Source organism: Somniosus microcephalus, unplaced genomic scaffold (assembly GCF_052327205.1).
Source record: "Somniosus microcephalus isolate GS21.2 unplaced genomic scaffold, FLI_Smic_1.0 scaffold251, whole genome shotgun sequence".
Classification (NCBI taxonomy): Eukaryota; Metazoa; Chordata; class Chondrichthyes; order Squaliformes; family Somniosidae; genus Somniosus; species Somniosus microcephalus.
The window spans coordinates 20326-164504 of record NW_028225438.1 but is presented as its reverse complement, the minus strand read 5'-3'; the positions used below and the strand labels follow the sequence as shown (position 1 = coordinate 164504).

Genomic DNA, 144179 nt, shown 5'->3' with positions numbered 1-144179 from the left:
CAGATGTGCAGGCTTTAGAGTTTATTTGTGGAGTTCAGTAGGATGACAGCCCTGGGAAAGAAGCTGTTCCTAAATCTGGTCGTACGGGAGCGAATGCATCTGTAGCATCTCCCAGATGGTAGGAGGGCGAACAGACTGTGGCTGGGGTGGGTAGGGTCTTTGATGATGGACCGTGACCTCCGTAGACAGCGTTTCTGGTATATGTGCTCTATGGTCGGTAGCCGGGTGCTGGTAATGCGTTGGGCAGTTTTGACTACCCGCTGCAGGGCTTTCCGGTCATAGTAGCTACAGCTGCCATACCATACTGTGATACAGTTTGTCAGGATGCTCTCTATAGTGCAGCGGTAAAAGTTAGAGAGGATCAGGGGTGACAGATTACATCCCTTCAGCCTCCTTAAGAAATATAGGCGCTGCTGGGCCTTCTTCACCAGAGAGGAGGTGTTGAGGGACCAGGAGAGGTCTTCCGTGATGTGGACTCCGAGGAACTTAAAGCTGTCCACCCTTTCCACCACAGCCCCATTGATGTGGATGGGGGTGTGACTTCCGCCTTTCGACTTCCTGAAGTCCACAATGATTTCTTTTGTTTTCTTCGTGTTAAGGGCCAGGTTGTTATCGGCACACCACTTCACGAGATGCTGGACCTCCTCCCTGTAGGCTGACTCATCATTGTTGGTGATCTGGCCTACCACCGTGGTATCATCCGCAAACTTGATGATGGTGTTGGAACCATTAACAGCCACACAGTCGTGGGTGAAGAGGGAGTAGAGGAGGGGGCTCAGCACACATCCTTGTGGGGCCCCCGTGTTCAGGGTCGGGGGGGGGCGGTGTGGTTACCTAATTTGACAGACTGGGGTCTGTTTGTTAGGAAGTCCAGAGTCCAGTTGCAGAGGGAAGTGTTCAGGCCAAGAGTTTGGAGTTTGGTGGCCAGCTTGTTGGGGACGATAGTGTTGAATGCTGAGCTGTAGCCTATAAACAGCATTCTGATGTAGGTCTCCTTGCCATCTAGGTGATTCAGTGCCGAGTGTAGAGCAGTTGTGATTGCATCCTCCGTTGATCTGTTTGCACGATAGGCAAACTGGTGTTGGTCAAGGGAGGCAAGAACACTGGCTTTGATGTGGGCTAAGACCAGTCTCTCGAAACACTTCATTATGATGGGTGTGAGTACGACAGGTCGATAGTCATTCAGGCACGTCACAGCCATTTGTTTTGGCACAGGAATAATGGTAGTGGTCTTGAAGCATGTAGGGACTACTGCCTGGGCCAAGTGAAACGGACGTGTGCACCCCCTTGAATGATCCCAATGTTCTCCACCCTGTATACCGGTGCGGGTCGGGCTGTCCCACCCATGACTGGCATCCTCACTACTATCCCCATGATAGTGTGATTGGAACATCCACAATCCACTGGGACAGGGTAGGCTTCAGAGGCTAGGCGGAGCTGACATGGGCTCAGCGAATTACTAAATGGGTGGAGGGCTGCGAGGTGCTTTTTGCTAATCCAGGAGTGGACTAAACCTTGTTTTAAATCCTCCAGGTTGCTGCGGCCCTTGCCCAGCAACCATGCCCCGTATAGCACGCACACCTCATTCTGTGCAGCTTGATCTGAAACATTCCTGTCCTCCCGTATGAATGCATGTACTGTTTTGGTGTGTCTCTCCAGCTCAGCAATTATTTCTTTTAAATGGACCGTCATGACCTGGTCCTCGTGTAGCTCTGAGCCCACCACTGTGTTCTCCTCTGTTAAGATTTTTCTTAACTGGGTCTTTAAACCATTTATCTGGGTTTGTAGCTCCATATCGTCTAGGCTATTTACTACTGAGGATCCTGTATTATAGGCAGTGAAAATGTCATTCCAGGTTCCCCTTCTTTGTCTCCCCTCGCCCATACTCAGGGTGTAAACTGTACAGTTTCGCTTTGTTTACACTGGCAAAGTCAAATTCATAAAACTTCTTAAACATTTCCTTCACCAGGGCTTGGTACAGCTGTTCTGTCTCCTTAGGGCCCCACTCAGGTAAGTTCACCTTGGTCAAGTTCAGGATCACTGAGGCCACTTCATAGTGTGCCCCCTGGTACAGTAACTTATCGGTTGGCACTAGGACTAACCCATTCCCTGGTCCCTTGGTGGTGGTAGGACACCTCTGTACTATAGTCTGTGATGTCGTGGTCGTGGGCAGGGGCTTTCGGGGGCAGGTTACGAGCTCGCTGGAGTTGACTGGGATCGGGGAGTGTGGGACAGCGCATGCATGCAGGCTGGAATCCCACTCCATCCCCTCCCCGGCATCTTGCCATTGTCTGTGGAAAATGATGGATATGCCTGCGGGGCAGACTTTCTCTGACCCCCACATACAAACATAAACTCCCTGATCCGGCTCCCATCACTTGTCCCAACACACACTCACTCCCCCTCGGGTCCCTGTAATCGTCTGATGGGTATTGTTCCCCAATCCTTCCCAATTGACTGCGGGGTTTCCTATGTCCTTGCTCAGCTTTCTGAGCCACCACCACCTATCCAAGGGAATCCGTCCCTTACATGTCAAACACATACGTTTCCCCTCGGTGAGGCAGACCCTTGTGGTAACGATCTGTACCCTGGGGCACGGGATGGAGGCCTCTCCGTACGTGAACCCGGTCTGGCTGGAGTACTGGGTGGAGTTAGACCCCAGCCACCCTGGCCACCTTCCCTCATGGAAGTAGATGGCGAGCTCCTCCATACCCTGTTTGCCACCCCCAGCGGTAACGATCGGTGCTCTCTCTCCTGAGCACCCATAAATGTGAGAGTCCTCCACGTCACCTCGATCACTGATGCTCACCCGTACCAGGGCGAGCAGGAGCAGCACCTTTCTCATGCCGATTTCCTTTCTGTAGGGACACACAAACAAAATAGCCATGTCCCGAGAAGATCATCTGGCCTGACACAGTTACTGAAATTTTCAAAAACTTAAACTTATCATAAACTAAAATTAGACTATTAAAATTCCAAAACCTAAGAAACTGTAAAACACTCTTAAACTAAAAGCTATATACATACGCCGCCCGTCTCCAGATGGCCAGGCTAATTCCTGTTAGGCCTCTGCCTTTTGTGGAATCTGGGCAGCTTGTACGCCTGGGCGTAAGGTGACCTGTGCCACTGAACCCGGAGAGTCCTCCTTGAAAGACCTGGGAGTTTCCCTGAATCCCAATTAATCAGGGGAGTGTGCCCTCCTGTGCTGCAGCACACTACCCCCTTCGGTGTGGCTGCTGGCTCCCTGTCCTGTCCTGTGGGTTCCCCGCAGCCTGATGCTGCAGGCTAGGGACACTTCTCTCTCTCTCTGCCCAACGCTACCTCTCCTGTGATTCCCTCACCATTGGAGGCTGCAGGCTGGGGATCACGATTTTTAGGCTGATCCCTTACCTTGGGCATTCCCTTTTGGGTTGTGGCCCTCCCGGGGCTGGACCTTTAGAACTGATACACAGGTGACCACGGTAGTTTAGGCTGTGGTATGTGAGGAGACCTCATTAGGGCTCCGGTTACTGGGGACGTGTCCCAAATAATTGGTGGGAGGGCCCCTCCAGTAACAGAAGCCACTTCCCCCACCGGTGCGGTCTGTGAGTCTGCCACAGCTGCTGGCTGATGATCTCTATTTTTAAAACAGTTCACCCTTTCTGGCCATTCCCCTTTCTCGGGTTTAAACAGATTACACTGGTTAATGTAACTAGCAGCCTGCCAGTGAACCTGTTTTAAAGTCTCATCCGCTGCCCTGAACGGGCCTTCTATGGACTCCCCATTCTCTCTCTTTACCAGAATGGTCTTAAGGACGGAATCCTGGGCTTGGACCTGCTTTTAAGTCCGAGGCCAAAGCTACCCCCTGTGTGCCTCCCTTGTCCCGGATTGCAGCTACCGGACCTACACTACAGGGATCCCAGAACTCTCCTTCCCTGGCCCCCTGCTTTGCCACCTCCTCAGTCTTTTGGTTACCCTCCCATGTGGCATGGAAGGATCCTAAATCTATGGCCAAAGGTTTGGACATTTCCCCAGCCTGCTCGTTCCCTGTGAATCCCATTAGGCTAAATGGGACCTTGTTAGACCTGGGTGAATTGGTCGGGTCTTCCGAATTGACCACCGCGCTGAAAGTTCCAGTGTCCACCAAATATCTCCCCTGCACCGTCTCCGCCCCCATCTTAACACAGGGCCTGCCCCCCTCATCATATTCAAGGGGACACAAATCGACAGGCTGCGCTGGTTCTAGTCATAGGTCTGGGTTGTATGGGGCAGATGGGTTAAAGCACCCGTGGCTGTGGCTACCTTCCCTGGGCCATTTAATATAACTCGGAGAACAGCTACTATTAAATCAAGCATGGGGGGAGAGGTCGGTGTTTCTGTTTTTGGGGCAGGAGCGGGGGAGTTTTTCCCTACATTATCCTTCCATGGATTCCTACAGTCCCTTCTCCAATGCCGACTTTTCCCACACCCGAAGCAGTTACGCTTCATATCGGAAGGGTTACCTCCTTCCTGGTGCCATTCCTTCTTACTTTGGCTTGGTTTTAACTCGTGAACCTTTCCTTTTGTTTGCGATTCTTCTACCCCTCTACCGTTGCGGTAAGCCAGGGTCAGTTGTCTGACCACTGTCTCCTCGGTGACTTGGGGGCCTTTTGGGTCGAACCACAGCTCGGCCTTGGCTCTGATCCGTGGCAAGCAGTTTGCCACCAGACTTCGGAGCCAGTGGGCCAGCTCGACCTGGTTCAAATTAGTCCGGTCGAGATCCCCATTAAAGGCACTCTTATTCACAGGCCACAGCCTGTCTGTGAAAGCCTGTGGGGCCTCCCCTGCTAACTGTGTAGTCTTCTCCACCCGGGAGAACAGACTACCATCGTTCATCCCCATCACCTCCAGAACTTGCTCCCGGATGGCAGCGTACCCGCCCCGTCCCTTCTTGCTCTCAGCAGAGCGGGACTGGTACAGCTTGCCATCCAAGGTGAACAGAAGCATCTTGGCCATCTCTCAGTCATCGCACCCATTAATGCCTGCTGCTTGTTCCACTTCCATGAAGTGGACTGAGGGGTCTCCCTTTTGGGTGAGTTTGTTCAGGTGGCTTACCATAGCCCTAAGCTGTTGGGTACCATGGGGAATCACGAATTGGCATTCAAGGGGCCCCTGGCCCCCACCACCGCCGGATGGGCCAAACTTTTACTGCCGAGCCAGGCACATCAGCCCCGGCTCCGACCTTTCCTGCATTGGCTTGCCCCCTGCTGCCTGCTGCCAAACCGAGTCAAAACCCGGCGCCACAGGTGGCGGTGGTGTGCACTCCTCCCTGCCCTCCCTACAGATTGCTTGTCCCTCCTGCTGCCCAACCGGGTTGTTCCCCAGCGCCACAGGTGACGTCTGAACAGTTTCTCCTTCTATTTCCAGGTCCACCCAGGCCACACCCGGGCTGACTAGGCATACCATGCCTTTTGCCCTGGACAGAGCAAGTTTTAAACTGTCGATCTGCTTTTGGCAGGGGCCGTGATCTCCCGCTTCAAAATCCCTGGTGCTTGCTACTTTATAAGCTGCCTTCACGTCTCTGGACTTTTCCTCCTGTTCTTTTAACTGTCTGGTTAGGCGAGCGTTCTCTTCTTTTAACACTACATCATTGCTTTTAGCCTCGGTGACTTGACACCGAAAATACTCATGTCTGTTCCTGTGTTTCTCCGCTAGCTGTAACTTCTCCTAACTTTGGGCCTGTAATTCCTGCAATAATCCCTCCCCTGCTATAGCTCTTGCTTGAGACAGTTTGGCTGCCTCCTGCAGCTCTGCTGTTAACACTTTAATGTGCTGATCTAAAAGCTGGATCTGTTGCAGGGCGCAGACCAACCAGATGGCCTTTTCCACCGACTTCTTGTGATCCTTGCTCTCAGTCCATTTGGCTGCAGCATCCATGGGCCGCTCAGCACGCAACAGACTGGTCACCCATTTCTTGGTGATATTCACCTTCTCAAAAACATAAGAGGAAATCCTCTCTTCCATCTTCGTTCTTTCATCAAACACAGGGTCTGTTGCATTACATCCCTTTTGCCAAAGTCCTGCCGCAGTCACCATTTTCTGTTAGGGGTGGTGTGTGTGATCAGCCTTGCCTCTGACTCCCTGAGCGGTTCGAATCACTCCCACTCCCTTGGTTCTAGACTTTGGACTTATTTGGGGCTTGTAATGAAATTGCAACAGACAACTGAGTTCGTGAAAAGAACTTGGATTTTTATTTTTGAAACAGGAAAATACACTACAATAATCTTATCACTCTAAAAGGGGGAACACTTCAGAGTATACAAGGGAGAATGACAATAGACAAAATACTTCACCCCGCCCAATCCCACTACACTAACTAGGTTGGATTCCAGAGGACCAGGGAAATGCTCACCAAATGACTTTCTTGACAGTTGTAGAGGTTCGTGATTTCGGGGTTCTATTTAGGTGTGGCGGTTGGGGCCTGCTGTACCCCGGAAGTGGTGGAAGACTTCACCTGCGTTGGGTCTTCAGTCTTCGCGTGTCCGCTGATGCGGTCGGGTGCGTATTTGGATCAATCAGGTAACTACCCAATTTCCTTTGGTTAGGTATAGGGTTTAGGGTCTTTTTCATCAAATCGTACCCAGGGGTAAGTCAGGATAGCTTGTAGAATAGAAACAAACTTGCGAATCTTCGGTTTCTTCCAGGTTGGTTTCTTGTTGGTCGCGGTAGCCTAATATTACCTAGTTGTTGGTAATATTGTTAGTTGTTGGTTTCTTGGGGCCCTTGGTTGCCACGGTTGCTTTCTCCTTTTGTTCCGTTCTCCTTTCCTCAAGTCTCCGATTCTCCGACTGTGTGTGATGATAGTGATGATGAGTAGTACTGTGACTTCTCCCGTGTTGTTGTTCCGAAAGACTACTCTTGAACTGACAAAGCAGGCCTCAATTATACCGTTTGAGGCCTTGCTTATCTGCCCGCCAAATCTTCTCTGGCCCATTGTTCATTTTGGCGGGCTCGTTAACTTTAATAGTTTTTAAATTCTTTATCGAGTTTCGACTTGGTCCCATCTATCTTTAATTGATTTTTAACTAGTTTCGGAATTGCTTCGAAATCAATTTAAGTGTGTGAAGTGGTTTTTGGATGTTTCTCTGAGTAGTTAATCTGTTGTTCGATTGTCTTCTGCTGGGGTCAGGGTCCCTTTTGTTGATTAGTGGCATGTACTGTATTATTCATATTTTTGATGGCTCTGTAGTTTTGGCGGGGACTGTCCTTCTGTAGGCCTATTGTCTTTATGTAGAATGACTGAGACGGTCCAGAACATTCCCAGACAATCTGGCTTATGCCAATACTCAAACTGTTTGTTTTACAGTGCCCATCCCAACTCCTTTGTCACAGCCTTCCACAGGCCTGGACATGCCCTTTTAAAATAGCCAAAATCCTGGGGTTTTGACTTAAAGCCCCTTTTGGCCCAATATTCTCTTAAAACAGTCCAAAATCTCTTCTTTTCTTGGTTTGGGGGAATCTGTAGAATTTTGCGAACCTTACAGAAGTCTTCAGTTCTTCTCCTCCCCTGAAGGTGTTGACTCATTAGTGGTGCAGTCCCCTGTGTACTCGACATCCTCCAATACCTTTAAAGAAGTTTCCAGCATTGCACATACCTGAGACAATACCTGCACAGAAAGGCTGAATCCTTCCAGGTGCTGCTTTTCCAATATGTCTAAGTGTGGCGTGAGGCCTCTGCAGCCTCTCCCAATGTTAGGTTCTTCCATTGTCCGAAGGTTCTTCCACTGTCCGAATCCTCTGGACCTTCCCAACCATTTCTTCCTAACCTTTCTCTGATATCACTGTGGCTACAGCGAGCAGTGCAAGGGCCTTGTTTCACTCCACAATCAACAGCTGTTAAGTTTACTGCCTGTGTTAAAGGCTGGTCTGAATGTTCCTTACAGAGCTGGTACAGTTCACCATCTCACCTGGGCAGGGCTGGAACCGATGTCCTAGGGGGAGTGTTTGCTAGTACTGTGGGGGAGGGTTTAAACTAAAATGGCAGGGGGTTGGGAACCTGAGCAGGGAGACAGAGGAAAGGGAAACAAGGATAAAAGCAAAAGATAGGAAGGAGAAAAACAAAAGTGGCAGTCAGAGAAATCAACGGTTTAAATCAAACATGGTCACAGTAAATAATAATTCTAATAGGTCTAAGAGCATTAAAAAAACAAGCCTGAAGGCTTTGTGTCTTAATGTGAGGAGCATTTGTAATAAGGTGGATGAATTGGCTGCGCAAATAGAGGTAAACGAATACGATTTGGTTGGGATTACGGAAACGTGGCTCAAGGATGGCCAAGACTGGGAACTCAACATCCAGGGGTATTCGATATTCAGGAAAGATAGGCAAAAAGGAAAGGGAGGTGGGGTAGCATTACTGGTTAAAGAAGGGATTAACACAATTGTAATGAAGGATATTAGCTCTGATGATGTGGAATCTGTATGGGTAGAATTGAGAAATACTAAGGGGAAAAAAACATTAGTGGGAGTGGTATATAGACCTCCAAACAGTAAGGCGGAGGTTGGGGATGGCATTAAAAGGGAAATTAAAGAAGCGTGCAGTAAGGGCACAGAGTCATCATGGGTGACTTTAATCTACATATAGATTGCGCCAACCAAATTAGTAACAATATTGTGGAGGAGGAATTCCTGGAGTGTTTACGGGATGGTTTCCTGGACCAACATGTCGAGGAACCAACCAGAGATCAGGCCATCTTAGACTGGGTATTATGTAGCGAGAAAGGATTAATTAGCAAACTTGTTGTACGAGGCCCCTTGGGTCGGAGCGATCATAATATGATCGAATTCTTCATTAAGATGGAGAATGAAGTAGTTGACTCAGAGACTAGGGTCCTCAATTTAAATAAAGGAAACTACGATGGTCTGAGGAGCGAGTTGGGTAGGATTGATTGGGGAATGGCACTCAAAGGGTTGACGGTGGATAGGCAATGGCAAACATTCAAAGACCGAATGGATGAGCTACAGAATTTGTTCATCCCAGTTTGGCATAAAAATAAAACAAAAAAGGTGACTCAACCGTGGCTAACAAGGGAAATTAGGGATAGCATAAGATCCAAGGAGAGGACATACAAATTGGCCAGAAAAAGCAATAATTCTGAGGATTGGGAACAGTTTAGGATTCAACAAAGGAGGACAAAGGGATTAATTAAGAAAGGGAAAATAGAATATGAGAGTAAGCTTGCAGGGAACATAAAAACTGACTGTAAAAGCTTTTATAGATATGTGAAGAGAAAAAGATTGGTGAAGTCAAGCATAGGTCCCTTGCAGTCAGAATCAGGGGAATTTGTAATGGGGAACAACGAAATGGCGGACCAACTAAATACATATTTTGGTTCTGCCTTCACAAAGGAGGACACAAATGACGTCCCAGAGATGCCGGGGAACATAGGGTCTGATGAAAGGGTGGAACTGAAAGAAATCAGTATTTTTAGGAAAATGGTGTTAGGAAAATTGATGGGACTGAAAGCCGATAAATCCCCAGGGCCTGATAATCTACATCCCAGGGTACTTAAGGAAGTGGCCCTAGAAATAGTTGATGCATTGCTGGTCATCTTTCAGAAATCGATAGACTCTGGAACAGTACCCATGGATTGGAGGGTAGGTAATGTTACCCCACTATTCAAAATAGGTGGTAGAGAAAAAGTGGGGAATTATAGACCGGTAAGCCTGACATCGGTAGTAGGGAAAATGCTAGAGTCCATTATAAAAGATGTAATAGCAGAGCACTTGGAAAGCAGTGACAGGATCGGACAAAGTCAACATGGATTTACAAAAGGTAAATCATGCTTGACTAACCTACTGGAATTTTTTGAGGATCTAACTGGTAAAATAGATAAGGGAGAACCAGTGGATGTGGTGTATTTGGACTTTCAGAAGGCTTTCGATAAGGTCCCACATAAGAGATTAGCGTGCAAAATTAAGGCACATGGGATTGGGGGCAAGGTATTGACTTGGATAGAGAACTGGTTGGCAGACAGAAAGCAAAGAGTTGGAATAAATGGGTCGTTTTCCGAGTGGCAGGCAGTGACTAGTGGGGTACCGCAAGGATCAGTCTTAGGACCCCAGCTGTTCACAATATATATTAATGATCTGGACGAGGGAATTGGATGTAATATCTCCAAATTTGCAGGCGACACAAAGCTGGGTGGGATGGTATGCTGTGAGGAGGATGTCGTGAAACTCCAGTACGATTTGGACAGGTTGGGTGATTGGGCAGAAGCATGGCAAATGCACTATAATGTGGATAAATGTGAGGTTATCCACTTTGGTGGCAAAAACAGGAAGGCAGATTATTATTTGAATGGCAATAGATTAGGAGAAGGGGAAGTGCAAAGAGACCTGGGTGTCCTTGTGCACCAGTCGCTGAAGGTAAGCATGCAGGTGCAGCAGGCGGTTAAGAAGGCAAATGGTATGTTGGCCGTCGTAGCAAGAGGGTTCGAGTACAGGAACAAGGATGTCTTGCTACAGTTGTACAGGGCCTTGGTGAGACCGCACCTTGAGTATTGTGTGCAGTTTTGGTCACCTTACCTGAAGAAGGACGTTCTTGCCATGGAAGGAGTGCAGCGAAGATTCACCAGGCTGATACCTGGGATGGCAGGAATGACGTATGAGGTGAGATTGTGTCGATTGGGCTTATACTCACTGGAGTTTAGAAGATTGAGAGGGGATCTCATCAAAACCTATAAAATTCTGTCAGGCCTGGACAGACTAGATGCAGGAAGGATGTTTCTGATGGCCGGGGAGTCCAGAACCAGGGGTCATAGTCTAAGGATAAGGGGTAAGCCATTTAGGACTGAAATGAGGAGGAATTTCTTCACCCAGAGAGTGGTGAACCTGTGGAATTCTCTGCCACAGAGGGCGGTGGAGTCCAGTTCATTAAATATATTCAAGAAAAAGTTGGTTATATTTCTTAAGGCTAAAGGGATCAAGGGATATAGGGAGAAGGCAGGGACAGGGTACTGAATTTGGATGATCAGCCATGATCTCATTGAATGGCAGAGCAGGCTCGAACGGCCGAATGGCCTACTCCTGCTCCTATCTTCTATGTTTCTATGTTTCTATGTATGGACTGTGAGCGACACTTACTGTCAGCATCAGCACAGATCAATGACACTAATAAAATCATAGCTATAGTTTCTTTTTATTGGTTATTTTAACACTCAGTCTCTGATATTACAGCAAATTAACATTTCTCATTGGAAAATCTGCATCTGCAACTATAAAGCTTCATTATTTTTAACCATTTTAATCTATTTTTATATCCTTTAGCCGTGAGTCACCCGGTGGAATTGAACCGCTTCCATTGAAGAGGCTGGAAATTAGGGAGCTGCGAGCGGCTCGTTACAGAGAGAAAGAGAAAATAATCTTTCTTCAGGCATTACAGTGGCCATCACATATAGTGGAAAAATTGCACAATCCGTGTGAAAGTGGCCAAACCAATGCAAAAGATCGTGGAAACTCAAGCATAAGGTACGTCAAGCGTAAATCGAGTTTTCCACAATCTTTAACATTGTTTTAAAAAACATTCCAACCGAAGATGGCCACAACCCCGAACAAAATAACGAGGATGGCGAGTTTCCGCCGTTTGCGGACATTCGAGGAGGGTTTGCAAATTGAGCTCGTTTATATAGGCGCCCAGGCACCAGTGGGCACGATTTAATAGGTTTTACACCTTAAAAAATATTCAAATTACTAAAAATCTGACTAGCGTACAACAATGAAACAAATACATGTTCAGTATAGTTTTTAAAGTCATTTTCAATCACTTTAAATCAGGTTAATCACAGGTGAAAGACTTATTTAAAATGCTTATTTTTTGTGTTACATCCATTTTCAGCTGTATTACTAAAACTGCACCATGTTACCACTCTTAAATACATCAATGAATGTTTTTTAATGAAAAAAAAGTAACTGATTGTATTCTATTGCACTGACAGATTGCACTGGTTCTTGGAAGATTTTATGTTTGTGAATATTCAAATACATTTTAGTGGAAACCTGAACTGTAAGCTGTCCAGTGCAATTTCAAGCCCAATTTGTGCCCAAAGCAGAAACTCTACCCCGCTGTGTGTAGTTTCAGCTGGGAAAGTCAGCGTTGACCTAGATAGAAAGGCGTAATTCACAAAGAGCACATAGATATTCTTCATTGTCACAATCAAACTCCAAGGCTTTTTCAAAGCACTCAATAGCTTCACACTTCTCCCCGTCCAGCTGGTGCAGTAACCCAAGAACACCAAAGGCTTTGCTGTTTCTGGGGTTCCTGTCACGTTGTTTTGTTGCAATCTTTCTCAAGTTTTTGCGACACAATTCCCAATCTCTTGTGCCACGTTCGAATTTAAGTCCTTCCAGAAAATGGGTGATGGCCTTTGATTCAGATCTTTTTTTATGCAGTTCAAATAAACCAGCCTGTAAACATATTGCCTGCTTATTACCAGGATGAATATCCTCTAATTTCAGTAGATTGCTGTAGATCTCCTCTGCTTTGAGATATTCTCCATTTAATGAACAGATTTCTGCAAAATCCAGTTTTGCCTTAATAAAGGTTAATGGGCGGGACTCATATGCCTTTTCAAAATGGTACTTGCATAGTATGATCAACTCAGCTTTCCGTTGAAAAGCAGGATTGCGAGGGTTTTTGCTGCCTGGATTTTTGTTCAGTTGAAATAGTTTGTTTCTGTAACACAGACCTATTTGGTGGTGTAAGAAGGTAGAGTTTGGGTTAATTTCTAATGCTTTCTTCAACAGCCCCACAGCTTTTTCCACATCTCCTTCTCTTCTCAAAAATTTTGCTGCATAACGAAGTACATGTGGATGATCAGGGGACTTTTCCAATGCTTGTTTAACTAATTTGTGAGCTTCCACCTGTTGCTTGAACTCTTGTAATTTTAGAGCCAACAGCACCATGGCGAAAGACTTGTCTGGATCAAGCTCCAGCACATGTCGCAACTGCTTCACTGATTGACTGAGTTCACAGCTCTCTGGGGTACCAGAAAACCCTTCCAGACGACACAGAGCAATTGCATAACCGAAATTCCATTCAGTGTCATCAGGATCTTCCTCCAGAGCCTTTTTAAAACATTCCTTTGACTCTTCATAATATTTCCTGGAAGATTTCAACAGTGACCAACCCTTCTCCCCGTATACTTCAGGTATCAGTGCTGTATACTGAGAGCCATTAGTAAATTGTTTACAGATCATCTCCAGCTTGTCGAGGTAGGACTGGGCCTCTGTCAGTTGTCCCATGTGATAATATACCCAGGCATAGTTTCCATAGGTGATGATGCTTCTTCTTTCAAATTCATGTTCATGATTCTCCCTCAGAATCTTTTCAGCTTCCTTTAAGTTTTGAATTGCCTCTTCACAGTTGCCTTGCAGACAGCATATGAAAGCGAGTTGGTTGTGTGGCATGGCCTGATATTTCACACCAGTCTGTATTGAATCTTGCAATCTTTGCTTCATATCGTCCAAGTCAATGTTTTCTTTCTGTGGGCCCCACGTGAAGTGACATTGAAGCTGATCGAGCTTCTCTTTCAACAAATCCTTCTGTACGTTGCTGCAAGAGAACAAAATTCATCAAAATCCATCTCAGACTAGCTGAGACATGCCCTCCCTTCGGTTTCTTTAACTAAGGCCGTCTCCGGACTCCTAGAACCACTGGCCATGAAGACTCTGGTCACACAATGATGACCTCTGCAAAAGCCACTGCAAAAGCAAAGGGTATGACTGCAAAATCTCAGTTTACACTCGTCTCCTTCATGCAGGCTGATGTATTAGCTCCTGGCCATTTAGTCTTCTCAGCCAATGCACAGCAACACCTCAACCACCCCCAGCCCCAATGATATGATCAGGAGCATTGGTTGAAGTACTCAGTCTGCCTTTTGGTTCACCCATTACACCTCCTTCTCATTCATGTATTCCATTCCGAAATGGGAGCCCCTCACTAAAAAGGCAGTGCTAATTTTAAAAGCTCTCCCTCTTATATTGGTAGTCCAAGTAACTCTCTACTAAACAGGATCACCAACCTCGTCCTCCACAGGGACCCTGATGTCCGTGAGCCAGATAATTCCCCATTCCAACATGCAGAAGGAGAACCTATCCTTAAAGCAGAAAAGAAGGCCCATCACAAAGGTATCTGCAGCATTCTGAAAGACCATGTTTCATGAACTGACTCTTACCCTGCTGAAAACCTTCCACCGTGCCAACCTCCAGGTGAGGTGTTAAACCAAGGCAGCATCTGCCTGTTCCAGTGGTTCAGGTGGACGCTAAAGATTCTGTCGCACTATTTGAAGAAAAGCAGGGAGTTGTACTTTCCAACATTCTTCCCTCAAGCAACACCATCAAAAACAGATCCTCTGAGAATTCTGCGTTCCTCTAACTCTGGCTCGTGTCCATCCTTCACCTCACCCACCAATAGCGGCCGTGCCATCAGCCCAGAAAAGCCCGAAACTCTGGAATTCCCTCGCTAAACCTCTCCACCTCACTCTCCTCCTTTAAGACTCTCCTTAAAACCTACCTCTTTGACTAAGGTTTTTCTCACCCCTCTAAGTATCTCTTTCTTTGCCTCGGTGTCAATTGTTGTCTGATTACGTTGCTGTGAAGCACCTTGTGACGTTTTACTACATTGAAGGTGCTATATAAATGTAAGTTGTTGTTGTCACACAAACTGAACTGTCACATTTCCCTACAACACAACAGTGACTGCACTTCAAAATAATTCACTGAATGTGAAGCACTTTGGGACATTTCTGAGTGGTGTGATAAGGTGTTCTATCAATGCAAATTCTCTCTTGCTTTCTTCCTGTTAAATTCACGTCGATACACTTCATCTCCCAGCTATCCCAACTCATTCTTGCACTCTACTCCGCCTGCCTCTTGTTCATGTTGGCACTCGTCTCCCTTCCCCCCTCAATCCAAGCTGTCATTCTTACCCCTTCCCCAGTTCATGGTGGCTTTCCTCCCTTTGCTGCTCAGTTCAAACTGGTACCTTGAAACCTGTCCTTTTCCCCCAGTTCATGCGAGCACTCTTCTCCCCCACCCCTCCATTCTCAATTTAAGTAAGCACTTTTCCTTCTCCTACCCACTTTAAGCTGGCACTCTCCTCCTGCATTTCATGCTAGGTTCATCCCCCATCCCAGTTCATGCTGTACTCTCCCTTTGCTTTATAGTTCAGATTGCTTTAGTTTGGATATATGAAAGTGCTGAAAATCACTGTTTTACATTAGTAGATTCCTTCTAGGTTCCCATGGAACACAAAGTAAAACTTTCTTTCTTCAAACTGTGCAGACGGCCTGAGGGCACTTACAGAACACGCCTTTCCACGACAGAATAAAATTCAAGTTTAACTTTGTACTTTCAACAAAGCCCAAGTGGAAACTAATTTTAATTTTAATTATAATACTCTGAACAGATCTGCCTTTGCCTCATGTCTTCTGACTATCACCAGCCTTGCTGCAGCAGCATACCCTTATCTGAATGTCTCACTGTGAACAAATAATCCCAGCTCTCTGCATTTCACCTGCTTTGTAATGTATGCTACTTTATTTCTGAAAACAAGCTCGTTGTTCAATAGACTTCATGTAAATTTAAATACAGGAGGAATTCCAATGATCTTTACCTCATAATGCTGATCGGATGCAAAATGCATTGAGTTCCTTTTTCAGCTTCAACTGTACTTCCAATGGTGAGTTTATCGGTCGAGAAGAGAGTTGGGTGTGTTGTTTACCAGCTCATTGCTATGAATCATTTCCTGAATGTGAATCGAAACTAAACCGAGGAAACGAAACTAAGAACCAATGTGTTTATCCAAGAATTAGTGCTGCCAGCACAGTAACATTGTGTGCTGTCACAGAGCTCCACAGAGCCCATTATAAACATATGTATGATTAGGATCACAGGGCACACACAGATTACCCAAAAGTGTTTTAGAAGTTGCAAGGCTTTTATTAAAGAGCTAGGGCTAAAAATTCGGTTCCACCACGCCAGGTCTTTAGCGCCCGAAATTTAGCGCACGCCCGGATTCCCCTAGCGCCCGCCTGAAATTCAGTAGCGCCGCCCCAAGACGGCGGCGGGCGCTATTGCAGGGTTTGGACGCCTCGTTTGGGGCGAAGACTGTCAGTTTCCGACGCCCAGCTGCCGCTGCGGCAACCGATGCGGTGCGGCAGGCTGGGGTACTGCAGGCCTCCTCCTTCTCTTAAGGAGGAGCTGCCTGCAGCCGTGAGATCGCCGATGGAATCCCCCGGCAAATGAGCCCGGCACCACGGAGAAGTGCCGGGCTCGCGGGAGTCACACACCAATGCCGCGGGGGGGTGGTGCAGGAGTCCGGGGAGGGAGCTGCGGGCAGGCGGCCGCCGGAAAAGCGGCCGGCCGCCGCTCCACCTTTATGCGCCGGCCTTTCGGAGCTGCAACGCACCGTTTTGCAAACGCTGTTTGCGGCCGCGATGGGCGAGGCGGCCGCAACTCAATTTGGCCATCGGGACGGTTTATCATTGGAACCGGGGCGCTGCGCACACTGATGATGTCATCGGTGCCGGCGCAGCGCTAACGGCTAACGCCAATGTTAGGGACGAACTCAATTTCGGGCGCTAAAAACTTACGGCGCAAACCCACTCTATAGCCAAAAAGTGGGCGCAAACGCAACTGAATTTCTAGGCCCTACAGTTTTAAAGCATGATCGGATATTACATATGGTTTAAGCTGAGTATAATAGACATACAACTCGTGACAGTAGAAAGCGATCTACGACTCCTGAAGCGGAACACCATGACGGACGGTTGGTTGGATGTTTGATGAGGCAGCGTGGAGGTCTTGGGTCAGCAAGACTCTGCAGTCAGCAACAGCAGTCGCCTCCGTTGATTCCTCCCCCTGGCTGTTGGAGGTGTTAGACCTGAGCCAGCATTGATCCACCTCAGAGGCTGAACTTAGTCAAGGTGTTAGGCCGGAACCAGCATTGATTTCCACCTCGAAGAAGCCTTCGCCCCTCGCTGTCTGACTTCTGCTCTCAGCCCACTATATTTATAGTTATTTCGGTGGGCCGTGATCTATCTAATGTCAATCACCTATACGCATCTATATCCCAAGTGTGATGTGGGAAAACATCCCTCACTGCTTCTTTCTGCATGGCTGCAGAGGCCTTTTCTCTAATCTTTCTGAAGAATGTTTTGTCATGTTTCTTCAAGGACACTTTATGCTTCGTGGCTCCTTATTGCCTAGCTAGTACTATCCTCCTGTGTTTTCTTGCATTTTACGACCTTGTTATTGTGGTGTATGTAACCTGTTCCACCTTAAGAGAACGACCTTAAGAGATGTACTACTTTCTCTTGGCTGCTGTATACTGTAATACTGTAATACCGGTGGTGACCACACCGGTATATAAGTGTTGTGCAAGGATTTGCTGGGCAGTTCAGCCCTGACCTTCGAATAGTAAAGACCTGTTAAAAGTTATTCTTGTTGTCTGTGTCCAGTGATTGATCCTAAACCTAACTGGAACATACAGACTCAACAGTGGCGACGAGTCCAATCTTACCCTGCGGCAAAATTACATCCAAGGCAGCTTCGTCCTCAAAACGGGCGTCGAGAAGAGGCATCCGCCCTCATCATCCTGCTGAGCACCATCGCACGGGAGGCATTGAGAACCCGGGTTAAAAAGAAAAAGAATTCTGACCACGAAGCCCTCCATCAGCGACAGGCAGTGTTCATCCCTTCTACCGCGGTGGTGGGTAAGCCGATCAGCGACACGAGCAGAAAGTCGGCCACGTTGGCTGTGGAGTAGGGGAGGGGAAACGGAGGAATAAGGGCGGAGAGCTCAACCACGGCCGGTAGAAAGGGCCGGGCTGCAATCGAGGCCGAGAGGCGCAGCGACTGGGGCAGCTTAAGGCTCGAGAGCCGCGGAGAACTCAAACGCAGCCGGTGTACAGGACCGGGCTGCGAGCGGGGCTGCGAGGCAAAACAGCGTCGGGGAGTTGAGAAGCTTAAGGCACGAGAGCCGCGGATAATTCAAACGCAGCCGGTGTAAAGGACCGGGCTGCAAGCGGGGCTGCAAGGCAAAGCAGCGTCGGGGAGTGAGAACCGCTGGGGAGGCGAGAACGGCAGCAGCAAGGCAATCGCCATTGCAGCCAGCGGGGGAAGAAGGCAAACGCGGGAATCCACCATTGTAGTCGGCGGGGAAGAAGACGAGCGCGGGAAAGACCGCCAAGCGCGGGAAGCCGCCATTTTAGTAGGCGGGGGAAGAAGACAAGCGCGGGAAGCCGCCATTTAAAAAAAAACTTTAAAAATTTTAAAAACTTGCAAGGATGCCTAAACATGGGAGCATTAATACCTTTGATAGTGATGTCGAAGATTGGACCACGTATGTAGAACGCCTGGAAGTTTATTGTAAAGCAAATAAGGTACCAGATGAGGAGAAAGCATTAACCTTATTAAGCTCAATGGGGGCGAAGACATACGGGCTATTGAAGCACCTTCTATCACCAAATAAACCGGCGGATCAGACCTTCGTGAATATTGTTACTGTCCTGAAAAATCATTTAAACCCCACGCCGCTGATGATAGCGGAACGATTTAAATTTTACAGAAGAACGCAGTTGAAAGACGAAAGCAACGCTGAATTTTTAATTGAACTACGTAAGCTATCGAAGTACTGTCAGTTTGGGACAGGGCTAGCAGATGCACTGAGAGATAAATTTGTGTGTGGATTGTTAAAAGAAGGAACACAAAAGCGACTGCTTGAAGAGAATGATCTTACGCTTGATAAAGCTGTCACTATTGCAGCATCGCAAGAAGCCGCAGCCAGAGGCACTGCGGAAATGCAGCTATGGTCACCGGAACTCTGCACCAATCAAATGGTCTTGAGTACAGTAAAATGTTATCATTGTGGAAAGACAACGCATGATCAGAACCAGTGCTGGTTCAAAAATCAGGAATGCAGAAAATGTGGCAGGCTTGGTCACATAGCTAAAGTATGCCGGTCAGGAAAGAAGACCAGCAACAAAAAGTCACCGCAGGAAAAGTACAAAAAGGTACACAAGGTGACAGAGAACAGTTCAAACGAACAGAAGTCAGATTCAGACGCCAGCAGTAATGAACTGGGTAGTCTAAGAGTACACAATGTTGGTAAGGAAGCAGACCTCCAAACAATTTGGGTCACACTTCAGATAGCAGGAGTCCAAGTGAAGATGGAATTGGACACTGGATCGGCATTGACGGTCATGAATAAGAAAGATTATAAAAGGTTATTCCCACATATTCCCCTACGGGATACGGAGATTGTATTGAAAACATACACGGGGCAAAGAGTATACCCCATCAGGAAGATAGAGGTAAAGGTGGTCCACAAGGGCAAAGAAAGCTGAGGAATGGACTTATATGTGCTACCTGAGGGAGGTCCACCACTACTGGGACGGGAGTGGATTAGGAAAATAAATATGGACTGGCATTCCTTAAAAGCACTAACGGTAGATTCCGGTACAAAAGATGTCAAACCTAAACGATTGTCCAGAATATTGGACAATGCTAAAGAGGTGTTCCAACAGGGACTGGGAACACTGAGAGGAATTACGGCAAACATCAAGATTGAAGAACATGCAAACCCGAAATTTTTCAAAGCCAGACCTGCTGTGGAAGCTGAGCTGGAAGGGCTAGAACATTCAGGAGTACTGTCTAAGGTAGACTGGAGTGAGTGGGCCACGCCCATTGTCCCAGTCATGAAGCGTTCATCGAGCAACAAGCCGGGGGAACCGGGGAAGGTTCGCATCTGTGGTGATTTCAAGATCACTGTTAATCCGGTGCTTCACACGGTGCAGTATCCGCTTCCACGGATTGAGGATATCTTCGCTTCATTGTCTGGTGGGAAACACTTCACCAAGGTAGACCTGGCGCAGGCGTACTTACAGATGGAAGTTGAGGAAGAGTCACGCCAGTATCTCACGATCAACTCGCATAGAGGCTTGTACCGGTATAATAGACTGGTTTTTGGAGTGGCATCGGCTCCAGCAATTTGGCAGAGGGCCATGGAGCAGGTATTACAGGGAATTCCAGGTACACAATGTTACCTGGACGATATTCTGATTACAGGAGATGATGACGAGGAACACCTTGCAAACTTGGAACTGGTGCTCACCAGATTGAAAGAATATGGTCTTCGAGTTAATCGCCAGAAATGTGAATTCTTTCAGAAGCGGATCTCGTACTGTGGTCATGTCATTGACCAGGAGGGGCTTCATAAGTCTCCTGACAAGATTGAAGCTGTTGTGAAGGCTCCCGCTCCGGATAATGTATCCCAATTGAGGTCGTTTCTAGGGTTGATTAACTATTACCATAAGTTTCTGCCAAATTTATCCACGGTGCTGCACCCGCTGAACGCTCTTTTGCAGAAGGGAGCACCATGGAAGTGGAGCGAGGACTGTAAGAGGGCCTTTCGCGAAAGCAAGGCATTGATCACCTCAGAGGAAGTGTTGGCTCACTTCAACCCAACGCTGCCTATTCGTTTGGCTTGTGATGCTTCTCCATATGGTATTGGGGCAGTACTCTCACACAAGTTGCCAAATGGCCAGGAGAGGCCAGTTGCGTTCGCATCCAGATCATTGACCTCCGCTGAGCGCAATTATGCTCAGATAGATAGGGAGGCTCTCAGCCTTGTGTGGGGAGTAAAGAAGTTTAATCATTACCTACAGGGCCAAAAGTTTACGCTTCTGACAGACCACCAGCCGTTGGTATCCATTTTTAACCCTAAGAAGGGTGTTTCGGTAATGACAGCACAGAGACTCCAGAGATGGTCCCTTTTCCTAGGGGCACATCAATATCAGATAGAATTCAAAGGTACAAAGCAGCATGGTAATGCTGATGGGCTGTCGCGCCTGCCACTACCTACAGAGGAGGAGGCACCGACGGTTGATCCTGTGGAGTTATTTCACTCGACCATCATCGAATGTTTACCAGTCACCAATGCAAGTATTGAAAGAGAAACCAGGAATGACCCGACACTGTCCAGGGTCTACGAAGTGACAGTGAAGGGATGGCCAGCACATGGTGATCCACTGTTACCGGCATTCTCAGCAAGACGAGACCAGCTGTCCGTCTGTCAATGAACATTGATGTATGGAACAAGAGTGATTATTCCTCCTAAGTTAAGAGAGAGAACTCTAAAGGAACTGCATGAAGGTCATCTGGGGGGTGTCAAGGTGAAAAGCCTTGCTAGGGCTTATGTGTGGTGGCCGGGTATCGACCAACAGATAGAGGAGCTGACGAAAAGCTGCTCAGGGTGCCAAAAAGTGCAAAATGCACCGCCAATTGCACCACTGCATCCATGGGAATGGCCTTCAACCCCATGGCAACGTGTACATATTGATTTTGCTGGTCCTTTCATGGACTCCATGTTTTTAATTGCGGTGGACACTCATTCTAAATGGCCAGAAGTGATTAAGATGACTACCACTACCTCGGAAAAGACGATCGCGGTGTTAAGAACGATATTTGCGAGAAATGGATTGCCAGAACAAATATGTTCAGACAATGGACCGCAGTTCGTGTCAGAAGAATTCCAGGGGTTCATGAAGAAGAATGGGGTGAAACATTATACCTCTGCCCCATATCATCCGGCTACAAACGGGTTGGCCGAGAGATTTGTACAAACGTTCAAAAAAGCAATAAAGGCCATGAGCGAAGATCAGATTCCACTACAACACAAGGTGGACAAATTCCTACTGGCATATCGAAACGCCACCCATGCAGTGGCAAACCAAAGTCCTGCCATGATGTTCTATAACAGGAGGTTGCGGTCCAGGTTGGACTTGTTAAAACCAAATGTGCGGAGGGAAGTTGAAAACAAACAGTTCCAGCATATAAATAACAAGACCACTCGGAGTTTCGAAATAGGACAACCAGTGTTAGCCCGGGATTATAAAAACGAGAAATGGCAATCTGGGACAATTCGGGCCAGACAAGGACCCCTGATGTACACGGTAGATGTTGGTGAAAATGCAATACGGCGTCATGCTGACCAACTGGTAGAATCAAGAACAAGGGTCGAACCCATGGTTACGGCAGAGACAACCGTGGAAGAAGTTAGTGAACCTGAAGCATCTACCTCAGAAGTGAATGTACCTGATGATGATGTCCAATCCCTAAGAGACCAACTAGATGAGTCACCCCAACAACGAGAATCAGAGACCCCTGAAAGGCGTTATCCAACTCGAATCAAGAGGCCTCCTCAGAGACTGAATCTTTGAACTGTTTTGCATGAAGTTGTATATATGTTATTATGTTATGTTAAATGGGGATATAACTGTTAAGCTAAAAAGGGGGGATTGTGGTGTATGTAACCTGTTCCACCTTAAGAGAACTACTTTAAGAGATGTAAGAAGTCGCACAACACCAGGTTATAGTCCAACAGCTTTATTTGAAATCACAAGCTTTCGGAGCACTGCTCCTTCTTCAGGTGAAGTGGAGAAATGCATAAAGACACAGCTTATATAGTCAGAGAATCATGTCAGATGTTTACAGGTAACCTTTCCAACTGCCATTTATCGCACCTCGGCAGAGAGATAATCACAGCAGTCAAAGGTGTGAATGGTGTCCAAACAGGTCAGTCAGGGAAACATTACATCAAAGAACAATGAGGTGGGGTCACAAGGGGTCAAATATTGCAGATGCTGGGGTCTGTATGAAAAACAAAAAAACAGACAAAAAACATTTTTTTTGGCTGGAAATCACAGCAGGTCCAGCCGCATCTGTGTAGAGAGAACAAGCCAATGTCGACTCGAGTCTGGATGACCCTGCATCAGGTGGGGTTACATGTAGCGTGACATGAACCCAAGATCTCGGTTAAGGCCGTCCTCATTGGTGCGGAACTTGGCTATCAGTTTCTGCTCGACGATTTTGCGTTGTCGTGTGTCTCGAAGGCCACCTTGGAGAATGCTTACCCGAAGATCGGAGGCTGAATGTCCTTGACTGCTGAAGTGTTCCCCGACTGGGAGGGAACACTCCTGCCTGGTGATTGTTGCGCGGTGTCCGTTCATCCGTTGTCGCAGTGTCTGCATGGTCTCGCCGATGTACCATGCTCCGGGGCATCCTTTCCTGCAACGTATGAGGTAGACAACGTTGGCCGAGTCACATGAGTATGTACCATGTACCTGGTGGGTGGTGTCCTCACGTGTGATGATGGTATCTGTGTTGATGATCTGGCATGTCTTGCAGAGGTTGCTGTGGCAGGGTTGTGTGGTGTCGTGGTCGCTGTTCTCCTGGAAGCTGGGTAATTTGCTGCGAACGATGGTCTGTTTGAGGTTAGGCGGTTGTTTGAAAGCGAGTAGTGGAGGCGTGGGGATGGCCTTAGCGAGGTGTTCGTCGTCATCGATGACATGTTGAAGGCTGCGAAGAACATAGCGTAGTTTCTCCGCTCCGGGGAAGTACTGGACGACGAAGGGTACTCTATTGGTTGTGTTCCGTGTTTGTCTTCTGAGGAGGTCTATGCGATTTTTCGCTGTGGCCCGTCAGAACTGTCGATCGACGAGTCGAGCGTCATATCCCGTTCTTACAAGGGCGTCTTTCAGTGTCTGTAGGTGTCCATCGCGTTCCTCCTCGTCTGAGCAGATCCTGTGTATTCGCAGGGCTTGTCCATAGGGGATGGCTTCTTTAACGTGGTTAGGGTGGAAGCTGGAGAAGTGAAGCATCGTGAGGTTGTCCGTGGGCTTGCGGTAGAGTGAAGTGCTGAGGTGTCCGTCTTTGATGGAGATTCGTGTGTCCAGGAATGAGACTGATTCTGAGGAGTAGTCCATGGTGAGTTTGATGGTGGGATGGAACTTGTTGATGTTATCGTGTAGTCTTTTCAGTGATTCTTCGCCGTGGGTCCATAGGAAGAAAATGTCGTCGATGTATCTGGTGTATAGCGTTGGTTGGAGATCCTGTGCAGCGAAGAAGTCTTGCTCGAACTTGTGCATGAAGATGTTTGCGTATTGGGGTGCGAATTTGGTCCCCATGGCTGTTCCGTGTGTTTGGGTAAAGAACTGGTTGTCGAAGGTGAAGACATTGTGGTCAAGGATGAAGCGGATGAGTTGTAGGATGGCATCTGGAGATTGGCTGTTGTTGGTGTTGAGTACTGAGGCTGTCGCAGCGATGCCGTCATCGTGGGGGATACTGGTGTAGAGTGCCGAGACGTCCATCGTGGCGAGGAGTGTTCCTGGTTCAACTGGTCCGTGGGTGCTGAGCTTCTGTAAGAAGTCTGTAGTGTCGCGACAGAAGCTGAGGGTTCCCTGTACGATGGGTTTCAGGATGCCCTCGACATATCCAGAGAGGTTCTCACACAGGGTTCCGTTGCCTGATGCGATAGGACGTCCAGGTGTGTTGGCTTTGTGTATCTTTGGGAGGCAGTAGAAGTCACCCACGTGGGGAGTACGTGGGATGAGAGCATGTAGGATGCTTTGAAGGTCTGGATCGAAGGTTTTGATCAGTCTGTTCAGTTGGCGGGTGTGTTCTTTGGTCGGATCTGCGGGTAACTGTCTGTAGTGTTCCTGGTTGTCCAGTTGTCGGTATACTTCTTTGCAATAGTCCGTTCTGTTCTGTATGACGATGGCACCTCCTTTGTCTGCTGGTTTGATGACGATGTTGCGGTTGGTCTTGAGAGCGTGGATGGCGTTGTGTTGTGCTCGGGTGACATTCTGGACTGTCTTGTGAGTGCGGCTGATGAATCTGGCATTGATGCATCTCCTGACAGCTTGAGCATACAAGTCAAGCTTAGGGCAGCGACCCTCCGGAGGGGTCCAATTTGACTCTTTCTTCTTCGGTCGCTGCACTGCGGATCCCTCTGTCTGCTGTTCCGGATCATTGATTGTCTCATTGGGTTCGCTGCTGACATCTTGGGATTTGTGGAAGAATTCCCGGAGCCTCATTCTCCTGATGAATTCCTCTGTGTCTGCCGCGAGACCGATGGGGTCCATTTTGGTGGTGGGGCAGAAATTGAGACCTCGGCTGAGAACTTCAATTTCATCTGGTTGAAGGGTGTGGTCGGACAGGTTGACGATGGATTTCCCTGTGGTTTCAACCGTGGTACCGGGGGAGGCTTGGTTGCTGCTGCTGGTGATGCCAAGTTTCTCAAGCTTCCTGTTCTTGGTGTGCATGTAGGTAGCGTAGTTCCGTTGCCTTGTTTGTTTGGTGGTGTCTCGTAGCTGGTCTGCTGCGTCCTGAGCACAGGCTGAGAACATGGACTCCATCTCGGTTTCGAGGTTGCGGCGTCTGCTGTAGAGCTGGTGTACGAAATGGTTGAGGAGTGTGCGAGAGGTACGACGGCAGAGTCTCTCAGCGTAGTCTGTGTTGTACTTTAAGAGATGTACTACTTTCTCTTGGCTGCTGTATACTGTAATACCGGTGGTGACCACACCGGTATATAAGTGTTGTGTAAGGATTCGCTGGGCAGTTCAGCCCTGACCTCCGAATAGTAAAGACCTGTTAAAAGTTATTCTTGTTGTCTGTGTCCAGTGATTGATCCTAAACATAACTGAGACACACAGACTCAACAGGGATGTTCTGGGAAAACTTACACTTTCACACATTTGCACAAAAGTGCAGAGCAACAGTTGGAGTGAGAGCCACAATGTGATACGATTGTTGACTTCCTCAGTAGGTCATGTATGGTTGACTGGGCAGTGTGATTCCCTTGTGACAGCATTACCACTGGAGGAAGGAGACACATAGTCATTCAGTGGGGTCTAGCATTGCCTGCACCTCAAGAGGGAACTACACACATTCTCAAATTCTGATCCGCCATATTGTACATCCACCTAACTGAGGATATCCTGCTCTTTCTCGATTACTCTTACCTTGAAAATTGACCTGCTGTTCCTCTGCTGCCACCTTAGTTTGTTGATGACTGAGGCTTTGCTTTTATCTTTACAATTCAGCAATTGGATTGCAAAGAGGCAAAGATTTGCTGGTGCAGATCCAAACCTTCAACTGATGGAACCCCATTTTCTGTTCGTGTCCTTGGCGTGGTCAGCAGGGTAGTGCCAATGTAGTCACAGATTGTAGGTGAATGGTGCTGCTCACTATTGCTGATAGCACCTGTTCTCTACCAAACAAGGGATCAATACTCTGATATGTCAGTCGCCTTATTTTTGTCTTGGTAGCTTTTTATTAAAATTAAGTTTAAAATGGCAGAGTGGAAAGAGGCTATATGAGAGAAGGGGTAATGTTCTGTTGATCAAGAATTAGTTAAGACAAAAGATTCCTTGGACCCAAAATGAGCAGGTAGGCGCAACCTGGCAAAAATGTCAAAGTTCATGGGGGGGTCGGCCACAAACAGCGTGTCTTTAGCACTGGGGGAGGTCGGGCGGGTCACATACCATCAGAAGACGATATTTAGTGTGCCACAAGTGGCCAGTTAGGGAAGGGGAGATGGACACCCTGAGAAAGGTAAAAGCCACCCATGACTCCCTTTGTATGGGGGCCATTTTGAAAAAAAATCTGTTCATCTTCAGGGATGCAGGCTTCAGTCTTGGCCTGAACCTACTCTTCTTCGAAATAGTGCCATGGGATCTTTTACACCCACCTGAGAGGGCAATCAGGGCCTCAATTTGACATTTCATCCGAAAGACGGCAACTCGGACAGTGCAGGGATGAGAACCTCTGCCTGTATCCACGGGTGTTGAAGTTAGTGGCACAGCCTGTCCAAACTGAACTCCCTCTGTTGCTCCTCATCACCCAGGAAGCAGAGGTAGATTCGAACCTCTGATCAGAAACCCATTCTGTCCTGTCTGAAGGGGCCGGGGGTACATGGAGGGAAAATTGACTGACAGGGGCAAATAGTGGGCAGGCAGATGGTAAAGTAGTTGGAAGGCGCAAAGCCCACCCTCCCCCAAACTCCTGTAAGGCTTTGAAATGTGCGTTTAGCTCTCTAAATGTACCTGTGCCGAGGAATCCTGGATGCTGCTTTATGTGAGACAAATTGCCTCTGAATGCGGAAGAGGTAGTAAGGGCAGAGACTTGACAAATGACATCACCAAGGGGTCGGCACTCTAGACGTCGACAGGAGATGGTGGTGGATAATTGGGATCTGAAAAGTTCCAATGTAACTGTCGTGTATTGGTTGCGATTTTTACACCAGTAAATACGGTAATGTAATGTGTGAGTTTGACACCAGTAAATACGGTAATGTAATGTGCATTGCATTATGGGAATTACCCAGGAAAGCTGCAGTCAGCCATTTTACCAATCAAGTAAAGATCACAGTTAGAAGCCTGTCTGCCTGATTCTGATTTAATTCGACGTATCTACATGCTTGATTGAATGTATTAAAGCATAGATACAACATTGACAATGAGGATAATGAAAAGAATCATTTTAAATAAGTAGATGCCCAAGTTTTTGTTAGCTAGGATGGAGAAGACCGGCATTCAAAATTTTGCTTGCTTCGCCGAGTCAGCCACGTTGGGTCCAAGATGGATGAGGAGGTTAAAGTCTTTTGAGCTTTATGCTGACGGCAAAGGACTCATTATCGATGATACCTCTACAGCTGCCACAAAGCAGAGGAGAAGAGCTCTATTTCTACACCTAGCAGGACCATATGTCCAGGATATCTTTTCGACTCTACCGGACACAGGAGAGCCAGCAGACTACACGGCGGCAGTTAGTGCTTTGAATCATTACTTCGTGCCCCATGTCAACGCAGCATTTGCTAGACAGACTTTTCATAAGTTGTCCCAGAAGACAGGTGAGACTGTGCAACAATTTGCTACTCGCTTGCGGCAGGCTGCTAAAGACTGTGCTTTTGGGGGGGATGCGGATAATCAAATAAGAGACGCTATCCTGAGTAGGTGCACGTCAGCCTATGTGCAGAGGAAAATGCTAGAGGAAGAGCATGGTCTAACGCTCACCCGCACGTTACAATTGGCCTCACAATGTGAAAACATCGAGGAGCAGATGTCAGCCATGTCATGTACAGAGAAGGCAGAGACAGATACTGTTTGTCGTGTTACACAGAAAAGAGGGTATTATGTGAAAAGCTCAACAGAGAAACCAAAGGGAAATGGCGACAGGAACGAAAGGAAATGTCACAGATGTGGACACACAGACCACATGGGCAGAGATCCAAAATGCCCAGCACGCGGACAAATGTGTCGTAAGTGCAAGGGAAAGGATCATTTCTCCAAAGTATGCCGCACAAAGGGTACAAAGAAACACAGTGTGAACAATGTAGAGGAACAAAATAACTGTGCATTTGCTGTTACTGGAAATAACGTGACAGAGAGACTTACCTTTTGTGTGGGGGGAGTAAACCTGAGAATGTTAATTGATTCGGGTGCAACTAATAATGTGATAGATGAGAATACATGGGAAGGATTAAAGTCAGAATACATAAAGTGTCAGTCACATGTCCCTAAGACAGAGAGAAAGTTATTCTCTTATGCTTCTAGCCGACCACTGTCAGTTAAAGGTGTATTCACAAGTGGAATTACAATAGGTAAGAGAACTGAGCAGGCGGAGTTCATTGTGGTTAAAGGCCATGGAGAGCCGTTGCTAGGAAGGGAGACAGCCATGAAACTGGGAGTTTTAAAAATAGGCGCAGATGTCTCAGCTGTGGTAGATGTAAGACAGCTACTAGAACAGCGGTATCCAAAGGTGTTCCAGGGAGTAGGAAGGCTGAACACAAAACAGATCAGTTTGTATATTGACTCACAAGTGAAGCCTGTGGCCCAGCCACTCAGGCGTATACCATTCAACTTAAGGGGGGCAGTAGAAGCCAAAATAAAACAATTGAGGGACATGGACATTATCGAACCTGTAACTGGTCCCACCCCATAGCTAAATCCTGTGGTTATTGTACCAAAAGCGGATAAGGATGCAAGGTTATGCCTAGACATGAGATGAGCAAACCAGGCAATAGTGAGGGAACGATATCCAATCCCCACCGTTGATGAGATACTCCAAGGTATGAACGGCTCGACGGTGTTTAGTAAGCTAGACCTGAAATGGGGTTATCACCAGCTAGAACTGACCCCTGAGTCACGAGAAAGCACAACGTTTGCAGTACATAACGGAGTATACACGTACAAGAGGCTGATATTCGGTGCATCTTCAGCTAGTGGGCAATATCAGCACGAGATAGCTAATGCCTTAGCTGGAATAGAGGGTGTTAAAAACATCTCAGACAACATTATCGTGCATGCACACGACCAGGAAATGCACGACAGACGCCTGCACGCTGTCATGACCAGACTAATGGAAAGTGGACTGACACTAAACTCAGAGAAGTGCCAATTCAACATGGACCGATTGATTTTCATGGGAATCCTGTTGTCTGAAAAGGGCATCGGACCAACAGCAGAGAGAGTGCGAGCGGTGGCAGAAGCTCGGGAACCAGAGAATGCTACAGAGGTGAGGAGTTTCTTGGGACTCGTTGGGTACAGTAGCAGAGTCATCCCGCAGTTTGCAACGCCATCAGAGCCACTGCGACGCCTGACGAGAAAAGACACACCATTTAAATTTGGATCACAACAGAGACAGTCATTCAGTGCACTCAAGGAAGAGTTGGGCAGAGCCGGCACTTTAGCATATTTTGATAAGGACGCACCAACCAAGGTGATAGCAGATGCCAGTCCTGTAGGTTTAGGGGCAGTACTAGTTCAGGACCAACAGGGACAAGAGGTGCCAATATGCTATGTAAGTCGTAGTTTAACAGACTGTGAGAGGAAATACTCTCAAACAGAGAGAGAGGCCTTAGCTCTTGTATGGGCTTGTCAGAGGCTGCATCCATATGTGTATGGCCAAAAATTTAACTTGGTAACTGACCATAAGCCATTACAGGTGATATACGGCCCACACTCTAAACCCTGTGCCCGTATAGAGAGATGGGTACTTAGATTACAGCCATATGACTTTAAGGTGATACACATTCCAGGCAAGCAAAACATTGCAGACCCACTGTCACGATTGCTGGGAGAGACAGCAAAACAGGAGAGACATTCTCATGGCTCGGATGAATATGTGAGATTTGCAGCTGTGAGTGTGACACCAAAAGCGCTCACTACTAGAGAGGTGGAGGAAGCCTCTGCTACCGACCAAGAGCTGATTGAGGTACGGAAGGCAATCACAAATGGACATTTTGAGAACTGTAAAGCTTATGCAGCAATTGCAAACTGTTGTGTATGTACCTTTAAGGGAATAACTGGTCTTAGACTGCAGTACCGGCAGTGACCACCCCTGTATAAAAGGCCCGAGCAGGCTTCTGTAGTTTCAGTTTCAAGCTGCCTCTTGTTCAGTAAAGTACCTGTTAAACTGTTCTCCTGAAGTCCGTGTATTATTGAGGCGCGGACTTTACAGTGGCGACGAGTAAGTTCAAACTCACCTGCAGTGTGGCATCATCTCACGGGGATCTCGCCTGAAAGGAAGGTCCTGGAAGGTCGTAGTCTGAGCAACGGGCGTCGACCGAGGGCAACCGCCCGAAGAATCCATCGGTGTTTGGAGAATTGCGGGAGAGACTGTGGTTCCAGCGAATCGTGCTGGTAGCAGGTAGCGCGCTGACCCTTCCGGACTGCGGCGGGCTCAAGCTCGATCGAGCAGCTCTACAAATCGGGCCGCGCAGTGTCGCCGGGAAAAGAAAACAAGAGAGAGAGGGTGGAGCGCACAGGGCGCGGTCGGTGCTCGAGACCAGGACAGCGGAGAGAAACTAAACGGGGGGGAAGGAAAGCGAGACGCGCCGAAGCTGTGGGTCGCTGCCATTACCCCGTAGAATACTAGGAGCAGCGTGGCAGTAAGGGGAAGAAGCAAAAGCGCGGTAGGCGCCATTTTATCCCGTTGGGAAGAAGCAAAAACGCGGGAGGCGCCATTTTATTCCATTGGGGAAGAAGCAAAAGCGCGGGAGGCGCCATTTTAAATCGCCCAAGATGCCGAAAAGTGGCAGTATCACTGCTTTCGACAACGAGGTAGAAGACTGGACCACGTATGTGGAAAGAATTGAAGTGTACTGCAAGGCAAATGAGGTGGCTGATGGAAAGAGGGCGTCGGTATTATTAAATCTGATGGGTGCGAGTACGTACGGCCTATTGCGGAATGTAATTACCCCAGCTAAACCAATGGAGAAAAGTTTTGAGGAGATTGTTCCTATCTTAGAGGACCATCTAAGCCCTACACCACTGCTGATAGCAGAAAGATTCAAGTTCCACAAAAGAAACCAGCACAAAGATGAGAGCAATGCTGACTATCTTACGGAACTACGCAAGTCATCGAAGCACTGCCAGTTCGGAGCAGGACTGGCAGACACCTTACGGGATAAGTTTGTCTGCGGGCTCCAGAGTGAAGGAACCCAGAAACGACTACTTTCAAAAAAGGACCTGACGCTAGAACAGGCTTTCAGCGTGGCAGTATCCTACGAAGCAGCAGCACGGGGAGCTGCGGAAATACAACAGAAACCACAAGAATACAGCGCTAACGAAATGGCGTATGGAGCCGAAAAGTGCTATCGCTGCGGCAGAACAACCCATGAGCAGAAGGACTGCTGGTTTAAAGACAAAATATGCAGGCAATGCGGGAAAATGGGACATACAGCAAGAGTCTGCAGGTTGGGAAAGAAGACCAACATGACAAGAACTACTAAGGAACAGTACAAGAAAGTAAAGAAACTGACAGATAGTAGTTCAGAAGATCAGGAGAGTGATAAGGACTCCGGGAGCAGGCGACTAAGTTGTTTAAAGTTACACAACGTGATCGCAAAAGAAGATCACCGAACCATTTGGGTCACCCTCATGATAGCAGGGTCCCCAGTGAAGATGGAATTGGACACAGGATCAGCCCTAACTGTCATGAATCGACGAGACTATGAGCGGCTATTCTCACACATACCCTTAAAGGACACGTCCATTGTATTGAAGACATACACGGGGCAAAAGGTCTACCCCAGAGGAAAAATAAGGGTGCCAGTTGAATATGACGGAAAGGAAACACAGAAACTGTACATGTATATACTACGAGATGGAGGACCACCATTATTGGGACGTGAATGGATCCGAAGACTACAACTGGATTGGCATTCCATTCTGGCACTAACTGTGACCCACAAAAAAGATGATGACGTCGCACCTGGACGCCTGTCACAAATTCTATCTGATGCGGAAGAGGTGTTCCAACAAGGACTTGGGACTCTAAAAGGAGTAAAGGCAACCATAAAGATTGAGGATAACGCAACCCCAAAATTTTTCAAGGCCAGACCGGTGCCATACGCGATACGCCCAGCTGTGGAAGCTGAACTGGAGAGTCTGGAGCGTTCGGGGGTGCTGTCTAAGGTGGACTGGAGCGAGTGGGCCACACCCATCGTTCCTGTAATGAAGAAAGCATTGAGCAGCACGCCTGGGGAGCCAAGGAAGGTTCGCATCTGTGGGGACTTCAAGGTGACTGTCAACCCAGTCCTGCACACAGTACAGTATCCGCTTCCGCAGATAGAAGATATTTTCGCCTCACTATCTGGAGGGAAACGTTTTACAAAGATTGACCTGGCTCAAGCGTATCTACAAATGGAGGTGGAAGAAGCATCTAGGAAATACCTCACGATAAACACTCACAAAGGCCTTTACCAGTACAATCGACTGGTATTTGGGGTAGCATCGGCCCCGGCTATGTGGCAGAAGGCAATGGAACAAGTCCTGCAAGGGATCCCGGGGACCCAGTGTTATTTGGACGACATCCTGGTTACGGGCGAAAATGACAATGAACACCTTGCCAACCTGAAACAGGTGCTCACGAGATTGCAGGAATATGGGCTACGAGCCAACCGTCCCAAATGCGAGTTCTTCAGGAGACAAATCTCGTATTGTGGCCACATGATTGATGAGGAAGGGTTGCATGCGACCATAGTCGAATGTTTGCCTGTTACAAACGCAAGTATTGAGAAGGAAACCCGAAATGACAAGACACTCTCTCGGGTCTATGATTTGACGGTGAAGGGATGGCCAGCATATGGCGACTCACTGTTGCCAGCATTCTCGCCAAGGAGGGAACAGCTGTCAGTGTGCCGGGGAACCTTGATGTGTGGATCCCGAGTGGTAATTCCACCCAAGTTGAGAGATAGGGTACTCAATGAGCTTCACGAGGGTCATCTGGGAGGGGTAAAAATGAAGGGCCTAGCCAGGGCGTTTGTGTGGTGGCCAGGAATCGATAAAGAAATTGAGGATATGACCAAGAGATGCACAGGATGCCAGAAGGTCCAAAACACTCCACCATAGGCCCCGCTACATCCGTGGGAGTGGCCCTCATCTCCATGGCAACGGATACACATTGATTTTGATGGTCCATTTATGGACTCAATGTTTCTAATCGCTGTGGACGCCCATTCGAAATGGCCAGAGGTCATTAAAATGTCCTCCACCACCACGGAGAAAACTATTGCAGTCCTAAGGACCATCTTCGCCAGGAATGGGTTGCCAGAACAGATCTGTTCTGACAATGGCCCACAGTTTGTGTCTGAGGATTTCCGGAGGTTCCTGAAGAATAATGGGGTGAAACATTACACATCTGCCCCATATCATCCAGCCACAAATGGATTGGCTGAGAGGTTTGTTCAGACCTTTAAAAAGGCCATAAAGGCAATGTATAATGACGACATACCACTGCAACACAAGGTGGATAACTTCCTGTTCGCTTACCGGAATGCGACACATGCAATGACCAACCAAACTCCAGCCGTACTATTTTTCAACCGGAGACTAAGATGTCGCTTGGATTTGCTCAAACCAAACATAAGACGAGATGTTGAGGATAAGCAGTTCCAGCACATAAATGAGAAGCCAACCAGGAGCTTCAAGATAGGGCAACCAGTCTTGGCCCGCGACTACCGAACAGAAAAATGGCAGCCAGGCACGATATGCACACAGCAGGGACCACTAATGTACACAGTGGACGTTGGAGAGAGCATCGTGAGATGCCATGCTGTCCAGATTCTAGAGTCACAGGAACAAGCCAAACCTGTACCACAAGCATGTGCACCTGGTAATGAGCCCGAATTACAGATTGCGTCTTCCTCAGAAGCAGGGGTATTGGAAGCTGATGAACCAACCAATGACAATGAGCCAGAATTGACTCCACCGCCAGAACAGGATACTCGAGAAAGGCGCTATCCAGTCCGGATCAGGAAGCCTCCTCAAAGACTGAACTTATAAATGACTATTTCAGTTGATGTATATATTACTGAGAAAATTGTAATTGTAATTAGTTATTATTTAGTTGTTAAATGAATGTTATGTACTGTTTATCTAAAAGGGGAGGAATTGTTGTGTATGTACCTTTAAGGGAATAACTGGTCTTAGACTGCAGTACCGGCAGTGATCACCCCTGTATAAAAGGCCCTAGCAGGCTTCTGTAGTTTTAGTTTCAAGCTGCCTCTTGTTCAGTAAAGTACCTGTTAAACTGTTCTCCCGAAGTATTGAGGCGCAGACTTTACACAAACGAGCTGTGCGTAGTGGGGTACCTAGTTCTTCGGGGAACACGCATTGTGCTACCCACAGTGTTACACGCACGAGCCCTGATGTTAGCACACGAAGGACACTTGGGAATAGTTGGAACAAAGCAACATCTCAGAACCAAGGTTTGGTGGCCTGGCATGGACAAGGCAGCTGAAAAACACTGTAAAGCGTGCCACGGCTGTCAGATAGTAGCCAGACCCAACCCACCTGAACCGTTGAGACCAACACCATTACCGGAGGGCCCCTGGCAGGATGTAGCTATAGACTTACTGGGACCCTTGCCATCCAACCACTCCATTCTTGTGGTAGTTGATTATTACAGTTGCTACTATGAATACGACATCATGACCTCCACAACAATAGAGAAGGTTATTGATAGTTTAGAGTCAATCTTCAGCCGTCATGGTTTGCCAATCACCTGCAAATCTGATAATGGTCCCCAATTCAGATCTGAATTATTCAAAGAATACTGTGAAAACAACGGGATCAAACACCTGAAAACGACAGCAAAATGGGCTCAGGCTAACGGAGAAGTCGAGCGCCAGAATGCATCGCTGATGAAGAGAATCAGAATTGCTCAGTCAGAAGGACTAGATTGGAAACGTGAACTTAGGAAATATGTGACTGTGTACAGGAGCATTGACCATGCCACGACAGGAAAGAGCCCGGCAGAGCTGCTCTTTAGACACAAAATGAGAGGAAAGCTGCCAGACATGACAGAGTCGCGCGCAGACATGGAAGTATGTGACCGGGACACAGAACAAAAAGGCAAGTCCAAACTGTACGCAGATGAACAGCGGAAAACACAATACTCAGAGGTGGAAGTTGGCGACACGGTGCTGGTACGGCAGGACAAAGTGGACAAGTTCACCACTCCTTTTAATGCCACACCTCAAAAAGTTTTGAGTAAAACAGGGGGTCAGGTAGTAGTAGAATCACCAGAAGGAGCACGCTACTCGAGAAACACTACGTTTGTGAAGAAATACAGAACCAATGGACCAAAGGAGACACTCCATGAGCAGGAGGAAACACAAGGGACTGAGGACAGTATAGTAGACCCTGACACACATACCACTGTGACACAGGCAATACCCACTAACACCAACATGTCAGACATACCCAATACAGCCAGACCTCAAAGGGTTAAAAGAAAACCCCAAAGACTGTCTGATAGGCCCAGTAATTCGGGTCCCAGCGCGTGAGTACGGACGGGGTACTCACGCGTGGGCCCGAAGGAATTGCCGGTTTTCAGGATGCACAGCGCATGCGCTGAAAACCGGCATTTCCTGTGCTCGTAACCAAGGGGTTAAGAGGCGGGATGCGTGCGTCCTTTCAGGCAGCGCGTGCGCATTAAACTTCGGCATTTTCATCAATGGATTGAGTTTGGGTAAGTCCCCAAATTTTACACATGAAAAAAGGATGAGTAAAGCCACCGAGAAGCTGCGGAGGAAGAACTATTTAATCAGTTGTGATTCTGAACGGCAAATTTTTGGTTGGGAAAGGGAGGAAACTTATTTTTAGAAAGTCTGAGGTAAGTTTTAAACTTTAATTTTTTTTTAAAAATGGGTTTTGAGTAATGTAGGTATAAGGAGCAATTGTGGCTGAGTGAAAGGCCTAATTGAATTTGATGTGTTTATTAAATGTGAAAATGACTGTTTAAAAATGATTAAAATGCTTAAAAAATGAAATTGTCATCAGTAATCTATCTTATTTTCAGTAAGTATGTATGTATGATTGTATGTATGTCTGTATATATTCCTTGAAGGATGTGCATTTATGTATGTATTACTTTCAGTATGTGGATGAATGTATGTATGTAATGATGACTTTCTGAAAATGTAAGTTATTGGAAAAGGATCTCGGCCTGTGATATTCATCAGGCGGGTAAGACGTGTTCGCAAGCCGTTATCGCATGTTTCCTGGCATAGGCCGAGTTGATTTTATAGCCACTCATTTTAGTAAAATAACCGTAACAAGTATTTCCATTTCCTCCTTACAGGTATGTCTGTGTAAAGAGGAGGCCTGTGAGCGAGAAACATGCCCTCTTATAGAAATGTTGCCGTGATGCTCTGTGTGGTTTTGCTTCAAAGAAATCGGAACGCCAGGGAACAACGTAGAAGAGTGAGGAACCATAACCATCTCCTGATCAGAAGGAACAACTACCCACCCCACAGAGTGTACAGGGAGAGGCGATCATTTGAGATGCTGTCGGAGGAGTTGTGTGTCAGGAGGCTGCGCTTCAGTAAAGAGGCAATTGGCCGACTATGTGACATGTTGAAGGCGGACCTGGAACCACGCTCAAAGACCCGCACTGCCTTGTCAGTGAACATGAAGGTAACCACAGCATTGAACTTCTTTGCAAGTGGGTCATTTCAAGCAGGCACCGGTGACATAAGCAACATCTCCAAGAATGCTGCGAGGGTCTGCATTCACCAGGTCACAGATGCCATTTTCCGTAGGCTTTCAGAGTTCATTAAGTATGACTTGTCCACTCGACATCAAAAGGAGATGGCCTTAGCATTTCATCGCATTGCTGTATTCCCCAAAGTGATTGGGGCCGTCGATGGAACCCATATTGCATTGAAGGCACCACTGGATGCACCTGTGACATACATAAACAGGAAGGGGTATCATTCATTGAATGTAATGATATTATGTGATGCGCACCTCAGGATCCTAAACGTGAATGCAGGGCACCGGGGAAGTAATCATGACTCCTTTGTCCTCTGTAACTCTAAGTTGTATGATGCTCTCAGCAAATTGCCTACAGGATCCGCATGGATATTGGGCGACAAGGGGTACCCGCTAAGACCATGGCTCATGACCCCCTACTGCAAGACCAATAATGAGGCTCAGGAGAGATACAACCATGCACACGTGTCCACACGCCAAGTGGTGGAGAGGACAATAGGACTTCTGAAATCACGCTTCCGGTGCCTGGATAGGTCAGGGGGGACCTTGCAGTACTCTCACCAGAAAGTGGCAAGGATTGTGCTGGCCTGCTGTGCTTTGCACAACCTTGCCCTGCAGGAAGGACTGACCCTTAACACTGCAGAACAGCTGCCTGTTGAAGTGGAGGATGAAGGCGATGGCAATGTGCATGTTGCCAGGCCTCATGGGGAGGAGCCAAGTGCCGCCGAAAATAAGGCTGCTCGGGAACTGCTGGTAGCCAACACCTTCACGAGGTAGTGTCGCCTTGTATCTATCCCTCCCCCCACAAGGCAAAGACAGGAGCAGACACATATTGAAGTGAAACAGTGACCTTTTATTGCATCATCAAAAAGTTTTCAGCTTCAGTTTCGTTGTATAAAGTTAATAAATTGTAAATTTTAAGTAGCGCATTTGTACTTTTAAAACATTTGTGAACAGGAACAGTTAAGAAAAAAATTTGTAAACAGTTCGTGTTTCCTTGCCTTTCTTTCTTCGTGCAATTAAGACACTGAGGCCTAGAAATTCAGTTAGGGGCGCCCAGCTCGCCTGGGCGCCGGAATTACCGCTGCGCGCGGAGCCACTTGCGCCAGCGGGAAATTCACTTTCAGCGCCCCAAGTGGAAGCCGGCCGCTAAACAAGGGTTTCGGCGCCCTGCTTGGGGCACTGAAACTGAATATCGGCGTGTAAAGTGCCGCAGCGCCACCCGCTGTGGCACGGCAGCCTGCGGTACTGCAGGCCTTCCTCTCAGTCTTAAGGGGGAGGTGCCTGCAACAGCGCGATCCCCGCTCGCGAGTGCCGGCAAATGAGCCCGGCACCAAGGAGAAGTGCCGGGCTCTCTGGAAACAGCCAGCAATGCCGCGGGGGGGTGGTGAAGGAGGCCGGGGACGGAGGTGCGGGCAGGCGGCCGCCGAAAAAGCGGCCGGCCGCACCTCCACCTTAACTCGCCCCACTACCGGCACAGGTAGGCCCCGTGTACCGGTCACTGTTTGCGGCCGGCGCGGGGGCGGCGGCAGCAACCAAATATGGCCAGCGGGGTGATAGCGGGGCGCTGCGCACACTGATGACGTCATTGGTGGCGGCGCAGCGCTACTGGATAACGCCGCCATTAGCGCCCCGCTAAATATCGCGGTAGGTTTGCACAGTGGTGCAAAAGCCCTCTTTGGGCGCAAACTGGTGGTGCAGGCCACTGAATTTCTAGGCCTGAGGATGTTAACTACCTCTTTTCTGCAGTTGAAAAATATGAAAACGTTAAAAGATTGGTAACACTTTGTGAACAGGTTTAACTCTTATTTTTTGGTTGCTTCATGCAATTACAAAATTGAAGAATTTAAACAACTATTTTTAAGTTTTCAAACATGTGCAAACTGATAAATGTTAGAAAAAAAATTGTAAACATTTTACAGTAATTATTTTTACTTTCTTACTGCAATACAGACATTAAAGGTGGAAACTAGCTATTTTTTACTTTTGTAACGGTTGTTGATCAAATTTTTTTTACTGGAATAAAAGTTGAAAATCTTTTCACATTGACTGCTGGGTGTACTGCTTAAAGGAAATGGTAACATATCCTTTCATTCAAAAATAAGCATTTGAATTTAAATATGTAAGAAAACATTTAACATTTAAATAAAATGAAAAATTAAACAATTGAACGATTTGGCCACTCGCTTCTGTGACTGAGGGTTGAAGGAGGCGCAGTGAGCTGAAGGTGCCACCCTAACATTTCCTGCGCCTTTTCACTCCCCGTGACTGGAGCCCTCCATAGCTACTTGCAAGGCCCCTCTGCGACTTTTCCTGCTCTTCAGCAGTTGCCTCATGAAAGGGTTGTTGCTGATGCAAGTCTACGTTTCCCTGCATCATGACTGGCGCAGCTGCTGGCTCCTGTGACCAAAGTGGCTCTGCACTGTGAGCTGGGAAGGGCCCTTCTGCTGGAGTCAGAGTAATGGCAGTAGTTATAGGTTCATGCGAATGAACTAGTGCAACCATATTTTCATTAAGCGCCGCCAACTGCAATGTCACCTGATTAAGTGAATTCTCATTAAGCACCACCAACTGCGATGCTATCTGATTTAGTGTAATGCCAAGATTATCGATTCCCTGCCTGATAGAGTCTCTAGAGTCAACATCCTTCTCAGTAAGAGATCTCAGCAATTGACTGAAACCTGCAATATGTTGCTCCTCATCTTGTAGGTGCTGTTGTACTGAATGTCTTTCTGCTCTTCCCACCTGTGCTGAAGTGTCAATATGGTGTCTGTCTGTGGAGCTACAGTCAGCAGTGACTCGCACAGAGCCACAGGGGCCAGGAGATGGTGAGATACTGGGCAGCGACACAGGGTCCATGCACTCCTGCTGCACTTGCTGACATAGGACAAGTTCCTCCTGTTCCTCAACCACCTCAGCAACTGCTGCCACTGCATCAGAAACACCTTCCCCAATGCCCTCTGCAGCCGCTGACTCCACGCACTGCTCATCCCGTGTGTGAGAGGTATTCTGTCCAGCTGTGGGAAGGAAGCAGAAAACATTTGCAAAGGTAAAGCAGGATGTGCCACATCACAGATATTCAGCACACACCTAACCTTCTTTAACATATAGCTGGCCAGGCCAACTCACGGTCAGGTTCAACAATGTCTGATTGAGATTCATCCGCGGGCCGATTGCTAGTAAATCCGAACATCTGCTGGACGCGTTCCTCATGTTCGGTCAAAACCCTCAGCGTGGCAACACCACCACCTGTGAGTGTAAGTTCCCTGGAGTTGTGAGCACTTTTACTCTGAAATGGCAACAGAAAAAAGAGAATCACACAGCTGCATTTCTGACATGGACAGCAAAGGCTTGGAAGACTGGGTTGGGTGTTTCTTTAAATCTCTGATTGAAAATTTACAGCTCAAAGCAATGGAATCAAGATAAGAGAACAATAGATAACCCTGAGCAGGCCCCAAAGCCATAAAGTTTTATTGTTACCTCAGGTGACTTGACCAAGAAGTCACTTGACTAAAGAACATGCATTGCAAGCCTTTTGAAATGTAGTTAACTTAAACTCTAAGCAATGTTAAAGTACTCTTTCGCAATAACTGTACAAACCTTGACAGATCGCAACAAGTCATTGAATTTCTTGCGGCAATTTTCCGCTGTACGTGGAATGGTGGAGGTCGCACTGACGGCCTGGGCAACTTCCGACCAAGCTACCATCTGACCTTTTCGCGGTGCCCTCGACTGCTCATTCCCAATGATGCGCAGGCGCTTTGCCTCCACCTCATTGAGGAGATTGCTGAGGTCATCTTCAGTGAAGTTTTGAGTTCTTTTAATCACATGAATTGTGCTCATTCCAGCCATTTCACTTTGCTAATTACATGAAATTAATGAAAATAATGTTTTCAAGGCTTTCAAAACTGTTTAAATAGCTTCAAATCTCTTCAAAACTATCTCAGAGTCATCAAAATCATGTAAACGTACTTAAAAGTTCAAAAAAGTTAACAAAACATTCATAAAAATACAAATAACCTACTTGCACTGCTGTTCTGTAAGTACGAAGCCTCTGCAGCTGTTTAGAAAGATTGGGGGCGTGTCCTATTAAAATGAGACCTCAAGGGGCGTGTCTCACTTAGACTCCGCACTCCATGCTTCGCGCTGGCTGCACTCCTGGGCGGCGTGACGTCAGACGCTGCCCGGGAGTCATCATATGAAGAAAGGAATTCCACGCGTCCCGGGACCAGAACGGCCGGCGCGCCGGGTAAGTGCACATCGGGGGCTTGCACACGCGGCAAGCCCCTGAACCTAATTTCTGGCCCAATATGTCACAACATAAACTGTGCGAGAACTGCATGGGTGATGTTAAATGTTTAAACCTGGGAATTATTTAGTTGTGTGGTAAGACACAAGTTTGTAAAAAGTTTATAAATCAAATAAGTTATGCAGTGTTATTGTAAGCAACTGTTTGTAAACTGCAAGTTTGTTTCCAAGGAAAAGGGGGAGGTCGTGTATTGGTTGCGAGTTTGACACCAGTCAATACGGTAATGTAATGTGCGAGTTTGACACCAGTAAATATGGTAATGTAATGTGCATTGCATTATGGGAATTACCCAGGAAAGCTGCAGTCAGCCATTTTACCAATAAAGTAAAGATCACAGTTAGAAGCCTGTCTGCCTGACTCTGATTTAATTCGACGTATCTACATGCTTGATTGAACGTATTAAAGCATAGATACAACAGTAACAGATCCCCGCCCCATTTACCACCCGCTCTGTCCAATACCAACCCAAAATTTCTGATCTCCTTAAACAACAGCATGGACCAGTTGGGCCAAATGGCCTGTTTCTGTGCTGTACTTTCTATATAATTCTATGTAAAATTAGCCAATAGTCAGCAGGAACTCTAGGCCTAGGTGCAGACAGGATTTACATCGAATCATGCAGAAATTATAAAACAGAAACAGGCCATTCAGCCTAACAGGTCCATGTTGGTGTTTCATCCCCCACATGAGTAATTGTCCTAATCCCATCTCTCTACCCAATTACCACCTCCCTTTATTCCCCTTTCCTTCAATCACTGATCTAACCTATTCTGGTAGTGCATTCCGCAGCCTCACAACATACTGTGTAAAAAAGCTTCTCCTGCCTCCTGTCCTAAATCTCTTACATTTAACATTAGGTCTATGTCCCCTTGTTCTAGATCTCTCAACCTCTAGGTACAGTCAGTTTCAATCTACTCTGTCCCATCCTTTCAGAATTTTAAATTCCTCTATCAAATCACCCCGTAATACTCTAATTAATGAAAACAGTCACAAATTTTTGGTTCATCTGTAGTGCTGACTATACTTGAATAGTCTGCTCATTAACCTTTCATAAAGCACCTTCCACGACCTCAGGACGTCTTGGGCGGCAGCACTAAACAGACCACAGTGCATTGGCACTCCGCCCAATTGTCCTCTCCATTGAAGATGGGTTAAAGGTTGGCCACATGTCTGTCAATGTGCGTGCTCCTTCAACAGACCTCTGTAAGGCTACTTCGCTACTTCTCTGGTTGCACAGGATGGCACAGATCTGAACTGGATTACAGCTCAGGACATTACAAGCTCTGGACACAAGAGTATGGAGGGAATATCGAAGGTGAAGTTGAAGACCACCCCATAGCATCCAGCTCTTCTGCCTGGTTCCTCTTTTGACTCATTGCCACACAGCCACATACCTAACCACACAAACGTCACACACAGTTAATATCCTGTTATGCAAACTCCGGTTCATGGTGTTGTCACGTTTTCTGGTATTGTAGGCCCGGAACAGCAGTCTGGCAGCACTGCCAGTGGCCCATAACAAGACAGCACCTCACAGCAACCCCCGCCTCCCTCTCGCTGATGGTTTCCAATCACCAGCACAGCTACCCACTCCCAGAGGACACAGATCGTGAGCTTGAGGACGTATCATCGGGTGAGTCACATTGCGCAGGTGAGGAGGAGTGGGGTCAGAGGAGCAGCAGGAACTTGCTGCCCTGATGGGCCTTCTTTGTTTCCCCTATCTGTTCTGCTGAAGTCTAGTAAAGGTTTTCTGACAGTTGTACAAACTAGCAGCTGGCGCACGCTGATCTCATTGGCAAGCCTTCCCTCATCTTTTACCAGTTCAACAATTTTATACTATAGTGGGGCAATTCAAAACCAAACCCAGCGATAATTTTAACCTGACTTGTCAAATGTCACTGGACTCTATAGCTTGCATTGCATTGCCTTCTTGTTCACTGAGCACCCAGGCCAGTTTGTATTGAATCAGCTCCCTTTTGACATGTTCTTTCCTCCCTCCCCAATCTGTTCTTCTGCTGAAGTCCTGTAGTAGATCACTTACAGTTGATGCCAGTGACTTGGCAGAAAATTGGCTGTATTTAATGGTCATTAAAAAAAATTACCTCTTATATCAAAAGAATGGTGCCAAAAATGATCTAAATGGAGAGAAACTGCAAAGTGCTACAGTACAAAGGGATCTGGGGGTCCTGGTGCATAAAACACAGAAGGTTAGTATGCAGGTACAGCAGGTGATCAGGAAGGCCAACGGAATCTTGGCTTTTATTGCAAGGGGGTTGGAGTATAAAAGCAGGGAAGTCTTGCTTCAGTTATACAGGGTACTGGTGAGGCCACACCTGGAATATTGCATGCAGTTTTGGTTTCCATATTTAAGAAAAGATATACTTGCTCTCGAGGCAGTTCAGAGAAGGTTCACTTGGTTGATTCCGGAGATGAGGGGGTTGACTTATGAGGAAAGGTTGAGTAGGTTGGGCCTCTACTCATTGGAATTCAGAAGAATGAGAGGCGATCTTATCGAAACATATAAGATTGTGAGGGGGCTTGATCGGGTAGATGCGGGGAGGATGTTTCCACTGATGGGTAAGACTAGAACTAGGGGGCATAATCTTAGAATAAGGGGCTGCCGTTTCAAAACTGAGATGAGGAGAAACTTCTTCACTCAGAGGGTAGTAAATCTATGGAATTTGCTACCTCAGAGAGCTGTGGAAGCTGCGACATTAAATAAATTTAAAACAGAGATAGACAGTTTCCTAGCTGATAAGGGAATTAGGGGTTACGGGGAGCGGGCAAGGAAGTGGACGTGAGTCTAGGTTCGGATCAGCCATGATCCTATTGAATGGCGGAGCAGGCCCGAGGGGCCGTATGGTGTACTCCTGCTCCTACTTCTTATGTTCTTATGTAAATACATGGAAAAGTCGGATAGCCAGGTGGTGATGGATAGAACAATAGAGCCTAGTCTTTAGTTACTTACAAGCCTTTATTTACAGAGACACACGATGGCCCAGAATTTGCAGTGGGTAATAACAGTGAACGAACAACGTTCTCTGTCATTCCCCCTTTGAAACTGACCGCACCTTTAGGATGTAGCACATGCAGATCCTAACGCAGAAATCCTGAAGTTGCGGTTAGTCATTCACTGCTCCGACACTGGCTGTGCTGTGGAACCACCCCCTGACCTCCCGCCCACTCTGACCCTCCCCCACCCCAACCCCCCCACCACACCATTCCCCTCATCATTATTTCAGGTTTGCCTTTTCCCCGTGTGAGAGCCCCAATCTTTGTTTTGCTCTCTCATATTTTTAAAAGGTTAGAATCAAAAGAGCTTACCCACCTCCTGATTCACTGTCTGTGAGAATTCTGCATTGTGATTGGCTGCTTGGACAGCCTGTTGACATCACAGCAGCTCTCGTCAGGGATTCCCCATTAAGCTTCGCTGATTTCAATTACGTGTTGGAAAAGCCAAGCTTCTCGCCACAGAGACCGCGGGATTTCTGTGGGAAGCTTACTTCGGGGCCATTACAAACTGCGCATCCCCAAGGTAAGCTTGCTCCCCTTCCCCAGCCTACCCCCATATATGGGGGGAGTTTTAACCTTCAGAAACAGGTGGGTCAGCAGCGTGGGGGGTAGTTAAATTGTTAAAAATGGGATTCCCGACCTGATCCCGCCTCCAACCCGTCCACTTCTGGTTTTAACGGAGGCAGGATGGGGACGGGTGACCAACCCGCTCCCAGGGGGCGGAGCCTCAATTTAACTGTTAGAATGAGGCTGGAAGCCACTTTTTTAACCTCCATTCTGTTTTTAACTGCATGTGGACGGGTTTCACACAATTCGTGAAACCCGGCAGTTGCAGCAAGGCAGGGACTGCTGGATCCAGGAGATAAGTGTTTTTATACCTACCTCCTGGATCCAGGGACCCTACCTAACCCACCGCCCACGACCGGAGACCCCCTCACAAGGCTTCCGATCACCCCCTTCAGGCCTCAAGACCCCCGCCCACAGGTGATGCTGAGGCCGGCCACAATATTCCGGTGGTCGGTCACGATCTACCCTTCACTCCACCCCCATCATCCGGCCCCAATCTTCTGTCTCCCCCCTCCCCCCTGATTGTCTGCCCGACCCCCGATCCACTACAACCCCCCAATCGTCTGCACGACCCCCGATCCCCTCTCCCCCCGCACGATCATCTGCATGTCCTTCAATCCTCTCTCCCCCCCCAAATGTCTGCCTGGCCACCCCCCAATCCACTCCCCACCAACACCCCTGATCCACTACCCCCCCCCCATCCATTTAAATGCCCGGGCCCCACGTGAACCCTCCCTTCCCCCTCTGTGCAGTTTAAGGCCTACCCGCCCGCAGCCAGCCAGTCTCTCAATCTGGCCTCCCGGGTTTCCCGACCACCTCGGGGGTCGGAGCCCCCCCACCAACCCCAACCCGCCTTCCTCCACAGAATTCCAGCCTGTATGAGAGAAAAAGAGTCTCCAATTAATTCCCACCACTTGAATACAATGAACACCCAATTGCTGTACACCACCTGAATACAATGAACAATACATACACTAAAAAAGGAAAACAACCCAGTACTAAATATACACTTTAAAAATAGAAACAAAAAAATGCCTAAAAGGTCACTGCTCCCTTAAGTCTCCATAATTCCGAGTTTTTCAGAAAGCTCCTTTCCTGAGGATGACTCCAAATAGGCTCACAAAGCAAATAACATGATCCGGGGAGAGCCAACTGAAAAAGCTGGGAAATTGCACCTTTGCCCTGTTTAAAAATTTTAAAGTAATTTGTGGCTCTCACCGAGGCTCTCATACACTTTGTTTATGAGCAGCCTTAAGCAGGAGATTATGAGAGCTGGAAAATAGCCTTATTGGCCTTGCTGTCTGGAACACTTCCCCTTAAACCCCTGTGCCTTGCTCCTTCTCGCTCCACCGTCAAAACCTGCTAAGATTCTTCCTCTTTAACCTTTCACCTTTCCTTTGCTATCACTGAGTATCCATTCCCTATCAATGGATCATCTTGGGACATTTACTGTAAAAGAAAAAAGACCTGCATTTATATAGCGCCTTTCACGACCACCAGACGTCGCAAAGCGTTTTACAAGACCAGATAATCTGTCTTTGTTATGTTGGTTGAGGGATAAATATTGGCCAGTACACTGGGGATAACTCCCCTACTCTTCTTCAAAATAGTGCCATGGGATCTTTTAGGTCCACCTGACAGAGCAGACAGGGCCTCGACTTAACGCCTCATCTTAGATCAAATGACATGCTTGATCTATGTAATCTACTGGTTCAGATAGGATCATAGCACAGTGCAAGCTTTTCTACTGCATTCCAACATTTATCTATTATTATAGTGAACTAGAAATTCGGCTCCATAGCGCCCGATTTCTCGTCGCTACAGGTGCCGTTTTTTGCTGAAATTAACGTTTGTGCCGCGTGCACACACTTCTGGTGCGGGCTGCGCTGGACGCCATTTTGGTGAGGGTGGTAGGGCGGGAGTTAGGAGCGTGTGCTGGGAGTGTGCAGAGTGCGCAGATCGTGCTGCCAATCAGCATCCAATGCTGATTTGATGCCAGCGCTGCCATTTTCCTCCTCAACGCTGGAGCTAATGCCCTGTCTTAGCCTCGCACAGCGCAACATGCGTTCAGCAGCAGCAAGGACCCCCCACCAGAGTTATTTAAAGGGATCATCACCTGCTTTCAGGTTAGTTGCTGATTGATTTCTACTGGCTCTGTGTAAGTTTGCAGAAGTCTTTGGTGCTTTCTAGAGTTGTTTAAAGTTGGTGAGGTGACAGGGAATGGTGCTGCAAGTGGAAAGAGCCTTAGTTCTGACTTCAAGGGTTCTGCTCAGACCATTTGCTCCCAGTCATGGATACTGTGGCTGTCATCACCCTTGGGCTGCAACATAACAAGGAGATGGAGCACAGGCAGCGAAGAAGAGGACAGTCTGCTCACAGAGAGAGGAGGAGGAGGTGGGGGAGAAGGGCTTAACCAGCTAGGGTCTTCCAAGAGCAATTCTCTTAACTCATCCTGAGGCAGGGGCAGTGTGTGAGGCGTCTGCGCTTTACAAAGGACATGCTAACAGAACTTTGCCACCTCTTGCAACCAGACTTGCAGCCTCACACCAGGGCAAGGACAGCGCTGCCAGTGGCTGTAAAGGTGACCGTGGCCCTGAATTACTTCGAGTGGGATCCATCCAGGCTGGAGCAGGTGACATCTGTAACATCTCCCAGTTCACCGTCCACTACTGCATGAGAGAGGTGACAGATGCTCTTTATGCCAGGATAGGGGAGTTCATTGTCTTCTCTCTGAACAGATGGTGCAGGGCGCCATCGACTCCACATACGTGGCTTTGCAGACGCTGCACCTAAATATTGAGATGTATCACGACCGCAAAGTTTACCACTCACTGAATGTGCATTTCGTATGCGACCATGCTCAGCACATTATGATGGCGAATGCCGGGAATCCTGGCAGCAGTTACGATGATTTTATTCTGCCCCAGTCCGCTGTTCCCTCAGTCTTTGAGGCATCTTGTCAAACGACAGGTTGGCTGCTGGGCGACAAGGGCTATCCCTTCACCACCTGTCTCATGACTCCACTCCACAACTCAACCACACATGGCCGGCATGCATACAATGAGAGCCATGCTGCCGCACAAAATATCATAGAGCAGACCATTGGGGTGCTTCAGCAATGGATCCCCTGCCTGGACTGCTCTGGAGCAGCCCTGCAATACTCACCAGAGCATGTGTCCTGATTCATCATAGTCTGCTGCATGCTGCACAACCTCGCCATCATGAGGGCACAGACCTTGGCACCAGTCATATGGCAACGAGCTGAGAAGGAGGAGGAGGAGGAAGAATATGAAGAAGGGCAAGAGAAGGAGGACCGAGCGGAAGAAGAGGAAGTGGAAGAGGTGGAGAAGGAAGAGGAGGAGAAGGAAGAGGCGGAGGAGGAAGCGGGAGGGAGAAGGCAACCCAGACAGCCTCTTTCTGCCTGGGCTGTCCGTGATCGACTCTTCTGACTGTGGTTCCAGTGAAAGCAATCCCAATTCCACATTCACCAATAGTTCCACACCTTACCTTCCCTCTGATGTGGACCATCACAGCATCCTCTTGGCCACAATGCTGAAACGAAAACCACCACAAAACAAATATTCCAATCTGACTTTATACATCATTCCTTCCAATATTAGGTAGAAAAGTCAACTAATCACCCTTGTGCATTGCCTTAGTGCCTATCTTACATGTGCCTTTGCCTGTCCTATTGCTCCTACGAAGTGCTACCCCAGTGGCTGCAGCATGGCTGGTGGAAGGCTGCAGAATTTCCATGGGGGGAGACTGCAGATAGCCTTGCAGGATGACCTTGAGCAGTTTGTGTCCTAGAATGCCTAGCTGTAGACTGTACCACCTCGGCACGGGCGGAAGCAGTCTGGTCTGAGGGGCTGACAAGCAACAGCAAGGGCACTGGCAGAGTGGCAGTGGTGGGAGAACAAACGCTGTCATCCTGACAGTAGGTTTGTGCTCCAGGGAGCCACTGTAATCCTAGTAATCTGTTGGATGACATATTGCTGAACTGCTGTGGCACCCTGTAACCCCCTTTCAACACTGGTAAACTCAGCTATGAAGGCAGCAGTCTGAGCTTGCATATCCGAAGTCTGAGCTTCCACTGCAGCACTCAGGCACTGGGTTGCTTCCGCCTGTGCTGCAATGGAAGCTGAGTCATCGGCCATCAGACCCTGCATCATGGTTGGGTCCACAAGTGCGCTAATGGAGTTAGTCATCACTTTCATGCTGGAAATCAGGGGCTCCAAGCTCTGTTCAAAGCCCTGTGCAAGGTTGGTGCCGGACTCCTCCATGCTCCTTGACATTGCACTCAGGCGTTCTGGCAGGCCTGCCAATGCACCAAGCATTTCCTAGTGCATACCCATCAGCCTTCTTCTGAATGCTGCCACATCGACGTCTTCCTCTGAGTTCTCTGCAGCAGAACCCACATGTGACCTCGCCCTCCAGGAAGCTGGCAGCTGTGCTACCCTTTCCCCTGCCCTGGCTGAAGGCCATTTGTGTCTGGTGTCTCACCACGTGCAGATCATGCATCTGCTCTATCTTATAAAGTACACAGAGTATCAGTATCTGAGCTGGTGGCTGGGAGTGTGATATCGAGTAACGCTGTATCTTCATGATCACTGTCTTCCTGCTCCTCCACCAGTGTGTGACCAGGATGCAGTTCTTGGGTATCTGAAAGGAGAAAGGCACAGGGTAAAGTTGTGGTGAGGTGTGGGGGAGAAAGCAAGAGGTGCATGCTTACACCATCTGCAGCTTGTAAGTCAGAAGAGATTGTGGGATGAGGGGGAAGTGGGATGTGAGAAGGAGGATTATGTTTGAGGATATGGTCATCTTGGATCGCTTAAGCCCTGCTGTTGGCCACTTCCTCAGAGATTGCCCCTCCCAAGAATGTGCAGCACTTTCTCCTCCATGGGGGTCTAATTGTGAAGGCATGCCTGTGCCCCTTTGGGTAGCCCCTGCTGCCTCCAATTGTGAGCCACCTTGTCCTGCAAAAGAAAGGGAAGTGCATCAGTGAGTGTGGTCCCTTGGGCTTGAGTCCTGGCATTGACCGCCATGGCTATCTGCTCTGAGCGTGTCTCTGGAGGGCCTCCTCGCCCTCTGTGGATCCGGACACCTCTCCTCCTCCACCAAGGCCTCTAGTGCAGCATTAGAAAATCTTGGAGCCCGCTCTCACCCAAGTAGTGCCATTATTGAGTCTCTCTCAGGTCAGAATCAGTTGTAGAATGACTTCCAGCACCTGGTCCAGCCACAATGCACCTCCCCTTTAAGAGGTGCAATCTAGCTTTAAGCAGTGCAGACTACCTTTAACTGCTGCTAGCAAGGTGCAATTTAGGGCCCGCTGCTAATGCATGCAGCCAATCAATATGCGGTTAGCGCTGGCTGCACGCTCCAATCATGTTAATCAGCAGGCAGCATACAGTTGGCATGCTGCCTGCATCACATTGAATGTGTTAGATCCGTGATTCTGAGAGTATGATGTTTTTCAATAACCACACGGATGCTGTAACTTAACAATAAACAGGTATTTACTGGAGGAGGGTAGTCTCAAGACTGTGGGTACAGAGGCATGCGCAAGGCTTATATACAGGTGTGGTCACTGCCGGTACTACAGTATACAGGAGCTGTAAAAGTAGTTCTGTCTTAAAGGTACATACACTACAATTCCTCCCCTTTTAGATTAGTAGTACCCCTAATATTCAAATAACAATTAACACTTTAACATGTACATTAGACAACAATAGTCCATTTATAGATTCAGTCTTTGGGGCGGCTTCCTGACCCTTACAGGATAGCGCCTTTCCTGAGGTTCTCATTCTTGGTGCAGAGGCGATTCTGGCCCCTTTTCATCGGGTAGTTCATCGGTTTCCACTGCTACTGGTTCTGAGGTAGATGCTACCGATATGTCAGGTACATCCCCAGGTACTCAAGACATGGGGTTGACTCGTTCCTGTGACGCTAAGATCTGATCGACGTGGCGGCTCACAATGTTCTCCCCGACATCCACTGTGTACATTAATGGCCCCTGCCTTGTGCATATCGTTCCGGGTTGCCATTTCTCTGTTCGGTAGTCACGGGCCAAGACTGGTTGTCCTACATTGAAGCTCCTTGTCGGCTTCTCATTGATGTGCTGGAATTGTTTGTCATCAACATTTCTTCGCACATTTGCTCTGAGCAAGTCCAAACGAGATCTCAACCTTCGGTTAAAGAACATCATGGCCGGAGTCTGGTTGGTAACTGCATGTGTCGCGTTTCGGTAGGCTAATAAGAAATTGTCCACCTTATGCTATAGTGGAATTTCATCGTCGCACATGGCCTTTATCGCCTTCTTAAAGGTTTGTACGAACCTCTCAGCCAATCCATTTGTGGCTGGATGATATGGGACGGATGTGTAATGCCTTACCCCATTCCTTCTCATAAATTTCCGAAACTCTTCGGACACAAACTGTGGTCCATTATCAGAGCAAATCTGCTCTGGCAAACCGTTTCTGGCAAACATGGTCCGTAGGACTGCAATCGTTTTCTCTATAGTGGTTGAGGACATTTTTATCACCTCAGGCCACTTCGAATGAGCATCCACTGCTATTAAGAACATTGAGTCCATGAATGGACCAGCGAAATCAATATGCACCTGTTGCCATGGAGAGGAGGGCCACTCCCATGAGTGTAGAGGGGCATGTGGTGGTGCATTTTGGACCTTCTGGCATCCTGAGCAGCTCTTAGTTAGGTCTTCGATTTGTTGATCGATTCCCGGCCACCACACATAAGCCCTAGCAAGGCTTTTCATTTTCACTCCCCCCAGATGAACTTCATGTAGCTCATTTAGCACTCTCTCCCTTAACATGGGTGGAATCACCACTCTGGATCCACACATCACTGTCCCCTGGCATACTGACAGCTGTTCTCTTCTGGATGAGAATGCTGGCAACAGTGAGTCGCCATGTGTTGGCCATCCCCTCACCGTCAAATCATATACCCGAGACAGTGTCGGATCATTGCGGGTCTCCTTCTCTATATCCGCGTTCGTTACTGGCAATCGTTCAATTATTGATGAATAAAATATCTCGATAGGGTCCACTGCTGGTGCTTCCTCCACAGTAGGCAGTGGCAGGCGCGATAGCTCATCAGCGTTCCCATGTTGTTTCGTGCCTTTATATTCTATTTCATATTGATTCGCCCCTAGAAACAGGGACCATCTTTGTAACCGTTGTGCAGTCATCACTGGAACGCCCTTCTTATGATTAAAGATGGAGACAAGTGGTTGGTGGTCAGTCAGCAAGGTGAACTTCTGCCCATGGAGATAGTGGTTGAATTTTTTTACTCCCCATACTAGGCTGAGGGCCTCCCTGTCAATCTGGGCATAGTTGCGCTCGGCTGAGGTTAGTGACCGAGACGCAAAGGCTACTGGCCTCTCCAACCCGTCTGGGAATTTGTGCGACAGCACAGCTCCAATACCATAGGTTGATGCATCACATGCCAAACGAATTGGTAGTGCTGGGTTGAAATGGCCAACACCTCTTTTGCTTTGATCAATTATTTACACTTCTGGAAAGCTCGTCTACGTTCATCATTCCACTTCCATGGTACCCCTGTTTGCAGTAGGGTGTTCAGTGGGTGTAATACCGTTGACAAATTTGGTAAGAACTTGTGGTAGTAGTTTACCAGCCCAAGGAACGACCTCAGTTGTGACACATTTTCCGGTGCTGGAGCCTTGACTACTGCCTCAATCTTTTCAAGGGACTTATGTAACCCCTTTTCATCGATGACGTGGCCACAATACGAGATCTGTTTCTGGAAAAACTCGCACTTGTGGTGATTAGCTCGTAGCCCATACTCCTTTAACCTGGTGAGCACCTTCTCTAAGTTGGCGAGGTGATCACTGTCATTTTCGCCCGTGACCAGGATGTCGTCCAAATAACACTGGGTCCCTGGAATCCCTTGCAGGACTTGATCCATTGCCCTTTGCCAGATAGCCGGAGCCGAGGCTACCCCGAACACCAGCCGATTGTATTGATAGAGACCTTTATGAGTGTTAATCGTAAGGTATTGTTTCGACGCTTCTTCTACCTCCATTTGCAAGTACGCCTGGGCTAGATCAATTTTGGTGAAGCGTTTACCTCCAGATAGCGAGGCGAAAACATCCTCAATTCGTGGAAGCGGATATTGTACTGTGTGAAGGAGTGGGTTCACTGTCACCTTAAAATCCCCACAGATGCGGACCTTCTTTGGTTCCCCAGGCGTATTACTCAACGACCTCTTCATTACAGGAACGATGGGTGTAGCCCATTCCCTCCAGTCCACTTTGGACAGTACTCCTGAACGTTCCAACCCTTTCAGCTCTGCTTCGACAGCTGATCTGATCGCATAAGGCACTGGTCTGGCCTTAAGAAACTTTGGGCTTGCATTTTCCTCTATTTTAATCGTTGCTGTTATGCCTTTTAGTGTTCCGAGTCCCTCCTGGAACACTTCTTTTGCATCAGTTAGCATTTTTGACAGTCATCCAGGTGTGACGTCGTCATCCTTTCTGGCCTCAACCTTCCGTGCGTGTATGGAATGCCAATCTAAATGTACCTTCCGGATCCATTCACGTCCTAGCAGTGGTGGTCCTCCATCTGGCAATACATATATATCCATTTTAGGTATTTCCTGGCCTTTATATATTACTTTCACCCTTATTTTTCCTTTGGGGTAGACTTTTTGCCCTGTATACGTCTTCAAGACAATCTCTGTAGCTTTCAAGGGTTTATGTGAAAATAGCCGTTTGTAGTCCCTTTGGTTTATGACTGTTAGGGCTGATCCTGTGTCCAATTCCATTTTCACTTGAACTCCGTCTATCTTGAGTGTAACACAGATAGTCTGGTGATCCTCCATTTCGGTTACCTTATGTAGTTTCAGACAACCCAGCTCCTTGCTTCCGGAGTCTGTGTCACTTTTCTGTTCGTCTGAACCACTGTCCATCACCTGGTGTACCTTTTTGTACTTCTCCTGTGGAGATTTCTTACTGTTGGTTTTCTTCCCAGACCTGCAGACTCTTGCTATGTGTCCTGCTTTTCCACACTGTCTGCACACTTGGTCCTTGAACCAACAATCCTTCTGGTCATGTGTTGTTCTGCCGCAGCTATAGCACTTCCCTGTTCCATAGGACATTTTATTGGTGCCATATTCTTGTGGCCTCCGTTGTATCTCTGCAGCGCCCCTTGCGGCTGCTTCGTGTGATACTGCCATACTGAAAGCCTTGTCCAGCGTAAGATCCTTTTCTGATAGAAGCCGTTTCTGGGTTCCTTCACTTTGTAGCCCACACACAAACTTGTCCCTTAACGTATCTGCTAGTCCCGCTCCAAACTGGCAGTGTTTCGATAGCTTGCGCAGTTCCGTTAGGTACTCAGCATTGCTTTCGTCTTTGTGTTGGTTCCTTTTATGGAACTTAAATCATTCTGCTATCAGCAGCGGTGTGGGGTTTAAGTGGTCCTGTAGGACTTCTACTATGCTTTCGAAATTCTAGTTCACCGGCTTCTCTGGGGTTATTAGATTTCGCAGTAACCCATAAGTTTTTCACCCATGGAATTTAACAAAACCAGTGCTTTCCTAGCATTTGGCACTTCATTCGCCCTGCAGTACACCTCAATACGTTCCACATATGTCGCCCAATCTTCGACTTCATTGTCGAACATAGAGATACTGCCACTCTTCGGCATCCCTGGGTGTGATTTAACTATCAAAAATGGCGTCTCCTGCGCTTCCCCTTCTTCTCCGCTGGCACAAAATGGCATCTCCCGCGCTTTCCTTCCTTCCCGCACTCGCCCGTCTTCTCCGCTGCGGCTTCTAAAAATGGCGTCTCCCGCGCTCTTCCTTCTTCTCCACGGCTCAATGGTGTCTCCCGCACTCTCCCTTCTTCTCTCCGCGGACACTGTTCAGCCCTTGAGCCCTGGCTGTGCTCTGCGCGTTCTTTTTTTTTTTGTTCTCTCGACGCCGCTCGGTCCTGAACCCGGCTGTTGCTTTACCCTCTCTCCGGTTTGTTTATTTTTTTTTTTTTCTCGACGCCGCTCGGTTTTCAACCCCCGGCAGCACCCTGTGCGCTTCACCCTCTATCTTACCCCGTCGACGCTGCTCGGCTTTCTCTCCGCCGTCGGTCGTCTCCAGCCGCCGCTGTCCGGGAAGGGTCTGCGCTGGACCTGTCGTCAGTCTCTTGCTGATCGTCGTGGCTGGGGAACCAAGCCCGGCTCTCCACAGCCTCCCCTGCGACGTTCACTCTCTGCCGGACGACTGGGCGGTTGCTCGTGGTCGACGCCCGTGTTTCTGGCCTCGACTTTCTTCCACCGCCCTCCCGGAGCGAATCCTCGAAGGGAAATGCAGAGTTGCAGGTAGATTCGAATCGACACTCCTCGCCACTGTTAGATCCGTGATTCTGAGAGTATGATGTTTTTCAATAACCACACGGATGCTGTAACTTAACAATAAACAGGTATTTACTGGAGGAGGGTATTCTCAAGACTGGGGGTACAGAGGCATGCGCAAGGCTTATATACAGGTGTGGTCACTGCCGGTACTACAGTATACAGGAGCTGTAAAAGTAGTTCTGTCTTAAAGGTACATACACTACAGAATGGGTACATGGTAATCCCCCACTGTCTCTGCCATCTGGCCCCAGACAGCCTACATCACCCTCTATGGGGCTTCCAGCCCTCAGTTTCCAACTATCTTCCTGTTCCGGCTACGACTTCACCAAGGATATATCCAAGAAGCTTGGAGCCCTTCCAGGCACTGACACCAATGTTCCCATTAAGCTGTATGGTCGTGCAGCGGTCTGGAGGTCACATGCAGGCATCTCACCGGCTTTTAAATGGAAAGAAACGCGCATTAAAGAGGCCGCACACCTAAAATAAAAATTAGAGGGAACATTGACTGACATCCTCAACGCTGCCAATGCTTCAGCCATTCATCCAGCAAAGTAACTGGATGCAGCCTTACAAGGGTGAGAGAAATATGGAGCAAGTTATCCGGGAAATGCCATTGAAGCAAATAATATAAGAGGGTTCAACAGACAACTGGAGGTGACTGAGGGAGATGGTGAACAGGCAGAGTTGAGATCAACCTAATGCACTGGACCCTTTGGGCCAAGTGGTCTTTTTCCGTTGCTAAACTGGCCTCTGTTTATAATAGGCTCTGTGGAGTTCTGTGACAGCACACAATGTTACTGTGCTGGCAGCACTATTTCTTTGAAAAAACTTTGGTTCTCCGTTTCATTTCCTAGGTTTAGTTTCTATTTACATTCAGACAATGATTTATAGCACTAAATAACTGGACAGTATAAATGAGCAGGAAAAACAACACACCAAACACTCTTCTTGATCAACTCACCATTGGAAGTACAGTTGAAGCTGAAAAAGGAATTCAACACATTTTCCATCCGATCAGCATTATGAGGTAAAGATCATTGGAATTCCTCCTGTATTTAAATTTACATGTAGACTATTGATCAACGTGCTTGTTTTCACAAATAAAGTAGTACACAGTTGAAATGCATAGGCCTGAGATTATTTGTTCACAATGAGACATTCAGATAAGGGTATACTGCTGCACCAAGACTGGTGATATTCAGAAAACATGAGGCAAAAGGCAGATCTGTTTATAAAATTATATCAGGTAATAGTTAGTATCCACTCCGGCTTTGTTGAAAGTACAAAGTTAAACTTGAATTTTATACTGTTGTGGAAAGGCGTATTCTGTAAGAGCCCTCAGGCTATCTGCAGAGTTTGAAGAAAGAAAGTTTTACTTTGTGTTCCATGGGAATCTAGAAGGAATCTACTAATGTAAAACAGTGATTTTCAGCACTTTCATATATCCAAACTAAAGCAATCTGAACTATAAAGCAAAGGGAGAGTACAGCGTGAACTGGAATGGGGGATGAACCTAGCATGAAATGCAGGAGGAGAGTGCCAGCTTAAAGTGATAAGGGAAGGAAAAGTGCTTACTTAAATTGAGAATGGGGGGTGCGGGGGAGAACAGTGCTCACATGACTGGGGGAAAAGGACAGGTGTACCAGTTTGAACTGAGCAGCAAAGTGAGGAAAGCCACCATGAACTGGGGCAGGGGTAAGAATAACAGCTTGGATTGAGGGGGAAGGGAGACGAGTGCCAACATGAACAAGAGGCAGGTCGAGTAGAGTGCAAAAATGAGCTGGGATAGCTGGGAGATGAAGTGTATCAACGTGAAGTGGAAGATGAACACAACGCCAGAGTTAGAGGAATGCAGAATTCTCGGTGGGTTTTACGGCTGAAGGAGGTTATGGAGATAGGGAGGGGTGAGGCCGTGAAGAGAATTGAACACCAGGATGAGAATTTTAAATTTGTGATATTGGTGGACCGGGCCCCAATGTAGGTCAGCGAACACAAGGATGGGTGAGCAGGACTTGGTGCAGCTAGCAGATTTTTAGATGAAATGAAGTTTATGAAGGGTAGAGGATGGGAAGCTGGCCAGGAAAGGATTGGAGTAGTCAAGACTGGTGGTGAAAAAAGCATGGATAAGGTTTCAGCAGCAGCTGGGCTGAGGCAGCGGTGAATCAGGCGGTGTTACAGAGGTGGATGTAGACGGTGTTTGCGATGGAGAGGATATATGCTCAGAAGCTCAGCACACAGCAAGTTCCCAAAAATAGCAACGAGATGAAAGACCACCCAATCTGTTTTTGGTGGTGTTGCTTGAGGGAAGAATGTTGGGAAGTACAACTCCCTGCCTTTCTTCAAATAGTGCGATAGAATCTTTAACATCCACCTGAACCACTGGAACAGGCAGATGCTGCCTTGGTTTAACATCTCACCTGGAGGTTGGCACGGTGGAAGGTTTTCAGCAGGATAAGAGTCAGTTCATGAAACATGGTCTTTCAGAATCCTGAGGATACCTTTGTGATGGGCCTTCTTTTCTGCTCTAAGGATAGGTTCTCCTTCTGCACATTGGAGTGGGGAATGATCTGGCTCACAGTCAGCAGGGTCCCTGTGGAGGACCAGGTTGGTGATCCTGTTCAGCAGAGAGTTACTTGGACTGCCAATATGAGAGGGAGAGCGTTTAAAATTAGCACTGGCCTTTTTAGTGAGGGGACTCCCATTTCAGAATGGAACACAAGAATGAGGTGGAGGTGTAATGGGTGAACCAAAAGTCAGACTGAGTACTTCAATCAATGATCCTGTTCATATCATTGGGGCTGGGGGTGGTTGAGGTGTTGCTGTGCATTGGCTGAGAAGATTAAATGGCCAGGAGCTGGTACATTGTAAGATTATCCCGGATTAATGGATTTTTTTAGAATACTTGTTTTAATATCTTATAATCATCAGTATTTTTAATCATCAGTAATGCATTCATAATCATGTGTAAGAATTAAATGTAGAATTTTGTAATCATCAATTGTATGCAATGATAACCTGAATTATATATGACCTGTAACCCTTTTACTTATAATTAAAAATCTGTGAGTGAGCTGTAACCAGACAGTCTGGGGTGAGAAAAAGGATTGCTCTGGTCAAATAGGAAGCTGTGGGTGAAAGTTGGATATTCGCCTACAGTATGGATATGACAGAGTACAACTAGTCTGGGAAACAAGGTCAGGTGTAGCTGCCACTGTGTGGAAAAGTTGTGATGTCTGCAGTTAATTAAAAACATAGACCTTTCACAGGAAAGATGCCATATCTCTACACTATGGAGACATTTGCTTTTGTATTACCATAACCACCACAGATATAAGTCTTGATGGTCAAAAACAGATGATGTAAGGGTGTCGTAAGAGCAGAACCTGCGTAGATAAAAGTGCTGCGGACGTGGCATCTTTATGATTGGAGATTGGGTTTTGGCTGTAAGCCAGTGATTGGTTCAGGAGGACTTCATAGGTTTTGAAACAGAGTAAGGGTATAGTAAGGGAATCTTAACAGCCACAATGGGTAGAAGATTTCAGAACGAGTAGAAGATTTCAGGAAGAATCAAGGAGACACCCAGGAGATGAAGAGAGATGAGAGACAAGAGACACAGGGTGCAGCTTACTCATGGTGCGGCTTCTACCTGCCCGGAGCAGCAGGGAGCAGCGAGGAGCAGCCCGGCTTAAAAACCGGCGGCAGTTGCGAGGCCCGACCACTCGGAGCAGCAGGGAGCAGCGAGGAGGAGCCCGGCTTAAAAACCAGCGGCAGTTGCGAGGCACACCAAATCAACAGCAGAGGAGACAGGTAAAAAGTAATCAGAGTGTGACGTCACCAGGGAGCAGGTAAGTGATTGGTTGGTGAGTATTTCTCTCTTTTCAATACAAGCTTGACTTCTGTGGTGTTAAATTTCTAGGGTCTCTGGTGTAGTGGGGACAGTTGGTAAATAAAGCGCCCTAGAGTATACCTGTAACTGGGGTATTGAATAAATTTTTTAATTAATTAAAGGAGTAAGTCATGGCAGGAGAGTTCAGACCCGTGTTCTGCTCCTCTTGCTCCATGTGGGAAATCAGGGATGCTGCCAGTGTCCCTGACGACCATGTGTGCGGGAAATGCATCCAGCTGCAGCTACTTGTAGACCGCATTGCGGCGCTCGAGCTGTGGGTGGATGAATTTTGGAGCATGCGCGATGCTGAGAGGGTCGTGGATAGCACGTTTAGCGAGTTGATCAAGTCTCCGGGTAGGGCTGCACAGGGGGTGACCATCAGATGGAGCAACAGAGGCAGGCAGGAAGTGCAGGGAACCCCTGCGGACATCCCCCTTTCAAACAAGTACACCAAGTTGGATACTGTTGAGGGGGATGACTCACCAGGGGAAGGCAGCAGCAGCCAGCTTCCTGGCACCAGGGACGCTTCTGCTGCTCAGAAAGGGAGGAAAAAGAGTGGGAGAGCAATAGTGGTAGGGGATTCTATCGTAAGGGGAACAGATAGGCGTTTCTGTGGCCGCAAACGTGACTCCAGGATGGTTTGTTGCCTCCCTGGGGCCAGGGTCTGGGATGTCACTGAGCGGCTACAGGGCATTCTTAAGGGGGAGGGTGAGCAGGCAGAGGTCGTGGTCCACATTGGGACCAACGACATAGGAAGGAAGGGGGATGAGGTCCTGCATCAAGAATTTAGGGAGCTAGGTAACAGATTAAAGAGCAGGACCTCGAAGGTTGTAATCTCTGGGTTACTCCCAGTGCCACGTGCTAGTAAGTATAGGAATGGGAGGATAGAGCAGATGAATGCGTGGCTAAAGAGTTGGTGTAGGGGGGAGGGTTTTACTTTCCTGGATCACTGGGCCTGCTTCTGGGAAAGGTGGGACTTGTACAAGTCGGACGGGTTGCACCTGAACCAGAGCGGGACAAATATCCTTGCGGGGAGGTTTGCTAGCACTGTTGGGGGGGGTTTAAACTAACTTGGCAGGGGGATGGGATACAGAGGGGAGCTGAAATAGGGGGTGATGTGCTGCCAATTATAGAGAAAAAAACAAGTCAGCTTGGTAGACAGGGCAAATATATAAGGGCAAGGCTGGATGGCATCTATTTTAATGCAAGGAGTCTTGCAAATAAGGTGGATGAACTGAAGGTGTTGATAAACACATGGGAGTATGATATTGTTGCTATCACGGAGACATGGTTGAGGGAGGGGCAAGACTGGCAGCTCAATATTCCGGGGTACAGAATCTTCAGGCGAGACAGAGGGGGAGGTATAAGAGGAGGGGGCGTCGCAATATTAATTAAGGAGTCAATTACTGCAGTAAGGAAGGATGATATATTAGCAGGTTCCTCTAATGAGGCCATATGGGTGGAGCTTAAAAACAAAAAGGGGGCAAGCACTTTGCTGGGAGTGTACTATAGGCCTCCAAACATTCAGGGGGAGATAGAGGAACAGATATGTAGGCAAATCTCAGAGAAATGTGCAAATAATAGGGTAATAATAATGGGGGATTTCAACTTCCCCAATATTAACTGGGATAGTCAAAGTGTGAAAGGCTCAGAGGGTGTAGAATTCTTAAAGTGCATCCAGGAGAGCTTTTTGAGCCAGCATGTAGAAAGTCCTACAAGAGAGGGGGCGGTACTGGACCTAATTCTAGGGAATGTGGCCGGCCAAGTGGAAAAAGTGCTAGTAGGTGAGCACTTTGGTGATAGTGACCATAATATGGTAAGATTTAAGGTGGTCATGGAAAAGGACAGGGATGGGCCGGAAATAAAGGTTCTAAATTGGGGGAAGGCCGATTTTAATAGGATAAGGCAGGATCTGGCCAAAATGGACTGGGATCAGCTACTTGTAGGAAAATCCGCATCGGAGTAATGGGAGGCTTTCAGAAGGGAGATTGAGATCATACAATGGCAACATGTTCCCGTAAAGGTCAAGAGTGGTTCCAAAAACCACAGGGAACCTTGGATGTCAGGGGATATACGAGAATGGATTAGGAAAAAAAGGAGGGCTTTTGGCAGATACAAAAGGCTAAAGACGGAGGAAGCCCTAGAGGAGTACAAAAAGTGCAGGGGGATACTTAAAAAAGAAATTAGGAGATCAAGGAGGGGCCATGTAATAACACTGGTGAGCAAAATAAAGGAAAATCCTAAGATGTTTTATAAGTATATTAAGGGTAAGAGGATCACCAGGGAAAAAATAGGGCCCATTAGGGACAAAAGTGGCAATCTGTGTGTGGAGCCGAAAGATGTAGGAGGGGTTCTAAATGAATTTTTTGCATCTGTCTTCACTATGGAGAAGGACGATGTAGACATAGAAATAGGGCGGGGGGACTGCGATATGCTCGAACATATTAACATCGAGAGGGAGGAGGTATTGGCGGTTTTAGCTGGCCAAAAAATGGATAAATCCCCAGGCCCGGATGAAATGTATCCCAGGCTGCTGTGTGAGGCAAAGGAAGAGATTGCGGGGGCTCTAACACATATATTCAGGACCTCTCTGGCCACAGGGGATGTGCCAGAGGACTGGAGAACCGCTAATGTAGTACCATTATTCAAGAAGGGTAGTAGGGAAAAACCGGGGAACTACAGGCCAGTGAGCCTAACATCAGTGGTAGGAAAATTATTGGAAAAAATTCTGAGGGACAAAATTTGTCTCCACTTGGAGAGGCAAGGATTAATCAGGGATAGTCAACATGGCTTTGTCAAGGGAAGATCATGTCTGACTAATTTGATTGAATTTTTTGAGGGGGTGACTAGGTGTGTGGATGAGGGTAACGCAGTGGATGTGGTATACATGGATTTCAGTAAGGCCTTCGATAAAGTCCCGCGCAGGAGACTGGTCAAGAAGGTAAGAGCCCATGGAATCCAGGGTGCCTTGGCACATTGGATACAAAACTGGTTTAGTGGCAGAAGGCAGAGGGTGATGGTCGAAGGTTGTTTTTGTGACTGGAAGCCTGTGGCCAGTGGGGTACCACAGGGATCGGTGCTGGGTCCCTTGCTGTTTGTGGTCTACATTAATGACTTGGATATGAATGTAAAAGGTATGATCAGTAAGTTCGCGGATGATACAAAAATTGGTAGGGTGGTGAATAGCGAGGAGGGTAGTCTCAGTCTGCAGGACGATATAGATGGGTTGGTCAGATGGGCGGAACAGTGGCAAATGGAATTTAACCCGGAAAAGTGCGAGGTGATGCACTTTGGGGGGACTAACAAGGCAAGGGAATACACAATGAATGGAAAGACCCTAGGCAAGACGGAGGGTCAGAGGGATCTGGGTGTGCAAGTACACAGATCCCTGAAGGTGGCGGAACAGGTGGATAAGGTGGTAAAAAAGGTATATGGGATACTTGCCTTCATTAGCCGAGGCATTGAATATAAGAGCAAGGAGGTTATGATGGAGCTGTATAAAACACTGGTTAGGCCACAGCTGGAATACTGTGTGCAGTTCTGGTCGCCACACTACAGGAAGGATGTGATCGCGTTAGAGAGGGTGCAGAGGAGGTTCACCAGGCTGTTACTAGGGCTGGAGCGCTTCAGCTATGAAGAGAGACTGGGCAGATTGGGTTTGTTTTCCTTGGAGCAGAGGAGGCTGAGGGGGGACATGATTGAGGTGTACAAAATTATGAGGGGCATAGATAGGATGGATGCTGAGGAGCTTTTTCCCTTAGTAGAGGGGTCAATAACTAGGGGGCATAGATTCAAGGTAAAGGGCGGGAGGTTTAGAGGGGATTTGAGAAAGAACTTTTTCACCCAGAGGGTGGTTGGAGTCTGGAACTCACTGCCTGAAAGGGTTGTGGAGGCAGAAACCCTCACAACATTTAAGAAGCATTTGGATGAGCACTTGAAATGCCATAGCATACAAGGCTACGGACCAAATGCTGGAATATGGGATTAGATTAGACAGGGCTTGATGGCCGGTGCGGACACGATGGGCCGAAGGGCCTCTATCCGTGCTGTATTACTCTATGACTCTATGACTCTATAACGGGGTAATATAAGTCTCAATTATTTTCTTTAAACTGCAGCTCGAATACTGTAATATATTAAGTTTAGCTTGTGCTGAATAAAGTTAAATCACTGTCCCCAATACGGGTCAACCTCGAACCATTTGGAACCAGGGTCTCTCTGGGATCTAATAAAGTACAGCAAAGATTTAGCAGCCACACCCTTTGCTTTTGCAGTGGTTTTTGCAGAGGTCATCATTGTGTGAACAGAGTTTTCATGGTCAATGGGTCCAGGAGTCAGGAGAAGGCCTTAGTTAAAGAATCCGGAGGGGAGGGCAAGTCTCAGCTAGTCTGAGATGAATTTTGATGAACTTTGTTCTCTTGCAGCAACGCACAGAAGGATTTGTTGAAAGTGAAGCTCGATCAGCTTCAATGTCACTTCACGTGGGGCCCACAGAAAGAAAACATTGACTTGGACAATATGAAGCAAAGATTGCAAGATTCAATAGAGGCAGGTGTGAAATATCAAGCCATGTCTTACAACCATCTCGCTTTTGTAAACTGTCTGCAAGGCAACTGTGAAGAGGCAATTCAAAACTTAAAGGAAGCTGAAAAGATTCTGAGGGAGAATCATGAACATGAATTTGAAAGAAGAAGCATCATCACCTATGGAAACTATGCCTGGGTATATTATCACATGGGACAAGTGACAGAGGCCCAGTCCTACCTCGACAAGCTGGAAATGATCTGTAAACAATTTACTAATGGCTCTCGGTATACAGCACTGATACCTGAAGTATACGGGGAGAAGGGTTGGTCACTGTTGAGTTCTGCTAGTCAATACTATGAAGAGGCAACGGAATGTTTTCAAAAGTCTCTGGAGGAAGATCCTGATAACACTGAATGGAATGTTGGTTATGCGACTGCTCTGTTTCGTCTGGAAGGGTTTTCTGGTACACCAGAGAGCCGTGAACCCAGTCAATCAGTGAAGCAGTTGCGACGTGTGCTGGAGCTTGATCCAGATGACTCTGTAGCCATGGTGCTGTTGGCTCTAAAACTACAGGAGTTCAATCAAAAGGAGGAAGCTCTCACATTAGTTGAACAAGCATTGCAGAAGTCCCCTGACCTTCCATATGTAACACGGTATGCAGCAACATTTTTGAGAAGAGGAGGAGATGTGGAAAAAGCTGTGGGGCTGTTGAAGAAAGCATTAGAAACTACCCCAAACTCTACCTTCTTACACCACCAAATAGGTGTGTGCTACAGAAACAGACTATTTCAACTGAACAACAATCCTGACAGCAAAGACCCTCGCAATCCTGCTTTTCAACAGAAAGCTGAGTTGATCAATAAATGCAAGGACCATTTTGAAAAGGCATTTGCGTCCCGCCCATTGACATCGATTAGGCCACAACTGGATTTTGCAGGAATCTGTTCATTAAATGAAGAATACCCCAAAGCAGAGGAGATCTACAGCAATCTACTGAAATTAGAAGATATTCGTCCTGATAATAAGCAGGCAATTTGTTTACTGGCTGGGTTATTTGAACTGAATCACAAAAGATCTGAATCAAAGGCCATCACCCATTTTCTGGAAGGACTGAAAGTCAAATATGACTCAATAGAACGGAAAAAGTGTCGCAAAAACTTGGAGATGATAGCAGAAAGACGACTTCGCAGGAATCCAAGAGATAGTGAGGCCTTTGGTGTTCTTGGGTTCATGCACCAGCTGGATGGGGAGAAGTGTAAAGCTATTGAGTGCTTTGAAAAGGCCTTGGAGTTTGATCGTGACAATGAAGAATATCTAAGTGCTCTTTGTGAATTGCGTCTTTCTGTCTAGGCAACGCTGACTTTCCCAGCTAAAACTAAGCATTTGAAGGATGCAGTAATACTCTCTGATCTATGAGTAGGTTTGGTCGGGTACTCGCTTCACTTATTATATTCTGCTGGTACTTTCTTTCGAATGAACATTTTATTCGTGTGTATAATTTTCAAACAATAATCTTATTGTAATTATTCTAAATCCCTGTGCTTCATTCAAGAATATTAACACCACTGGTGCATTAACCAAATACAATTTGTTTCTGTATCCTTAGAAATTTTGCTATGTGTGGAAAGAAACAAAGTAAGGTGGGCTTTGGGGAATTAGAATTATTTGAGTCAATGGGACAGAGCCACAATAGTTGTTTATGAATTATAAGAACTTTTTTAAAACAATATTAAACATTACATGGGCCCAGTTTTAACTCCAGATGGGTTTTGGGTGGGTGAGTGGTGAGGGGATTGGGAAACTCACCCGTTGCTGCAGATATCGGGCCCGAGGGTATTTCAATCCTGAACCTCATTATCGTGCCTTCAGTCCACTTCCCGCCCGTACGGCGTTCAGGTAGGTGCGTTGAAGGAGGTTCTGGGAGGATCCCGGGGGATGGAAGTGGGGATGTGGGAAGTCCGGGGCAGGGGAGGCCTAAACTTTCATTTTGGGGCCGGGCGGGGCTTTCCCGCACAAAGGAAAGTAAAACACTTACCCGTTGACATCCTGGTTCTGTTCAGAGCTGCTTCGGTCTGTTGGAAAAGCTGCAGCGGCTTCCGCCGCTCAGGCCGGAGTTGACATCGCAGCCGAGGCCTGATGACATCACCAGATCCCGGTCCGCGTGTGTCAGTGAGAACCCCGCCCACTTTGGCAGAGCGGCTTAGCCCAGTTTCTGCCAAGTGGGTAGGTTTAAAATCACCCCCAGGAAGTTCTTATATAATCTAGTAAACTGGGTAGATAGACGGACACTGATCTCCAAATATATATGAACAATGGCCTAGAAATTCGGTGGCGCCCCGTTTGGGGCGCCAGTCTCGCCAGGGCGCCGGAAGTACCGCCCCGGAAGGAGTCACGAACGCCTGCCGGAAATTCAGTTTCAGCACCCCAGACAGAAGCGCAGCGCTACTCGAGGCGCCCCGCATCCCTCTTGGGGCGCTGCAACTGAAAATCGCAGCGCAACGTGCCACAGCACCACACGCTGCGACACGGCGTGCTGTGGTACTGCAGGCCTTCCTCCCTTTCTTAAAGGGGAGGGGCCTGCTGCAGCAGAATCGGCAATTGCGAGTGCAGGCAAAAGAGCCCGGCACCGAGGAGAAGTGCCGGGCTCTTGGGAGACAGCCAGCACAATGTGGGGGTGGGGGGGGTGCTCAGGAGGCCGGGGACGGCGGTGCGGAGAGGTGCTGGCAGGCTGCCAGCGAAAAAAATGGCCGCCCCGCACCTCCGCGCCTCTACCGCCACAGGTAGGCCCCCCTGAACCGGTAGCAAATTGTGACCAGCGTTACAGCGGGGGGTGCTACCAAATTTGGCGATCGGGGCGGTAGCGGGGCACTGCACACACAGATGACGTCACTGGTGGCGGCGGAGCGCTTCCGGCTAACGCCGCCATTAGCGTCCCCCTAGATTTTGCGGGAGGCGTGGCCAGTGGTGCTAAACCCACTAAGTGCCCTCTTTGGGTGCTAACTGGTGGCGCAGCCCACTGAATTTCTAGGCCAATGTGTTTTATTATGATCATCATCTGTTTAGGGTCTTTTAACAGCAATGAATGCTAAGCATTTTAGCTGGAGGTGCCATAAGCTTCAGTACATTCTGAGCATGTGATTTATACTCTTTTTATGGTAGTGACAGTGTAAAAAATGTCCAATCCAGCCCATAGATTGAGTAATAAAACCACTCTGCTGACCTATCTTTCACTTGCAGCCTATTCACAAAAAGTCCCCCATTGGATGAAAGGCTTTCCATCTGTGACAGCTGAGAAAGGGCCAACGACCACTGCAGGTTCTTCAAATAGATCATCAGCTTGATTCTGTTGTTCTGAAGCTTTGCTGACAGATGATTGGACTCCCATCCAGAGCGTTCATTCGGATCTCAGCCTCTGTCACTGGGAGTCTCCCTGCCCTGTAACTTGTCAACTGCACCAGCTCTTCATCAAACCTTCTGAGTCCCTCGTTGGACAACACAGAGCAGCTTGGACAATACCCGGGAAAGTCCATTTTCCAGAGACTGTCACCATCTCAGTGAAGGGAAACGCATTAGAGGGAGGAAGGCTAAAGGATATAAAAATAGGTTAAAATGGGTTCAATAGAATAAAACACAATGGCTGCAGACACTGATTTTCCAAACAGAGATTTCAATTGTAATTATAATGTCAGGAATTGAATATTAAATTAACCAATAAAATGAAACTGGCGAAGATTTAATTTGTGTTGTTGATCTGTGTGAATGCGGACAGTTAGTGTGGTGCAGAACATGATGGGAGAAAACCTGCAAGATATTTTCTGGCAGTCGGTCATGTTTATGGCCACTTGCCACCATTTGGTGAACAGCAATTCATATATTTCATCTTGGTCAACACAAAGCAGCGTGGGCGAAAGCTGAGAAGAAGACCATTTCATGGAGACTGTCGTCATCTCGGCTAAAGGAAGGCACAGTAGAGGGAGGAAAGCTAAGAGGATAAAAGATGTTCAAAATAATTAAAACTTTATCATTACAGACACAGATTTTGCCAACAGAAGTCATACACGCCAATGAGACTTGTCTCCTGGAACCCAGACTGGAATGATCCTCTGCCAATGAGGATTGATTCCAATCCATCATTTATCTATTCAGCAATTTTTTGAAGAAAAAGTAAAATTCATTGAAACTGTTACGTCCGTGTATAATGAGACACAGACTGCGGAGAACGGTACAATAGATGTTTACTCAACGTGGCTCAGACTGCAACTGATCTGTACAGATTACTACTCAGCGTTATATACAGGTGTGGTCACTGCCGGTACTGCAGTATACATGAGCTGTAAAAAGTAGTTCCCCCCTTAAAGGTACATACATTACAGAAACTTTTTTATTCCTCCTAGTAATAGAATCTTTGCTGCTGATGAGAAAAAGAAGTTTTAAAATGTAAAAATGTAATCAATTCCCAAAGGGAACTAGAGAGTAATTTGCAATAAAATTGAACAAAGGCTCCTTCCTCTTTCTTCCAAATATCGAAAGAAAATACAATGCCCGAGCTCATAGAATCCAAAATACTTGAAAATGCACCAAATTAGTTGTTAAAAAACATTTTGGAGTTTTCGTCTTTCTTGGGGGCTGTGTCAGGTTCTTTGAAAGTTTTGGTCAGTTTTTACTAGTTCTCTAAGTTTGGAAAGTAGGGGAAATGCATATGGTTGGCTGTTGAAGGAAGACAGGATTGGACATTGGTGTGGTGTCCCACATAGTCAAATACCCTGCTACAGTCGATGCTCTCCACATCAATAATGGACACCTGGGTGAGGCACTGGAGAGCGACCAGTGCCCATGGCACTGCACCCACTAGGGAGTCAACACCTTTAAGGAGAGGAGGGAAGGGGAAGAAATCGCAGAGAAAAGGGGTAAGAAACAAAAACCTTGTATTTTCTGGCACTGGACAGGCATCGTACCCACCTCTAACCCAGAGGTGACTGCTGGAATGTTCTGGAAAACTAACACATTCACACAAAAGTGCAGAGCAACAGTTGGAGTGAGAGCCACAATGTAATACGATTGTTGACTTCCTCAGTGCATTACCACTGGATCCTTCCTTCCTCCCTTCCTTCCTTCCCTTGGTGTGGAAGAAGTGCTTCCTGATTTCTCCCCTAATATGTGTAGCTAATTATAAGATCTGCTGCCTTGTTCAGGACTCCCCCCCACCAGAGGAAATAGTTTCTCTGCATCGACCCGATCGAATCTCATTATCATTTTAAACACCTCAATTAGCGGTGAGGCCATTGAGGGATTGAAAGCAAGGATGAGAATTTTAAAAGTGCGGCATCGCCAGACCTGGAGCCAATGCAAGTCAGCGAACACAGGGGTGATGGGTGAACGGGACTTGGTGCGAGTTAGGATATGGGCACAGAGTTTTGGATGAACTGAAGTTTACAGAGGGTGTAAGGTGGGAGGCCAGCCAGGACAGCATTGGCATAGTCGAGTCTAGAGGGAATTAAGATGTGGATGAGTGTTTCAGCAGCAGGTGAGCTGAGGCAGAGTTGGAGACAGGCGATGATATGATATTACAAACACCAAGCAATGCTGGTTCCTGTCCAGAGGGGATGCCCATTTTAAATTTCTCTCATTGAATTCAATTGAAATAAAAATCGGGAGAGATGCTTAACGAGCCGTTGACTCACTACTACCCGGTTTACACAATCGCTCAAAGTCAAGATCACTCCCACCGGTTTCTGGCGGGAGTCGGAGCTGAACCATTGAAATAAGGTCTGGGAGTTAAAATGGCCCAGGCCTCACACTGAGGAGTCTGTGGGGATTTCCCTCTCACCTCACATCCCAGGACCCGAGTTAAAATCGGGGCAATCGAATCCTGTTATCATGTGGAAATGAATATTCTGTAAGTGCCCTGAGCCTCTTTTCAGACTTTGAAGGTCTATTCTGTGACCCATGGTAATCTAGCAGGAACTTACTAATGTCAACTAGTCAGTTTTAGCACGTGGTGATGAACAGACTAAAGCAATCACTACTGCAATTCCCATGGCAACGGGAAATAAACCAAACTATAAAATCCTGCCTAAGGTCCCATGGAATTTGACTGCACTTACTGTCGATTCACAAATACAACCAACCTCCAGATGGAAAGATATCAAATGTTGTTAGTTTGACTTTCCAGGTCCAGTTTCTGAGTTGTCAACTCTGGTTGGAGGCATTGCTGGAGGATTGATCATGTGACATTCTGACCACATGCCACCTGACCATGTGATCCCTGACCATATGGCATCTGAGCACATGATAGCTGATCATGTGATGCCAGATCATGGTATCTGAGCACATGACACCTGATCATGTGACACATGGTCACATGACTTCTACAAATGCTATTGTGTTTACCTTATAAAGGTCGGGTCCCCTGTAGTGAGTATTTTTGCTCGTGGTTTCACGTCAGCAGCTGTTGTGCGACAAGTTTCAAGAACCAGGAGGCAGCCCATGAGCAGACGAAGAGGAGAAACCGAGGGCGGGGAAGAGGGGGAAAGGGAGGGCGGGGAAGAGGGGGAAAGGGAGGGTGGGGAAGAGAGAAAACTGAAGGTGGGGAAGAGGGGAAACTGAAGGTGGGGAAGAGGGGGAAAGGGAGGGCGGGGAAGATGGGAAACTGAAGGCGGGGGAAAGGGTGGGCAGGGAAGAGGTAGAAAGGGAGGGCAGGGAAGAGAGGGAATCTGAGGGCAGGGAAGAGGGGCAAAGGGAGGGCGGGGAAGAGGGAAAAAGGGAGGGTGGGAAAGGGAGGGCGGGGAAGAGGGAGGGTGGGGAAGAGGGGAATCCGAGGGTGGGGAAAGGGAGGGTGGGGAAGAGGGGGAAGGGAGGGTGGGGGAAAGAGAGGGCAGGGAAGAGGGGGAAAGGGAGGGTGGGGGAAAGGGAGGGCAGGGAAGTGGGGGAATCTGAGGGCGGGGAAGTGTGAAAACTGACGGTGGGGAAAAGGAGAAACTGAAGATGGGGTACAGAGGAAACTGAGGGTGGGGGAGCAATTCACAGGGGAAACCAGAGGTCAAAATAATTTTTTTCCAACAGTCACTAATGGTAACTCACTGAAATTGTAGTGATGACTAACAGTAATAGTGGTAGCACCCAGATTCCCCTCATAACCAACAGTAATATAATAACTGTCTCCAGCTGCAGCTACTCGAAATCTGCGTTTCGGAGTTGGAGCTGCAGCTGGAGTCACGGTGTAGCATCCACGAAGCTGAGATCTTCGTGGATAGCACGTTTAACAAGGTGGTCACACCGCAGGTAAAGAGTGCACAGGCAGACAGGGAATGTGTGACCGCCAGACAGAGTAAAAGAACTCAGAAGGTAGTGCAGAAGTCCCCTGGGTCCATCTCCCTCTCCGATAGATTTTCCGTTTTGGATACTGATGGGGGAGATGGTTTCTCAGGGGAATGCAGCAAGAGCCAAGTCCGTGGCACTATGAGTGGCTCAGTTGCATAGGAGGGGAGGTAATAGAGTGGGAGAGCAATAGTGACAGGGGATTCTATCGTAAGGGGAACAGATAGACGGTTCCGTGGCCGCAGACCTGACTCCAGGATGGTATGTTGCCTCCCTAGTGCCAGTGTCAAGGATGTCACTGAATGGCTGCAGAACATTTTGAAGGGGGAGGGCAAACAGTCAGAGGTCGTGGGTCACATTGGTACCAACGACATGGGTAGAAAGAGGGATGAGGTCCTGCAACAAGAATTTAGGGTGCTAGGTAGCAGATTAAAAAGCAGGACCTCAAAGGTTGTAATCTCTGGATTAATCCCGGTGCCACGTGCTAGTGAGTATAGGAATAGGAGGATAGAGCAGATGAATGCGTGGCTAACGAGTTGGTGCAGGAGTGAGGGCTTTAGTTTCCTGGATCACTGGGTCTGCTTCTAGGGAAGGTGGGACCTGTACAAGTTGGACGGGTTGCACCTGAGCCGGAACGGGACCAACATCCTTGCGGGGAGGTTTGCTAGTACTGTTGGGGGGGGGGGGGGTTTAAACTAACTTGGCAGGGGGATGGAATATGGAGTGGAGCTATAGTAGGGGGTGATGCAAAGCCAAATATAAAAGAAAAAACAAGTCAGCCTGGAAGGCAGAGCAAATATGTAACGGCACAAGGGAGTATGGCAAGGCTGGATGGCATTTATTTTAATGCAAGGAGTCTTGCGAGTATGGTAGATGAATTGAAGGTGTTGATGAACACATGGGAGTATGATATTGTTGCTATCACAGAGACATGGCTGAGGGAGAGGCAGGACTGGCAGCTCAGTATTCCGGGGCATAGAATCTTCAGGTGAGACAGAGGGGGGTGTAAAAGAGGAGGGGGTGTCACAATATTAATCAAGGAGTCAATTACTGCTGTAAGGAGGGATGATATCTTAACAGGTTCCTCTAATGAGGCCATATGGGTAGAACTTAAAAACAAAAAGGGGGCAAGCACTTTGCTGGGAGTGTACTATAGGCCCCCAAACAGTCAGGGGGAGATAGAGGAACAGATATGTAGGCAAATCTCAGAGAACTGTAGAAATAATAGGGTAATAATAGTAGGGGATTTCAACTTCCTCAATATTAACTGGGATAGCCGGAGTGTGAAAGGCTTAGAGGGTGCGGAATTCTTAAAGTGCATCCAGGAGAGCTTTTTGAGCCAGCATGTAGAAAGTCCTACAAGAGAGGGGGCAGTACTGGACCTAATTCTTGGCTGATGGCAGTGTCTTCGGTATTAGTACTGGTCGACGTTTTGATGGTAAACAAGTTTTTCCTAGAGTCAGCGCTGGATGATGGTTGATCTTTCAGTGACTCCGAGGCTTCTTGTTAGGTTTTCTTGTTGCGTTGCTGTAACCTCGTGTGGCAGGTTAGATGTTTCAAAGCCAGAGTCAAAGTGCCCAGACTCCAAGTGCTTTTCCAGCGTGTTCTCGGGTACGTTTCTTCTGCTCCGGTGTGCTACTGCTGCTGACCGCCGGCTCTCTCTCTCTTCAGCCCGTCTGTTGAGGTCTCTTTGCTACTAGCAAGCCCCCAGTTATACCTGAGAGGCTGCTTAAACTTTTGCCCCAAAACTCGGGTGCACAATTGATTTTAGATGACTCCCTTTTGTGCAATTTTGGCAGGCTGATCAACTCTGATGTGATCCCTTTGTGAGAATTTTGGTGGGCTGATTGAGCATTAGCATGATACAAGATTCCCAAAGGTGTTGATGGGGTTTTTGAATGGTGCTGTTAGAATGTAATCAGGTCTTGATACTGTCCATTGTGTGTTTTGCTGATGCCAGAGTTTTTCTGTGTAGCCGTTTTAAGAACTATTAAAATATGTATGTATCTGGGTCCCTGGTAAGTGGGCCTTTGTTAGACTGCTAATGTCTCCCTGGGGGCCTGCCTCCCAGGTGGGCTAGCAGCCCTATAAGGATCCCATTTCCCTGTGCAGACTGAGCACACAATTTAAAATGTCCAAACTCAATCCAATAGACCCTAGTTTAGTCCAAAGGCGCCTAATAGTGAGATATTTCTGTCCACATTTCTCCTCCAAAAGGTCCAACACAGTCCCTTTTTAAATTCCAGGCACATGTCCATTGAGTAGGGGGTCCCGGAATTTTCTGATTCCTACATTCCCGCCTTTGACACTATTCCCTTATAGTGTCACCGTTGGTGAACAAAATTCCTAATATCCCAGAGCTGAACCTTCCCTCAATTACCTAGTAATTGTAGAAAAAAAACCTCGAAACATTACATTTCCCTCACGAATACAGTACATCAAGTATGCCTTTTGTGTTACAAGTTCCATTGGCCGAGGGGATCCGACCCCCACCACCCCAGTTATACATTCAATATATAACACAGATTCTTCAAGGTACATTACAAACTTTCAGAGTAGACTCAAACATCACAAAATTTTACTTACATTCCCCTAGGCGTACCTTACAGCCGGGAGGTCAGTTACGCATTAACCAAACATTCAGGTTACACACCACTTCTATAAAAAATAAAAATACAGCACTCTCCCTTTTAACCCAAACCCCTGCGCTTGTACAGCAGGTGGTCTGGGACTTTAAATTTCATAAACCGACAGCCTTGCCTTTGAGAAAATGTTCTCTGGCTTGGCTACAAGGTAATCTTATTCAAATTTAAATTTGAAAGCTCTAAAATCCAAACCAAACTACCAACTTAAAACTCAAAACCCCTTTAACTTAGATACCAACTTAAACCAAAGCTATATACAGCACCACCCGTCTCCGGGTGGCCAGGTTACATCCTGGATGTCCTGTGCCTTCTGCGGTATCTGGGCAGCATTTGTACCGGGGACCATGGCGTCCTAGGCCGCGAGACTCAGCTACTCCTTCTCACGGGGTCGGTACTCGGGGGGTTTTCCGAGTCCCATACCATAGGCGGGATGGCCCTTCCCTCTATGCAGTGAACCACGCCGAACCCTAAAGCTAGTGGGACTACTATCTCCCCTGTTGGTTCCCCATAGTTGGAACCTATGTCCGGTGGGGCTACTACTTCCCCCCACAGGCTTCCCATAATCAGTTTCAGTGCCTGGTGGGGCTGTTACCTCTGTTGTGGGCTCGTTCCCTTCAGAGGCTATGGCCGGTGGGGCTGCTGCCTTCCCTGCCGGTTCCCTATTGTCGGGCACTGCAGGTCTGGGACCTTTTGCCCGTAAGCGGTCTCCCGCCTTCCGCAGTCTTTGCTTCCTGGAGTCCCTCTCGGGACAGAGCAGTTTGTATCGTAGCATAGGGGACCATGGGAACCTGGGCTGCGGGGTACGGAAGGTCCTTCTAAGGCTTCCGAGTACCTGGGGCTCGTACGAGTCCCAAACTATAGGTGGGACAGCCCCTCCAGCAATGCAGCTCACGGCCCCTACTTGTACGGCCTGTGAGTCTGCCCCCACTACCCCTGCAGTTCCCCCACAGTTGGAGGCTGCCGGCTAGGGGCCCTTGTCCTGAGGACGGCTCACCCCTCCCGGCTGCCCTTTGTACTTAGCTGACTCTGGGTTGTACAGCTTGCACTGGTTGATGTGGAACCATTTCGTGTGTCGGGGCAATTTGACAGCGTACACCATGGGGCTTGCTTTATCAACAATATTGTATGGCCCCATGTACAGTTCTTCAAAAACACCTGCCCACGCGAAGTTCCTCACCATCACCTGATCCCCTACTGCCCATTCGTGGCGTCTACGGGGTACCAACAGCAATCAGTTACTCCTGTGCTGCCTCCCCATGTTACCAGCAGCCTGCCAGTGAATCTGTTTGAGGTGCTCAAACAGATTCTTAGTGAAGCTGTCCCGGCTCACTTCCCTGAGTTGGCCCTCAGTAAGCACCGGGGCTAGCACATAGGTGGGAGTTCGCATGGTCCGGCCCGTCATAAGCTCGTGCGGGGAATACTCCGTGCTTTTTGATGGGCTGGCCCGGACCCCCATTAGGACCAAAGGCAAGACCTCCACCCATGCCTTGGGTGGGTCTCCCGTCTCCTTTCGCAGCCTCTCCTTGATAGTCCGATTCATCGCTCCACAGGGCCCGATGACTGCGGGTTATGGGTGACATGCCATTTCCCCTCGATGCCGAGCTCCTTAAGCATAGCCTGCATCACCTTCCCGGTAAAATTACTTCCCTGGTCGGACTCCACATACTGTGGAAGTCCCCACCGGGAGAACACTTCCCTAACTAAAATTCTAGCTATGCCTAGTGCGGTCGCTGTGCGGCATGGGAAGGCTTCCACCCACTTCGAGAAAACATCTACCAAAGCCAGGTAGTATTCGTATCCTCCCTGGGCGGTGGGTAGGGGCCCGATGTCGTCAACCTAAATCGACTGCCATGGTCCCTCTACCCTTCTGATATGCCTCCTTTTCTGGGGGTCAGGGTTGTTGGATGCACACACCAAACTCTCCGAGCAAAACTGCCGGACATCCTCCCTGAGTCCTGGCCGCCACCCTGCCTGTTCCACCCATTGGCAGGTAGTCTCAGGTCTGGGGTGTCCGGCTCCTGAACCCTCGCGGGCCAGTTGGAGAAATTAACTTTGGTGCTGCTGCGGAACAATCCACTGATCCCCATGGAACAACATGCCTTCCTTTACGGCCACTTTAGCCACGCCGTATGGACCCTCTACCTTCTCCCCCTTGGCGAGCAAACTCAAAACAGATCTCAGGGCGGAGTCCTGCGCCTGAACCATTTTCAGGTCCGGGGCCAATGCTACCCCTGCACTCCCTTGTGTCCTGTCTCTGCCCCTAATTGCTGCCACGGGTCCTAAATTGTACGGGTCCCAGAAACTGCCTGTACTAGCACCCTCTTTAGCTAGGGTGTCTGCCCGCTGGCTACCCTCCCCACAGGGTTCGGCCTTTGAGTGGGCCTTTACCTTATGTATATACAACTGCCCTTCACTGCCTATAGCCCGCATGATTCTCTCCAGCAACGGTTTGATTGCTAGGGGTTTCCCGTCCGCAGATGTATACCCGCGACGGGACCATCTTGGCCAGGTATTCTGTACACGAATTGCAGGTAAACATGCTATCTGAACAAATCATGTACGTGGTAGGGAACTCCTCGGGCTGGGTCACAATGTACACCACCGCCGACAGTTCAGCATGCTCGGCGCTCATGGTGCTCGGGAGCTTAATCGCCAGGGCAATGCCTGCCCGTGGGTCATAGATCCCGCAGCTCGTGAGTCGCTCGCCTGCCGACACTGTGCTGGAGCCGTCAACGTAGATTTTGCGGCCTGTGGGATGTATCCCGGCCCGAAATCCTACATCGACGTCCCCTACCCCTTCTATGGAACACCTATGGGCCACCCCTGAGTAGATCATGTTGGCCGCTAGTTTAGGCTCACAAAGACCTTTCACCTTTAAGTCCATTTGCGAGAGAAGGAGGGTCCAGTGAGCAATGCGGGCACTGCTCACTGTCCCGTCTTTAATTCTCCCATCTAGGAGCATTTGGGTGGGCGTGTGATGGGTGAGGAGCGTACTTGGAGGCCCCCCCTGTAAAAATAAGGGATCTTTTTACCGCCCAATGAGTGGCAAGGAAGTGTCTCTCACAGTTGGAGTATGCCTTCTCCACATCTGTGAGGATCCTGGAGGAGTAGACCACCGGTCTGAGCTGGCCATGTCGCTCCTGAAGCAGCACTGCGCTCAGGCTATCCCCACTGGCTGCTACTTCCAGGAAAAACTCCTCATCCCCATCAATAGCCCCTAAAGCTGGCGTGGCTTGCAGATTTTATTTTAATTGAGTGAACGCCTCCCCGCAGCTTTTATCCCAGTCCCACTCCACTCCTCTGTGAAGGCGTCGGAGTAGGGGGGCTGCTGTTGCTGCGTAGTCCTCAATGAAATCCCTGCAGTAACCGGTAAGCCCTAGGAAAGATCTTACTCCAGTAAAAGAACGAGGGGCTGGCAATTCCTGCACTGCTTCTCTCCTGGCCTTATCTATTGCCCTCTCGCCTGCGTGCACAGTCAGCCCCAGGAATTTTACTTCTAGCTGGCCGATCTGCGCCTTCTTTGGGTTGACTTTAAAACCCTCTTCCTTTAGCAGTTCCAGCAGTTCAGCCAGCAGTGGGCCGTGCTCCTCACCCTTGTCGGTGAATAGGAGCAGGTCATTAACATACTGTACCAACTGCTGGGACTTGCTGAAGTGTTTTAGACAATTGGCCATGCATTGGTGGAATATACTGGGGCTGTTATGAAACCCCTGGGGAAGGCAGTTCCACGTGTATTGCTGGCCCTTGAAGGTAAAAGCAAATTTGTACTGGTCCCCTCTGTTTAATGGGAAGGACCAAAAACTGTTTGAGATATCCAGCACCGCGAAGGTGCATGTGGATGCCGGTATGCTTCCAATTAGGTCGGCAACTGCAGCAACCGTGGCGCGCAGGCTGGATATTGCAGTTGAGGACCCGGTAGTCCACAGTGGCTCTCCACGAATTGTCCAGTTTCCTATCCAGCCAAAGTGGTGAGTTCACGTGGGTGTCTATCGGCCTCAACACTCCCTGTGTGACTAGGGAACCCAGGCCAATCTCCAGGTCTGCCTCCGCCTCCCTAGGGAACTTATATACTGTTTTTGGGGCCTGTCCATAGGATCCCCGTCTACGCTAACCTCGACCCCTGTTACCCTTCCACAATCATGCTTGTGGGTGGCGAATGCACCGAGATTTGCCCACACAAATGCCCGATATTCTCTGGGGGTACTGCTTACCAGTAACTCGAGGTCATGGCCTTCTTTTGGTTTGACCGTGCAGAGGGTCCCTTTGCCTTGTATCCCCGGGATCACTACAACTTCTTTCTCTTCCCCCGTGCACACCGCTCCCCACAGAAACATAAAAGATAGGAGCAGGAGTAGGCCATTCAGCCCCTCAAGCCTGCTCCGCCATTCAATGCGATCATGGCTGATCATCCAATTTCAGTACCCGATCCCTGCTTTCTCCCCATACCCCTTGATACCTTTAGCCTTAAGAAATATATCCAACTCCTTCTTGAATATATTTAATGAATTGGCCTCTACTGCCTTCTGTGGTAGAGAATTCCACAGGTTCACCACTCTCTGGGTGAAGAAATTCCTCCTCATTTCTGTCCTAAATGGTCTACCCCTTATCCTTAGACTGTGACCCCTGGTTCTGGACTCCCCGACCATCGGGAACAACCTTCCTGCATCTAGTCTGTCCAGCCATGTCAGAATTGTATAAGTTTCAATGAGATCCCCTCTCATTCTTCTAAACTCCAGCGAGTACAAGCCCAATCATCCCAATCTCTCCTCATACGTCATTCCTGCCATCCAAGGTATCAGCCTGGTGAATCTTCGCTGAACTCCTTCCATGGCAAGAACATCCTTCCTCAGATAAGGCGACCAAAACTGCACACAATACTCAAGGTGTGGTCTCACCAAGGCCCTGTACAACTGCAGCAAGACATCCTTGTTCCTGTACTCAAACCCTCTCACTACGAAGGCCAACATACCATTTGCCTTCTTAACTGCCTGCTGCACCTGCATGCTTACCTTCAGCGACGGGTGCACAAGGACACCCAGGTCTCGTTGCACTTCCCCTTCTCCCAATCTATTGCCATTCAGATAATAATCTGCCTTCCTGTTTTTGCCACCAAAGTGGATAACCTCACATTTATCCACATTATATTGCATCTGCCATGCTTTTTGCCCAATCACCCAACCTATCCAAATCATCCTGGAGTTTCTCGGCATCCTCCTCACAGCACACACGCCCACCCAGCTTAGTGTCGTCTGCAAATTTGGAGATGTTACATCCAGTTCCCTTGTCTAGATCATTAATATATATTGTGAATAGCTGGGGTCCAAGGACCGATCCCTGCAGTACCCCACTAGTCACTGCCTGCCACTCGGAAAAAGAACCGTTTTTTCCAACTCTTTGCTTCCTGTGTGCCAACCAGTTCTCTATCCAAGTCAATACCTTGCCCCCAATCCCATGTGCCTTAACTTTACATGCTAATCTCTTATGTGGGACCTTATCAAAAGCCTTCTGAAAGTCCACATACACAACATCCACTGGTTCTCCCTTATCTATTTTACCAGTTACATCCTCAAAAAATTCCAGTAGATTAGTCAAGCACGATTTACCTTTTGTAAATCCATTTTGACTTTGTCCGATCCTGTCACTGCTTTCCAAGTGCTCTGCTCTAGCATTTTCCTCACTCAGGCTTACCGGTCTGTAATTCCCCATTTTCTCTCTACCACCTTTTTTGAATAGTGCGGTAACATTAGCTACCCTCCAATCCATGGGTACTGTTCCAGATTCCATCGAATGTTGGAAGATGATCAGCAATGCATCTACTATTTCTAGGGCCACTTCCTAAAGTACCCTAGGATGTAGATTATCAGGCCCTGGGGATTTATCGGCCTTCAATCCCATCAATTTCCCTAACACCATTTCCCTACAAATACTGATTTCTTTCAGTTCCTCCCTTTCATCAGGCCTTATTTCCCCCGACATCTCTGGGAGGTTATTTGTGTCCTCCTTTGTGAAGACAAAACCAAAGTATGTATTTAATTGGTCTGCCATTTCTTTGTTCCCCATTATAAATTCCCCTGATACTGACTGCAAGGGACCTACACTTGACTTCACCAATCTTTTTCTCTTCACATATCTATAAAAGCTTTTACAGTCAGTTTTTATGTTCCCTGCAAGCTTACTCTCATATTCAATTTTCCCCTTCTTAATTAATCCCTTTGTCCTCCTTTGTTGAATCTTAAACTGCTCCCAATCCTCAGGTTTACTGCTTTTTCTGGCCAATTTATATGTCCTCTCCTTGGATCTTATGCTATCCCTAATTTCCCTTGTTAGCCACGGTTGAGTCACCATAGACAATGATTTCTAAGGTCCACTAGGACCTTGTGGCCAATAATGAAATCTGCGCCTAGGATCCCTGTTCCCTCTTTCTCCCACTTCATTAGGACACACTTCCACTTGGTGTGGAGTGCTCCTTAGTCAATTGATAGTGGAATAGAGAACGAGCCAGCCTGCTCATTACCTGTGAACCCTACCAAGGAATACGGGACTCCGTTCGACAGAGGTGAGGTAGTTGGGTTATCTGCATAGACGATGGTGCTGGAACCACCAGTGTCTAGCAGATAGGTCCCTTTAACCCTCTCCACCTCCATCTTCACGCAAGGCCATTTCCACTCATCATAGTGTAAAGAGCACAGGTATACAGGCTGCGCTGACTCTAGTCGTGGATCAGGATTAGGTGGGGCAGATGGGGTTGCGCCGGTGGTTACAGCTACCTTCCTGAGCCCATTATCATAGTTCGGAGCACGGCCACGATCTGATCGAAACTACCAGAGGGATTGTGTGCCACAGGCCCGGCTCTTTGAGCCGGGGCTGTTAAACCTTTTGTGGCAGGGGAATCCTTTAAGGGTGAGGATTCCTTTTCTGCCCTATCTTTCCAAGGATTTCGGCAATTCTTCCGCCAGTGTCCACTTATTCCGCACCCATAGCACGTACTCTTTGAATCGGAAGGGCTCCCCCCTTCCTGGTGCCATTCTCTTCTAGAATGACTGGGCCAGATCTCGTGGCCCTTTCCTTTTTGTGGGGCCTCAACTGCCCCTCTGCCGTTCCGGTAAGCCAGGGTTAACTGTCTAACCACTGACTCCTCGGTAGCGGTGGGGTCTCTGGGGTCGAACCACAGCTCGGCTTTAGCCTTTACTCATGGCAGGCAGTTAGCCACTAGGCTGCGAAGCCAGCAAGCTGTTGGTTCCCGGTCCAGGTGTTCCCGGTCGAGATCTGCTCCACATGCTCTCTCGTAGAAGGGCCACAGCCTGTCTGCGAAAGCCTGTGGGGTTTCACCTGCCTGTTGCAGGGTCTTCTCGACCCGGGAAAACGGACTTCCATCATTTAGCCCAGAACCTCTAACACCCCTTCCTGGATCGCAGCGTATGTGCCCTGGCCCCTCTTGCTATCTGCAGAGAGGCCTGGTATACCTTGCGATCCAAGGAGAAAAGCAGCATTTTAGCCTGTTCGGCCTCATTGCAGCCGTTTATACCGGCTGCCTGCTCTATGTCCATAAAATGGACTGAGGGGTCCCCTTGAGGGGTTAACTTTTCTAAATGAGCTACCATTGCCCGGAGTTGCTGGGTTCCATGGGGAATTACAAATTGGCTCGCCAGGGCCCCTTGTCCCTGACCATCGTTGCCGGCACCATACTTTTGTTGTCGGATCGGGCACATTGTAGGAATTATTAACGGGGATGGGGTTATTGTCTCTGGCCAGTCAGAAGCCTCTGAGCTGCTCCAGAGCCCCATGCGGTTTCGAAGCGCTCCCCTTTCCTGGTTCTGACCACCGGACTTATTCGGTAGTGATGTAGACAGAAACGAGACTCGTGTTTGGATGCAAAACAGACCAGTATTTATTGAAACAAAAAAAAAACAACTTAAAATAATGAATACAGCACACCTGTGCTCGATACAGCACTTTTACTTAACACAGTACACTTATTGTCCACTACAGCACTCTTTTGCTTAGTGCAACACTCTTTTACTTAAATACAGCACCTTTAATACAGTATACTCTTACTTAAATACAGCACTTTTAACTAGTGCAGCACTTCTCACGGTTTCCTAGAAGTAAAGGGAATTAAGGGTTACGGGGAGCGGGCAGGAATTTGGACATGAGTCTAGGTTCGGATCGGTCATGGCCCTGTGGGTAGCGGAGCGGGCCCAGGGGCCGTGTAGCCTGATCCTGCTCCTATTTCGTGTGTCTAATTCTGTTATAGTGGATTGGCAGTTAGGATCAGATCAGCCATGATCTTATTGAATGGCGGAGCAGGCTCGAGGGGCCGATTGGCCTACTCCTGCTCCTATTTCTTATGTTCTTATGTTCTTATGTAGTACACTTAGGCCTAGAGATTGGGTATAGCCCCGCTTGAGGCGTTAGAACTGGCGATGCGCAAAGTTTATAGCCAGATGAAACTTATCGCCGCCTGGCGCGATATTGGTTGCATCGCCCCCAAAGGGGATTGAGGCGCTAAATCAGTCGTTGCATGGTGCTCTTAAGGCGCAAAAGGTCAGGCGCTCCTCAATATCGACGTGGATGGGCGCAGCGCAGGTGATCTCAATTACGGGAAAGCACGAGACCTCCAGGCGCCGGCCGGCTCTGAAAGGGGTGGGTCAGTCAGCCTGAGCTTCAACACCCAACGCCCTGTAGGCCTCAGATTCGGCGCTCGCCCTTGTCTGGCGGTACAAACTTGTTCATCATGGAGAAGGTTAGGCAGAGAGCAGAGCGCTTCAGCACTGAGGCTCTGGACCACTTGGTGGCTGCAGTTGAACACCGTCGAGAGGTCCTGTATCCGGATAATGGCAAGAGGCCGAATCAGAAGGCTTATCGACGATCTTGGAGGGAGGTTGCTGTGAGGGTGAACTCCAGCAGCATGGCAACCAGGACCCCTGTTCAGTGCAGGAAGAAATTCAACGACCTCACGGATTGTTAGGGTAAGTGATGGTTTACCAAACTTGTGCTTCCCTCCATCTGCAGCTGACTTTGGGCACCCTGCTGCAATGATGCGCCAATGGCCATCTGTCAGTATGCACCCATGGCCCTTTCTGGGCATACACATGGACAGATGTCTCAAGGCCTCATGTAAGGGCTCTTGCACCATGGGGGGCATGCGATGAGGTCTCAACACATCGTGCAACAGAACCTCCCCTTCTTTCCCCTGCAGTCCAAGCTGGTGATGATTCGAAAGGAGCAGCGTCGAACTGGTGGCGGACCTGCACAAGTGGTCACTCTCACGGATCTGGAGGAGAGAGTGCACCAGATACTTGGAGGACGTCTGCCTGGTCCTGTGACCACTGCATCTGCCGACCCCATTACCGACAGCGAGGGTAAGACTCTCAGCTTTTTCACCTGTTGCCTTCCACTTGGTCCCCCCGCCAGCATGCATCCTCAGTGTGCAGCCATGTCAGAGCCTTGACGCAATCTGGCATGCCTTTCAGCAAAGCTGTCCTTTTGCTAAAGCCACTCCTCCACCTCCCACTTTCAGATGAAGCAGCACCAACTCGGGCTCAACGCGCTGAAGCTGCCAGTGCCAGTGCCACCGGAGACGAGGACCAGGAGGAATCCGGACCAGCCACTGCAGAATCCAGGGAGCTGAGACATCTGCAGACTGGGGATAGTAGTCCCCTGGAGGGGAGGGGGGGTGGCTCTGAGGATGAACCAGTTGCCGGACCAAGCGGCATGCAGCAACGCACGGGGGGATAGGCAAGTTCGGCCACCGTCTCCCCGCAGGGCAAGGCAGGTCGTCATGACTGCTGCACAGAGTGCAGATGAGGTCCGTCGCCTGGCTGAGATGAGCAAACAGGCCCGGGTCAGACACACGGAGCTGATGGCTGCAGTGGAGAAGATGCCTGAGTCAATAGATTCATTGGCTAGGAGTATGTTGGACTTCGGGGCAACAATGGAGAGGACTCTGCAGGGCTTTGGGGCAACAATGGAGAGGACTCTCCAGGTGTTCGGGGAAACTATGGACAGGTCTATCCAGGGCTTCGGGGCCACAATGGACAGGACTATCCAGGGCTTCGGCCCAACAATGGAGAGGACTGTCCATGGCTTTGAGTCGGCAATGGAAAGGACTATTCAGGGCTTCGGACAATCCCTGGAAAAGCCTGTGCAGGGCTTGTCCGAGGCAATGGAGCGGTCGGCACCTGCCTTGTCTGAAGCCATGGGAAGAACTGTCCAGGCCTTCTCCGAAGCACTGGCACCTGGCACACAGGTCCTCACTGTTGCCACGCAGTCACTTGCTGAGCTCCTCCATAGCCAGATTGACGTAACGCGATCTCTCACTGCAGCCACCCTCTCTGCATCAGATAGGATCACCCCGGGCCCTTCCACTCCCGTACAAGGCCAGGAATCAGTGGAGCATGCGATTGTGGCGGATGAGCCGAGCTGCTCCCCTCAGATAGCCAGTGTGTCGTCCGACCATGGTGCAGGTGTCCTCTCTCGGCAGGAGGGCATTGCACATGCCAGCGCTGGGACGCCTGCATTGCAGCTGCCACCACCTGCAGGCCACACTGCTTCCAGCCATGGTCACAGCAAGCATCCTGCGTCCGCACCCTTCAAGCCCAGCGGTCGGCCAGGCCGCCCCTCAGGGGCTTCTGCACTTCCAGACAGTCAGGAGGCATCCCCCAGCCTTGAGCCCGCCACCGGGGCCAATTACGTAGGAGCAGCAGGGAGGGAAGGGGCCGGGCGCAGAAGAGAAGTCGATCTCCCTCAAGGGGCCAGTTGTAGAGGGAAGTGCTGAGGCGTTTGTTTGTCCAAATTCAAGGACACCCTCACCTGCTGTTATATTTGCTGAGGTTTGTTGAGTTTTGCGGCTTGGCCGAACAGTTAACAGTTATTTTGAAAGTTATGGTTTGTGCTCACATTACGTTGTTTAGCTGTAATGAAAGACTTTTGTGTCAATAAGCAGAAGTTTCAATGTTGCATGGTCCATGTGACTACTTTCAGTGATGCTGGCATTCAGAGGCCCTCAAACATCCAAAGTGCGCATGAGTTAAGACTCTCATCATTCCGCCACAGGGGTGTCGACACGAGTCCAGTGGAGCCTCTGACGTATGGACCTTCCACTTTCAGCAGCCCTTCCATCTTCCTCCTCCTCCTCCTCCTCCTCCGCCTGCTCTTCCTCCTCCTCCTCCTCCTCCTCCTCATACTCCTCCTCCTCTGCCTGCTTGTGCAGGGTCCGAGGGAAGGTGATGAATTGACGCGTTCGCCTATAAAGGGCATCTGTCACTTGCCGGATGCAACAGCGGACTGCAGCCTGAGCGACAGTCGCATTGTCCCCAATGGCTGACTGAAAGGATCCGTTGCCATAAAAATGGAGGCCATCAGTCAGTTTAGCCATAACGGACAGAGAGGTTCTGTAGCGTTCACGCGGCTGCAGATGCTGACCAAGCAGGTGGCACAAATCAGTAACAATGTCCCTCCAGATTCGGAGCCTTCACAAACACTGCTCCTCCGACATGTCAACGCTTGTCACCTGCTGCCTAAAGACCCTCGCAGCATCCCGTCGGATTGGCCGACCTCCATTGCCCCTCCTCATTCTGGCCAATCCCGGCCCTCTCTCCCGCCGTCTCTCTGCCCCTTCACAGTGTTGGGCGATGAGGCCGTCACCCTCCAAACATGCTCCCATTCCAATGTCAGTTGGTCAAAAGGCTTTTAGGTGTAGTGCTGCAAGTGCTTCAGACAGGGTTGAAGGTCCCAAGTACTGTAAAGCTAAATTCCCAGAACTCCGCTCCACATTAGCTCGCCAACTCTCTCTAGCAGCGATCGCAATGAGCAGGCCAACTGGCAGAAGATTCTGCACTAGAGCTGTCCCCTTTAAATAGCGCTGCCCTACTCCGAGAAGGGCCTGTTAGCCCTCCCTCGAACTGTTACTAATAGCGCTGGGCGCTAAGGCTCCGGTCGCCACCCAATATGCGCTCAGGCACTCCTAAAATGCATTGCACACTGAAATGACGTCATGAGCTGCTTGCGCTCGCGGGCGCGCGCAAACACTTAGCGCAGGCGCTAAATGTATAGTCAATATCCGAGTTGGCGCTATCTTCATAGTGCTTGCCCCAACATAGGGCTTTGCCCCAATTCTAGGTCTCTTTAGGCGTTCAACGCCAGCGCTACCAACCCAATTTCTAGGCCTTAGTGTCCACTACAGCACTCTTTTGCTTAGTGCAACACTCTTTTACTTAAATACAGCACCTTTAATACAGTATACTCTTACTTAAATACAGTACTTTTAACTAGTGCAGCACTTTACTTCTCACAGTACACTTAGTGTCCACTACAGCACTCTTTTGCTTAGTGCAACACTGTTACTTAACAGGGGAGGAGAAAATGGACACAACGAGGGAAAATTGACTAAAATCACAATTTAACAAAAATCCCCCTTAATTCCCACCTGTAACTACCTATCTAAGTTGCCTTGTGATGGGCCAGAAAAGCTATGCTCACCAGTGAAATGCCTGCTCCGTGCCCCTGCGGTCTTAGGTTCTTCACCACCCTGAAATGGAGATATCCCAGTGTTTAAAAGTAACTGCTGGTATTCCACTCCCTTGGGCAGGCTCCTGAGTTGTAGATAGGGCATGGAGGCGAGGCTGCAGAGAGAGAGAGAGAGATGGCTTCCTGAGAAGCTATCTTATACCCCATTTGGAGCCGAAATCTTCCCGCCCAAATCCAGATGTATCTGGGCTATACAAAAGGGAATTGATCTGTCCCATTCGTTGTGATGGGTTTTGGATGAATTACCCATTTCCCTTGTGATGGGTTTTTGAATGTATCCCCATTCATTGTGATGGGTTGAATAAAGCTGTTTCCGTTTGAAGAATTGAAGAAAATATGTCTATTTCCTTAATTGCTGAGTAAGCAGCCCTTGGAGGTTAGTGTAAACAATCTGATTGTCCTGTGGTCACGCCCAACCGCAATTGATTGGCAGTCTCAAGTGCTTAATCTCTTAAGTCAATATTGTAAAGCGTTCGTGTAAACAAAGTTCCTTTGTTCATGCGGACAGTCTCAAGCACTTAATCTTTTGAGTCAATATTGTAGCAGTTTCTCAAACCGCATTTGATTGATGGTTTAAATACCTTATTACTTCAGGGGCTGGGTTTTTTAAAAATCCTTTGTCAGCCATCTTTGATTTTCCTTTTCACAGCACACAGGCTGTGTTGTGTCTTCTGCCACGAGGTCGGACAGCCATCTTTGATTTTCCTTTTTCACAGACACACACAGGCTGCCTTTTCTTCTGCCACGAGGTCTGACGGCCATTTTTGATCCCTGGATTTTTAAAGGTGTATTCTACCCAGGAATTCTTTAATCAAAAATAAATCTTCGGAGCTGTAGAAAATTTCGAAATTATTGCAAAATCCTACAACATCGGCCTCGGTTCTGACACCCCTTGTATTTCCTCGGTGTCGCGCTCTCTCTGTACTGCCAAGCTTAACCCCGGTAGGGCTACAGGTGGTGGTTGGACGTCCCTTTCTGCCACTCTAACCCCCTCTACTCCCCCTTGCTTCTGCACATCTCCCTTAAGAGCGCTTGTGCTTATCAGGCATACCATCCCCTTAGCATTAGATAGGGCCTGGGTTAAACCTTTTATCTTGGCCTCACAGGGCCCGTGATACTCCACCCCGAAGACTTTGCTACTGGCTACTTTATAGGCTGCCTGCACATCCCGTATCCTCTCCTCCTGTTCTCTTATTACTTTTGTTAGGCGGGCATTTTCACCCCGCAGCGCTAGCTCATTCCCCTTTGCCTCTGTTACTTGGCATTGGAAATAGTCCTGCTTATTCCTGTGGGTCTCTTCTAGCTGTAATCTGATATGCTTTTGTTTAGTTAATTCCTCAAACATTTTCTCCCCTGCCATAGCCCTTACGGCTGAGTGCTCTTCGGATTCCCGGAGCTCTGCTATCAATTTCTTGACCTTCCTATCCAGCAACTGGATCTGTCTTTGGTAGCAGACCAACCAAATAGCCTTCTCTATTGGCCTTTTATTGTCCTTGCTCTCGGTCCACTTAGCAGCTGCGTCCACTGGACGCTCAGCCCGTAACAGGCTTACGACCCACTTTTTGGTAATATTTACTTTCTTAAATACATATTCAGAGATTCTTTCCTCCATTTTTGTTCTTTCCACCAGAACCGAGTCTACAGCCTCACACCCTTTGTACCAAGCTCCTGCCTGACTCGCCATTATGTAGTGGGTGGTGGGTTTGTCGGCCTTTTAAATTGACTTTGACGATTTGAATCGTCCCACTCCCTGGTTCTGGGGCTTGGAATTTTTTAGGGGATGTGTTAGATGTAGGCAGACAACTGTTTGGTACAAGAACAAATATTTTATTTAGAAATCGCACACCACACGAATTAACTAAACAAAAACGTACACGCAATGGGTACAGAAGTTATGCTGTGAGAGAAAAAAAATAAAACCACCTCCCACCACTACACTAACTAAGTTAGGCTCTGAAATTACAGGGACTATGCTCACCAAAGGATTTCTCCACAGTTTAGACCAGTTGCACACTGCTTTCTCTCTCCTCAATCTTGTGGACTCCTTGGCTGGTTGCGGTGTCTTCGGTATTAGCACTGGTCAACGTTTGATGGTAAACAAGTTTTTCTTAGAGTCAGCACTGGATGATGGTTGATCTTTCAGTGACACTGAGCTTCTTGTTAGGTTTTCTTGTTGTGTTGCTGTAACCTCGTGTGGCAGGTTAGATGTTTCAAAGCCAGAGTCAAGGTGCCCAGACTCCAAGTGCCTTTCCAGCGTGTTCTCGGGTACGTTTCTTCTGCTCCGGTGTGCTGCTGCTGCTGCCCACCAGCACTCTCTCTCTTCAGCCCGTCTGTTGAGGTCACTTTAGCTACTAGCAAGTCCCCAGTTATACCTGAGAGGCTGCTTAAACTTTTGCCCCAAAACTCAGGTGCACAATTGATTTTAGATGATTCCCTTTTGTGCAATTTTGGCAGGCTGATCAACTCTGATGTGATCCCTTTGTGAGAATTTTGGTGGGCTGATTGAGCATTAGCATGATACAAGATTCCCAAAGGTGTTGATGGGGTTTTTGAATGGTGCTGTTAGAATGTAATCAGGTCTTGATACTGTCCATTGTGTGTTTTGCTGATGCCAGGGTTTTCTGTATAGCCGTTTTAAGAACTATTAAAATATGTATGTATCTGGGTCCCTGGTAAGTAGGCTTTTGTTAGACTGCTAATGTCTCCCTGGCGGCCTGCCTCCGAGGTGGGTTAGCAGCCCTATAAGGATCTCATTTCCCTGTGCAGACCCAGCACACAATTTAAAATGTCCAAACTCAATCCAATAGGCCCTAGTTTAGTCCAAAGGCGCCTAATAGTGAGATATTTCTGCCCACATTTCTCCTCCAAAAGGTCCAACACAGTCTCTTTTTAAATTCCAGACACATATCCATTGAGTAGGGGATCCCAGAATTTTGTGAATCCTACAGAACCCTGGATGTCAAGGGATATACGAGAATGGATGAGGAAATAAGGGAGGCTTTTGGCAGATAAAAAGGATTAAAAACAGTGGAAGCCCGAGAGGAGTATAGAAAGGGTACTTAAAAAAGAAATTAGGAGAGCAAAGAGGGGGCATGAAAAAACACTGCCGGGCAAAATAAAGGAAAATCCTAAGGTGTTTTATAAGTATATTAAGGGCAAGAGGATAACCAGGGAAAGAGTTGGGCCTATTAGGGACCAAAGTGGCAAACTGTGTGTAGAGCCAGAAGATGTAGGTGAGGTTTTAAATGAATATTTTGCATCTGTGTTCCCTATGGAGAAGGACGATGTCAGCATAGAAATCAGGCAGGGGGATTGTGATATACTTGAACAAATTAGTATTGAGAGGGAGGAGGTACTAGCGGCTTTAACGCGCTTAAAAGTGGATAAATCCCCAGGCCCAGACGAGATGTATCCCAGGCTGCTGTGTGAGGCAAGGGAGGAGATTGCAGGGGTTCTGACACAAATTTTCAGAACCACTCTGTCCGCAGGGGCGGTGCCAGAGGACTGGAGAACAGCTAACGTAGTACCATTATTCCAGAAGGGTAGTAGGGATAAACCAGGGAATTACAGGCCAGTGAGCCTAACATCAGTGGCAGGGAAATTATTGGAAAAATTCTGAGGGACAGAATTAATCTCCACTTGGAGAGGCAAGGATTAATCAAGGATAGTCAGGATGGCTTTGTCAGGGGGAGATCATGTCTGACCAATTTGATTGAATTTTTCGAGGGGGTGACTAGGTGTGTGGATGAGGGTAGTGCAGTTGATATGGTCTACATGGACTTCAGTAAGGCTTTTGATAAAGACTCGCATGGGAGACTGGCCAAGAAGGTAAGAGCCCATGGGATCCAGGGCAACTTGGCATATTCGATCCAAAATTGGCTTAGTGACAGGAGGCAGAGGGTGATGTTCGAAGGTTGTTTTTGTGACTGCAAGCCCGTGTCCAGTGGTGTACCGCAGAGATCGGTGCTAGGTTTGTAGTGTACATTAATGATATATATATGAATGTGGGAGGTATGATCAGTAAGTTCGCAGATGACACGAAAATTAGTGGAGTGTTAAATAGCGAGGAGGGAAGCCTCAGGCCACAGGACGATATAGATGGGTTGGTGAGATGGGCAGAACAGTGGCAAATGGAATTTAACTCTGAAAAGTGTGAGGTGATGCATTTTGGGAGGACTAACAAGGCAAGGAATACACAATGAATGGTAGGACCCTAGGAAGTACAGAGGATCAGAGGGACCTTGGTGTGCATGTACATAGATCCCTGAAGGCAGCAGGACTGGTAGATAAGGTGGTTAAAAAGGCATATGGGATACTTGCCTTCATTAGCTGAGGCATAGAATATAAGAGAGTTGGGATAATGGGTTTGTTCTCCAATTGGCAGGATGTGATTAGTGGTGCCCTCAGAGATCTGTCCTGGGGCCTCAGCTTTTCACTGTGTTTATCAATGACTTAGATGAAGGAATGGAGAGTTGTATATCCAGGTTTGCTGCTGACCCTAAGTTAGGTGGCACAGTAAATAATGCAGATAGGATTGACAGTTCCAAAGACACATTGACAGATTAAGCGAGTAGGAAAAACTGCAGCAGATGGACTTCAGTGTGGGGAAATGTGAGCTCATCCACTTTGGAGCTAAGAAAGATCAGAATATTTTCTCAATGGTGACAAGCTAGAAACTGTGGAGGAGCAAAGAGATTTAGGGGACCATGTACAGAAATCACTAAATCTAGTGGACAGGTACAGTAAATAATGAAAGAGGCTAATGGATTGTTTGCCTTGATCTCAATGGGGCTGGAATACAAAGGGTAGGCGTTATGTTACAGTTGTATAAAGCTCTGGTTAAACCACATCTGGAGTAGTGTGTTCAGTTCTGGGCACCGCACCTCAGAAAGGATATATTGGTCTTGCAGCGGGTGCAGCGTTGATTCATTAGAATGATTCCTGGGCTAAAAGGGTTAAATTATGAAGACAGGTTACGTACACTAGGCTTGTATTGCCCTGGATATAGAAGATTAAGGGGTGACCTAATTGAGGTGATTAAGATGATTAAAGGATTTGATAGGGTAGATAGAGATAAACTATTTCCTCTGGTGGGGGAGTCCAGAACAAGGGGGCATCAGCTTGAAATTAGAGCTAGGCCATTCAGGGGTGATGTCAGAAAGCACTTCTTCACACAAAGGTTGGTGGAAATCTGGAACTCTCTCCCCCAATAAGATGTTGAGGCTAGGCCAAATAAAAATTTCAAAACTGAGATTGATAGATTTTTGTTTGGCAAGGGTATTAAGGGTTACAGAACCAAGGTGGGTGGATGGAGTTGAGATACAGATCAGCCATGACCTAATTGAATGACGGAACATGTTCCTATGTTCCTACCTATGTTCCTATTAAGGGGCAATCGTGGATTTCTGCTGGCACTTATGTGCCAAATGTTCATTTTTTGTTGCTTCCAAGACCATTACGGGATTCCAATGGGTTTCCCCCTAACTGAGGGATGCCAGACAGTCAGGCTGCAATGCAGGTGTTCTGTGCCCACTTGCACTGTCCTGCACCCCTGTTCTGCTATTATGACTTTGCCAGCATTGCTACATTGATTATATATGAGCTAAAAATGTAAGTTAGATACACATAAGATGGGCTTTGATGATTCTGTTCTCTTACAGCAACACACTGAAGGATTGCTTGAAAGCAAAACTTGGCCAGCTTCAATGCCAATTCACGTGGGGCCCACAGAAAGACAGTATTGACTTGGACGACATGAAGTATAGATTACAAGATTTAATACAGGCTGATGTGAAATATCAGGCCATGCCTTACAATGAACATAAGAACATAAGAAGTAGGAGCAGGAGTAGGCCATACGGCTCCTCGGGCCTGCTCCGCCATTCAATAGGATCATGGCTGATCCGAACCTAGACTCACGTCCACTTCCCTGCCCGCTCCCCGTAACCCCTAATTCCCTTATCAGCTAGGAAACTGTCCATCTCCATTTTAAATTTATTTAATGTCGCAGCTTCCACAGCTCTCTGAGGTAGCAAATTCCATAGATTTACCACCCTCTGAGTGAAGAAGTTTCTCCTCATCTCAGATTTTGAAGGGGCAGCCCCTTACTCTAAGATTATGCCCACTAGTTCTAGTCTCACCCATCAGTGGAAACATCCTCCCCGCATCCACCCGATCAAGCCCCCTCACAATCTTATATGTTTCGATAAGATCGCCTCTCATTCTTCTGAATTCCAATGAGTAGAGGCCCAACCTACTCAACCTTTCCTCATAAGTCAACTCCCTAATCTCCGGAATCAACCGAGTGAACCTTCTCTGAGCTGCCTCGAGAGCAAATATATATTTTCTTAAATATGGAAACCAAAACTGTACGCAGTATTCCAGGTGTGGCCTCACCAGTACCCTATATAACTGAAGCAAGACTTCCCTGCTTTTATACTCCATCCCCCTTGCAATAAAAGCCAAGATTCCATTGGCCTTCCTGATCACCTGCTGTACCTGCATACTAACCTTCTGTGTTTCATGCACCAGGACCCCCAGATCACTTTGTACTGTAGCACTTTGCAGTTTCTCTCCATTTAGATAATAACTTGCTCTTTGATTTTTTCTGCCAAAGTGCATAACCTCACACTTTCCAACATTATATTGTATCTGCCAAATCTCTGCCCACTCACTTAGCCTGTCTATGTCCTTTTGCAGGTTTTTTATGTCCTCCTCACTCACTGCTTTCCCTCCCATCTTTGTATCGTCGGCAAACTTGGATACGTTGCACTTGGTCCCATCCTCCAAATCGTTAATATAGGTTTTAAAGAGTTGGGGTCCCAGCACTGACCCCTGCGGAACACCACTAGTTACTGATTGCCAACCCGAGAATGAACCATTTATCCCAACTCTCTGTTTTCTGTTAGATAGCCAATCTTCCACCCATGCCAGTATATTACCCCCAATCCCGTGATTTTTTTTATCTTGTGCTTTTGTAAACTTTCTGCAAGGCAACTGTGAAAAGGCAATTCAAAACTTAAAGGAAGCTGAAAAGATTCTGAGGGAGAATCACGAACATGAATTTGAAAGAAGGAGCTTCATCACCTATGGAAACTATGCCTGGGTATATTATCACATGGGACAAGTGACAGAGGCCTAGTCCTACCTCGACAAGCTGGAGATGATCTGTAAACGATTTATTAATGGCTCTCGGTATACAGCACTGATACCTGAAGTATGCGGAGAGAAGGGTTGGTCAGTGTTGAGTTCTGCTAGTCAATACTATGAAGAGGCATAGGAATGTTTTGATAAACATGGAGGAAGATCCTGATAACACTGAATGGAATGCTGGTTATGCAACTGCTCTGTTTCGTCTGTGATGTATCCGTGTATAATAAGACACAGACTGCAGGAGAACGGTACAACAGGTGTTTACTCAACGTGGCTCACATTGGAACTGATCTGTACAGATTACTACTCAGTGCTATAGACAGGTGTGGTCACTGCCGGTACTGCAGTATACATGAGCTGTAAAAGATAGTTCCCCCCTTAAAGGTACATACATTACAATTCCTCCCCTTTTAGATTACCAGTACCATAACACTCATTTAACAATTAAATATCAAACTAATTACAATTAACACTGTTGGAGGAAATTTTGGTACTAAAGGACTTTGCAAAGCTCGTCGGGATACTTGACATTTGTTACAGGCTAAAACTGGACCTTGAGCTACCCTGGGATGAGTAGTGCCAGCTGCATCCTGTTTTGTACTTCGGTTATTTTGCAAGGACAGACAGTCTGCTATTGTTTTATTTTCTGCTTATCATATCTCACGGTGAAAGGTCCGAAGAAGTTTTAGTTCTGCTGAGCATTGTTTTTCTGCTGAGCCTTGTTTAAAATATTTTACTGCTACACTGTCATGAGGCATTTCTGTGATTAATCCGCTTAACCTTTCATTTGTGTATAAAGGTAAATGCATTTAGAGTGTTAAACGAGAAGCTTGGCGGTTGCACAGGGGTGCATAGCACTTCTCCCAGAGCGCTCTGCAAATAAAAGTGTACTCTCACATTTCAATTATACCACAGTCATCTGAGTCTTATTACTCTATTAAGCTGAGGTTGGGTATACGTCGACCTTGTATATCACTTGGTCCGTTCAGGCTCCAACTCAGCGGTAACAAATTGGCGCTGCGAGCAGGGTCACCGAGTGCTCAAACACCCTGATCAAGTGCTAACATGCTCGAGTGATCCAAAGAACAAAGTAAGTGGGCCATTGGAATGTAAGAAAACACTATGTGGTTCTAGACATTTGAACGTCTGCATTTATTAAGTTTTTGTCTCAGGAATACTTAGGTGAAGGCTTAGGTTGAGCTTGGGAATTTCGGCAAAGGAGTCCGGACAGACTTTGCCACGAGCACGTGACGACACCCATCGCTGAAGGTAAAACGGGGGTTTCGGAGACCGTGATTTAGGGAGCAACTGATGTCGGGTAAGAACCTTAAGAGGGGGCCTCCGGGCTCCCTCATTTACAGTTACATGACAGATAGATATTCGTTAATTGAGAAAATGCAGAGGGACGGATGGGATGTATCACAGACATTAGAAGCACAAAGAAAGTGGCTAGATAAGCAAAAGAAAGAAAGGACCAAGAAGGTAGGGGTACTCTTGGTCCATCAACTGACTGGATTAATAGAACAGGTTGAGAAAGTGCAAGAATTAATCAAAGCTAAAAATCAGGAAAATGCAGAACTAAAAAAGAAGATAGAAATTTTGGAAAGCATTAATAAAGAACAAGAAAGGACATTAGCGTACCAAGGGGGATGGTCCAGACAATGGAATAATGAACCTCTTCCCCCGTACGTCCCTCTAGGACCAAGTGCCCCTGGGATAGAGGAAAGGAACCTTAAAAAATGCTGGAATTTCAGTTTGTGTGAAAGTGTGTGTTAAAGTGTGACTGTTTTTCTGACTATGAATGTTTAAGAAGTTATAGTATTTTTGTTTGAAAAGTCTGTCTTTAAAAGAAAGATTCTGTTATGTATGTTTTAGCTCCACCCACTTCTCTGTGTTAAAAGTGCTTAAAAATGTTTGTCTTGTCTTGGATTTTGGAAGTTTTAAGAATGTGCGAATAAGATTGTGCCCCAAGAGAAAAAATCTTTGAACTACAATTTAAATTAAGCTGGTGTGTAAAAACTGAGAAGAACAACAAAAAGTTTGTTTAACAAAAGATTAAGTTTCAGCCTAAGATTTAACCTTGGAGTCGTGGTTGCTATGGTGAAATCTTCCAAAGCAGTTTGATTTGTTTAAATGTGAAAAACTAATTTTTCTCCAGTTATATTCAATGTTTTTACAGTGTTTTGGAAAGACATCTGAAGAAAGGACAATAAGAAAATTAATATGACGTAATTTACTGTTTTCTGCAAGAGTGTGCTATTTTGTTTTATTTGTCTGTTCATAGTTTTACAAAAGATGGGCTTCTGCCTTAAAGTTACAGTTGCCAATGTGCTTGGAAGAAAAAATTAATTTGAATGTTTACAAGATCTGGAATAAATTGGAGTTGTGAGGTTAATTAACCTATTAAGACCAGACTTTCATTGTGGCCACGGTGAAATTCTGGTTGGTGTGAATTTGTGTAGACCGAATTGAATAATACTTAGCTTGTGAATTTTGCTCAAATCCCGTCTTTGTCCATATTACCTCCGTGTTCATGTTTAGTTAAAGTGTGAAAACACAACTGTCTTTCGATAGGGAAAGTTCTTTTTGATTTACGTGAATTGACGCAGTTGCGTGCATTTGATAATGTGTTGCTCCACCTTCTTAGAATCCTGCAAAGGAGTTAACCCAACTTTAGTATGAAGTTTAAAGATATTTGGACGTTAAATAATTTAAGTTTCTTAATTTTAAGTTAATATTTCCCCAGTGACAGAAGGAATTTATGATTTGATAACTTAACCTTGGGCTCTAAGCAGAGTCACAATGGAGTCTCTTCTTTCTTTTTGTTATATGGAAGTTACCTTGTAAACTAATTGCAGCACTTCTGTCACTAATGTTAAAACACTGTGTAAGCTACCTAGCCTGAGAATTACTTGTTTCTGAAATTGGAAATGGAGGATAAATTGATAGAAATGAAATTGAACATTGATAAAACCTGCTGGTACAATAATACTGCTGTTTGGATTTTGGGATAATTTTGAAATGACGAAATGGACTCAGGCAATATATATATTGGGTTACTTTTGGGAAAATAAAATATCCTCTAAAATAATGATAAATAAAAAGTGTTAATAACTTGGATCAAGTGAGAACGTTTGAGCTATGTTTTCTATCTTAAATATTGTACTGGACAGTAAAGTTTCTCCAGGACTCATGAATGAGATATGAATGATAATTAAAGGAAAGTGATTGAGAGTGTAAGATGTAGTTAAGAATAATAAAAAACCTGCCGAGTGTGTGCTCATTCATCTTCAGTGTACTGTCCCTTTAAAAGCCTGTGCTTCCCTCTTCGAGGTCACAGGCTGCGCGCTTTCTCTCTCTCTCTCTCTCTCTCTCTCGCGATCATGACTGCAGCTAGAAGTTGTGATTGAAGTTGCATGGTTCGTGTGTGTGTCAACTAATGTGCAATGAATTATGAAATGAGAATGTACCCGATGGCTGAGAAATCGGCTAAAGATGCGAAAGTAGCTGTGGATAAAGTAGAGCAGGATATGTTAATTACGAAACAAGCTTTTGAACAATTGCCATACGATGAAGCATCAGAGTATGATGAAATTATCACTCAAACGTTGGTGAGATTGGGGGAATTATTGGTTTCAGCTCAGTCTCGGCAACAGCGGTGGATTGTTAAATAGATACAAAATTCATTTTGAACCATTTGTCAAGGGAAGGGTATGTTGTATCAAAAGCAAAGATTCAATTTTGCAAAAAGTGTGTCACGTATTAAGGGCACATTCTGACACCAGATGAAAAAGTCCTGCTCTCAGAAAGGATCCAAACAATATCCCAACATCCGGAACCTACCACTAAAAGAGGAATACGAGCATTTTTAGGATTAATAAATTTCTGCAGGACAGATGGATACCAGAAATCACTAAACTCCGAGCCACCAGAAACCGGACAACCGGTTTGACCCCTTATGAACTAATGACAGGACGAGCGATGCAATTACCTGAAGGCATCATAACAGGTGGGGCCGACGTAGGCCCATTAAAAGATAAATTAAGACGATACGTTTTGGAATTAGGCACTCAGTTAAAAGAGATGCGCAAAGAAGTCCGAGACCACCAAAGAGAGCGAGATGAGGAGTTACGGCTCAATATGCTCCCCGAGGTACCCCCAGCGGGAACAAAGGTCATGGTAAAGATGTTGCCTGCAAAACCAGGTTTCGCTCCAAAATGGAGCGGGCCGTATGAAGTTATAATTAGTGGAGACACCTGTGCCTGTCTGGACATAAGAGGGAAGGGGGTTTGGAAACATTGGACTCAACTGAAGGTTAATGAGAAAAGGGCGGGCTCAGTCGAGCCCAAACCATCAATACAGGAAGAAAATCCCGGGGATGGTAATATCAGTAGAGAACCTCAGCAAAGGGAAGATGAGTCTAGTGGGATACAATGAACAAAAGGAGGGTGTGTGTGTGTAGCAAATTACTAATGACACATCCTTTGTACTTGTCTTACAGATCAATAACGGCTGATTAATGTATGATTCTTTGATCTGTGTGCCTGTGTGGGCATTTGTTTTGTGGCTTATTGCATCATTTGTGCTTATGTGCTTTTACTTAAACGTGTTAATACAAGAGTGTTATCGGGAGGGCCAAAGAAAGATTAAAATAACACCAGAACAACAGTATTTAATAAAAGATGAGGAGGGAGACCGTAATATGTTTAGTTGCGATAATATGCATTGTTACGGTAGCCGGGGGGAAGACCGCTACGTAAGTGGGAATTACATGTAAATACTTATATATATATATACTTATATATATATGTCATATGAGTATGCTAAGGAAAAGGGACAGTCCAGCTGTTGGGTCTGTAGTCACATAGTAAAGGAGGAATTCCGTTGAGAGCCATCCCGTTCAATGCCTCAGAGATGGCGGAATGGGTCATGCGCCAGAACGTCAGCGGCGACTATAAAGATTCATACAACCAGGAGGGTGACAGAGACAAATGGAAGTCGGCAGGTTATGACCTAACCATTTTCCAGGGGTGGTACCAGCCTAATTATAATCGGAATAGGCAGCCTCCATTCTTAATCATTACTAATACTTCAGGGGCTGGTAGGCCGGAGGGGCCAATATGTTTAACGAAGAATGTGTCCGGAGGCACAGAAGTAGGACGCAGTAACTGTTTCCAAGAAATTAATATAACAAAATGCAACCTCACCGAAGGCTGTGGCCAAGGTTTCTTCCAATTAAATCATATCGGAACCCCCAATAAAACAACTGGGGGACCATGGGAAGGGGAGGAAATCAGATGGAGGTGGAGGATTCGTAAGTCACTGGGCGACAATCTAACCGCATATAATAGGACCTATTTTATATGTGGTCACAGAGCCTACCCGTGGCTCCCCCGGTCTTGGACTGGATCTTGTGATTTGGGATATGTGCTACCATATGTTTACCATCTGTCCTCCCTAACTGACCACCGTCACTATCGAGCCAAACGCGACATTACAGAAACCGAACGGTATTTCGCCATTTTATTCCCTCCTTATGGGACAGGCAGAGCCATAAAAGAAATCCAGCTTGTCGCGTCATTGTTAGAAAAGGTAGCTAATGACACCGAGGAGGCACTGGCATGAATAAGTGATGAGATGACGGCGATACGAACGGTTGCCTTACAGAACCGGATGGCATTAGACTACCTGTTAGCGGAGCAGGGGGGGTACATGTGCCTTGATAGGGCAGGAATGTTGTACCTATATCCCAGATAGCCCCGAGAATATCACAAACTTAGTAGCCCACATGAGGGATGAAGTGAAGAAACTCCATACCAATCCCGGGCAGGGATGGTTGGACTGGCTAGGACTAACGGGATGGGGCCCCTGGATAATGCATGTGCTGGTCATTATTGTCGTGATATGTGTTGCAATATGCTGTCTGTTAACCATCTTAAAAACTTGTTGCAAAATGGCAATGACACAGTTAATGCCAGTCAGTATGATAGACGAGCTATTGCCTGAAGAACAGCAAACGGAGGACAAAATTAATCCGGCCGACTCCCCCTTAAGTCAGTGGTTGTAAGATCGACACTGTGAAGAAAGAAAATTGGTGGTTGCCTGGAGCAAGAGGATCGTGCTCCAGGACCAAAAGGAGGGTTTGTTGGAGGAAATTTCGGTACTAAAGGACTTTGCAAAGCTCGTCGGGATACTTGACATTCGTTACAGGCTAAAACTGGACCTTGAGCTACCCTGGGATGAGTAGTGCCAGCTGCATCCTGTTTTGTACTTCGGTTATCTTGCAAGGACAGACAGTCTGCTATTGTTTTATTTTCTGCTTATCATATCTCACGGTGAAAGGTCCGAAGAAGTCTTAGTTCTGCTGAGCATTGTTTTTCTGCTGAACCTTGTTTAAAATATTTTACTGCAACACTGTCATGAGGCATTCCTGTGATTAATCCGCTTAACCTTTCATTTGTGTATAAAGGTAAACGCATTTAGAGTGTTAAACGAGAAGCTTGGCGGTTGCACAGGGGTGCATAGCACTTCTCCCAGAGCGCTCTGCAAATAAAAGTGTACCCTCACATTTCAATTATACCACAGTCGTCTGAGTCTTATTACTCTATTAAGCTGAGGTTGGGTATACGTCGACCTTGTATATCACTTGGTCAGTTCAGGCTCCAACTCAGCGGTAACAACACTTTTAACATGCAACATTAGCTGAAAATAGTCTATTTATATATTCAGTCTTTGGGGAGGCTTCCTGGTCATTTCTGGATAGCGCCTTTCCCGAGTGTCTTGCTCTTGGTGCGGAGGCGATTCTGGTCCCCTGTCATTGGTTGGTTCATCAGCTTCCGATGCTACTGTTTCTGGGGTAGATGCGACCTGTACGTTGGGTTCATCACCAGGTACATATGGGCGAGGCATGGGGTTGACTTGTTCCTGTGACTCTAGGATCTGGTCAGCATGGAGTCTCACGATGCTCTCCCCAACGTCCACTGTGTACATTAGTGGGCCCTGCCATGTGCATATCGTTCCTGGCTACAATTTTTCTGTTCAGTAGTCGCGGGCCAAGACTGGTTGCCCTACATTGAAGCTCCTTGTTGGCTTCTCATGGATGTGCTGGAATTGCTTACTCTCAACATCTCTTTGTACGTTTGGTCTGAGCAAATCCAGGTGAGATCTTAACCTTCAGTTAAAGAACATCATGGCTGGGACCTGGTTGGTGACTGCATGTGTCGCATTCTGGTAGGCAAACAGGAAATTGTCCACCTTGTGCTGCAGCGGAATGTTGTCATTGTACATAGCCTTTATTGCCTTCTTAAAGGTCTGAACAAACCTCTCAGCCAATCCATTTGTGGCTGGATGATACGGGGCGGATGTGTAATGCCTTACCCCATTCTTTTTCAAGAACCTCCGGAACTCTTCGGACACAAACTGTGGTCCGTTGTCGGGGCCAATCTGTTCTGGCAAGCCATTCCTGGCAAAAATGGTCCGTAGGACTGCAATAGTTTTCTCTGTGGTGGTGGAGGACATTTTGATGACCTCAGGCCATTTCGAGTGCGCATCCACGGCTATTAAAAACATTGAGTCCATGAATGGACCAGCAAAATCAATATGCACCCATTGCCATGGAGATGAGGGCCACTCCCATGGGTGTAGAGGGGCCTGTGGTGGTGCATTTTGGACTTTCTGGCATCCTGAGCAGCTCTTGGTCAGGTCCTCAATTTGTTTATCGATTCCCGGTCACCACACATAAGCCCTGGCTAGGCTTTTCATTTTTACCCCTCCCAGATGACACTCATGAAGCTCATTGAGCAGTCTATCCCTTAACTTGGGTGCAATTACCACTCGGGATCCACACATCAAGGCCCCCCGGCACACTGACAGCTGTTCTCTCCTTGTTGAGAATGCTGGCAACGGTGAGTCGCCATGTGCTAGCCATCCCTTCACCGTCAAATCATATACCCGAGACAGTGTCGGGTCATTTCGGGTTTCCTTTTCAATACAAGCGCTAGTTACTGGTAGGTATTCAACTATAGTCGAATGGAATATTTCGACAGGATCCACTGCTGGTGCTTCCTCTGCAGTAGGCAGTGGCAGGCGTGATAGCCCATCAGCATTTCCATGCTGTTTCGTGCCCTTATAGTCAATCTCATAGTGGTGCGCCCCTAGAAAATGTGACCATCTTTGTAGTCATTGCGCAGTCATCACCGGAACGCCCTTCTTCGGATTAAAAATGGAAACAAGAGGCTGGTGATCAGTCAGCAAGGTAAATTTCTGCCCGTGCAGATAGTGATTGAACTTTTTCACTCCCCACACTAGGCTGAGGGCCTCCCTGTCAATCTGGGCGTAGTTACGCTCGGCTGAGGTTAGTGATCGTGACGCAACGGCTATTGGCCTCTCTGAGCCGTCCGAGAATTTGTGCGACAGCACCGCTCCAATGCCGTAGGGTGACGCATCACATGCCAACCGAATTGGTAATGCTGGGTTGTAATGGGCCAATACCTCTTTCAATGTGATTAGTGTTTTGCTCTTCTGGAAAGCTCGTCTACATTCGTCACTCCACTTTCATGGCACCCCAGTTTGCAGTAGGGTGTTCAGTGGGTGTAGTATTGTAGACAAATTTGGCAAGAACTTATGGTAGTAGATTATCAGGCCGAGGAACGACCTCAGTTGTGACACATTTTCCGGTGCTGGAGCCTTGACTACTGCCTCAATCTTCTCTGGGGACTTATGTAACCCCTCTTTATCGATAACATGGCCACAATATTAGATCAGTTTTCTAAAAAAAACTCGCATTTGGGGCGGTTAGCTTGGAGCCCATATTCCTGCAATCTAGTGAGCACCTGCTCCAGGTTGTCAAGGTGATCACTGTCATTTTAGCCCGTGACCAGGATGTCATCCAAATATCACTAGGTCCCTGGGATCCCTTGCAGGACTTGTTCCATTGCCCTCTGCCAAATAGCCGGAGCTGATGCTACCCCGAATACCAGCCGGTTGTATTGGTAGAGACCTTTATGGGTGTTGATTGTGAGGTATTTTTTTGATGCTTCTTCTACCTCCATTTGCAGATATGCCTGGGCCAGATCAATCTTAGTGAAGCGTTTCCCTCCAGATAGCGAGGCGAAAATATCTTCAATCCGCGGAAGTGGATATTGTACAGTGTGAAGGATCGGGTTCACTGTTACCTTAAAGTCCCCACAGATGCGAACCTTCCTTGGTACCCCAGGCGTGCTGCTCAACGACTTTTTCTTCACAAGGACGATGGGTGTAGCCCACTCGCTCCAGTCTACCTTGGACAGTATACCTGAATGTTCCAGACTCTCCAGCTCTGCTTCGACGGCTGGGCGGTTTGCATAAGGTCTGGCCTTAAAAAATTTTGGGCTTGCATTTTCTTCAATTTTAATTGTCGCTGTCATGCCTTTTAGTGTTCCAAGTCCTTGCTGGAACACTTCTTTCGCGTCAGTTAGGATCTTTGACAGTCAGCCAGGTGTGACGTCGTCATCCTTTTTGTCAGCCACAGTCAGCGCCTGTATGGAATGCCAATCCTGTTGTATTTTCCAGATCCATTCACGTCCCAGTAATGGTGGTCCTCCATCTTGCAATGCATACAGGTCTAGTTTTGGTGTTTCCTTACCGTTATATATAACGGTCACCCTTATTTTTCCTTTGGGGTAGACTTTTTGCCCCGTGTACATCTTCAAAATAATTGTTGTGTCTCTCAAGGGTATGTGTGAGAATAGCCGCTCATAGTCCCGTCGGTTTATGACTATTAGGGCTGATCCTGTGTCCAATTCCATCTTTACCTGGACTCCTGCTATTTGAGAGTGACCCAAATGGTTCGGTGATCCTCCGTTGTGATCACATTATGTAGTTTCAGACAACTCAGTTCCCTGCTTTCGGAGTCGTTATCACTCTTTTGTTCGTCTGAACTATTCTCCGTCATATTATGTACCTTCTTGTACTTTTCTTTGGTAGGTTTCTTATTGCTGGTTTTCTTTCCCGACCTGCAGACTCGTGCTATGTGTCCTACTTTTCCACACTGTCTGCACACTTTGTCTTTGAACCAGCAATCATTCTGGTCGTGTGTTGTTCTGCCGCAGCGATAGCTCTTCTCTGTTCCATATGACATTTCGTTTGTGCCATATTCTTGCCGTCTCTGTTGTATCTCTGCAGCGCTCTGTGCTGCTGCTTCATATGATACCACAATGCTGAAAGCCTTTTCCAGCGTAAGGTCCTTATCAGATAAAAGCCGTTTCTGGGTTCCTTCACTTTGAAGCCCACACACAAACTTGTCCCTTAAGGTATCTGCCAGTCCCGCTCCAAACTGGCAGTGTTTCGATAGTTTGCACAGTTCTGTTAAATAATCAGCATTGCTTTCATCCTTATGCTGGTTCCGTTTGTGAAACTTGAATCATTCTGCTATCAGCAGTGGTGTGGGGTTTAAATGTTCCTGTAGTATCGTTACTATGTCTTCAAAACTTTTTTCCATTGGCTTCGTTGGGGTTACTAGATTTCGTAATAAACCATGCGTTTTTGCCCCCATTAAATTTAACAATACCGACGCTTTCTTGTCATCTGACACCTCATTTGCCTTGCAGTATACCTCTATTCGTTCGACATATGTATTCCAATCTTCGACTTCATTGTCAAATGCGGTGATACTGCCACTCTTCAGCATTTTGGGTGTGGCTTAAAATGGCGTCTCCCAATGGCTTAAAATAGCATGTCCCGCGCTTTCCTTCCTCCCCCGCTGCTGCCAACGCCGCTCCTGGCGGTTCTCGTGGCAATGGCGGCGCTCCCTCTCCCTCTCTCCCTCTCTTCAATGCTGCTCGGCTCCTGAACACCGGCTGCGCCCTGTGCGCTCTGCCCTCTCTCTCTCTCCCCCGTCGATGCTGCTCGGCCCTTTGCTATGCCGCTCGGTCAGGCTCTAGCCCGCCGCTGTCCGGGAAGGGTCTGTGCACTGCCTGTTGCCAGCCCGTTTCGCTGGACCACCTCGACTGGAAAGCCAAGCCTGGCTCTCGATAGCCTCCCCCACAATTCTCGAGTCTCTGCTGGATGACTGGGCGGTTGCCCATGGTCGACGCCCGAGTCTCTGGCCTTGACCTCCAATCCACTGATCTCCAGGAACGAATCCCCGGGAGGTGATGCAGAGTTGCAGGTAGGTTCGAACTTGCCTTGTCGCCAATGTTGTGTCCGTGTATAATAAGACACAGACTGCAGGAGAACGGTACAACAGGTGTTTACTCAACGTGGCTCACACTGGAACTGATCTGTACAGATTACTACTCAGTGCTATATACAGGTGTGGTCACTGCCGGTACTGCAGTATACATGAGCTGTAAAAGATAGTTCCCCCCTTAAACGTATATACATTACAGTCTGGAAGGATATTCTTGTGCCCCAGAGAGCCGTGAACCCAGTCAATCAATGAAGCAGTTGCGACGTGTGCTGGAGCTTGATCCAGATGACTCTGTTGCCATGGTGATGTTAGCTCTAAAACTACAAGAGTTCAATCAAAAGGAGGAAGCTCTCACATTAGTTGAACAAGCATTGCAGAAGTCCCCTGACATTCCATATGTAACTCGTTATGCAGCAAAATTTTTGAGAAGAGGAGATGTGGAAAAAGCTGTGGAGCTGTTGAAGAAAGCATTAGAAATTAGCCCAAACTCTACCTTCTTACACCACCAAATAGGTCTGTGTTACAGAAACAAACTATTTCAACTGATCAACAATCCAGGCAGCAAAAACCTTCGCAATCCTGCTTTTCAACAGAGAGCCGAGTTGATCAAACTATGCAAGTACTATTTTGAAAAGGCATTTGAACAGAAGCCATCATTTGTTTTTGCACAACTGGATTTTGCAGGAATCTGTTCATTAAATGGAGAATATCTCAAAGCAGAGGAGATCTACAGCAATCTACTGCAATTAGAGGATAATCGCCCTGATAATAAGCAGGCAGTATATTTGCAGGCTGGGTTATTTGAATTGTGTCACAAAAGATCTGAATCAAAGGCCATCACACATTTTCTGGAAGGACTTAAAATCCAACATGGTTCAAAAGGTTAGGAATTGTGTCGCGAAAGCTTGAGAAACATTTCAACAAAACAAATTGACAGGAATCCCAGAGACAGCAAGGCCTTTGGTGTATTTGGGTTACTACACCAGCTGGGCAGGGAGAAGTGTGAAGCTATTGAGTGCTTTGAAAAGGCCTTGGATTTTGATCGTGACAATGAAGAATATCTAAGTGCTCTTTGTGAATTACGCCTTTCTATCTAGGTCAACGCTGACTTTCCCAGCTGAAACTACACACAGCGGGGTAGAGTTTCTGCTTCGGGCGCAATCGGTAACTTAGGCGCAAATTATGTTTGAAATTGCACTAGATAGGTTACAGTTGAAGTTTCCGCTAGAATGTATTTGCATAATCACAAACATAAAACCTTCAATGAACCAGTCCAATCGATCAGTGTAATAAAATGTAATCAGTTCCTTTTCTTTCAATTTAAAAATATTCATTGATGTATTTAAGAGTGATGACTTGGTGCAGTTTTATTAATACAGCTGAAAGTGGATTTACCACAAAAAAATAAGCATTTTTAATAGAAGTGTCCAGCATTTCACCGGTGAGAAACCTGATGTAAAATGACTGAAAATGACTTTAAAAAGTTGTACTGAACCATTTATTAGTTTCATTGTTGTCAGTTTGTAAGTAAATTAAAATATTTTATTTGTAATAAAGGAAACTCATTTAAACAGCACCTAAATATCCAGAATTCTCTATTAACCGGCAAAATTCATACTCCAAAAACAACACCTCAATAACCGCTAATGTTACCGAGTCCGAGTCCAAGTCTCCTGCGGTGACCGAGTTAGTCAGTGGGGGTAGTTTTCCAAACTGCCACTACTCGGCTTCTTCGCGCTGTCGGAAGTCTGAACACCTCAATAACAGGAGTCTGACTCTCCCGCGCTGCCGGTAGTCTCTTCCGATCTGCCATTTTTCTGTTTACTGTATAAGTTTTGTTTTACTGTTAAGTAATTTAAGAGTTATGGATTACCCTCAACTGGCAGCACTGTACTTAATCAAGCATCTTCCACTGTCCATTTAACACAACATGTGAGTACCCAATTACTGTATACTGCACATTTCTTGATTTTTTAAATTTTTGTTTGTTAAAAATAGCTTCGGTAGATAACCCTCTCCGTCATCCAGAATTTTTAATGAACCGGCACCATCCCGGTCCCGTCGGTGCCGGATGCCAAAGAGTTTCCTGTACTTTTAAATCATGCCCACTAGTGCCTGGGTGCCTAAGAAAACAAGCTCAATTTGAAAACCCTCCTCAAACAGCCACAAACAGAAGCAATCAGCGGAAACTCACCATCCTCAGGATTCCGATCTGGGGGCGTGGCCAGTTTTGGAGGTGGGGCCGGCTTCGGTGGAATGATTTTTAAACCAGCGTTAAAGATCATGGAAAACTCGAGTTACACTTCACATAAATCATGTCCGAGTTTCCGTGATCTTTTGTGCTGGTTCGGCCGATTTCACCCGGATTGTACGGATAAAACTAACACAAATTAGCGAAAACTCTAACCCAGTATTTGAAAGATGCACTGATGCTCGCTGATCTATGGACAAGTTTGGCAGGATACTCATCTGACTTAACTTGTTTAATATAGACTGTTAGTACTTTCATTCCAAGCAGCCTTTACTTTGTAAACACATAAATATTTGTGAGTACAGTCTCCACCGATTTGCCCGCTATGCGTGATGGCCATTAGCCTGAATAAGATTATTATCTCTCTTTCTCTCTGCAATGAACCACCCGGTTAATAATCAAGCTTTGTAGCTGCTGATACAGATTTTCCAATGAGAAATGTGTACGAAAGGCTGATATTTAGAGATATTTAGTAGGCGAGAATCATAAATGTATAAATTCAAGTGTAGCCATTGACTAACTAATATTATCCATAATTATTCCTGGGTAACTAAAATGCTAAAGCTCGTTCAAAATGTAGCTGCAAAGACAGTCTAAAGCAGTTTTGACTAAGCTTTGATAACAAACAGCCACAGGCTGCGAGTGAAGGTTAAATTGTTAAATGACATATCCTAACACTAAGTAGAAATTAGAGTTCGCTTAACAAAACTGATTGCAAACAATAATTAGTATAAGGACATAAACTGAGAGAGATCATGGGAGTTAAGGTATTTATCTGGTAGATTGAAGTAAGACAGTCTGGATACCGTCAAGCCTAGGGAGACAGTGCTGATATGGGCCCTTGGTAGAGAGAGGCCTTGTACCGCTTGTACCAGGAGAGGCAGAAATGAAAGAGATAAAGTGAATTCCAATGGGGTGAAACACGACAAACAAGATAACAAGACAGCAGGATAGGGTTGTGGAAAAGTACTGTAAAAGGGAGTGGCCAAGATGCTAGCCTTAGTCTGAGTGACAGTGGTATTTTGACCATTAGAACCAATTAAAGAAGGTGATTTTGTTAAAGACCATATATGGACACTGGCCAAACCAACTTATGATAAGAAATGGGTTAAAACCTTGATACTTGAAAAAAAACTTCACACAGACTTACTGCGAGATCAAAGGAACAGACTTAAGATGACGTCATCTATGTCCGAGAGGTTCCCGAGACCAAGGGCTGTGAACTACTCGTCAAAACTATCGCCTATTGTTAAGTATATTACATTGTAAGCTTAATAATTCTTGACCTATTGCTCAAATATGCTGGCTGCTGCCTATTGGTGTCTTGTCCAAGAACTCTGAGAGATCATTAAATCTTACAAATGTTAATTTGCTGTACTATCAGAGACTGAGTGTTAAAATAACCAATAAAAAGAAACTGTAGCTATGATTTTATTTGTGTCATTGATCTGTGCTAATGCTGACAGTGTCGCTCATAGTCCATAATTAGAGTTGGTGAACTGTACCAGTTATGTATGGAACATTGGGGGAGAAATTTGGTATCACCCCGTTTGGGGCGCTATTATCGGCCGGGCGCAAAGTTTAGCGCTCGTCGCTAATTATCGCTTCCGACTGCAAAATTGGCCCTGGAGGTGATTTGAGAGATAAATCAGACGCTACACACCTCTCTTAAGGTGCTAACGTCGAGAAGTGAGGCGTTACCTCAGAGCGCTGGCGAAGCTCAGGTGATGTCAGTTAGCAATGGAACACAGACAGACTGGCGCCGGCCAGTTCTTAAAGGCAAGGGTCCATGTTGCTAGCCAGCCACACTCTGCTCATTGCAGCCTTGAATCTTGGCCTGGAGAGACCTCTAAAGCAATTGTGCTGGAACCACTAATGGATAGGCCCAGGGAACGAGCTCAGCGCTTCAGCAACCAGGCCTTGTTGGCTCTGGTTGGCGCTGTGGAGCGGCGATGGGCACTGCTCTACCCACAGAGTGGCAGGAGGCCATTGCCAAGTGAATACAGAAGAGTCTGGAAGGAGGTGGCTCAGCACGTCTCCTCGAGGAACCTGGTGCCGAGGACCCACACCCAAAGTCGTAAGAAGTTCAACGACCTAACTCGGGTGAGTGGCTGCTTTTCAATACCTCTACATCCCTCCATCTCAACTTCACTCCGTGCCCAGAGGGTTTAAAAACCTCAAATTCCCAGCACTCATCCAAGACCTATGGCCATCTCATAAAACACACACGCACATTCCAAACCTTGCATACATTAAGGGCTATTCAACTATAGGAGGCACATCAGGCAAGCACATGGCTGCATACATTAAGGGCTATTCAACTATGTGCGGGCACATCAGGCAATCACATGGCTGCATACATTAAGGGCTATTCAACTATGGGAGCCACATCAGGGATGCAAACTGCTGCATACATTAAGGGCTATTCAACTATGGGAGGCACATCAGGTAAGCACATGGCTGCATATTCACTCAGACGCCATCCTTTTTCTTGCAGGCCAAGCTCTCTCATAACTGGTGGCAGCAGCAATGCATGGGAGGAGGACCGGCTGACCTACACACCCTCATCAATTTGGAGGTGCACGTGCACAGGATCATTGCCAGCCAGGTCATAGGTGCCATGGCCGCTGGAGAGGTCGAGCTAAAGCCACTCTTGTACCTCCCTACTTTCAGAAAGTGAACCACCAGCTGACCAGCCTGTCTCTCAAACTACCAGTGGCAGCAACGCCCCAGGCGAGGAGGAAGAGGAAGCCGGAGCCTCACCATCTGCGCCTCGCGAGGGAGCCCATTCCGAAACTGGAACCACGCCTTCCCTGCAGAGGAGCAGGGGCATAGGGTCTGATGAGGGTAAAGCTCCTGGACCAAGCGGGCTGCAGCAACACCATGGGGGTAGGGAAGCTCGGGGGCCAGCTCCCCGGAGGTTGAGGAGGCAAGCGAGTCCTGCTGCACAGGACTCAGATGAGGACCGCGCCATAGCGGCCATGAATAGCCAGGCCTTGAGCATGCACACTGAGCTCATGGGTGCAATGGCAAGGGTGCCCGAAAGCATGGGTGGACTGGCTAGGAGTGTGGAGCTGTCCACTGCAGCACAGGCCGACACAACGCAATGGCTTAGTGCTGCAATTCAATCATTGGCTGGTGCCATCCAGTCTCAGACTGCCCTCATGCAGTCTCAGATTGATGTCACACAAGCACTGACTGCTGCCATCCTCGCTGGGTCGGCCACATTGCCCCAGGGCTCTAGTGGTGCCGCAGCAGGCCAGCAATCTGTGCTCGAGCAAATTGCTCTGGATGCTGAAGTACTGCCCAGTGGGAGTGCCAGTGTGGCAGTCGAGCAGGAAGGTGCTGTCCTCTCTCAGGATGACAGCATTCCTGCTCCCACCACTGCCACGTCCCCATTGCACTTGCCATGGCCTGCAACACAGCCAACCCAGACTGTTGCCGTCCATGCAGAGTTGGTGTTGTCTGCAGCCGGGCCCTCCAGGCCCAGGGCTGGTTGAGGGCATCCTTCAAGGGCATCTGCAGTCTCTGGAACTGACATTCAGCAGTTTTCCACCAGCCTTGCTGCAGCCACTGGGGCCCCATTACGGAGGATCAGTAGGGTGGGAAGGGGGGAGGTGCACAGGGGATGGAGATCACCCTCGAAGGGCAAACAGTAGGAGGCCTAAAGAAATGGTGAGAATGTTTATGGTAAAGGTCGAGGTTCGTGTGATTACATTTGTTTACTGTTTTGCCGTTTTTCTCCATCTTGTGAGAGTGAGTTCTGTTAGTTCATGATTTGTTGTGTTGGTTCTAATTGTTTGTCCTAAATAAATGACACACACACAATTTGTTAAATAAAAAAGTTTTTGTATTCAAAATTTACATTTTTGGTCTTTGGAATCATTCCAGCTTTGGCCAGCAGGTTGCTTTCCATGATGTTGTTCTTCATGCCAGAAGCCATCTTCTGAGTAGGGGCCTAGAAGCGGCTTCTTATCAGCCGTTCATGGACGGCCCTTGCACTGACAACATTGTGCGCCTCCCTCCCACATTGGTGCTGCTTCTGATCCTCATCCTCATCCTCCTCCTCATCCTCCTCCCCCTCCTCCTCATCCTCCTCCTCCTCTTCCTCCTCCTCATCCTCCTCAGGTGGTGCACCAATCCCTGGTGGCATTGGCTGGGTCCTCAGGATTGCCAGGTTGTGAAGCATGCAGCACACAACTATGAACAGCGAGACTCGCTCAGGAGAGTACTGCAGGGCTCCTCCTGAGTGGTCCAGACAGCAGAACCATTGCTTCAGCACGCCGATCGTCTGCTCAGTTATGTTTCTCGTGGCGATATGGCTCTCATTATACCACAGCTTGGCAGGGGTTTTGGGGTTACGGAGTGGTGTCATCAGCCAGGCGCAGAGTGGATAACCCTTGTCCCTGACGAGCCATCCACTTGGGTGATGCAGTGCCTTGAAAACATGTGGCACACCAGTCTGGTGCAGGATGAAAGCATCATGGCTGCTGCCAGGATAGCGGGAATTGATGGCGAATATGAGCTGTGTGTGGTCACAGACCAACTGTACATTTAAGGAGTGGTAGCCCTTGCGGTTTTGGAATACCTCTGCATTTTCATGCGGTGCCCGCAATGCCACATGCATGCAGTCAATGGCGCCCTGCACCATGAAAAAGCCTGCTATCCTAGCAAAGACACATGTGCATTCATGCTATTTGTCCTGGGTCATGGGGAAAGAGATGTACTGGTGTCTCCTTTTATACAGGGCATTTGTCACCACCCGGATACAACAATGGACAGCTAACTGGGAGATATTGGCATTGTCCCCAGTAGCTGCTTGAAAGGAGCCGCTGGCATAAAAATTCAGAGCCAATGTCACCTTCACTGCCACTGACAGAGTCATCCTGGTCCTGAGTTGAGGCTGCAGATCTGGTTGCAGCAGGTGGCGGAGATCGGTGACCACCTACATGCTGAAGCGCAGCCTGCACAAGTACTGCTCCTCAGACAAATGAAGGTATGAGAACTGCTCCCTGAATACCCTGGGAGAGTAAGGTCTCCTGTGTAGAGACCCGTTGGCCCTCCTCCCTCAGGCCATGTTTGCCACTCTCTCTCTGTGTCTCTGTTGCCTCCGATTCTGCAGGTGCAGGACGACGCCCCGATTCAGTGCAGCCCCCATAGTCTCTTCTAAATCACTGGAATGAAGGTCAAATCAAAATGAACCTACAAAGTGCTGCTCAGCACCCAAAACTCCTTCACACAGCGTTGAATCTCTCCAGAAGCCTCTCTCTCTCTCAGAATGCGTGGTGCAAAAACTTCACCGACAAGAAAAGGCAGGAAGCGTCCGCCTTTAAATAGCGCTCCCCCAGCCCCTTCCCAACTGCAAAACGTTCCGTCTACCTGTTGTTGCTAGTGGCAGGTGGAAAGGCAGGGGGTACAACTCAATATCCGGTCCAGGGCGCTACCGGGGCGTTGCACGCTCGACTGATGTCAAGATCTGTGGGTGGAGGAGATTGTGGCGGTAGTGTTTAGCGCCGCCACAAAATGTCTGGTCAATTTCGCGAGCAGCGCTAACATTGCTGCGCTTGGGTGCTACCTTCCTAGCGCCCCATTAGCGCACCCTGGATGCGCTAATGGGAGGCGCTAAGCAACCACATTTTTTCCCCATTCAGTCCAGCCTTTAACACAGGCAGCAAACTTAACAGCTGTTGATTGTGAAGTGAAACAAGGCCCTTGCACTGGTCGCTGTAGCCATAGTGATATTAGAGAAAGTTTAGGAAGGAATGGTTGGGAAGGTCCAGAGGATTCAGACAATGGAAGAACCTAACATTGGGAGAGGCTGCAGAGGCCTCACACCACCCTTAGACCTATTGGAAAAACAGCACCTGGAAGGGTTCAGCCTTTCTGTGGAGGTATTGCCTTGGGTATGTGCAATGCTGGAAATTGCTTTTAAGGTAGTTGAGGTGCTACACAGACACCTGGGGGGTTAAATTGGAAAGCCCCGAAGACGGGCGCAGGGATCGCGAAGTGCGATTAACCCACGCCCGTTGATTGCAAGCCAACTTCGTGCTGCCTGCTCATTTGAATGATCTCTGCGTCCAACCAGCGCTAACTGCGCTGTTCATTGGCTGGGCGCATCAGCAGGGGGCAATAGAGTGAGCACCACTTAAAGTTAGCCTGCACTGCTTTAAGCTAACCTGCACCTCTTAAAGCGGTGAGGCATTGTGGCTGGAGCAGGTGCTGGGAGCTGTGGTTAAAGTGAATCTGCCCTGGGAAAGAGTGAGAAGTGGCCAAGGTCAGTGAATGCATCTTCAAATGCCATATCTTAGCAACTGCAACACTAGCCTCACACACTGCTCAATTCACCACACCCCCATCACTCACCTACCAACAATCTCTATCAATCAGGCCGCATACCTAACATTTATAGCTTCATCTCACCCTCACACACTTAACACTGCCGCAATCCTCACACCCACATCTCACACCTTGCACACGCTGCCAGCTATTCAACCAACAGTCACATCAACCAAACAGATTGCACGAGACTCACTGATACACTCCCCTCTCTCTTGCTGGACAAGGTGGTGCACAACCAGAGGCTGCAGGAGCCAACTGGAGGTGGACAGGTATGCCTGCATGTCCTCACACCCATGGAGGAGATGGTGCTAGTCTTTATTGGAATGACCAATGCTGAGGCAGTGGCCAGGGGCTGAAACCATCCAAGATGGTGGCAAACTCAGTTCACACATTTGTGGACACAACCATGATGCAGCACCTGATGGTCAATGTCATAGCTTACATTGCAGCACAAGCAGCAGCCACCCAACGTCTGAGTGCTGCAGCCGAAGGTCAGTCAGCTGAGACTGCTGCCATCGTGGCTGTGGATTACTGTGTGCAAAGGGGCTTGCAGGGGGTTACAGCAGTCGAGCAAGCTGTCCTCCAACAGATGGCTGTGAATGCTGAGGCACCACCCCAGGGGAGTGGCAGTGGCTCCATGGAGCACAAACCTGCTGTCCTCTCTCAGGAAGAAAGCATTCTCCCACCCCTGCCACTCCACCAGTGCCCTAGGTGTTGCCCGTCAGCCAGCCAGCCCAGACTGCTGCCGCCTATACCGAGATGGTACAGTCTGCAGCCGGGCCTTCTATGCCCAGAGCAGCTTGAGGTTGTCCTCCAACGCCAACTGGAGTCTTCCCCACTGAAAGTCAGCAGCCTTTCAGCAGTCATGTTGCAGCAACTGGTAGAACTTCGTAGAAGCACTAGGACAGGAAAAGGCACATAGAAGACCGGCAATTAGGGAATGTACAAGGATGATTAGTTCACGTTTGTATGGAATATGGCATGATTTGATTCATAAATTTGGTTTGGAATGTTTATTTTGTGGTGGCTATTATTTTTGCATTGTGGCCAAGCAGATGCTGTGATGGTCAGTGACAGAGGGAAGGTAAAGTGTGGGACTGTTGGTGGAATTGAGAATTGGGGTTGTGGTTACTGGTCTCGCACTCAGATGAGTTCTTCACGGACAGCCTGGGCAGAAAGTGACTGTCTAGGTGCCTCCTCCCTTCCTCTTCCTCCTTTTCCTCTTCTTTCTCATCCTCCTCCTCCTCCTGCTCCTCAGCTGCTCGCTTATAGCTGGTGGCAGGCGCTGTGCCCTCATGATGATGAGGTTGTGCAGCATGCCGCAGGCCACCATGATTCTTGAGACCCGCTCTGCTGAGTACTGCAGGGCTCCTCCAGAACGGTCCAGGCAGCGGAAGTGTAATTTCAGCATGCTAGCGGTCTGCTCCAGCACATTTCATGTGGCAGCATGGCTTTCGTTGTAAGCATGTTACACACCGGAGTCACCAACGATGTCATCAGTGGATTGCCCTTGGCGCCCAGTAGCCACCCTTTGGTTTGCCATTTGGGCTCAAATGCAGCTGGCACAGCGGACTGCTGCAGAATGAAGGCTTCAGGACTGCTGCCAGGCTACCGGGCGTTAACGTGCATGATTCGCTGCCTGTGGTCCTACACCAGCTGAACGCTGAGGGAGTGGAATCCCTTTTGGTTCTGGTATGGGGCCGAGTTGACATGTGGAGCCCACAAAGCAATGTACGTGCAATCAATGGCACCCTGCACCATGGGGAAGCCTGCAATACTAGCGAAGCCACGTGCCCGCTCTGCCTGCTTGTCTCTGGCAAGAGAGAATGAAATGTAATCAGCTCTCTTTGAATAGAGAACCTCAGTGATCTCCCCTATGCAACAATAGGTGGAAAACTGTGAGATGTTGCAAGTATCTCCAGCTCCAGCCTGGAAGGAGCCAAACACATAAATGTTCATCACCACAGTCACCTTCACATCCAATGGTAATGCGATCCTTGCCCTGCTCTGAGGTTGCAGTTGTGGCTGCAGCAGGTGGCAGGTTTCAGTGAGGACGTATTTACTGAAGCGCAGACGTCTCACACATTGTTTCTCGCTGAGGTTCAGGTAGGAGAATTGCTCCCCGAACACATTGGGTGGATCTTGTCTCCTGCTGAGGGCCCTTCTTCCCCTCCTCCTCCTCCCTCTTCCAGCAGATTGTCCTGCTCTGCGTGGCCTCTGTTCGTTCCCCAAGTTATGCTGCATTCCATGGGGAATGCCTACTAGTACCCATATCTGGGAGCGACTGGTTTGTGCAGAAGCCTTGAAGTCATTCCTTCAGCACCTGCCACACCACTCTCTGTAGACTTTTTCAATTTAAAACAACTCTAGAAAGCATTAAACACTTGTAGAATCGTAGCAACAGTCAAAAGAAATCAACCAGTAAATAACCTGTAAGTAGTTGATGGTCCCTTTAAATAGCACTGGTGGGGACTCCTTCCTGCTGCTGAATGCGTGTTCAGCTGTGCGAGGTTAAGAGAGAGCGTTGGTTGGACCGTGGAGTTCCAAAACGGCAAATCTGGTGTCATTATCTGCCTGCTCTGCATACTTCCGGTGGACGTTCACTGCGTGCGCACTAACGCCTGCACCTATATGGCGTCCGGCGGGATTCACCTCACAAGTGTGCGCGCATGCCACGGATGCCATTTTAAAGCTCTAAGGGCAGTTGTAGTGCCCAACAAATGGGCGCTAACGAGCCCAATTTCTCATCTTAATTGCCTTTCATTTTCCAGCCTTTGAGATGGTGACCTGCACCAGCCCTGTAAGGAACATTCAGACCATCCTCTAACACTGGCAATTCAATTTACAGCTCTTTGTTTGTGGAGTGAAACATGGCACATGTGTCAGGAGGTGGCAGACATCTGCAGCATCCTAGAAGAAGACCTGCTCCCTGCTGGACCTGGTGGCCACACGTCACCAGTGGCTGTGAAAGTGACCACCGCCCTCAATTTTTTGCTTCCGAGTCATTTCAAAGTGCTGCCGGAGACATTTCCAGGATCTCCCAGTTGGCTGCACATCAATGGGTTGTTTTTCAGGGCCAGCAATTATATCAATTTCGCCTCTGATAAAGTTAGTCAGTATTGGCGGCCACTCAGGTTTGTGTCTCTGGCTGGCTTCCCACAGGTGCAAGGCATCATCAACTGCACACGCATGACAATCTGCGCACCCCCACCAGGAGTACTTTTAAACCGCAAGGGGATCCATTCCATCAATGTGCAGCTGGTGTCGTACCACAAGAAAAGGTTTATGCAGGTTTGCGCCAGATTCCCGGGGAGCTGCCATAATGCTTTCATCCTTGAGCCGTCTAAGCTCTCTGACCTCTTTGGACCTGCAGCAGATTTAAGGGGTGACTATTAGAAGACAAAGGATACACCCATCAAACTTGGCTGATGACACCCGTGAGAAATCCAAGAGCACTATAATAAAAGCCATATGACAGCTAGATCAGCATGCTCAAGATGCGCTTCAGGTGCCTGGACAGATCTGGAGGCGGCTTTCAGTACTCACCAAACAGGGTCTCCAGAATGATCGTGGAGGTGCAGGAGAAACAAAGTGCTGAGCACATATCATCTGCAGATAAATCTGAGGAGGAGGAAGAGGAAGGCGAGAGAGGAGAAGGAGGGTTAAGATGGCAACCCCAAAGCATCACCATCTGTTCACATTGCTGCCCGTGATGATAGGGATTCCCTTACAGCTCTAGGGTTCAGTTCTCTCCTAGAAGAAGAGGCTACAGATTAGTTGCCACCACTGGACTGATGCAACAATCATATCCAATTGCCACTCTCCCCGCCCAATGCCACTGAGACAAAACAGTCCTATGACCAACCCTGCACCCATTGCACACCCTGCATTGCTCTCTGTCAATTCATGTCTTCCCATTCATCAACAAGCAACTGAATAGGGGAGTTGCCACCTAGCAACCAAGAATGAGCAACACAGGAAAGTGGTTCAAAGTAATAATTTTTATGTAATTCTGCTAAACAACGGAAACTTAACAACATACCATTTTGTCAACATCCATGTGCATTGTTTAAGGATGCTAATGGTCTGCTCTATCAGATTCCATGTGGCAGCTTGGCTCTCATTGTATGCATGCTCTGGTTGGGTTGCGAAGTGCACTCATGAGCCAGGTGGTCAGTGGATAGCCCTTGTCACCCGATAGGCACCTCTGTGGCTCAAAGACTGAGGGAACAGCGAACTGCTGCAGAATAAAAGCATCATGACTGTTGCCAGGATACCGGGCTTTCAGCATCATGATGTGCTGAGCAAGGTCACACACCAACTGCACATTCAGCGAGTGATAACCTTTGCGGTTGTGGTACATCTCAGCATTTAGATGTCGACATCATGGCCTTGATGGAAACCAGACTGAGGGATGAAGGCCTCTTCCCCCTAAATGAATCTTCCCCGCCAGGCTATACCTTTCACCACTGGCTTCACCCAAACGGCTGTGGTGGTGTGGCTTATCACCAAATTACACCATAGTCTGTCTCCATGCTCCTCTGGCACCTTCTCCTCCTTTGAACATCTCACCTTGTTCTAACACTCTCGCATCTCATTTAAAATCCTCGTTTGTTAATGCCCAGCCAAATATCAAGCCAAATTTTCCAGCAAGATTTCTGCATTGCTTTCCTGCCTTAGTCACTACACCGACTGGCTTCTCATCCTCGGTGATTTCAACCTCCATCTCAACTCAGCATTCTCTCTCCTCTGAGTTCACTGACCCCCTATCCTCCCTTAATCTCTCCCTCCATTTAAACTCCCTGACCCATATTCACGGCCACCCCCTCGACCTTGCCACTTCACCTGGCCTCGCTACTCCCACCATGTCAATCGCAGATAAGGCCAACTGTGATCTCTTCCTTGAATTGCTCACCACCCACTTCCCCCTTTCCCCTCCCAACTCCACTTCCTTCTGTGTCCAGCCCTGGAAAAAACTCTCTTCAACTCACTTACAACTGCATTTTCAAATTCCCAACTGCCTAGCCTCCATTCACCACGACATTTCTGCAGCTACTGATCTGCACAATCACACCCTCACCTCCACCTTTGATGCCCTTGTCCCCATTTAAACCATTACTCTCTTTCACCCTAATTAATCTCCCTGGTATGGCCCTCATCGCCGTTACTTTAAGTCCAAGGGATGCAGACTTGAATTTTATGGTGGACAAATGGTTTAGCTATTCATCACCAGATCTGACTGGACCACATAAAGCACTATCGGGCCCTGCTCTCCTCGGTCAAAGCTGCTCACTATCCCAGGATCATCCTGCAATGATAACCCCTGGCTTCTATTCTCCATGACAAACAGTCTTCTTAAATCCTTCTCCCTGCCCATTCCACCCTCATCTCCAATAACAAGTATAAGAAGGTCATGAACTTCTTTGTCACGAACATTGAGACCATCCGTTCAGCGGCATCTGCCGCTTCCGTCCCTTCACCTAGCCCACCGGGACAAACTTCACCTATGGTTTCCCCCTGTCCTAGCCCTGAACTTGTATCTTTCTCTAGTTTCTCTCCAATCTCCCCTCATGCCATCTCTAAGCTCACCTTGTCCATGAGGCGCACCTCCTGCTCACTCGACCCCTATTTCCACCAAATTGATGACCACCCAACTTCCCTTCCTGTCTCCCATATTAGCTGATATTGTTAAAAGTTCCCTCTCCTCAGGTACTGTCCCCATCCCCTTCAAATCTGTTGTCATCACCCCTCTCCTCAAAAAATGATCCCTAACACCTCTGTCCTTGCAAACCACAGCCCCATCTCCAAAATCCTTTCCTCTCCAAAGTCCTTGAATGTGCTGTCGCCTCCCAAATCCATGCCGATCTTTCCCGCCACTCCATGTTTGAATCCCTGCAATCAGTTTTCCGCCCCAGCCACAGTATTGAAACGGCCCTTATCAAAGTCACAAATGACATCCTATGTAACTGTGACTGTGGTAAACTATCCCTATTCGTTGATCTCGATCTGTCTACAGCCTTTGACACGGTTGACCACAACATCCACCTGTAACGCCTCTCCCCCGTCATCCAGCTGGGAGGGACTGCACTCACCTGTTTCCATTCTTATCCATCCAGTCATAGTCAGAGAATCACCTGCAATGATTTCTCTTCCCGCTCCCACAGCATTACCCCTGGAGTCCCCCAAGGATCTATCCTTGGCCCCCTCCGTTTCTCATTGACATGCTGCCCCTCACCGACATCATCCCAAAGCACAGCATCAGATTCCATATGTACGCTGATGACACCCAGCTCTACCTCACCACCACCTCTCTCGACCCCTTCACAGTTTTCAATTGGTCACACTGCTTGTTCAACATCCGGTACTGGATAAGCAGAAATTTCCTCCAACTAAATATTGGGAGTTTCCAACACAAATTCCGTTCCCTAGCCAGCGACTCCATCCCTCTCCCTGAGGCTGAACCAGTCCATTCGCAACCTTGCTGTCATATTTGGCACTGAGCTGAGCTTCCGACCACATACCCGCTCCATCTGTAAGTCTGCTTACTTCCACCTCGGTAACGTCACACCAATCCACTCCTGCCTCAGCTCAGCTGCTGCTGAAACCCTCATCCAGGCCTTTGTTACCTCTCGCCTTGACTATTCCAACACTCTCCTGGCCGGACTCTCATCTGTCACCCTCCAGAAACTTGAATTCATCCAAAACTCTGCTGCCCGTACCCTAACTCACACCAAGTCCCCTTCACCCATCACCCCTTTGCTCACTGACCTACATTGGCTCCTGGTCCAGCAACGCCTCAATTTTAAAATTCTCATCTGGTGAGAAGGCAGATTGTAAAACAGTGGTGGTTAGTTGCATTTAACAGGTTCAGTTTCTAGTTTCACATTCAGGAAACAAATAATCTGGAAATGATAACACACCGAGCACTGTGCTCGATCAACACACCATTGGAGCGAAAGTTGAAGAATGAATTTGTTGAATTTTCCATCCAATCAGAATTATGAGGTAAAGATCATTTAAATTTATTCTGTATTTAAATTTGCATTTGGACTACTGAGCAAGGAGTTTGTTTCCAGAAATAAAATAACATACACAGCAAGTCAGTTGCCAGCTCGGCTCTCCCTTTCTAACTGACTTTGTGGTCCCAATTTTAAATCCCTCCCCCGCCGCCTAGCGGAAACCGGGCAGGGGGGCAATTAAAATGGAGTGTGGTACTTACCACTCCTTTCCTGTCCTGATTTGTGGGCCAGAAGAGTCACAAAAGGTAAGTTTGCCAAAAAAAATGATTTGGTTTCCTTGTGGACCAGGACAGGAGGGGCAGAACTGCTCCTCAGGGCCCCACAATGAAATCTTGAATCTCCCTTGCCCCAGGACTCCCCCCTCACCACTTACTTGGCTGTCCTACTGGTTTTTCAGCTTCAACTACAGCGTGGTTCCTGGCCAATAATTCACTCTCCCGGGCCGTAGTCCATTTTTCCACAGCTTCTGGATCTTATGGTGAGCTCCAGCCTCGCCACTGATTTCTGGCCCGCGATCGATTCTACACACCTCCTGGCTCTTCATTCCCACGGAAATACCTCCAGCAGTGCATCCTCCGACACTCCACCCTTCAAATAGTTTCTAGACTCACTCACCCTCCACACCTGTCTCCGAACCTGGACATCAGTTCGTCGATGCTCCAAGCTGACTCCACCCAACTACCTCAAATTTATCCCACCACGGGACCTCTGAATTTAACTCTGGACTCCCTCCTATTGTCTCCTTTTTATTCCCCATTTATTACCAGGACAGATCAATCCTAACCTTGCTATGTAACCAAGGCTCTGTAAATGAGTTTCCCTGTGTCCATTCACGTGCGCATTTTGGCTGCCGCTCCAGACCTGAGCCCATCACTTCTATTTCTCCTTTTTTCTCCCCCTTTTTTTTTCTAATTGCAACTGGGCAACCTGGAAGTGCCTTAACAGACTTAGGACCGGTGTAGGTTGCTCAAAGTTGTCACTAAGCAAATGGGGATATTCAACCAGCCGACAACTTGTGAATGTGGAACTGAGGCACAGACTATGCAACATCTCCTGCAGTGCCCATCGTTAGAGGAACCCTGCACTATTGCAGATCTTGCCGAATCCAACAGCAAGCCGCAAAAATGTGTCCAGTTCTGGCTGGGCTATGTATAGACTGTCCGTGGACATAAGAAGAAGAAGACCCCTCCTAGACCCCTCCCTCCTGTCATTTTTCCCCTCTCGGATACTCTGTGCTCCCAAATCCCTACCCCAACCCTTCAGCACTCCTCCACCTTCCTACTCTCCTGCCACCGTCCCAGGCTCGACTCCCTCTTAGATAAGCCTATTGCTCTCTTTGTGCCTCTTGTGGCATTTTCAAGGCACTCATTACCCCCTTCTTAGGAGCAGCAAACCCAACTGCCTCATCCTGCTCTCTCGCCAACCTACCCGCCCAGCGCAACCACTGGGGGGTCATCTTTCCAACTCCTTCCCGTCCCGCTCACCCCTCCCAAGGCTGAACCTGTGGACTCTGCCAGCGGATCAGCTATCAACGCCCCTCTTTGCATTTCCCTCGAGAATGTCTGTTCAATTGTGAACAAGGCCCTTGCCATCCACGAAATTATTGTGGATGATTGCATCGACATCATGGCCTTGACAGAAACCGGCTGAGGGGTGATGACAGTTTCCCCTTAACTGAAGCCTCCGCGCCTGGCTATACATTCCACCACTTAACACGCCCAAACCGCAGTGGTGACAGTGTGGTTCTTAGCACCAAATTACACCTTGGTTTTTTCACCCTGCTCCTCCAGCACCTTCTCCTCCCTCAAGCATCCCCCCTTGTTCCACCCTTTCGCCTATTATTTAAAATCTTCGTTCTCTATCACCCACCCAAGTACCATGCCAAATTTTTCACTGAGATATCTTCACTGCTTTCCTCCCTCAGCCTCTACACCAAGCGACAACTCATTCACGGTGATTTCAAGTTCATCTCAACTCCATCAGGCTCTCTTCACTGTCCTCCTATCCTCCCTTAATCTCTCCCTCCATATAAACTCCCCTACCCATATTCACGGCCACCCCCTCAACCTTGTCATCTCGCTTGGCCTCACTGCTTCCATCGTGTCAATCAAAGATAAGGCCATCTATGATCACTTCCTTGTATTACTCTCCACCCACATCCCCCAAACCCTCAAACCCCCCGGAATTAATTCTCCCCAAGTCACTTACAATTGCACTTTCAAATTCCCAACTGTCTAGCCTTTGGCCCTCCATTCACCACGACATTTCTGCAGCTACTGATCTGCTCAAACACACCCTCACCTCCACCTTTGAGGCCCTTGTCCCCATTTAAATCATTGCTCTCTTTCACCCTGGTCATTCCCCCTGGTATGGCCCTCATCGCCACTCCCTTAAGTCCAAAGCATCCAGGCATTTATAGCGGACAACTGGCTTAGCTATTCATCACCTGATCTGACTGGACCACATAAAGCACTATTGGGCCCTGCTCTCCTCTGCCAAAACTATTCACTATCCCAGGATCATCCTGCCATGATAACCCCTGCCTTCTATTCTCCAATACAAACAGTCTTCTTAAACCCCAATTCCCTGCCTCCTCTACCCTCACCTCCAACAAAACTATGAAGAGCTCATGGACATCTTTATCAGTAAGATTTAGACCATCCTTTTAGCTGCCTCTCTCACTTCCCTCTCTTCACCCAGACCACCAGGCTAAATTTCCGCTAAGGTTCCCCCTTGTCCTAGCCCTGAACTCACAGGGGCAATTTTCCCAGTCCTGGGGAGGTGGGTATGGAGGCCCGACTGCTGGGAAAATGGCAGAATCTGGGTGTGGGCACCCATCCTGCCCCCAACCCGCCTCCGTGCCATATTCCCATGAGGTGGGTACCCGACCCGTGCCGGGTCCTGTCTCCTCAAAGCGGGAAGGGGATTAGTGCCAATTAATTGTTTCTTAACAGGTAGTTAACAGGCAGTTTTTTTTACTAATCCCTATTTTGAGCCCTAAAGTGTGGGCTTCCCAATGGCTTCGAACCTCACCAGGGTCAGCAAGGCGAGCCGTGGGTCTGCAGGGGTTGGAGGGGCCGAAAAGTACACTGTGCAGGTGAGTGATGAGTGCAAGTGTGGAGAGGTAAGTGTGTGAAGTGAGTCTAAAGTGTTTTAATAAGATTACTTACCTTTGCTTCTTCCTCCAGGCTTCATCCCTTTCGGCTGTGGAGTTGCCTCATCTCCACGGCAGAGAAAGAAGAATGACCGCTGCATTCTTAAATGCAGCAGCCTTCTGCTTTCTGCTCAGGAAAGCTTTCTAAGTGAGCCTTGAGTAAAGGACTCAACTTAGAAGACAGATTGTCAGTGTTTGACAGCTTCACAGAGCTGTCAAACGATGACAATTCATCTGTCAAAAAATCTTGACAGATGAAACATCATAGGCTGACATTCTCTGTCACCAGCTTTCCCTTAATTGGCCTGCTAAGTCCGCTGGGCGGGCAAAACAAGGTCACTCAAGGGAAAATAGCGTGGGTTGGCCGGACATCAATAGAGGCGGGACTAATACCCGACAAGCAGCTTTCCCGCCTCCATCACGTCCCCATTGATAAAATCACCCCCTAGATCTTTCTCTAGTTTCTCTCCTTTTTCCCCTCATGCTCCCATCGAGCTCAACTTGTCCATGAGACCCACCTCATGCTCTCTCCACCCTATTCCCACCAAACTGATGATCTCCCAACTTCCATTCCTGGCCCCCATATTAGCTGATATTGTTAACGGTTCCCTCTCTGGTACTTCCTCCTCCCCTTCAACTCTCCCGTCATCAGCTCTCTCCTCAGAAAACCAATCCTTGTCCCCTCTTTGCATACCAGCCTCCTTTTCCTCTCCAAAGTCCTTGAACAGCTGTCACCTCCCAAATCCATGCCCATCTTTCCCACAACTCCATGTTTGGACCGCTTCCATCAGATTTCCTCCACGGCCACAATACTGAAATGGCCCTTATCAAATTCACAAATTGCATCGTATGTGGCTGTGACCATGATAAACTACCCCTCCTCATCCTTCTCGACCCGTCTGCAGCCTTTGACACAGTTGAACACTCCATCCTCCTCCAACACCTCTCCTCTGCAGTCCAGCTATGTGGGACTGCACTCGCCTCATTCCATTCTTATCTATCCAGTCATAGCCAGAGAATCACCTGCAGTGGCTTCTCTTCCCACTCTCGCACCATTGCCTCTGGAGTACCCCAACGACCTATCCTTGGCCCCCTCCTATTTCATATTTACATGCTGCCCCTCGGCAACATCATCCCAAAATAAAACATAAGGGCCTAGAAATTCCCTTGGGTTTGCGCCCATTTAGGGGCGCAAGAGTGGGTTGCACCGGAAGTTGCGTCGCCGCTGAAATTAGGTGGGCCTTTAAATCGGCGTAAGCCGGTAGCGCTGCGCCGGCACCGATGACGTCATCGGTGTGCGCAGCGCCCCGGTACCGCCCGAAACCACGCCGATCCCCATCTTCAGTAGCGGCCGCCTCTTCCTTGGCGGCCGCTAACAACGTTTTGAAAACCTGGCCGTGCTGCAGCCTTAGAGGCGCTATTTAAAGCGGAGGTGCGGCCGGCCGCTTTTTCGGCGGCCACCTGCCCGCACCTCCTTCCCCGGCCTCCTCCATCCCCCCCCCCCGCGGCATTGCCGGCTGGTTTCCGTGGAGCCCGGCACTTCGCCGTTGTGCCGGGCTCTTTTGCCGGCACTTTCAACGGGGTTCCGGCCGTTGCAGGCACCTCCCCCTTAAGAGAAGGGGGAGGCCTGCAGTACAGCAGCCTGCCGCTCCGCATCGGGTGGCGCAGCGGGACCGGCAGCGCTGAAATTCACTTTCAGCGCCCCAAGCGGGGCGGGCACACCCTGTACCAGCGCCCGCTTCCGCTTTGGGGCGCTGAAAGTGAATTTGGGGCGGGCACAACTGGCTCGGCGGCGGGCGCTAAATTTCCGGCGCAAACGTGCTGGTGGGGCGTCACCGAATCTATAGCCCAAGGTTCCACATGTACGCTGATGACACCCAGCTCTACCTCACCACCACCCTCACTTGGCCCCTCCACGGTCTCTAATTGGTCACACTGCTTGTCCAACATCCAGCACTGGATAAGCACAAATTTCCATCAACTAAATATTGGGAAGACCATCGGTCTCCGCCACAAACTCCATTCCCTAGCCACCGATGCTATCCTTCGCACTAGCAACTATCTGAGGCTGAACCAGAGCATTCAAACATTGGTGTTGTACTTGACCCTGAGATGAGCTCCCCACCACATATCTGCTCCATCACCAAGACCGCTTACTTCCACCTTGGTGACATTACCCAACCCTGCCTCTGACTCAGCTCATCTGCTGCTGGAACCCTCATCCATGCCTTTGTTACCTCTAGAATTGTGTAATCCAGTGCTGTCCTGGTCGGGCTTCCATCTTCACCCTCCATAAACTTTCGCTCATCCGAATCTCTGCTGCCCGTATCCTAACTCACACTAAGTCCCGTTCACCCATCACCCCTGTGCTCTCTGACCTACTCTGGCTCCCAGTCCGGCAACACCACAATTTTAAAATTCTCATCCTTGTTTTCAAATCCCTCCATGGCCTCGCCCCTCCCTATCTCTGTACACTCCTCCAGCCCTACAACCCTCTGAGATCTCTGCGCTCCTCCAATTCTGGCCTCTTTTATAACCCCGACTTTAATTGCTCCACAATTGGCGGCCGTGCTTTCAGCTGCCTTGGTCCAAAGCTCAGTAATTCCCTCCCTAAACCTCTCTGCCACTTTACCACTTTTACCTTCCTCCAATTTGAATAATTGTCCTTTACCCCTACACTTTGCTTTCTATTTTTTCACCAATTTGCTACTAATTCATCTATTTGTCCTCTGACTCCACATGCCCTAACCTTTATCATGAGCCTACCGTGTGGTACCTTAATGAAGGCCTTTTGAAAATCCAGGTATATGACATCGGCTGCATTACCCTTGTCTACTCTTTCTGTTACCTCTTCACAGAATTCTATCAGGTTAGTTAGGCATGACTTAGCCTTTTGGAATCCATGCTGACTATTTTTATTACATTTTCTGTCTCTAGATGCTCTACTATCACTTCTTTTAGTATAGATTCCAGTGTCTTTCCTACCACTGATATTAAGCTGACTGGTCGAAAGTTCCAAGGTTTTGTTCTATTTCCCTTTTTGTATTTTGGAACACCATAACTGCCAGCCCTCTGGCACTATCCCCTGGTCTATGGAACTTTGAAATATATAAACTAGTGCCTCTGCTATCTCCTCCCTAGTTTCCTTGAGTCTGTGTGGTCGCATAACTTCTGGACCTGGGGTTTATCATTTTTTAGTTCAGCTAGTTTGTCAATTATTTTCTCCCATTCTATCCCAGCTGTATTAATATTCTTTTTAAGCTCATCCTCTAGTGAAGTATCGATTTTGTTAGCTTCTTTTGTAAAACTGAGGCGAAGTAGTTATTCAATACTTCTGCCTTTTTCTGTCATTACCTGTGAGTTTATCTTGCTCATCCTTCAGTGGACCAATCACTACTTCAATTTCCCTTTTGTTATATATGTTTCTATAGAACACTTTATTAGCTCTTTTTATATTTCTGTTTGTTTTGCCATTCCTCTTTGCCTTACTGATTGTTATTTTAACTTCTCTCCTAAGTTCTTCATATTCCCTTTTGTCCTCCTCTCCTTTAATATCAATTTTCGTTATTCGTCCACGGTGCCCCATAATTAGCTTTTTTGTTTTTAACTTTTAGTGGAATATGTTTCTCTTGAACGCTATCGATTACCCTTTAACGATTTCCCACTGTTTTTCGGTCTCTTTGTTTTGCAAGATTTTTTCCCAATTTATCTTCTTTAGTTCCACCCTCATATCCTCATAATTTGCTCTTTTCCAATCAGTTACCTTAGTCTTTGACCTACTTATGTCACTCTCAATCCTATCTGGTTTGGTTCATTACCCATTACAGCAGCGATTCTTTTCTTGTTGGACTTCTTACGTACTGAGTGAGAAAGACGTCCTGTATACACGGTAAAAACTCAATTCCCTTTTCTCCTTTTGCTACTTCTTCCTGCCAGTTTTGTTGAGGGTAGTTGAAATCCCCCGTGATTATTATTCTATGCCTGCTACTCAACTTGTAGATTTGCTTACATATTTATATCTGAAATTCCCTTCCACTATTTGGTGGTCTATAATATTCCCCTATTAGAGTGATGGATCCCTACTTAGCTTTTAACTCAATCCATTTGCATTCTGTATCTATCATGCTAGTCACATCCTAGGCCCTAAACTAGTTCCATCCTTTATTTCTACTGCCATTATGTTTTCATTAACTACTACAGCTACTCCACCTCCCCTCATTCCTTCCCTTTCCTTCATGAATGTGTTGTATCCTGGAATATTTAGTTGCCAATCCTGTTCTCTATGTAGCCATGTTTCAGTCATCCCGACTATATCCGGGTCCTCTCTACAATTATTGCCTCCAGTTCATCCATTTTGTTTTGAATACTACGTACATTGCTGTACAAACAATTTAAATTGTTTTCATTTATTATTCCTCTCTCTTTGTTTTTAGTAGTTATTTTACCTTTATGCTCTATGTCTTGATCTGATCACTGGCCATTCGTGTTAACTTTGTTCCTTCCATTAGTTTGTCCTTTACTTTCTTTCCCTGGTTCTTTTATTGTTAGATTTCTGTAATTTCTAGCAGTTCCCTCCCCGCACCCCCCACGTCTTCCTCCATGTTATTAGCTTAAAGTCTTATTTAAAGCCCTCGTTATCCTTTCCGCAAGGACCATGGTCCCAGCCCAGTTCAGGTGCAGCCCGTCCCAATGGTACAGCGTCTGCCTGTCCCAGTACTGGTGCCAGTGTCACAAGAAATGGAAGCCCTACTTCCCACACCACTCCTTTAGCCACGTGTTGACTTTCCTAATCTGTTTGTCTTGATGCCAATTTGCACATGGTTTGGTTAATAATCCTGAGATGGAGGACAACAACAGCATCCGCCCCCTCCCTTTCCAGATTCTTTTCCAGCTGTTTTGAGTTGCCCACCTGAGAGGGCAGGTGGGGCCTCGGTTTAATGTCTCATCTGAAAGATGGCACCTCCGACAGTGCAGCACTCCCTCAGTACTGCACTAAACTGTCAGTCTAGAATAAGTGCTCAAGTCTCTGGAGTGGGATTTGAATCCACAACCTTCTGACTCAGAGGCGACAGTGCTACCCACTGAGCCAAGTTTGCTTCAGCTTGTCTTAAGTTGTCCTTCATTTTGAGAATGTTATTGTTAATTTTTAAGCCTCATGAGCTGGTTTTACACTCAGCAGAAACATTGGCGACTTATTTATTATTTGGGTCAACCCAAACACTTTGATCCACAGAACTGGCTCATATTTTGTTGGGGGATTAAAGATTACCCCATTTCTGTTCATACATGTCACCAATTTTGAAATTCAACCAAGCGAAATTTAGCAGGAGGTTAGCGGCGGCACTAACCGTTAGCGCTGCACCACCGCCGATGATGTCATCGCCGTGCGCAGTGCCCCGCTCATGCCCCAGCTGTAATATTGGGTGGCGCCCCCTGACTTACCGCCAGACGCTATGTCCACCAGGGTCAGTGGGGCCTACCTGCGGCCAGGGCAGCGTTAGTTAAAGGGGAGGTGGCGAGCGGCCATTTTTGTTGCTGGCCGCCTTCCAACACCTGCCCCCATTGCTGTCCCCGGCCCCTGTGAAGCCCCCACACGGGGTTTCGGCTGCTCTCTGTGAGCCCGGCAGTACTCTTGTGTGCTGTTTGCTGGCACTCCCGAACCCTGGTGGCACAGCTGGACGCTGGGACGCGATGCGCCAGGCCCCTCCCCTTTAATCTCCAAAGGGGGCGCTACCCAAGTTTTACCTGTAGATCTCTTTTCTCTAGAAACAAGAAAGCTGTTGGGTGACCTGCTCGAGGTCTTTAAGATTATGAAAGAGTTTGACAGGGTAAACAGGAGAATATGTATCCACTTGTTGGGGAGACCAAAACTAGGGCCATCAATATAAGATAGTGACCAGTAAATCCAATAGGGGATTCAGGAGAAACCTGTAGAATGTAGAAGTCTCTACCACAAGGAGTAGTTGAGGTGAGTACCATAGATACATTTAAGGGGAAGTGAAATAAACAGATGAGGGAGAAAGGAATAGAAGGATAGGCTGATAGGGTTTGATGAAATGGAATGGGAGGAGGCTCGTGTGGAGCATAAACAGCAGCACAGGCCAGTTGGGCTGAATGGCCTGTTTCTGTGCTGTAGACTCAATGTAATTCTTTGTATCTATTAACCAACATCACTTAAACAGATAATCTGAACATTATCACAGTCACACGGAACATGGGGAGACTGGGGGAGGTGGCAGTGCATGCAGGAAGGTAAAGAGAGGCAAGAAAGCCCCGAAAGCTGTTTGGAGAGGAGACGAGTTCAAGGGAGAAACTCAAGAGAGCAGCGTAGAGATGACTAGAGACCCGAGAGCAGCCTGGAGAAGGACAGCAGCTGAGAAGGAGAGGGTCTCCCAGCGAGATCAAGGAACCTGCGCTGAATCGCCCTGCAATACTCATTGGCAATAAAGCACGATAATGCCAATCTATTCCTCCCCCTTCCCTCTCACTTTTTCTCTCACCATTTCCCACTTTCTCTACAACAGCAGCTCTGACAGGAAAGTGAAGGGAGCAAATGCAGGGGTTTGGCAGCGGGGAATGGGGGACAATGTAGGGAGAGGTAACAGGGAATGGGGGGTAATGAAGGGGGGGTAATGGGGAATAGGGGTAATAATGTAGGTGGGGTAACGGGGAATGGAGGGTTCTAGTGTTCATTGGTCTTTTAATAATGTATAAATATTAAAAGGGGAGTCAAACGAAGGGTGGGCCCATTAAGGATCAAAAATGAGATCTTCATGTGGAGGATGAGGTATTGAACGAGTACTTTGCATTTGTCTTCATTAAAGAAGAGGATGCTGCCAATGTGACAGTAAAGAAGGAGGTAATAGAGAAATTGGATAGGATAAAAACAGATAAAGAGGAGGTACTTAAAAGGTAGGCAGCACTCAAAGTAGAAAAGTCACCCGGCCCAGATGGGATGCCTCCTAAGTTGCTGAGAGAAGTAATATTGGAAATTGCGGAGGCTCTGCCCTCAAACTCATTGAAACTTATAAAATTCTAACAGGACTAGACAGACTAGATGCAGGAAGGATGTTCCCGATGGCCGGGGAGTCCAGAACCAGTGGTCACAGTCTAAGAATAAGGGGTAAGCCATTTAGGACTGAGATGAGGAGGAATTTCTACACCCAGAGAGTGGTGAACCAGTGGAATTCTCTACCACAGAAGGCAGTTGAGGCCAACTTATTGGCCCAGAAATTCAGGTCTCCACGGGTGAGTACGCACTGGGTACTCACCCGTAGGCCCAACGAAAGTGTCGGTTTCGTGCATGCACCGGAAGCTGGAAATTCCGTTCCCTTAAAGGAAGGGGTTCAGGGGTCAAACGCGTATGCCGGAGAGGCAGGGCGTGCGCCTGGAACTTACGTTTTTTTCCAAGTTTCTCCAGGAGGGTAAGTCTCTAACAGTTAGGCCTAGAAATTCGGTATAGCCGCGTTTGGGGCGCTAGTCCCGGCGATGCGCAAAGTTTAGTGCCAGGCGCAATTTAGCACCACCTAGCGCGATATTGGGTTGCAGCGCCCCTAAAGGTGATTGCGGCGCTAAATCAGGTGCTGCACGCTGCTCTTAAGGCGCTAACCTGGCGGCGCAACCCAATTTCGCGGCGGCGGGGCGCAGCAAAGATGCTTTCAATAATCACTTTCCCTGAGACACAGTGGCGCCGGCCAGCTCTTAAAGGGGCAGGGCAATTGGCATCACCAGACACACTCACTGCCTTGTAGGCCTTCAAAGCGGTGGGAGCCTACCTGTGGTGCACCAGCCTAGCAAGACATGGAAAGGGTGAGGCAGAGGGCGGAACGCCTCACTGATGGGGCATTGGATGCTTTGGTTGGCGCAGTGCAATCAAGGCCAAGGAAGATGGTCGTATTGTGATTTATGTTTTGGACAGTCTCCCGGGTGTGAGAGTCAGTTATGTGTCAGTGTATTACTTTTGCTTTCTGTTGCCATAGCTTTCTCATGTTTGAAGGAACCACATTTTGTGTAATGAAACACTTTCTTCATTTACAATGGCTATGCCTGCTATTTACATGCATTTTGCCCTTCACAGGCTTGGGGGTATCAGACCGGCTCCATTCCTCTTCTTGGAATGGCAGCAAGCATTCCATGAGAGGGGCCTAGAAGCTACATCTGATCAGCCTCTGACGCGCAGCCTGAGAAGAGCCGCTCGCGTAGAAGTTCAGGCCAGCAGACATCTTCTCAGCCACCAACAGAGATGTCCTGCACCTTATCTGAGGCTGCAGATCTGGCTGAAGCAGCTGGCACAGCTCAGTCACCACCTCCTTTCTAAATCGCAGCCTTCTGACACACTGCTCCTCCGGCATGTTCATGTAGGAAAACTGCTGTCGGAAAACCCTGCCAGCGTAAGGTCTGCTGTGGCGATGTCTGTTGGCCCTCCTCCGTCTGGCAATGCCTGCCCCCCTCTCCCAGCGTCTCAGTGCCCTTTCCAGATGATTTAGCAGCAGGACGTTCCCCTCCAATGCAGCCCCCATAATAATTGCCCACAGGAAGGTTCCCCATTGTCAAGGCTCACCAACAGCAAGGTGATGGTCAGAAGGCTGAAGATCATCTGCCTGCGCTGGCTCGGTGGTCAAATGGCTCTCAGTGTGCAGCTCAGCAACTGTTTGTAGCTCTCGAGGAAGTTGTGCTCCAAAAATGGCTGCCGCTTTTAAACCACACCAGTCCCCTTTAAATAACGCTCCTCCAGCCCGAGAGCGACTTGGTAAGGTCCAGGTAAGCTGTCACTATTAGCGCCAGGCGCTACGGAGGGGAGCGGCGCCACCGAATTTCCGGTCCGGGGCATCCAAAAGGCGTTGCACACTCAAATGACGTCACACTCAGCCTGCGCCCATGAGCGGGCACTAAGATTTAGCGCCGGCGCTAAATGCATGCTCAATATGGGGCGAGGCGCTAGGTGCCTTGCGCCCACCCGGAAATTGGCTAGCGCCCCACTTGTCGGCCTCTTTAGGCGTTAATCGGTGGCGCTAACAACCGAATTTCTCCCCCTTACACTTTTAAAAAGCAGGTGCAATCCTTCTTAGATATGGGAGTGGTGCCAGAGGACTGAAGCATTGCAAATGTTACACCCATGTTTAAAAAAGGGAAGATGGATAAACCTGGCAAGTACAGGCATTTGATAGAGTACCACATAATAGACTTGTTAGCAAAATTGAAGCCCATGTGATTAAAGGGCTGCATGGATACGACATTAGCTAAGGGACAGAAAGTGGAGAGTTGTAGTGAACGGTTATTTTTCAGACTGGTGTGAAGTGTACAGTGGTGTTGCCCAGGGGTCGGTATTAGGACCACTGCTCTTTTTGATATATATATATGACCTGGATTTGGGAATACAGGGCATAATTTCAAAGTTTACAGATGACACGAAACTCAGAAATGTAGTCAAGAGTCAGGAGGATAGTAACAGACTTGAAGAGGACACAGACAGATTGTTGAAATGGGCAGGCACATGGCAGATGAAATTTAACACAGAGAAGTGTGATTAATTTTGGTACGAAAAATGAGGAGAGGCAATATAAACTAAATGGTACAATTTTAAATGGGGTGCAGGAACAGAGAGAGCTTAGAGAAGGGTCGGTAACCAGAGGAAACAGTTTAAAGGTTTTAAGGACCTGTCCCACAGACTAGTCAAGCAACATAATCATACTCATAGAATAATACCTTTCAGCCAATGTCCCAAACTCCTCCATCACCATCCCTGGATATGTCCTGTCCCACCGGCAGGAGAGACCCACCAGGGGTAGCGGCACAGTGGTATACAGTCGGGAAGGAGTGGCCCTGGGAATCCTCAACATTGACTCTGGACCCATGAAAGAAAGAAAGACTTGCATTTATATAGCCCCTTTCACGAATGTCTCAAAGCGCTTTACAGCCAATTAAGTACTTTTGAAGTGGAGTCACTGTTGTAATGTGGGAAATGCAGTAGCCAATTTGCACACTGCAAGCTCCCACTAACAGCAATGTGATAATGACCAGATGATCTGTTTTTTTGGTTATGTTGGTTGAGGGAGAAATATTGGCCAGGAGACTCGGGATAACAACCCTGCTCTTCATCAAAATAGTGCCATGGGATCTTTTACGTCCATCTGTGAGAGCAGACAGTGCCTCGGTTTAACATCTTGAAGGGATAATTACTAGTCCTAACCCTTTTAGGGCTACCCCGGATCAGGCGTATTCCCCAGACGTTCACCTTCAACTAAAGTTAGAGGTAGCCGAATCCTAAAGACGCTTAATTGGGTCTAAAGGTCCGGACTACCTCTCCCTAAAGGAAAGGAACAACCTGAAGATGTTACAGTCCTCCAGAAAGCATTTTTAATAAGTTTAGCTATACTGTAACCTTCCGGATATTATGAGGGTCCAGAAAACTCCTGCAGAATTCTGCAACTCCTCACCAAAGAGTGTACAGAGATTGAGTTCGTGAGTTTGATACAGAAGTACTATGTGAGACAATTCTAAAAATATATAGGTTTAATAAAGAACCGACATGTAATTTACAGTTGGTGATTCAATCACAGAATTAACAGTTCCAAATACAACAAGCTTTTACAATCTTATTATCAGAGATCCTTATTCTCAAATCTTAACTTCGTTACATTTCTTAGTCTTATTCCAGGATACCACCAAAATCAAATACGGTACCTTTTTGATCCCCGAGACTCAAAGAGTTGTAGACTTACAAAGCTTGCTTCTGAAGCCGAGAATCGCTTTGCCCCTTTAAGCGGATCTGTCTTCCTATTTGAAAGTCTAATTTTTATACCCTTTCTCAGTGGTATTTCCTTTGAAGTTTTCTGCTGATGTAAGCTAATTATCTCTAGTCATTTTTCTGTTGACCCTTGCTATTCTTACAGTCAGATCAGCTGGTACCATTACAGACTCGTGTCTCTACCTTTAGGTGTTCAAAGCTTATCATAAAAAATGGTGTGGAGCAGATGCATCTACTGATGTCATTCTTACCAAAGCCTTCTGTTTGTGTCTCTTTCCAAAGTGTAAATTAAAAACAGCTCAATCAGGGGCACCATTATCTTCTTAGTTACCTCAACTGGTTGTAACACAGACTCATGTCACCGTGTTTCATTTGATGTTACTTTTACAAATATCCCCATACACAATGATGGAGCCCAGCATGTGAGTGTAAAAGACAAGGCTGAAGCGTTTGCAACCATCTTCAGCCAGAAGTGCAGAGTGGATGATCCATATCGGCCTCCTCCTGAGGTCCCAACCATCATAGAAGCCAGTCTTCAGCCAATTCGATTCACTTCACGTGATATCAAGAAATGGCTGAGCACACTGGATACAGCAAAGGCTATGGGTCCCGACAACATCCCAGCTATCATGCTGAAGACTTGTGCTCTACAACTAGCCGTGCCTCTAGCCATGCTGTTCTAGTACAGCTACAACACTGGTATATATCCGACAATGTGGAAAACTGCCCAGATATGTCCTGGGCACAAAAAACAGGACAACTCCAATCCAGCCAATTAATGCCCCATCAGTCTACTCCCAATCATCAGCAAAGTGATGGAAGGTGTCGTCGAGAGTGCTATCAAGCGACACTTACTCATCAATAATCTGCTCACTGATGCCCAGTTTGGGTTCTGGACCACTGGGCTCCAGATCTCATTACAGCCTTGGTCCAAACATGAACAAAGGAGCTGAATTCCAGAGGTGAGGTGAGAGTGACTGCCCTTGAAATCAAGGCCGCATTTGGCCAAGTGTGGCATCAAGGAGTCCTAGTAAAACTGAAGTCAATAGGAATCGGGGGGAGAACTCTCCACTGGCTGGAGTCATACCTAGCACAAAAGAATATGGTTGTGGTGGTTGGAGGTCAGTCATCTCAGCCCCAGGACATCGCTACAGGAGTTCCTCAGGGCAGTGCCCTAGGCCCAATTACCTTCAGCTGCTTCATCAATGACCTTCCCTCCAACATAAGGTCAGAAATGGGAATGTTCGCTGATGACTGCATAGTGTTCAGTGCTATTCACGACACCTCAGATAATGAAGCAGTCTATGCCCACATGCAACAAGACCTAGACGACATTCAGGCTTGGGCTGATAAGTGGCAGATAACATTCGCGTCACACACAAGTGCCAGGCAATGACTATCTCAAACAAGCGAGAGTCTAACCACCACCCCTTGACATTCAATGGCATTACCATCGCCGAATCCCCCACCATCAACATCCTGAGGGTCACCATTGACCAGAAACTTAACTGGACCAGCCACATAAATACTATGGCAACAAGAGCAGGTCAGAGGCTAAGTATTCTGCAGTGAGTGTCTCACCTCCTGACTCCCCAAAGCCGTTCCACCATCTACAAGGCACAAGTAAGGAGTGTGATGGAATACCCTTCACTTGCCTGGATGAGTGCAGCTCCAACAACACTGAAGAAGCTCAACACCATCAGGACAAAGCAGCCCGCTTGATTAGCATCCCATCAAAAACCTTAAATATTCACTTCCTCCACCACCAGCATACCGTGGTTGCAGTGTGTACCATCTACAAGATGCACTGCAGCAATTCGCCAAGGCTTCTTCAGCAGCACCTCCCAAACCCGCGACCTCTACCATCTAAAAGGACAAAGACAGCAGGCGCATGGGAACACCACCACCTCCAAGTTCCCCTCCAAGTCACACATCATCCTGACTTGGAAGTATATCACTGATCCTTCATCGTCGCTGGGTCAAAATCCTGGAACTCCCTCCCTAGCAGCACTGTGGGAGTATCTTCACCACACGGACTGCAGCAGTTCAAGAAGGCAGCTCACCACCACCTTCTCAAGGGCAACTAGTGATCAGCAATAAAGGCTGGCCTTGCCAGCGACACCCACATCCCAGGAACAAATAAAGCAAAATTGGCAAAAGAACCAGAGGTGATATGAGGGGGAAAAAAATTAAACCGTGAGTTGGAATGCACTGCCTGAAAGGGTGGTGGAAGTGGATTCAATAATAACTTTCAAAAGGGAATTGGATAAATACTTGAAGGGGAAAAATTTCCAGGGTCTGTGGGGAAGGAGCAGAAGAGTGGGACGAGTCGGACAGCTCTTTCAAAGAGCCGGCACAAGCACATTGGGCTGAGTGGCCTTCTTCTGCGCTGTGTCATTCTATACTTCTATGATTCTGTGAAATATTGTGATGGGATCTTTCATGTTCACCTGAGAGTTTAAAATATCATCCAAAAGAATTCACCTCTGCCAGTGCAGGACTGCCTCAGTACAGTGCTGAAGAGGCAGCTTGGATTTTGAGCTCAAGGGCTCGATTTTCCAAGCCCTGAGGAGGTGGATTTGGGGGCGGGAGTGGTGGGAAAATTGCAGAATCGGGGGGGCAGGAACCCATCCCGCCCCCAACCCGCCTGCGTGCCAATGTCCCAGGAGGCGGGTACCCGACCTGTGCTGGGAGCCGCCTCCCCGAGGTGGGAAGGGGATTAGTGCCAATTAATTGCCTGTTAACAGGTAGTTAATAGGCAGCTTTTTGCCTAATCCCTATTTTTAGCCCTGAAGTGTAGGCTGTCCGACGGCTCCGAACCATGCCAAGTTATCGAGGCGGACCGTCGGTCTGCAGGGGTTGGAGGGGTCAAGATGTCCGTTGTGCAGGTGAGTGATGGGTGCCTGTGTGCAGAGGTAAGTGTGTGAGGTGAGTGTAAAGTTTTTAAATAAGTTTTACTTGCCTTAACTTTCTCCTGCAGGCTTCCTTCCTTCAGTTCTCGGGAGTCCCTCAGCTCACCGGCACAGAAAGCAGAATGGCCGCTGAACTGTCAAAAGCTGCAGCCTCTGCTTTCTGGTCTGGAGAGATCTCTAACTGAGTCTCAGTAGAAGGACTCAAGTTAGAAGACAGATTGTCAGTGTTTGACAGCTTCACAGAGCTGTCAAATGCTGATTTTTCATCTGTCAAAAGCTCTTGACAGATGAAATGTCAATCGCGGATGTCACCAGTAACCAGGTGTCCCTTATTTGGCCTGCTAAGCCCGCTGGGCGGGCTTAACAAGGTCAATCAAGGGAAAATAGCATGGGTTGGCCACAAGTCGATTGAAGCGGGAATACAACTCAAAAAGTGGGAGTCCCGCCTCCAAAAGCTCCCCATTGACAAAATCAAGCCCCAAGTTTCTGGAGTGGGACTTAAGTCCACAACTGTCGGACTCAGAAGTGACAGAGCTACCACTGAGCCACAGCTGACACAGGTCCTTGTTCAATTGAATGAGTTTGGTTTTCCCAATGGCTCATCTGGTTAAAGCAGTGAGTAGCTCAGCCATGTAATCAGAAAGATCCCAGGATCCGACTCTGGATTCCTGCTGGCTGCAAGTTCCCTAGTATCAGCGGCCTGAGCCTTTGACAATCTTTGCTGGGACCCTCTTGTGCCTATTTTCAGGGGGGCTGCGAGGCTGGCTGGTGGGGAGGGGCAATGGGGTTGTGTTGTTAAAGTGCAACATGATGGTATGGGACAGGCTCTATGGTCCAGCTGGTCTTTTCCTGTCTGTTGTTTTCATTTGTTCATGTGTTTGAGCTTCTGGTTGTAATTTGAGTTGTCAGCTTTTTTGGAGCTGCTTATTCCTTTGTTCCTAGGTTGGCCAGAGTGCAATCATTTCCCCATCACTATTCCTATCTGAATGTGTAACAAAACTGTTATAAATCTCATCGTCATAAAGAAACTACTCATGAAATAAAGCTGGACGGCCAGCTGGTGGCGCCGTCCAAGGAGTATAAGTACTCGGGCATGGGCCCAGCTTTCCAGGGACATTTTGTAAGACAGGAACTGGTGAAGTACAACTAGACCTCCATGTTCTGAAACAAGTTGATTAAAGCCTTGCTTTATACTCAAACCAAGTGCGTAGTGAGTTTTATTACGTCAAAAACTGATAAATATTTAAACATATTTCTTACAGTGATATTGAGAGGAACTCACTGAAAGCGAAATTACTTCAGCTACAATGTCACTTCACGTGGAATCTGCAGGTGGAAAAGGTTGAGTGGGATGATTTGCAGGAACGACTAAATTATACAATAAAGTCTGATATTGTGAAATATCAAGCCATGGCTTACAATCTACTTGCTTTTGTAAACTGTATGCGAGGCAACTGTGAGGAGTCGTTCAATAATTTATGGGAAGCTGAAGAGATTCTGAGGAAGAATCACAAATTTGAAATTGAAAAATGGATCATCATCACCTATGGAAACTATGCCTGGGTATATTATCACATGGGAGAACTGGCAGAGGCCCAATCCTACCTCGACAAGCTGGAGAGGATCTGTCAACAATTTACTGATGGCTCTCAGTATACAGCACTGATACCTGAAGTATACGGGGAGAAGGGTTGGTCACTGTTGAAATTTGGCAGGAAATATTATGAAGAGGCAAATGAATGTATTGTGGCGACACGCCACCACTGGACATAATCCACTCACGGCGGCACAGACAGTCTAAGCAGAAGCCCCCAGCCGGGGGCCCTTTCCTCCAGCAACTTGTTTCCCGCAGGGACAGGCTGCCGGGAGCACTTCCTGTCTGGGAAGTATTTAAGTGGATGCGCGGGCTTTTCTAGTTCCTGTTTGTCATGTGGTTGAAATAAAGCAGTTGTGTTTTCGATAGCTCTGGTCTCGACTCCCACGTTTGCCGCGGTATCTCAACACTGGTGACCCCGACGCTCAGGACGAATCCTAAGCTAGCATGGCGGATACAAACGCAGTCACGGTTAAATTACCAGACTTTTGGGAGAACCTCGCCGAAGCCTGGTTCATTCAAGCTGAGTCCAGATTCCGGCTGAAAGGCATTACAGTCGACGCCACGAAGTACGACTACCTCGTCGCCTCGCTCACCTACGCTACAGTCCCCAAGGTTTGGGCAGCGCTGCAGAATCCACCAACGGAGGGCAAGTACGAACATCTGAAGGCTGCGCTACTTAAAAAATTTCAAACATCCTCTTACCAGTGCCACTGCCAACTCCTGGACCTCCCCGGCCTTGGTGACACTTCACCATCAGACCTGCTTTCCCACATGCTGTCCCTCTCAGACGACAAAAATCCCGGCGCCCTTTTTCGCACGCTTTTCATTCGGCAGCTCCCCGCCAGCATCCGCCCGGTCATTGTGGAGTCTGAATCCACGGACCTGAATGATATAGCCGAAAAGGCCGACCGGCTGCTCTCTGGACAGGCCGCTCGCGACGTCGCGCCCGACCTCACAGCAACGACCACGCGGTCTTCCCGGGCCGCTAGGCCCGACCGCCCTACCACTCCGGGTCACTGCTACTACCACACCCGTTTTGGCGCTAGGGCTCAACGCTGCACGCCACCGTGTTCCTTCAAATCCCCCCCCGCACCGGCCCCCGCGATGGCCGCGGGGCAGAAGGAGCCCCTACTGTACGTCACTGACGACAGAACCAACCGCCGATTTCTGTGCGACACAGGGGCCCAGCACAGCATCACCCCCGCCTCCGCCCTCGAGATCCAACGCGGCACACGGGGTATCACACTGGCTGCAGCCAACGGCTCTGAAATCCGCACATATGGCACCCGCATGGTCACGCTTGACCTCGCGGGCCGCCACTACCGCTGGGAGTTCCTCACAGCCAAGGTCCTCTGCCCACTCATCGGCGCCGACTTCCTACATGCCCACGGCCTCCTTGTCGACATTCCGAGGCACCGCCTCGTCGACATCAACACTATGGCCCCCATCCCCGGCGCCTTTACCCCGGCCCGTTCGGCCGGCCTGACGACCTACTGCCTCGCCAGAGCCACGGACGACTACTCGGCACTCCTAGCTGAGTTTCCCGCCCTCACTAACCCGACCTTTTCGGCCAAAGCTGCCAAGCACGGTGTGGAACACTATATCCCCACCACCGGCCCCCCAGTTTCTGCCCACGCCCGCAGACTCAACCCGGCCAAGCTGGAAATCGCGCGGGCCGAGTTCACCAACATGGAACAACTCGGCATCATCCGCCGCTCCAGCAGCCCTTGGGCCTCGCCCCTCCACATCGCCCCCAAGCCCGGCGGAGGCTGGCGCCCTTGCGGGGACTACCGCCGCCTCAACGACGCCACCACCCCCGATCGATACCCGGTGCCACACGTCCAGGACTTCTCGGCCCGACTGGCCGGACGAACCGTCTTTTCCAAAGTCGACCTGGTGCGCGGTTACCACCAAATCCCAGTACACCCCGCGGACATCCCCAAAACGGCCGTCATCACCCCATTCGGCCTGTTCGAGTTCCTGAGGATGCCCTTCGGCCTCAAGAATGCAGCACAGGCTTTCCAGCACCTTATGGACTCAGTCCTCCGGGACCTGAACTTCCTATTCGTCTATCTAGACGACATTTTCGTGGCCAGCTCCTCCAAACAGGAACACCTCGAACACCTTCGCATCCTGTTCGGGCGCCTAGCCCAACACGGGCTCATCCTCAGCCCAGCGAAGTGCCAATTCGGCCTAACCGAGATCGATTTTCTCGGTCACCACATCACCCCTGCTGGGGCCGTCCCCCTGCCCAACAAGGTGCAGGCCGTCCAGCAATTCCCCCGCCCCACAACCATCAAGGGCCTCCAGGAGTTCCTCGGGATGGTGAACTTCTACAACAGGTTCACCCCCAGAGCCGCAGCCCTCATGAAGCCCCTATACGACTCCCTCCGAGGAAAATCCGGCAAGATGGACATAGCCTGGACCACTGACACGGCAGCCGCCTTCGACGCCACCAAAAACGCGCTCGCTGACGCCACACTGCTCGCGCACCCGAGGGCCGATGCCCGGGTCGCGCTCACCACCGACGCCTCCGACCACGCGGTCGGGGCCGTGTTCGAGCAGTGGGTCAATGGCGCGTGGCAGCCACTTGCCTGCTACAGCCACCAACTGCGCCCCCCGGAGGTCAAATACTCCACTTTCGACCGCGAGCTTCTCGCACTCCACCTGTCGGTCCGCCATTTCAGGTTCCTCCTGGAAGGCCGCCCCTTCACCGCGTATGTGGACCACAAGCCACTCACATACGCGATGGCCAAGCACACTGAACCCTGGTCCGCTAGGCAGCAACGCCAGCTCGCGGCCGTCTCCGAGTTTACTACGGACATTCAGCACGTCTCCGGTAGAGACAACGTGGTCGCCGACTGCCTTTCCCGTCCCGCCGTCTGTGCGAATCACCTCGCGGTCGAATACGCACAACTAGCAGCGGGCCAGCTCACGGACCCAGACCTCCTCTCGGCGGCTACCAGCCTGCCAGGGCTATGCCTAGCCAAGGTCGCGCACGGGCACGAAGCCACGGCAGTCACGTGCGACGTCTCACTCGGCCAACCCAGGCCGGTCGTCCCTGAGACCTGGCGCCGCCGCGTCTTCGATGCACTCCACGGGCTCGCTCACCCGGGTTCCCGCGCATCCGTCAAACTCCTCTCCAAGCGCTTCGTCTGGCGCGGCCTCAGCAGAGATGTTCGGACTTGGGCCACCTCCTGCCTCGCCTGCCAACGGGCTAAGGTACAGCTGCACACCAAAGCACCCCTGGGAGACTTCGAGGTACCCAGCCGCCACTTCGACCACGTACACGTCGACATCGTCGGTCCCCTGCCGCCATCGCAAGGCCAAACTTATCTCCTCACGATGGTCGACCGCTACACACGCTGGCCTGAGGCAGTGCCGCTGACCTCCACCACCACAGCCGACATCGCCAGGGCGTTCGTTAACACCTGGGTTGCGAGGTTCGGCGTACCGGCCGACATAACCTCCGACAGAGGCGCCCAGTTCACCTCCGAACTCTGGACGGCCACAGCACGCAACCGCGGGTTGACGCTCCACCACACCACGGCGTACCACCCGCAGGCCAACGGACTTTGTGAACGCTTCCACAGGTCACTCAAGGCCTCACTCTGCGCCGGCCTGCAGGACAGTACCTGGACTGACCGCCTACCGTGGGTGCTACTCGGCCTACGCACCGCGGTCAAGGAAGACCTCCAGTCCTCGGCAGCGGAGTTAGTCTACGGACAACCGCTGCGCGTCCCAGGCGAATTCCTTCCGGAGCCTACCAAGCCTTGGTCGGCCGAACAGCAGTGGCTCGACTCTTTCTCTTCTGCTCAGCAGTTCGCCCCACTTCCGGTCAACCGACACGGCGAACTCGCACCTCACGTCCCGCCAAATTTACAGCAGGCGCGCTTCGTCTTCGTGCGACACGACGCACACCGCGGGCCCCTGCGACCCCCGTATGACGGTCCGTACGAGGTACTACAAACCGGGGACAAGGTCTTCAAGCTGCGACTCGGCGACAGGGTCGAGACAGTCTCCATCGACCGGCTCAAACCAGCACACACAGAACCAGGGGAACAGGTCCCCATGGCCCAGCCTCCAACTAGAGGCCGTCCCCCCGGCAAGCCAGCACAGCCGGCGGCGAACCGCCCGACCCAACCAACCAGACCGGCGACCACTCAGAGCCGCTGCGGCAGAACCATTAGACCACCGTCACGACTCGTCCACTCCTCCTAAGCGGATTCTGGGGGGAGCTCTGTGGCGACACGCCACCACTGGACATAATCCGCTCACGGCAGCACAGACAGTCTAAGCAGAAGCCCCCAGCCGGGGGCCCTTTCCTCCAGCAACTTGTTTCCCGCAGGGACAGGCTGCCGGGAGCACTTCCTGTCTGGGAAGTATTTAAGTGGATGCGCGGGCTTTTCTAGTTCCTGTTTGTCATGTGGTTGGAATAAAGCAGTTGTGTTTTCGATAGCTCTGGTCTCGACTCCCACGTTTGCCGCGGTATCTCAACAGTATTGAGAAGGGTCTGGAGGGGGATCCTGATGACATTGAATGGAATGCAGCTTATGCAACTTCTCTGTTTCGAATTAAAGAAACCTTTGGATACCCACAGCGTCCTGAACACTGCAAGGTAGTGAAGCAGTTACACCGCGCGTTAGCACTGAACCCAAATGACTCTTTTGTCAAGATCATGTTGACTCTAAGACTACAGGAATTCAATCAAACAGACGAATGTTACGGATTACTTGAAGAAGTAATGCTGAAGTCTCCTGATGATCCATATATAATTCAATAGGCAGCCAAAGCTTTAAGAAAACAAGGATCTGTTGAATATTCCTTACAGCTATTGAAAAAGGCACTGAAGGTTAAATCATCTTCTGCACTCCTTCACCACCAGATTGGCTTATGTTACCAAACTAAGCTGATTGCACTGCAGAGAAAATCTTCTCAATACTTTGCTCGTGAAGATAGCAGAAAATTGATTAAACTTTGCAAGTACCATTTGCAAACAGCGTTTGATCAGAAACCCTCGCTTACTTTTGCAATACTTGATTTGGCGGAACTCCATGCAAAATGTGGAAAATATTCCAAAGTCAATGATATCTACGCCAACCTGCTTAGAAATAAAGATTACAACCTTTTGAATAAACAATTAATACTTTGGAACTATCGACAGTACCACCTGTATGAGAAGGGATCCCAGCTGAATGCCATTCATCATTTCAAGGAATACTTAAAACTCAAAGTTAACACCTGGAAGAACGAGAAATGCCGTGCAAAATTGAAACAAATTGCTGAAGATCGAATGAATAAATATTCAAGAGACAGTGTAGCCTTTGGTATATTGGGGCTAATACACCAGGTTGATGACAAGAAATCAGAAGCCATTGAATTCTTTGAGAAAGCCCTGGAGTGTGATCGCGATAATGAAGAATTTCAAAGTGCTCTACGTGAGCTGCGTCAAGCTACATAGAGCAATGTTAAAATGTGTCTCCGATTTACCTGTGAAACTGAGTCCCATTTTCAATGTGTTGTTTTGTAGTAAATAGTTAAAAATAATCTTAAGATTAGTTGACAGACTTACCATTTGACACTGGGTTATGTTGCTATTCATTTACCCTGTCATTCTGCATTCACGTTTCCACTTGCTGTGGCCACAGTAATGGTAACCTCAAATTTCTGAATTTATGACAAGGTTTGAACATATTATTTTATACTGATTCCAATGACTAAAACTGAAATGGACATGGTTGGATCTTTGGTCGATGGTGTGAACGGGCACTATCGAATTAGACGCCCATTATACTCCACACCTGATTT

At 48.0% G+C, this 144179-nt stretch overlaps 2 protein-coding genes, 1 long non-coding RNA gene and 2 pseudogenes across 3 annotated transcripts; 4 read left to right on the top strand and 1 right to left on the bottom strand.

Moving 5' to 3' along the window:
• Window positions 1-11136: 11136 nt before the first annotated feature.
• LOC147081990 (interferon-induced protein with tetratricopeptide repeats 5-like) lies at window positions 11137-15762 on the bottom strand. The gene is made up of 2 exons (XM_085980543.1): window positions 15629-15762; window positions 11137-13567 (listed from the first exon to the last, which is right to left on the bottom strand). The coding sequence occupies exons 1-2, from the start codon at window positions 15631-15633 to the stop codon at window positions 12115-12117; spliced, it is 1458 nt and encodes a 485-aa protein (XP_085836669.1). The 5' UTR covers window positions 15634-15762; the 3' UTR covers window positions 11137-12114.
• A 39884-nt stretch (window positions 15763-55646) lies between these two features.
• LOC147081989 (interferon-induced protein with tetratricopeptide repeats 5-like) lies at window positions 55647-67280 on the top strand. The gene is made up of 2 exons (XM_085980542.1): window positions 55647-56157; window positions 63441-67280. Exons 1-2 carry the CDS (start codon window positions 56045-56047, stop codon window positions 64891-64893), a joined length of 1566 nt encoding a protein of 521 aa, XP_085836668.1. The 5' UTR covers window positions 55647-56044; the 3' UTR covers window positions 64894-67280.
• A 27231-nt stretch (window positions 67281-94511) lies between these two features.
• Window positions 94512-99764, top strand: LOC147081988 (uncharacterized). The gene is made up of 2 exons (XR_015076340.1): window positions 94512-96796; window positions 97687-99764. It is a non-coding gene; the product is annotated as an uncharacterized LOC147081988 (long non-coding RNA).
• Window positions 99765-104534: 4770 nt separating this feature from the next.
• Window positions 104535-106009, top strand: LOC147081987 (interferon-induced protein with tetratricopeptide repeats 5 pseudogene; annotated as a pseudogene).
• A 10430-nt stretch (window positions 106010-116439) lies between these two features.
• On the top strand, window positions 116440-143832 carry LOC147081986 (interferon-induced protein with tetratricopeptide repeats 5-like; annotated as a pseudogene).
• The last annotated feature ends 347 nt before the right edge of the window (window positions 143833-144179 follow it).

What these genes read in the sequence shown, in the direction of transcription:
- LOC147081989 (XM_085980542.1), top strand. Translation starts at nt 56,045, where the DNA reads ATGAGCAGGAAAAACAACACACCAAACACTCTTCTTGATCAACTCACC. An exon ending in CATCCGATCAGCATTATGAG is followed by an intron (nt 56,158 to 63,440) that starts GTAAAGATCATT and finishes GTTCTCTTGCAG; the next exon opens with CAACGCACAGAAGGATTTGT.